Raw genomic sequence first — 144,179 nt, 5'->3', positions numbered from 1 at the left:
GAAAACTAGCTAGGCCCTTTTTGCTTTTCTGCTCCTCCACCATGTGAGGACACAGTGCTTGCTGCTTCTGTCATGTGAGGATGCAGCAAGAAGGCCCTCACAAGACGTCAAGTGTTGACGCCTTAATATGGTACTTCCAAGCCTCCAGAAACGTAAGAAATTTCTCTTATTTATAAATTACCCAGTCTCCACTGTTATGTTATAGCAGCACAAATGGACTGAGACGGAAGGTATCTAAATCTTATACATTAATGTAACATCATGTTCTCTGAAATTCCACTTACAATCAGTAGCAAAATATAACTTATTCTTTTTCATTTTAAGTTTGGGGTACAGATGCAGGTTTGTTACATAGGTAAAGTTGTGTCACGGGGGTTTGTTGTACAGATTATTTTGTCACCCAGGTATTAAGCCTAGTACCCATTAGCTATTTGTCCTGATCCTCTCCCACCTTCCATCCTCCACCACTGTGGGCACAGTGGCTCATGTCTGTAATCCCAGCACTTTGGGAGGCCGAGGTGGGCGGATCACAAGGTCAGGAGTTTGAGACTAGCCTGGCCAATATGGTGAAACCTGTCTCTACTAAAAAATAGAAAAATTAGACAGGCATGGTGGTACTCATTGTAGTCCTGGCTACTCGGGAGGCTGAGGCAGGACAATTGCTGGAACCCAGGAGGCAGAGGTTGTAATGAGCTGAGATCATGCCACTGCACTCCAGCCTGGCAACAGAATGAGACAAAAAAAAAAAAAAGAAAGAAAGAAAGAAAAGAAAATTTATATTATCTTGGGTATATACCCAGTAATGGGATTGCTGGGTCCAGTGATATTTCTGATTGTAGGTCTTTGAGGAATTGTCATACTGTCTTCTACAATGGTTGAACTAATTTACCCTCTCACTAATAGTGTATAAGCATTCCCTTTTCTCCACAACTTTGCCAGCATCTGTTATTTTTTGACTTTTTAGTAATAGCTAAAACACAACTATTAATAGCAAATAACACAGCCCATGGAGAGTCTTTACTTAAAAATACACACTTATTTCAGAGTAAGAGAGTATATTCTCATAACATTAAAGATAATCTAGAACATATTTCATATATATGGATCCGGGAATTCAAGGAAATCATAATTATCCAATCGAAAATGTTATTAATGTTTGTAAAGATGATCAATTAAGACCCAGACTTGTTATCTGGGTATTAAAGCACTTTATACAGACCTTATGATTTAAGAGTCTCTCAAAAGAAAACTGATTGACTAAATACTAAACAAATCTTTAGTTAAAAAATGGTTAAGAAGGACAAACATACTCTTTGAATTAAGAGGTTTAGATATTTTTTACCTATCTGCAGTAACAGCCTTTTCCCATTGCCTCTGTGAAATATTAGACTATTTATAACATTTTAGTTTTCTTTTTATTCATCCTTTTTATTTGTGGTAGAAGAGATACAGAGAAGATAGAAAATGTGAAAGCATTATCAAAAATATATAACACATACAAAATTCCATATACAAATGTATATAAATGTCATGAATGGCTTTCCAATATAAGGGGTACTGTGAAGTTAATGGAATAGACTCTGGCCATGTTGAATTCAAATCAAAGTATAAAAAGAAGGAACATCTCTATCATTGTCTTGGTATGGTTTGTGCTCTGATATTGGGTCATATAATTTCCTTAAAATAAGGTGCAGAACCAGCTACTCTTATGATCAAAAAATTCACATTTTAGAACACACTAAACAAATTATAATTTAGAAACAGATTTAGTGAAAGAAGCAGCTATTATTGGCAATACCTGTATCTCCAGTACTGCATTTGGAATTTTGGCCAAATGCAGTTCGAAAATATTTTAACAATAAAGCATTCTTCTTACATTCAAGAAGCTTAAATTTGGATGAGCCAAATTAAATAAGTGTAATTAACTTACAGAAATTAAAGACAACTAATTTCAAGAATAACTTCAGAGAAATGAATTAATACCAATATCAAATTGGTACTGATTCTAATCCTTTGCTCATAGTGACAGGAAGTCAAATAGTTCTAGGCCAGTATGACACATGGCAAAACATTATGAGATTTGTACTACACTACATTTACAAGAAGGTCCGTTTTTTTCTTTATACATTTGAATATTCTTGTACCTTAGGTACCATTTAATAATGAGGGATACAAGAAATTTGTGCTTTTAGTATCTACATAGTAAAATTAACATTAACATGAATGTATTCAACAAATTTTAATTCACTGCCTACTGTAAGCCAAATATTGAAGTTGGCAGTTGGCACTGAAGAGACGGTCATAAGCAAAACAAGCACCATCCCTTATTAAGTAGATAGATTTATAAATTTATCTAAAATGTTTGTTTTTGTTTTGGGATTTAATTATGAGTTACCATAAACATATACCTAAGAACTTGGAAATAAGGGGATGGAGACTACTTTCTTAGCTAAAAGGTTAATTCAATACCCTCTGGATTAGGGAAAAAAAAAATCCCTAAAATCATCTCAAAAAGAAAAAGATGGCCCTGAAACATTTAAGACAAACTATAACTTGATTGATATATTAGCAGATCAAAGAAATAATGTGTCAATTAGTAGGAGTTTCCAAGATTCTCAGTCTTGGAAACAAAGGATAACAAAACACTTGTGAAACCATTGGCAGCACCCATCCAAACACGGTTTTGATCCAGGGCAATTGTATTCTTAAAAAATGAATGTTTTCTTAAGAATAGAATTAAGAACTAATGATATTCAAGACCTGTGGCTTTACACTGTGAACACCAAGCAAATTTCTGAATATAATGTGCTTTCTTATATGATCTGCTTTCAGGGAAAGATGTGGTTACACTGATGAAATTATAATCTTCATGATGGTTTTGGTTCTTACTGTAAAACAAGTCATTGGCATTTTGATTTTATATATCAGTCTCTGTGACTTTAGTGAATACATGTCTATCCCTGAAAGTAGCCCACATTCAGTATGCCAAAGCAATCACAATTCTAAATCAGAAAACATGAAGCTGAATCAGGACAAATGTACTAATGTAATAAAGGCACTCTATCAAAACACAGGGAAAACCATTAGTTGTCTTTCATGGATCACAGTACAATTTAATGGTAAGTTTCTGGCCATACATGACATCATTATTCTAAATGTCTACATTTCCTGCTGTTTTAGGTTTTGGGGTGAGAAACAGGGCTGCAACTATAAACATTAGGATGATATCTGCAGGTGCCTATGCCTAAATTGAACACAATGTAGTATATTGTACAAATCCTGTCTTAGGTTGTGGGCACTGATAATTCCACAATAATTCAGGATGCTAGTTAACATTTTATAAATTGCAGCGTATTGGTTGAAAAGAACATGGGCAGAGCATTGTGGAAAGATGATTTCGGAAAGGAACTCCAAAAATGTGTTTGCAAGGCATATAGTATATCTTAGGAGCTAATGAAATGGAATCATTCTAATAAACCATTCTAAACACCTGTTTTTAATAACAAATATTTGAGTTTGAAGCTAAACACAGGTCTTTCTCATCCCAAATGAAGATCATCTAAAAAGCTTACCTCTTACAAAGATATTTTTCATTTAATTTTTTACTTCTAGAACTTCTCATGTGAATTCTTGTTATGTCTAGGCTTCTCAAAACTAGGTGGCAGAGAAGAAAATACATTTCTTTAAAAAATACGTCAATAATAATAATAAATCCAGAGGGGGGGCTGGTGTTTCCTTTTTTAGTACTTCAAGTAAGGGAGGAGACCACCCTCATATTGTCTTATGCCCAATTTCTGCCTCCAAAGAAAGAAAAAGTAAAAACTAAAAGGCAGAAATGAAATCCACAAGCAGACAGCCCGACACCACACCCTGGGCCTGGTAGTTAAAGATCGATCCCTGACCTAATCGGTTATTTGTGTAAGAAAACACTGTGAAGATCCCTGTCCTGTTCTGTTCTGTTCTAATTACTGGTGCATGCAGCCCCCAGTCACGTACCTGCTGCTTGCTCAATGGATCACAACCCTCTCATGCGGACCCCCTTAGAGTTGTGAGCCCTTAAAAGGGACAGGAATTGTTCACTCGGGGAGCTCGGTTGTTGGAGACCTGAGTCTTGTCGAAGCTCGTGGCTGAATAAAGCCCTTCCTTCTTTAACACGTGTCTGAGGGGTTTTGTCTGCGGCTTGTCCTGCTACACAAGTGTTCTTTAATTTCTTTTCCAAATAATTTTGACTTACCTTTCTTTCTCATTTTTCCTCTTTCTGATGACATTCATCAATCAAATTATCATGGCAAGAGTTTGTCCTCATAATCCTTAATTGAAAATTCTAGGGGGGCAGCTGTCACTGTCAGTGTTTGTCATCTTGCTGTTTTAGTCGTGACTGTACTGGCAGAATGCTAACTGCACCAGAAATATTAAGCAATTCCTTCCACAAATAAGTTTCTTTATAGGAATGAAGGTAGGAGAGAGAGTGGTGTAAAAGAAGAGAGGGCTCTAATTAAGTGCAAATCCACTGGCTTTCTCCCAGTGACTACCAGGGAGATTTGAAGGGCAGAAAGTTGACATTATTTTCTTGGTCCACAGTAGTAGAAATGATATTACTAGTACTAACGAATTGTATACTGAGTGACTGCAAAAATTGTTTTCCTATGCACTTTTATTAATGAATAAATCTAGATCATAAAACATAGTTAATGAGGACTAAGCTCTGCTTTTTTCTTATCTTGCTCAAACTCCCATCTAAGGGTCTGAGGACTCATGCCCCATAAACCATAAATTCTAATCAGATGGGTTTTATTTAACCCTATATATTGTGACTTACTTTCCAATTTGACTTTGGCAAAACATTATGTGACAAAGAAGAATTCCAAAATATTTTGCCTCAAAACATGTTTCTTTGCCATATTTTGAAATGTTCTGTCAAAGCCATCCTTTGTGGGGAGAAATTTGCTTCTCTAAAGAATCTCTATTAAGATAGCTAGATCTTTTTCTTCCAGGCCCTCCCAATCCTGAAGAGATTACCTGACAGTCTAGCACCCTTTAAAGTTCTGAATAGGAAACATTTGCAGCCACTATGAGACTTCAAAGAACCTTAGTCTTCACAATCTTTTTGTCTTAGCCTGAACTTTTCCCTTCTATTGATCCCAGATCTTTAGACAAACTCAACCAATTGTCAGCCAGAAAATGTTTAAATTTACCTATAGCCTGGAAGCACCCTCCCCACTCCACCCTGCTTCTAATTGTCCTGCCTTTCTGGATCAAACCAATGTATTTCTCAAATGTGTTTGATGGATGTCTCATGTCTCCCTAAAATGTACAAAATCAAGCTGCACCCCGACCACCTTGGGTACATGGTCTCAGGACCTCCTGAGGTCTGTGTCATGGGCCATGGTCACTCATATTTGGCTGAGAATAAATCTTTTCACATATTTTACAGAGCTTGACTCTTCATCAACATTAGTTTGGTAGAATATGTTGGAAGTAGAGAAGGTAATGAAAATAAAGGAGTGTTTCTTTGTTCTCGTGTAACCTTTATAGCCATGCAACTGTTAGTCATAGAATAGTCCTTTAATATGCATCCCTCATGGACATAAAGAGGATAACTTTCAAGAAGGTTGAAAAATGAATGAACCGCTGGGGCAGATCCAGCATGCTGTCAAAATGAGACATTTCTAATGGAAAATAAGGGGTCTGGACAATGTGCAGAATTCAAGGTCATTCTGGCTCCCTCTACACTGTGAAAGAGCCAACTAGCATCTCCAGTCCAATCTGTCAGCCTGTCAAAGTTAAAATAATCCACGGGTATCACACCTTTTATTCAGATTAATCAGCCACTAAGTGGCACAATTAAAATTAATTAGAAAAACACCAGGCAAGACAATGCACGATGTTATCGGTGAGAACTGCAGAGTCTCACACACGCCGGACCAATACAGCAGAACCAGTTGCCACATGTTCAGGATTAGCCTGGATTTGTGCTTTGGAGTAATTTGCCAGAGGCGTTACATCATGATAATTCTTGATTTCTTGTGAGATGTTGTGAATTATGTCTTCTAAATAGTCCCTATGAACTTTACTTAAGATACTAGACTTTTTGCTTTTTGGTACTTTTAGGTAATTTACTAAAAATAAGGAAAATACTTTTTAAGCCCATAATTTTAAAATAAATGTTTAATGACAATATAATAAATGAATTGGGGTTATAATCCCTAAGAATATTATCTTTCCATATTCATTTTCTATAAATAATATATTTCTCCATAACCATTTTTGGAATCTATGATTTTTTATGTATCTGCTATTATCATAATGAAGAGTGCAAAGATATATTTATTTTTATAATTATTCATTTCAATACATGAAAATTATCTCTAGAAATCTCAATTAGATCTAAAGCTTTCCTTTAATTCAGTTTGAACATGGCTCAGCTTATAGATTCTATTAAGTTTCAGGGATAATTATGGTTCTTAAAATATAACTATACACAGTAAAATCCTGTTGTACATAGTGCAGCAGCTTTAAGCCCAACCGACCCCCAGCAATAGTATTTTAAAGAGTTTCCAGTGTTATTTTCCATAATAAGGCCCACTAGTTGTCAGAACCCCTGGAAGCTATGCAAACAGCAACACATCTGTTCTCTAAGATGCAAATGCTATGTCTTAGTAGAGATGTTTATTCCCTTTACCAGCAACATTATGAAAGAGCAAAGACTGGAGCAGGCTAGAAGGAATTTTCCTTTAAAAATTAGGATGTTCTTATAGAAAAAGAAAATTCTGGCAGTGTAAAGGAGCGTAAACCCTTGTCCTTTGATTTGTGATACTTAGAGACCAGCCTTTTTTTTAATAGCAAAATCAAAGTGTTCAATATTCCCAGCCTTGTTTGTGTGTTTTGTTGAACTTTTAAGACAACACAAACTAAAGTCCACATCAGGAAAGCATAATTTATAAATCCATTTATTAGAATGTTTAAACTATTATTTCCAGAGTTAGTTATTTGTTTAAACGAAAGATTCAGCCTTAATTTTTAGTGCTTACAAGTAAATGAAATGTTTTTGCATTTCACAAACATACCTGAATATTACATCTATTTTTTAACCAAGGAATAAAGTTCAGCCAAGACTTTCATGAAATTATATCTCTTTTGAGATATGACTTAACCTAAAGAAACAAATAATTAGCCTGTACAGGAAACAAGTAAACTCCATTAGTAATTTTATCAATTTTACAAATAACACCTCTATACTGGAAACATTCAAATTTGCATCTACAACCTTACCATACTCTTGAGCTCCAGTACTTTATTTTCAACTACTTCCCAAATATGCATAGATATTTTCCCCATTATTAAAAAGTCAACAGGTTAAAAGGCAAATTTTTTTACTTTCAGTTCCACACAAATTCTTTGCTTCTTTCTCCTGCCTGCATTGCTTGCTTATTATTGTTGCTGTTGTTTTAAAAGAGTACACATTCTTTTAACAATATTATTATTCTATCAGCCATCAGGAAAAAGAACATTATCACCACCTCCATACCCCCATCTAATCAATCCTATTCATCTCCATTACTATCTCCTACTCCAAAGCTTCATTTTCTGTCTTCTGTCTGCATTGAGAAATCTTCCATATTGTTTTTTTCCAGCCAGCCTCTTTCCTTTCAAATATGTTATGAACAACACAATTAAGTTTCTACTTCCCTGCTCAAAATCTTTACTACTTTACATACAAATCACAGAGTCTTTTACTTGTCATTAAGGTTTAATCCCCACCAAGAATCAGCATGGGTTGTTGAAGAAACAAGAATGTGGAGAAATTCATTCAACAACCTAGTAGACGCCAGGGACTGACTACCCTGTGCACGTGAATATAACATGAGTTAAACTGAAGTGCTATTTCTCCTTACAAAGCCTGTAGTCCGTTGGCAAGCTAATCTGTGTTTTTAATTTTGCTTGCTCATTCCTAGCTGAGTGACTGAACGAATGACTTAATTTCTCGTCTAAGTTGTTTGTTCTATAAAATGATGACTAAGGAGGGTAAGGGAAAAGGAAATATCTACCTCATTCAAGTGTCATTGTGACTTAGGCCTTATATTTATTGAATCCTCATGAAGAAGGTACAATATTATTGCCATTTTATAGATAAGAAATTCAAAGTTTGGGGATATCTGGGAGTAGGTATTTAGGAGTTTAGTAGCCCGTGTACTGTCACTTAGCTAGTAAGTAGTGAAATCAAGATACAAATCTGTGTCTGCTTGACTCTAAAACCCACATTTTTAGTCTCTGTGTTATGAGTCTTGTCACAGGCAACTACCTTGTAATCCTATCTTAGCTGGCTTATTAAAAAAAATTTATTAAAAGCATAAATTATCTTTTGCTAATCTCTATCATATCCCCAGAACCTTTTCTAGCGTCTTGAATATGACAGAAGTTAAATAAATACTTATTGAATGGATAAATGTCTGAATGACAGAATGAATTTAAACTTGTAGAATAGAAAGATCTGGGAAAATGTGAGGGGAGGGGGATCTATCAGTTTTTCTGCATGCATCATCCTCTCTAAGCAGCACAAGCAAAAGTGAAATGGAAGGAAAAAAGAGCTACAGACCACGATGAAGATGATTAAAGAGAGTACAGAGCAGCTGTCAAAGCAAATATCAAGCAACATTAATAACTTTACAGCTCACCATGAGGCTGTCTCAAATATTTTCAAGAAAACAGGATCCTTGCTGTTGTACACAGTAAGTGAGACTAATAATCAAGTGCAGATTCAAAGAATCTTTTTCACTGGCCACCTTGAGCTGCAGAATTTAAAAAAAATAATATTAAAAAAGGCTCTTAAACTAATGGAAAAATACATGACTCACAGGAAAATATTATTGCATTCTTGGTATTTTAATTTGGGGCAGAGTTGATAAGAAACAAGATCTACAATGTTCGCCACCTATTATCTAAGTTGTTTGAATAGTCAGACAATATCCCCAAACTTCTGATGCTTATCCAAAAATAACTGTGTTGTGAGGCTTACCAGTAAAATGCTTCATTACTCCCAGGAATTTATTTTACCAGTATTTCAATCTGTCCAGTAGATTAGAAGGATGATGTATGTGAATAAAAGTGAAAATTTGAAATCAAATGCTAATTTCTGTTCTAAACATGAAATTTTACTTACTTAACATAGTATTTTTTAAGTGACAGTGATTCTACCAGTTCCAGTTTCTTGTGAACTGGTCACAAATTGGGTGCATGGTTTCTTGATTGTAGTGTTTAATAAATCTGTTTATTTGCTCATTTACACATTTATTCACTGAACATACGTTTTTATGGGTTTTGTTTCATGACATATGTGCATCCCTGTATGCAGATAACAGGAGCCACAAAGAAAACAATAGATTTGGTCTGTAGTCTCATTGAACTAACATTTACAATTTGTGGGTATTAGGAATAAAAAAGCAAACAGTTTTAATTATGCATTGATTTGGAGATGTGGAAACCCAAATATTATCATTATTCTCAATTTCTACCAATGTTTGATTTTTGGATAGAAAAGGTAAGAAAACAGCAAGAGAAAAAGAAGACAAGTGAATAAAAAAATTAAGATAACTTGGAGTAAAATAAAAGGGATCATGGCGTAAAGACAAATTATAGTGGTACTGAACAGTGGCTCCTATGGTTCTGTAAACAGTAGAGCAAAATTAAACTGCAGTGTGTGTACCTTTGATCTTTGTCAGAAGTAATCTTAATTATCTGGTTCTTTCTTACACTTCAAACCTCAATTTGAATATTGTTCTTCTAAAGAGACTAACTCTAACTAAACTTTCTAAAGAGATCCACTTACAACCATCCAAACAAAGCTACCATCACGTAATTAGTCATTGGTTTTAGTTTTTCCCATTAAATATTTGCCTCATGAAGCTTCAGACACTGCCCTTTGTGTTCACCTCTGTATCCCTTGGACCTGGCACATAGTAGGAGCTCAGTAAACAGTTGCTGAATGATAAAAAATGAATAGAGTTCTAGCATAGTTTTTTCACAAGATGATGTCTGTTTCTAACTATTAGATTTTTTTTTTTTTTTTCTATTCTATGCTGTGGAGCATGTACTTAAATGTTAGGACATAATATTTATTTTTAGTTTCTGGGTTTCCAAGGACTCAAATATCCTAGGACAGAACCACATATTCCTATAACTGTGAGGAAGGGTTGTCAAGTTTTCATCTAATATCTTTGCATAGAAGAGTTCTATATCAGCTTTGTAACTGTCACTCAGCATATTTTCATAAATGGTGGTCCTCTCCCCAACTTTAAATTTTTAATGCCAAAATTTACAAAGAAAAAAATTTAATTTGTAGAAGGTAGATTACCAATATGTGCAGAGAAAAAGACCTGGCTCGGATAAAAGGGTACCTCAGAACTCAACTCTGAATCAAAATAGTTTTGAAATCAGTAATCACTTCAGTAACTAGGAAAGCAAATTACATAATTTTAAAAAATCTGAAACAACCAGTAGTAAAAGATTGATGTAACAAAGGATACTATTACTTAGAATTTCAGAGACTGTCAATCTAAGGCTTTCAAACACTCCTTAGAAAAATGAAACGGCCAGGCACAGTGACTTACTCCTGTAATCCCAACGTTTCGTGAGGCCAAGAAGGGAGAATCAGTCCAGCCCAAGAGTTCTAGATCAGTCTGGGAGACATAGGGAGACCCCAACTCTACAAAAAATTTTAAAAAATTAACTAGACATCGTGGAGTGCACTTGCAGTCCCAGCTACTCAGGAGGCTGAGGTAAGGGGATCACCTGAGGCTGGGAGGTCAAGGCTGCAGTGAGCTAAGATCATACCACTGCACTCCAGCCTGGGAGACAGAGTGAGACTGTCTCAAAAAAAAGAAAGAAAGAAAAGAAAAAAAAAACAAGAAAAGAAATGAAACTCTCAAGGTTTTTTGCCTACTGGTTAGGACCAAAAGAATTAAAGCAAACTTTTTTACTCTGACGTGGCTGATCTTTAAGAATATATATCTAAAACAAATTGCTCTGATTTGGTAAACTGAATCTCTTAACATACATAAAAACTTTTTAACCAGTGATATTTCTTTCAATTTACATTTTTCTTTTTATAAACAATGTGGCAGGAAATGGTTAATTTAATGGCTATTCAATTACCTAACCTTAGATGATTATAAATTGCTAATATGCTAATTCCTAGACCTTTAATCTTCTGCAATAAGATTCACACTAGTGACACGTCTTCTGTTTATTATTTTTGTTTTTTTCAAAATTGCACAATTCAAGCATTTGAAATGCCCATATATGACCTCAAAAATAAAGATGAAGTAGAAATGTTCACTTGTTTCAAAAGCAAAGAGACATGAGAGTATTTGTTACTTAGCAAAAATATACTTATTGTGTGATAAGTAAATGAAAACACACTAATTGCTCTTCACATTTTGGGGAAGATAGGATATGATATGTTTTATCAGTTGGCTTTGGAATAATTAAATAAAAGTATAGATCAGAAAAATACATAGTTTACTTGTTTGAAATGGATCATCCCTGAATATATAGCTAATCTAACATATTTGTGATACATATCAGGTAAAAGATTAGCTGTATGAAATAATTTGAAAAGAGTATCTTATAGTGTTTCAATGAGATTTTTCTAAAAAGGACATTTTATGCATGGACGTGAGCAAATCTGGATACAAAGATGTCACATTTTATGTCTTTACTAGAGAAAATGATGCCAGTTCAGAAAAGCCAGAATATCTTTCTTTAGGATATATTCCTTATTCTCAGAATAAAACAAGAATCTGGGGGAATATCTAAACATATTGAAAAAAACTCTTCCCTTTTACAATTTTTGATTTCTGTGAGAACTATCTTACTATTGTTTTTAGTAGCCACAGAGACCGATGTTCCCTTTTTCTTGTTATCTCGTCTCTTAAAAATAACAAAAGACACAAAATTACCTTTTGTGGATCATATTTGGTTTACCTCTTTCCAGATATCAAAAGGTTGTGAATTTATTTTTTAAATCAATTAAAAGTACATGAAAATCCTATCCTTTCTGTTCATGTGGTGAGGAATGCCTAAAGCCAAAGGATATGGGGAATATTAGATATGTTTTTCTAAGGAGAAAATAGTCAGACAAAATGGCCTGCCTGAAGTTACAGTTTATAGATTGGAAAAAGGCACAGACAATTAAAAAATGGAGCTACTTAGGGCAAATTACTTGCAATCAAGCTGCAGCTAAATGAGCTTCTTGATGAGGAAGCCAAATTTATGTTGTTTCAAACCAGGGAGAAACATTAAAGAAGTTGAAAGGTGAGCAAAATGTTAGTACAATTGGATCCAGATAGGTTGATAAGAGAAGCTGCAGAGGCAATTAAAATGCTGCCTCTGAAATACATACACATAGGTACAGACACACACACATACATGCACACAAACTAATACACACAAAACATCCTCAAACAGAACACTGTATGATTACATATACCTTCAGCCTTCATTTACGTTTTATGTGGATGCCCCTTCTTATCACAAAAATGCTGTGGCCTGAGAAGCTCAGTCACAGAATATAATCATTTTCTTTTTCAATCTGCAATTTACTATAGACATTTTATTTGAAAACGAGGTATTGTTTAAACTGTAAACCACAGTGTTTTCATTTCTTCCCCTGCCCTAAATTATCCCTTGGCAGCTCTCTGAGTTGATTTTTAAAGAATATGTTTTATAATGAATTCAGAACTTTCACAAAGCACAAAAGCCATGTGAAAGCCTCAGATGTGAAATATCACATTTCTTTCTTTGTTGCTCAATATACATTTTTGCATTCAGGGCTGTATGCATCAATTTCACTGAAAGCAGGGTATTGTCTACATATATCTGTCTGAATGAGATGACTTTCAGGACTTTGTAATTTTGAAAAGGCCTTCAAGCCAGGCTATCCTTCATCCCATTTCTGTTGCATTGGAATGTTAGACATAACAAGGTAGACAAAAGAAAGATATAATACAGATCCTTATTGACAGTCAGCAAGTACAAGTCTATGTAGAAAGAGATAATTTTCTGCTGACATTTTCCCTTATCTCAATTCTCTTATCCTTTCATGCATTACATTTTGCATGAACAGAATCAGAAAAAATTAACAGCCTTGTCTGAAGTACACCAAGAAAGCTTTCTCCTTCAAAGATCTTTTTAGGATGTAAAAACTCTCTAAGGTTTAGTAATTTAAAAAGACAATAAATGCCCATACTTAAAGCAACAAATAAAAATGTGATTCTGATGCTGACATAGTTTTTTTATAGTTGAAATGTAACATTGTCAACACTGCCTGACTAGGTCTGCCATTGAAAAATGGCCCAGGAAAATGCCCAAATGCCAACAGGGGTAGTTAGAGATTATTTTCCTATCTGGTATTGTTCAGCTGCATCTGCCGTTTAGTGGAAGCTAAACAGAAAATACTCCATAGGATACTGAGAAAAAATTGGGCATTGAAAATTTCTGTCTTTTTTTCTTCCTGTGAATTATAAATTTTAAATGACATATGTAAAGCATTTAGAAAGGGTGTCTCAATATATTGAACATTGGCCAAAGAGGCCTCAAACAGCTAAAGTCATATCACCTGAACATGACAGGATTTCCAGATTCCCCCTAAATCAGTCTGGTTAGGAGAGCTTAAAGGAAATAGGAATATATATACACAAGAAAAAGTTTGTTGTTAACCATCCTATTAACTGTTAACTGCATGCCAAAAATTGGGCATAAGTGACTTAAGTCTTAATGACATTTTCAAATACAAGCTTAATAAGGCAAGTCTGCTTTTAAAGATTAGTGAGAAGTAACTGTATTAGTGAATTCTCATACTGCTATGAAGAAATACCCAAGATTGGGTAATTTATGAAGTAAAAGAGGTTTAATGGACTTACGGTTCCACATGGCTGGGTGGCCTCACAGTCATGACAGAAGGTGAAGGAGGAGCAAAAGCACATCTTACATGGCAGCAGGCAAGACAGCATGTGCAGGGAAACTACCCTTTATAAAAACCATTGGATCTCTTGAGACTTAGTCACTATCACAAGAACAACATGGGAAAAACTCATCCTCATGATTCAATTACCTCCCACTAGGTCCCTCCCATGACACATGGGGTATATGGGAGCTACCATTCGAGATGAGATTTGGGTGGAGACACAGCCAAACCATATTTATACCTGACTAAGTACCTCTTAAGTTTGAGGCAGCTACATAATCAACAGATGAAGTCTTAGTAAAAGCACAGAACTAGAGTTCAAGTGACCTGGTTTGCACGCTGAATGCCATCATCATCAATCATGAGAACCTTATGCAGATCAGTTCCACTTTTCTGAGATGCTTCCTCATTTATAAAATGAAAGATTTTAACTAAGTAATTGCTCAGATTCCTAGAACTGTGTAACTCTAAAAATACTTCCATAATCCTAGGTTATTTTTTCCTGGCTAACAAATTGTTTGGTTAGACAAAAACAACAATAACTTAGACATCACGTAAATCTTTGTTTCTTAGTGCAGAACTAGGGGCTATATCTATCATAGGAGTAGTTGGCTTAGTGGCTAGACCCTGGAGTCTGGAGTAAAAGGCTGCAGCCAAGACAGTCTCGTAGTCATGTGATAAATTGCTTCTCTCTTCTATACTATTAAAGCTCTTAGAAGTTATGGCAAATTACTTATTTCACTCAGGTTTGTATTATATTATGTCCAAACATATCTATCCTTCTCCTCTCACCATGCTACTAAAACGTACTTCTTTAGGGACATGACCATGCCATTTAACTTACGTCTCTCTCACTGTACCAAATAAGACTCCCCTCACAATTTACTCAGGAAATGTTCATGGAGTAAGATTTTCACTGGCCTCATTTCTCCAACTGTCCTGCTTGGCAACTAATCCACAGTCATACAGGCCTCTTTTCCCTTCTTTTAGTTTCTTCAATTTGGACCTCCTCACCCCTACTCCAGCTCATGCTATTTACTCTACTTTTAATGATATGCTGACTGCTCAATTCCCATTCCCAGCTCCAGCATTCACACTCTTCATCTTGCCCATCTTTCAGAACTCAACTTCACTATCTCTTAAGTGACCTTGAATAAGACCTTAATACTTTTCCTTTCCAACAAATAACCCAGTTTTAATTATCTAATTGATTATATTGCTTATTCATCACTGTGTATTAACTCATCCCAGATTCAATGGCTTCAAACAAAGAAACAAAAACATACATTTTACTGCTCACAGTCAGTAGGCTGTCCAGGTATTTCATCGGCTGATCTCTCCTGGGTTCACTCAACTGGAAGGATGAAAATGGCTTTACTCATACATCTGGCAGTTGGTGCTTTTGCTGACTGATGGCCTCTCATTCTCCAGTATGTTAGACAAGATTTCTTATGTTGTAGTCTCAGGACATTATTACAACTGGAAAAAACAGAAACTGTAAGGCATCTAAGACCTAGGATCCAGAATTTACACACTAAGTTTCTGTCTCATTCTATTAATCAAAGAAAGTTATAAGGCCAGCCCAAATTCAAGAGAGTGGAGGAACAGACTCTACTTTGTGTTGGAAGGAATAGAAACATTACATTGCTCTGGGACATGGACAGAAGGAGGCTTGACTCATGGGGACCATATTATAACTCTCTACTACATTATGTAAAATTACTAATTTAATTTCTATATTCCCCACTAGACTATCTGTGTATATGAACAGGGACCATGCATTTCCTAATTTATGTTATATTGCCAGTATTTAATGCAGTCTTTATGTGTTCTAGGCATTAATAAATATTTGTTGAATTAATAATTAAATGGCTAAATTAATAACAGAGTGGATGAATTAACTTAAAAAAAAGATTTCATGAACTATCAGGATGAAGATTTATCCACAAAAATAGAGAAGTATTTCTCTTTTTGACCACATGACAAATTAGAAACCATGTAAGCAGAAGTTATCTGAGTTAACTTTTATTGAGTAATTACACTGGACACAGGATTCAGGTGTTCTACTGGTTTTCTATTGCTCCTGCAGCAAAAGGTCACAAATAGCAAATTACTGCCACGTGAATTTATTAGCTCACAGTTCTATCAGTCAGAATTCTGGTGTGGTTTAATTTAGTTCTCTGCTCAGGTTTCTCACAATCCAAAAATTAAAATATTAACTGACTAGGCTCTTATCTGTAAGATCTGATGTCAAACCAATTTCCAAGCTGAATGATGTTTTTGGTAGAACTTAGCTCCTTGCAGTTGCAGAACTAAGGTCCTCTCTTCTTGCTGGCTGGTGGCTGGGAGTCACCCTCAGCTCCTCCAGTGGGCCCACATTCTTTCTGCATGTCTTCCTTTATCTTCAAGCCAGCAACAATGCATCGAGTCCTTCTCTGCTCAGATCTCCCTGACTTCTTCTGCTGTCCTCAGCAAGGAGAATATTTTGATTTAAGGACTCCTGTAATTACATTGGCCCACCTGGGAAATCTAGACTAATCTCTGTATCTTAAACTCAATTGATTCTTAACCTTAATTACCTCTGCAATGTCATTTTGCCATGTAATATAACATATTTGCAGGTGTAACACCAGGGAGCAAAGGTCAGAGAGACAAAATTCTGTCTACCGTTGATACTCAACAGCAATAAACATTCAGCTGTAGGAAACCTAAAGTCTCCAGAGAGATAATTTAGATAAAATACAGCCTTAAGTAAAGGACAGTCCTGCTTAGAATCGGGAGTCTAAATTTTTTTTGGTTACACAAATATAGCCAATTATCTTTATCATTATAAATCTCAGCTTTATTTTTTAATCTGAAAAAATGCAAATATTAGTGCATCTCTATCATGTTTCTTTTAACATTAATATAAGAAACATACATATCATCATCAAAAAAGATTTTTAAAATCTTACATATCAAAGATGACAAAAGAGAATTAAGAGAAAGAACAAAGTCTAAAGATGTGGAGAGAGTACCCTAAAGTTATCTATTTATTCATTCACTTGTTCAAAAATATTTAGTACCAGGCCAGGCACCGTGGGGTGGGTGGATCACTTGAAGTCAGGAGTTTGAGAGCAGCCTGGCCAACATGGTGAAACCCTGTCTCTACTAAAAATACAAAAATTAGCCAGGTGTGGTGGCACGTGCCTGTAATCCCAGCTATTCAGGAGGCTGAATCAGGAGAATTGCTTGAACCCAGGAAGCAGAGGTTGCAGTGAGCCAAGATTGAGCCACTGTACTCCAGCCTGGACGACAGAACGAGACTGCGTCTCAAAAATATATATATATTTAGAACTAGATTTCGATGAAATTAACCTAACAACCAACATTTAATCCTTCAAGAAAACTACTTTATCAACTGCATGGAACTTACCTAGTATAAAAATTAAAATTTAGGAGAAAGTGATTTCAGAGCTCCAAGTCTGTTCTGTCTGCCCTTAATCCCACAATCTTCTTTGACTGCCATTTTGTATATCCCCTGTAATTTAACCTACTTGTTGTTTCCACAGTCTCTGAAAATATTCTTTTTAATTTAATTTAATTTAATTTTTAGTCCTGGGATAAATGTGAAGGATGCACAGCCTTGTTATATGGGTAAATGTGTGCCATGGGGGTTTGCTGCACCTATCAACCCATCACCTAGGTATTAAGGTCCACATGCATTAGCTATTCTTTCTGATGCACTCCCTCCCACCACACTGCCAACCAACGGGCCCCAGTATGTGTTGTTCTTCTCTCTGTGTTTATGTGTTCTCATTGTTCAGCTTCTACTTATAAGCGAGAACATGTAGTACTTGGTTTTCTGTTCCTGTGTTAGTTTGCTGAGGATAATGACTTCCAGCTCCATCCATTTTCCAGCAAAGGACATGATCTCATTACTTTTTATGACTGCATAGTGTTCCATGGTGTAAATATATCACATTTTCATTTTCCAGTCTATCATTGATGGGCATTTGGGTTGATTCCATGTCTTTTCTATAGTGAATAGTGCTCTGGTGAACATACATGTGCAAGCATTTCTATTCTTACGGGTATATACTCGGTAATGGGATTGCTGGGTCAAATGGTATTTCTGTTTCTAGGTCTTTAAGGAATTGTTTCACTGTCTTCCACAAGTAAAACTCAAAGCTATAAAAACCCTAGAAGAAAATCTAGACAAAACCATTCAGGACATCGGCACAGACAAAGATTTCACGACAAAAATGTCAAAAGCAATTGCAACAAACACAAAACTTGACAAATGGGATCTAATTAAACTAGAGCTTCTGCACAGCAAAAGAAACTATCAACAGAGTGGACAGACAACCTACAGAATGGGAGAAAAGTTTTGCAATCTATTAATCTGACAAAAGTCTAACATCCAGAATCTACAAGGAACTTAAACTAATTTACAAGAAAAAAATACCATTAAAATGTGAGCAAAGGACATAAACAGACACTTCTCAAAAGAAGACATTATGTGGCCACCAAACATATGAAAAAAAGCTCAACCTTACTGATCATTAGAGAAATCAAAACCACCAAGAGATACCATCGCATGCCAGTCAGAATGGTGATTATTAAAAAGCCAAGGAACAATAGATGCTGGTGAGGGTGTGGATAAATAGGTATGCTTTACGCTGTTGACAGGAATCTCTGAAAATAGTTATTCCTTTGAATGAGTTTAGCATAGGATGTTATACTTAAAAGGATATTTTCATTCTAGAACACAGAGAAAAAGCTGATGCAAAACAGAAAATCAGTTCCAGTGCTTATAGAATTTGGATTACAGAGTGCTATGGAATGCATTGTATCTCTTCAAATTCATATGCTGAAGTCCTAACCCTAAGTGGGACTGTACTTGTAAACAGGGCCTTTAAATAAGTGAGCACATTAAAGTGAAACTGGTAAGGGTATGCCTTGATCCCATCTGATTGGTGTCCTTATAAGAAATGGAAATTTGAACACACAAAGAGAAACATCAGGGGAGCTTACACACAGAGAAAATTCCATATAAGGACACGACGAGAAAGCAGCCATATGCAAGCTAAGGAAAGACTCAGAAGAAACCAAATCTGCTGACTCTTTGAGCTTGAACTTCTAGCCTCCAGAACTGTGTGTAAATCAATTTCTGTTATTTAAACCTCTCTGTGGTATTTTGTAATGGTGTGACTAGAAAACTAATACACAGATAAAATAACATTAAAATTAATCATCTCATAAGTGGTCAATGGTAAAAATTTGTCAGCAACTTTTACCCACAATTAGACCTTTTTAAAAAATAATTTCATTTGGCCGGGCGTGGTGGCTCATCCTTGTAATCCCAGCACTTTGGGAGTCCAAGGAGGGTGGATCACGAGGTCAGGAGATCAAGACCATCCTGGCTAACTCGGTGAAACCCCATCTCTACTAAAAATACAGAAAATTAGCCAGGCGTGGTGGTGGGCGCCTGTAGTCCCAGCTACTTGGGAAGCTGAGGCAGAAAAATAGCATGAACCCGAGAGGTGGAGCTTGCAGTGAGCCGAGATTGCGCCACTGCACTCCAGCCTAGGTGACAGAGCGAGACTCTGTCTCTAAATAAATAAATAAATAAATAAATTCAAAATCAAGGAAAAAATTCAGATTGATTAGTCATCAGGATTTTAAGGTTATCAGTGTCAGAACAAGGAAAGCAGGATGGATAGTTACATAATGTAATAATTGTAATGACTAAGAAAAGTGAAAGACTAATTTTACTTGCTTATTCCCATAACATTTCTCTGATAAAATAATGGTACTTTTATTGACAAAACTACAGAGAACTGCCATAATTGTTAAATTACATGTGGTTACTTATATGCTACATTGGTTATCTATATGTGCTTATTATAGCAATGCACTTTTTGTACACCTCTACTTGGAAATGTATTATAGTTAAGATTCATTCATTCACCTAATAAGTATTGAGTGCCTACTATGTGCTAGGCACATGTTTTAGCTAATGTTGATGAATGGTATGGATAAAGACCTTGACACATTCATATTTAGAAAGATGGAAACAAATGCATCAACAACATGCAATCTAATAAAGTTAGTAATGATAAAGATAAAATAGAATATAGAGAGTAAATAAGGGACTTATTTTCTATATGGTGGTCAAAAATGGACCCTGTGATTATGGCTGAATACAGACTTGAATAAAATGAGAAAGCAAGTAATTCACATACTTGAGGAGAAAACTTTTTAGACACAGGGACCTGAAAGTTCAGGGGCCTTAAACCATAAATATTATTGACTTGTGTAAATGAAATAGCAAAGATAGTTGTTTGAGGAGTTGAAAAGGAAAATAGTGAAGATCAAATTGAAGAGATAATCAAGGACTTTTTCACATAAGGCCATGCAGGCTGTAGCAAGAACTCTGGAATTTTTGTTTATTATCCGAAGAGGCCATTGGAAGGTTATAAACAAGGTATAAGCATGATCTGACCTGTGTTTTGAAAGGATTTTTCTGGATAGGGAGTGAAAACTATATTGAAAGTGAAAAGATTGGATATAGTAGCAGTGGTAGGACTTTGGGATATATATTACATACATTAGAGCTAGCCTTAACTATATCAACTGGTCTCATTGGGTATGAGAAGAAGATCAAAGTCAAGGCCAACTTTAATATGTTTGGCCTGAGCAAGAAGGTGATATCCTCTCCTGAAATGGGGATCAGTGAGAGGAGTGAAATTTGGAGAGAAAAATTAAGAGTTTGGTTTTGGGCCTATTAAAATTTGAGAAATGTGTGAGAAGTTTAAGAGGAAATGTTGATGAAGAGGAAGTTTGAAATAAGAGTCGAGAGTCCAGAAAACAGAAAAGTGAAATTCAACAGCTAATTCAGGGAATTGGTTTGGAGCTGGAGATTTTTTAAATGGAGAAGTTACTGGTAGATACAAGGCATTTGCATTCATGAGAGCTAACAGTTACTTAGGGAGGGAGTAAAGATGAAGAGGTGAAATTTAAAGATAAAATTCCAGGGATCTAGAAATTTGGAAAACGAGAAGAGGAGGTGAAGCCAGAAAAGACTAAGAAGGAGAGGTCAAGGAAGTAGGTGGGAAAATAAAAGGATGTAGAATCTTGGCAGCTAAGTGATGGACAAAATTCTTTAAACAATCAGAAAGTGACTGATAAACTGGGTCAAAAGCTAGAGACTGAGTAAAAACTGAAACTTTTCTTAAAGAACATTTTAACATATTTTCACTTTCAAGAAAATGATTTCACTAAGGGGGAATAGTAGAGCAGTCTACTACTCAGTGTTGCAGAGGACAGATTTGGTTTTTTCAGATGCTCAGCAACACCCAATAAATTTGAAGAATAGACAGGTGCTCCTGAGAACTCAGGGAAGAATTTGGTCAATGAAGGTCACAGGACACCTGTTCTGAAAATGTCCTACTGAAAATATTCTTTAGAAGTTACAGTGTTTTCATCAAGACAATGAGATTTCACTTTATTACTTTGCTCAGTGCCCAGGTTACAACTTTACTCAGTGCCAAGGTTACCTAAAAAATATTTTTTCACCATTGAGGAAGAAAAAAACTTTATTATTAGGTGATATAATTAGAATTTTTTTTAATACTTTAAGTTCTAGGGTACATGTGCACAATGTGCAGGTTTGTTACATATGTATCCATGTGCCATGTTGGTGTGCTGCACCCATTAACTCGTCATTTACATTAGGTATATCTCCTAATGCTATCCTTCCCTGCTACCCCCTCACCGCAATAGGACCCAGTGTGTGATGTTCCCCTTCCTGTGTCCAAGTGATCTCATTGTTCAATTCCCAACTATGAGTGAGAACATGCGGTATCTCGTTTTCTGTTCTTGCGATAGTTTGCTGAGAATGATGGTTTCCAGCTGCATCCATGTCCCTACAAAGGACACAAACTAATCCTTTTTTATGGTTGCATAGTATTCCATGGTGTATATGTGCCACCTTTTCTTAATCCAGTCTGTCACTGATGGACATTTGGGTTGATTCCAAGTCTTTGCTATTGTGAATAGTGCTACAATAAACATATGTGTGCATGTGTTTTTATAGCAGTATGACTTATAATCCTTTGGGTATATACCCAGTACTGGGATGGTTGGGTCAAATGGTATTTCTAGTTCTAGATCCTTGAAGAATTGTCACACTGTTTTCCACAATGGTTGAACTAGTTTACACTCCCACCAACAGTGTAAAAGTGTTCCTATTTCTCCACATTCTCTCAAGCATCTGTTGTTTCCTGACTTTTTAGTGATCGTCATGCTAACCGGCATGAGATGGTATCTCATTGTGGTTTTGATTTGCATTTCTCTGATGGCGAGTGATGATGAGCATTTTTTCATGTGTCTATTGGCTGTATGAATGCCTTCTTCTGAGAAGTGTCTGTTTGTATCCTTTGCCCACTTTTTGATGGGGTTATTTGTTTTTTTCTTGTAAATTTGACTGAGTTCTTTGTAGGTTCTGGATATTAGCCCTTTCTTCATAGAATTGGAAAAAACTGCTTTAAAGTTCATATGCAACCAAAAAAGAGTCCACATTGCCAAGACAATCCTAAACCAAAAGAACAAAGCTGGAGGCATCACACTACCTGACTTCAAACTATACTACAAGGCTACAGTAACCCAAACAGCATGGTACTGGTACCAAAACAGAGATACAGACCAATGGAACAGAACAGAGCCCTCTGAAATAATACCACATGTCTACAGCCATCTGATCTTTGACAAACCTGACAAAAACAGGAAATGGGGAAAGGATTCCCTATTTAATAAATGGTGCTGGGAAAATTGGCTAGCCATAAGTAGAAAGCTGAAACTGGATCCTTTCCTTACTCCTTATACGAAAATTAATTCAAGATGGATTAGAGACGTAAATGTTAGACCTAAAACCATAAAAACCCTAGAAGAAAACCTAGGTAATACCATTCAGGACATAGGCATGGGCAAGGACTTCATGTCTAAAACACCAAAAGCAACGGCAATAGAATATGTTTTAAAGAATGACGTTAGTTTGCGTTTCACAGCCTTACTAGGCCATGTGAGGAGAAAATTCCAGTTTTATATTATCTTGTATTTCTGAATTTCTTTCTAATTTATGGAAACAGTCTTAGAATAATTAAAAGCCCATGATAAATTTTCAAAGTTTGTGACTTTCACTTGCACAGAATTAAAACTTATTTGTTGTTTTGTTAGTATTACTGTTAAGTGTCTTCCATGCTGCAATAAGAAAACAAAAAGTGAAATTCAAGAGCTAGTCCAGGAATATAAATGGGAAGTTTTATTTTATTTTTTTATTAACTTGACAAATCTACATAAGCCATATTTAACTTCTTCAAAAGGAGAAGTATTTGAAACATTTATGTGAATCATGGGATGATATGGAAAATTTGACCAATCCAATGGGTCATTCCATGACTTGATACTTGTCATAAGTGTTCAGTTGTACCTGCTTAGTCTTTAAAATTATAGAGTTGTTTGAAAGGTCTAATCCATATAGATCATAATGGAATCATTTACTTTGCAAAGTGGGCATGCCTTTTATGTGTAGAGTGTACAATGAAACTAAATTTTTTGTTTATTTTAATCCATGTTTTATTTTTGGTGGTGAAATTCCTTTAGTAAATGTTTTATGGATAGTTATGGAATAGTACATTTTGACATCTTCCATTTATTTAAGCCACTCCTGCATTCTAAAATGTACAGTATTTAGCAAGCAAAGTTGGGTAGATTTGAGGTGGTCCATAAAATTTTTGTGTTACAATGATTTTAAAGAAGAGGCTTCACAGCTTTCTTCACTGACTCATAAACTTCGAGACTGTGGTAATTTCATCCATAAAAAAGTAAAATAACTTAATGCCCCAATATCATCAAATTCCTAAAATGGAATTGTATTCAATAACAGTGTTTGATTATTAACTGCACACACCACTGCTGTTCATTTTCAATATATTTTTCTCTAATATAATTGAATAGGACCCTCAGTCAGAGGACAAAATTGTGTATTATTTTTATTTGAGGAAAAAGCAGAGACAAAAAAAAGAATTATTTGAGAAAAAGTAATTTAAATATTTAAATTTTTTCACAATTGAGTTCATTACATATTCAGTATATATCATTAAAAAAACAAAATAAAACATATTTTTTTCTTCCTTAAAGAAAGCTACATAATTTTGGGGGAAGCCATCTTGGTTTGAAAATGAAAAGGAGAGCAAAAATTAAAAAATAAAATATATTGTGAAAAAAGGAGAAGTTAGAAACTAGAAAAGGGAGTGTTTAAAATACCTTAGTGCTAAAAAATATTTATATATATATATATATATATATATATATAAAATTGCCATTACCTTAGCTTACAGGTAAGAAATGAGAAAACTTCATTTTAAATTATATTACAAAAGTGGTCCTTCTTAAAACATGAAGGTGGAAGCTGAATGTTTACATGCATTATGTTCTTAAAATTTATTTAATTCTGAATAACTCTGAGAGGCAGAGGTTAAAGTCACCTCTCTGAGGTTGCCCTCCAATTCATTGATTTCCTAAGTGCAATTGTATAACTTAATTCCACTTACTCTACATTGAGATCTTTGGGAAAAGGGAAGAGACTTTTCAACCCATTAATTACATTTAATAAGGTACTTTGGACATGAAGGATTTTTCATAGTCCATAATAATTAAAGGTTGCCAGTAAATATATTTGCGCTCCAAAAAAAAAAAAAAAGAGGTAAATTTGCTTCAAGCTCTGCTTACAACTCCACTGAATTTGAATATTTAGAAAATGATCTAAATTTTACAGCCATTATGTTAAAAGTAGGCCAGGAACTTATTTTATAATTTTAAAGAGTAGACTACCACAATTTATCATTTGGAATATAAGTGTTTTTCCTTGGTCTGAAAATTCCTTTTGCATGTGACTTTTTGTTTGCTTTTAAATGTCACTCAAAACAGATACTTCTAAATTATGAATAAAAACTATTTTAAATCTAATTCAGTACACTTACTTACATTTTATGTCTAAAATTAAAATGCCATAATTTGGTCATTATTTCACAAAATTTTAATTTCATCAAACACACAGAAGGAAAAGGAAATTTATTACCCGTCAACACACAAGATTATTTTGTGATGCAATAATACAGCAGTGCATGGGGGAAAGATGTAAAATAACGGCTATTTTAACAATGCTAGAATGGAATTACAAATGTTTGCAGGCTCCGTTTTAGTAATTTAAAAAAGAAAAAAATAAGTTATATTTAATACCTATCCCTGTATCATGTATAATTAAAGAAAGAATTGGAGCATAATTTCAACAATATCAATCACTAAGATTTTTGTTTAAAAGGCAGTCTTACCTTTTTTGGAGACTCAAAACATGGCTGCTATATTGGAGGGTTCCAGTAGGTGGCAGTATGACTTATAGAGACATTTAGAGGAAGCAAACTGTGTGAAAGAGACCATCTCTGAAATGAATGCAATTTACTTGGTCAGAGAACCAAGACAAAACTGATTTTTGTTTTGTTTTGTTTTGTTTTGTTGAAGATCTTCCCAGGAAAATCTACCTATGTTACATTCTAGAATTGTTTTTCACTTGAATGGAACAGGAAAAAAATTGGGAGTAAAGAAGAAAAATTCTGTGAAGTATATACATCTGCCAAACCAGTTATTTTAATGAATACTGCTAAGTGAATCAAATACACTGTATTTACTTTTTAAAATATTTGAATCAATAAATTAAAGTATGCTTTAAACAGATTCAACCAAAGGCTAACATTGATACTAAATCCTCACCTACATAAAAATAATCCATCAAATTACTATATCAGGAACAGAGCACAGAAACCCAGATAGAGAGTAAAAGTGGTCAAAGTACATATAGCTAAAATACATGTCACAAGTTCAAACAAACAGATAAGAAAAAAATGATTTAAAAAAATTATATACTGACTCATTTACTGCCCCACTCCCCAACATATGTGCACAAAGACAAACTTGGGACCTTCTGTATTAATCGGGATTCTCTAGAGAAACAGAACTAATAGAATAGGTGTATATATAAAGGGAAGTTTATTAAGGAGTATTAACTCACATGATCACAAGGTCCCACAATAAATCATCTGCAAGCTAAGAAGCAAAGAAGCCAGTCTGAGCCCCAAAACTGAAGAACTTGGAGTCTGATATTCGAGAGCAGGAAGCATCCAGCACGGGAGAAAGATGTAGGCTGGGAGGCTAAGCCAGTCTAGTCTTTTCACATTTTTCTGCCTGCTTTATTCTGGCTGAACTGACAGCTGATTAGATGGTGATCACCCAGATTAAGGGTGGGTCTGCCTTCCCCAGTCCACTGAGTCAAATGTTAATCTCCTTTGGCGACACCCTCACAGACACACCCAGGAACAACACTGTGCATCCTTCAATCCAATCAAGTTGACACTTATTATTAACCATCACACCCTTGCTAATAAATTTAGTTTTCTTAACTCTCAGTGAATAGAAAGAAACCAAATAGGTGAAGAAATTATTGAAGAAACATCCACTAGTAACGATGTGGTGATGACTAACAGCTAGGGAAGAAATTGAAGGACTTTTTTAAACTACACACATCGGGCGGATCACGAGATCAGAAGATTGAGATCATCCTGGCTAACATGGTGAAACCCTGTTTCTACTAAAAATACAAAACATTAGCCGGGCATAGTGGCGGATGCCTGTAGTTGCAGCTACTTGGGAGGCTGAGGCAGGAGAATGGCGTAAACCCAGGAGGCGGAGCTTGCAGTGAGCCGAGATTGTGCCACTGTACTCCAGCCTGGGTGACACAGCGAGACTCTGTCTCAAAAAAAAAAAAAAAAAAAAAAAACTGCACAGATGCATACCACACATACACATATGTACATACAGCTACATACACAAATTTAAAATATTCATTTTAGTCTGGGGTAAATTAATATAGTATAAAATAATACTATATGCCTCAATGGTTCCTTTTGATATCACTATATTAAAACACAGCAAAACGAATGTCTATAATAATGATGGTGAATACAATTATATGCAATGTATAATTTTAGAAAAAAAAATCTGCCATGAATTTGATAAATGGTTTCAATTTAAAATGACTCAAATAGAACTTTGACATATAATAAGTAAAAAACTAATATTTAATATGTATCAAGCAGAATGCTGAGTGCCTTATAAAACAATTTGATTGCCAAAAGCAGCCTATTTGGCACTTATTTTTAATCTCCATTTTGTGAATAAGGAGCAAAAGCTCAGCAAATTTAAGAAACATATCAGTGTTGGCACTGCTATTGAAGTGACACAATTGGTACTCAAAACCAGACTTGACTTAGAGGCGCTGCTTCCACCACACTGTGGCATTTTAATGACTGGAATAGTCACTTATACAGAGTGCTACAAAGCATTAGTGCACTTGGTCAGATCAGAGTTTCATTATGAACTTGACAAAAGCATATTTAAATAGAGAAAGGGAAAGTGCTATTACCATTCCAAATGCTGTGCCACATTTTTGTTCAAAGGAGGTATGGAGGCCATTTATCCCTGTGTTGAGTAACCTGAAAGTACCTTTGCTCTGAATGTCCATTTCTGTTGAGGTATAATATTTATTTGCTTGGTTTTAAATTTCCTTTCAGATTTGTTTCACTTTTTTCTATTGTCCTGTTGTGACTACCTCTATCAACCTGGTCCTTTCTTACCTAAATTGTAACCTATTATAATTTAAGCAACCAAATGACAAATCAAATTCATCGGAAATTCGTCTTATATAAATACAGAATTTATGATTGAATGTCTATGTAGTTTCCTATAAGTACAGTACTGTATGAATTATAGTCACTCAATTTTAGTACATCTACTTTGTTTGGAGGTGTTTTCTTTTTATTCTGAATTCTCAACCATGTCTTGGATATTTGAGCATCCTTCAGAATGACGATTTCCATTTACTTTTCTAACATAACATTTCTAATGTCTTGCAACCATTTTCAGATGAAACTCATAAGTTAAACAGATTTTTAAACTTAAATGCTTTTAGAAACTGGTTAAAACCCCACATTACATCTAGGTAAAAAAAATTCTATACTAGTAAATCAATTGCCAAAAGTTCTAAGACTTATGTTTTACTGGCTCAATACGTATTCTGCTTTCCATGTTTAACTGAAGCCACAAATCAACACTGTATCAACATCATAGAAAAAATAAATTAAAAGCAATGTGGCTTTTTAAAATTCTGACTTAATGACAATAATTTGTCTATATATGGTACTTCTCTCTAAATTATGTTGGAAAAATTGTTAATACATTCTTCTACATTCCTATCTATATATCTTTTACAAAGATGACAAATATCATTATACCAATAAGACACCAGATGAACAGAATGTTCAAAGAAGAAGTTACAATTTAGAAGAAGTTACAATTTAGAGGAGTCATTTCTAAATTGATGGTATACTAGTTAAAAATCCAAGTAAATGCCTACAGGGCAAATTGTCCAGATCAATGGAATGAAATAAATAGCTCCAACAGAAAGAAGCTACAGGTAAATCATAGATGTTGCTGTCAACACTTACATTGTACTGTGTCCCCTTAAATGTAAAAGCCAACAACTTCACAACTGTCTTGCTCTGACAGGCTAGTTACTAATTATGCAATATTCTATAGGATTTAGTACTTTTGTTAGAATAAATAACCATATTGGCTTCTTGCAACCACATAATCTGTCACTGAGTTGTGGTATATATTTTTTAAAATAATGTTCTCCCACTTCAGCTCTCAAAATGGTTAGTAGTTGTTCTTTTATTTAATAAATCAGATAAAAATTGCAGTACCTAAGTCATACTCTTCATTTCTACCATCTTCTTTCCTATCCTGAAGAAGTACAAATTTTCAAAGCAGCCTTAAGTAGAAAGAGAACAGTTGGGAGATAAGATCTTAGACTCTAGACCAGCTCTGCCTTTAATGAGTTCTATGACCATGGCCAAATCACTTAACCTTTCTGAACCCCATGTTTGCAGTCTGGAAAATGAAGGAATTGGAGGAAGTTATATCTAAGGCCTCTCCCACTTCTACAACTCTCTGATCCTTTGTATAGGATTTCAAAGTGGGTCACCAGTGTTAGGATTCCTGGGTTTTCCTTTTAATATGTTCTAAGATTAGAATAGGTTATATATATCTTTCCTAAAATAAATTGGCAGATCTATATTAGAGTGAATAATTTATAGATTATTTTGAAAACTGTTATTCAAAAATCTTTTTTATCATAGATGTCAGATGATTAACTAATTGTGAATATCGAGAGAGAGAGAGAGAGAGAGAGATGATGGAGTCTCGCTTTGTCACCCAGGCTGGAGTGCAATGGCACGATCTCAGCTCACTGCAACCTTCACCTCCCGGGTTCAAGCGATTCTTCTGCCTCAACCTCCTGAATAACTGGGAATACAGGGACGTGCCATCACGCCCAGCTAATTTTTGTAATTTTTTTTTTTTAGTAGAAACAGGGTGAAATAACATTTTTATACAGTCAGTCTTGTTCATAGGAAAGTAATAATGGCTTTGCAACTTAACCAATCAAGTATTTATATTTATGGTTCAATGAATATTATATCTCATTATCCTGTACATATTTTTTCCTCCTGTAAGCTTTCTTCCTGATCCTTATATAAACTAGCTATCCCACCAATACCAGTAATAAGATTAAACTAGCTATCCCACCAATACCAGTAATAAGATTAAACTAGCTATCCCACCAATACCAGTAATAAGATTAAACTAGCTATCCCACCAATACCAGTAATAAGATTACATTAGCTATCCCACCAATACCAGTAATAAGATTAAACTAGCTATCCCACCAATACCAGTAATAAGATTAAACTAGCTATGCCACCAATACCAGTAATAAGATTGTTTATCCGCTAAACTCTATTACTCCCAACTCAATTTTCATTAGTAAATTGAAAATCTGTAAGGAGAATAAAAAATTATTTCGAAACTAGCATACTCTTTTTCAAAAATCAGTTTACCTAAAATAATACATTTTATTCATATGTTGTATGTTTGAAAGGTGCAAATTGGATGTTTAGAGATGTATACATAATACTTAATCAAGTTAGAAATATGAACTCTTATACATAATGCTTTGTCTTATACCTCTTTTGATTATATATATGGCTTTGATAAAAGATGTATATCATGTGTATCACATCAGGAAAAACTCTGACCTATGTGAATCAAGGGTCACTCGGTTCTTTTCTTTCTTTTTTTACCCCAGTTCTTAGTGTCTAGGATCTATGTGTACTCGGACTAGTCATTTGAGATTTCATGTGTAAAAGGAAGGACTAAATTATCCTCAAGGTTCTTGTTCATTCTTATTTCCATATAAAGACATTTCTTATTCAGTGCAGTTTGTATCACAAATCTTATTCTAGTGAAGGGGAGAAGAAGCTCTAGAGCAAGAGTAACAGAGAGACCCAGAGAGGTGTCACAGTTTCTTATGTACTTTCCCATTCATTCACTACCTTAAATTGGAACATTAAGAGCCATTTACTCATGTACTTATTTTTCTCATATTCAATCCAAAAACAAAGCTAAGCAAGGATATATACCAGCTATATGTATATTTAATTAAATGCAAATAGAGATTTTAAAACATTTTAAAAAGACATATATGTTTACTAATCAAAATAATTGTATTGGATATCAAAGGAAAACAAAAGCAAAACTGCATTAAATGATTGAATAGTTGAAGGACACCTGGAAAGGGTTGCCAGTCTAAAACAGACTTTATTCTGTAAAGTCATCGCAGGAACCAGAATCACTATAGTGTTCCAGTAAACATGGAAATGTACCCAAGAAAGATAACGATGTATGCTCTGTTTCCAAAGCATTCGTATTAAATTTCACCTGATGTCAAGTGCTTGGTTATTAATATCAGTGTGTTTTTGCAATCAATCGGTAACCTCAGTTCAGAGAAGACCTAAACGCTTACGGGAAAGAGGGACTTGATCAACGTCAAGCCCTTAGTAGCAAAACTGGAATTAGAACTCAGCGATGTTTCTTATTCTTCTACATAAGGAAAAAAAAATTACTGTGATGAAGAGAATCATAAGAACACATACATATGGGACACGTGAAAATCCATCTACTAAGGCAGTTAAAATGATAGAGGAAGATGGAGAGAATGAATTAGCCAAAAACCACTTTGAGTTTGACACAATGAGTTTCTTCTTCAATTACAGTAGAATAAGCACAGTCCTGTGTTTATTAGCAATGGACTACATTCTGAGAACTGCATCATTAGATGATTTTGTCATTCTACAAACATCACGGAGTGTACTTACACAAATTCAATGGTATAGCCTACTACACAGCTAGGCTATGTGCTACATCCTATTGATCCAAGCCAGAAACATGCACAGCATGTGACTGTACTACATACTGTGGACAATTGTAACACAATGGTAAGTACTTTTGTAACTAAACATATCTAAAAATAGAACAAGTACAGTAAAAATATGTATTGTAATCTTATGAGATCATCATTGTATATGTGGTTAGTCATTGGCCAAAACATTGTTAGGCAGCACCCAACTGTAAATGGAAAGGGATGTGTGTGTCAGTGGGGGTGGTGGTGAATATAAGTGGTAACAAGACAACAAAGAATTTAACTTTGAGTGGATGTCAAATTTAGACTTTACATGAGGAGTTTCTTTCTTACCTTATTATGTAGAAATACACCGTGCCTACTTTTGTTTGCTTTTTCTCTTTAGATACCTTACATTTTCAGATAAGAAAATCAGAAGTGTGTAGTAGTGTAATCTATAAATTAGTATATTTGACAGTCAATATATTGGTGATAAGAAAACTATAGATTTAGAACATCTCAACTATTAATGATTAATGACTTAAGAAAATAATTTGGTTTTGCTGAGCCCTATGCTCCTCGCCTGTTTTATTTAAAGTCTCTACCTACACTGCAGGTTTGAAACAAGACACAAGTATGATGATCATGTGAAATGCACTGTACAGCAGAAAACACAATACATATAGAAAGTAGTATTATTACCAGAATGTCCTGAGTTTTGACAAGCATCTGATGTGAAAGCTGAATTTTCCAGATAATGACTATGAAGTCCCACCTGTCATTGGATATGCAGATGTTTAAAATAGAGTTAATGATTCATAAGATGCGGTACTGATTAAGCCTCTAATTAGGTGTCTTCTAATTTTAGGCTAATGATAACTCTTCCAGCCCTTAGGTCTTTTCTCTTTCTGTTTCACCACTTACAGAACTGACTTAAAATTAGCAACAGGAAAATCAGTGAAGTCTTTTTAGTTTATACTTATTTTTAATTTTTCTTAGTAGAGTGTAAAATTTCTGCTACATCACTAACCATCATAATAAAAGGGTACACTTTTGTCCTTTTGAAATATAGGAGACATGGAAAAATGAGAGTCTTTATACATTAATTCTAGAAATTATCTATCATAACCTGTCATTTTTGCAACAAAAGTAGTGAATTGGTAGATTTTTTACACTGCTTTTAGTCATGTCAACAAAAAGAAAACAGTCTCAAATAATTTGTTAGAAATTTATAAATGATAAAATACAATTTGAGTTTCAGAATGACAACCACTAATAGGAAATAAATTATTTAGCTTAATAAACTTTTAAAATCACTATTTAAAATGTAATATTTAAAGAGAGTAAGAAGAAAACTTCTTGGGGGTACACAATTCTGCTTTCCAAGAGCTCAGAATAATCCCGGCAATGAAACCTCTGAAGTAGCATCATCCAAATGTTAAATGATGTAGGAAGTGTAATATTTTTACATTGATTAGCTATATAATTGGTTTTGGGGGCCCTAAAAAATAATTTCAACTTTTATTTTAGATTCAAGGCATATATGTGTAAATTTTTAACCTGGGTATATTGAATGATGCTGAGGTTTGGGACATAACTTATCCCATCACCCAGGTCCTGAGCATAGTAACCAATAGTTTTTCAACCCTTCTCCTTCTCGCTGCCTCCTCCCCAACCCTAGAACTGACTATCAATTACTGCCATTGTCATATCCATGAATACCCATTTCCTAGCTTCCATATATAAGTGAGAACATACAGTATTTAATTTTCCATTCCTGCATTAATTTGTTTAGGATAATATCATCCAGCTGCATCCATGTTGTTGCAAAGGACATGATTCCATTCTTTATAAAGGCTGTATAGTATTCTATAGCGGATATGTACCACATTTTCTTTATTTAATCCGCCGTTGATGGGCACCTTGGTGGATTCCACATCTTTTCTACTGTGAAAAGTACTATAATGAATGTGCAAGATCATCTGTCGTTTTTGGTAGAACAGTTTCTTTCTTTCCCTTTCTTTCTTTCTTCTTTCTCCTTCCTTCCTTCCTTCCTTCCTTCCTTCCTTCCTTCCTTCCTTCCTTCCTTCCTTCCTTCCTGCCTTCCTTCCTTCCTCCCTCCCTCCCTCCCTCCCTCCCTCCCTCCCTCTCTTTCTTTCTTTCTTTCTTTCTTTCTTTCTTTCTTTCTTTCTTTCTTTCTTTCTTTCTTTCTTTCTTTCTATCTTTCTTTCTTTCTTTCTCTTTCTTTCTTTCTCTTTCTTTCTTTCTCTTTCTTTCTTTCTTTCTTTCTTTCTTTCTTTCTTTCTTTCTTTCTTTCTTTCTTTCTTTCTTTCTTTCTTTCTTTCTTTCTCTTTTTTTTGATATATATCCCCAGTAATAGGATTACTACATTGATAGTTCTGTTTTAAGTTCTTTAAGAAATCTTCAAACTGCTTTCCACAGTGGCTGAACTAGTTTATATTTCCACCAACAGTTATAAGCATTCCCTTTTCTCCACAGCCTCACCAGCATCTGTTGTTTTTTGAATTTTTAATAACAGCAATTCTGACTGGTGTGTGATAGTATCTCATTGTGGTTTTGATTCACATTTCTTTGATGGTTAGTGATTTTGAACATTTATTCACATTTATGAAAACTTGTGAGAAGTGTCTGTTCATATCTTTTGCTGATTTTAGTGGGGTTATTTGTTTTTGCTTGTTCGATAGTTTAAGTTCCTTAAAGATTCTGGACATTAGACCTCTGTGGGATGTGTATATTGCAAATATTTTTTCCCATCTGTAGTTGTCCGTTTACTCTGTGGATACTTTCTTTTGCCATGCAGAAGTTCTTTAGTTTAATTAGGACCCACTTGTAAATGTTTCCTTTTGCTGCAATTTCTTTTGAGGACTTAGTCATAAATTCTTTCCCAAGGCCAATGTCAGGAATGGTATTTCCTAGGTTTTCTTCTAGGTTTCTTATAGTTTGATATCTTAAATTTTTAATCTATCTTGAGTTAATTTTTGTGTATGGTGAAAGGTAGGAGTACAGTTTCATTCTTCGGCAAATAGCTAGCTAGCTATATCAGAACAAATTACTGAATTGAAAGTCATTCCTCATTGCTTACTTTGGTTGACTTTTTCAAAGATCAGATGGCTATAGGAGAGAGGCATTACTTTTCTCAAAGACTTTGTTCATTTTTAAAAATTATTTTCTTTTTACTTTTTGTTTGACTGAGTTAGCTCAAAAGACAGGTCTTTAAGCTCTGAAATTATTTTTTTCTACTTTGCCCAGTCCATTGATAAAGCTTGCAATTGTATTTAGAAATTCCTTAAGTGAATTATTCAATTCCAGAAGCTCTCATTAATTTGTTTTTAAGATGTTTACATCTTCCTTCATTTCCTGGATCAATTTTTTTTTTAATTATTTTATTTTATTTTAAGTTCTGGGATACATGTGCAGGACGTGCAGCTTTGTGACGTAGGTAAACGTTTGCCATGGTGGTTTGCTGCACCTATCACTTAGGTATTAAGCTCCACATGCATGAGCTATTTAGCTATTTATCCTGATACTCTCCCTCCTTCCACACTCCCCTGACAGGCCCCAGTGTGTGTTGTTCCTCTTCTGTGCCCATGTGTTCTTATTGTTCAACTCCCACTTATAAGTGAGAACATGGCCAGGCACAGTGGCTCATGCCTATAATTCCAGCACTTTGGAAGGCCCAGGTGGGTGGATCACCTGAGGTCGGGAGTTCGAGACCAGCCTGATCAACATGGAGAAACCCATCTCTACTAAAAATACAAAATTAGCCGGGCGTGGTGATGCATGCATGTAAGCCCAGCTACTCAGGAGGGTGAGACAGGAAAGTTGCTTAAACCCAGGAGGCAAAGGTTGCGGTGAGCCGAGATCACGCCATTGCACTCCAGCCTGGGTAACAAGGGCAAAACTCCATCTAGGGAGTGTGGGAAAGTGAGAATATGTGATGTTTGGTTTTCTTTCTTTCTTTTTTTTTTTTTTTTTCTTTTTTTGAGACGGAATCTTGCTGTGCCACACAGGCTGAAGTACAGCGCATGATCTCAGCTCACTGCAAACTTTGCCTCCCAGGTTCAAGCGATTCTCCTGCCTCAGCCTCCCGGGTAGCAGAGACAACAGGCATGTGCCACCACATGTGGCTAATTTTTATACTTTTACTAGTGACTGGGTTTCACCAAGTTGGCCAGGCTGGTCTCAAACTCCTGACCTAAGGTGATCCACCCCCTTGGTCTCCTAAAGTGCTGGGATAACAGCCATGAGCCACTGCACCCAGCCTATTACTGTGTTTGCTGAGGATAATGGCTTCCAGCTCTATCCATCTCATTCCTTTTTATGGCTGCGTAGTATTCCATGGTGTATATGTAGCACATTTTCTTTATCCAGTCTATCATTGATGGACATTTGGGTTGATTCCATGTCTTTGCTATTGTGAATAGTGCTACAGTGAACATATGTGTGCATGTATCTTTATAGTAGAATTATTTATATTCTTTTGGTATATACCCAATAATGGAATTGCTTGGTCAAATGGTATTACCGGTTTTAGGTATTTTGAGGAATCATCACTCCATCTTCCACAATGATTGAACTAATTTACCTTTCTACCAACAGCGTAAAATCATTTCTATTTCTCCACAGCCTCACCAGCATCTGTTGTTTCTTGACTTTTTAATAATCGCCATTCTGACTGGTATAAGATGGTATCTCATTGAGGTTTTGGTTTGTATTTCTCTAATTATGAGTAATGTTGAGCTTTTTTTCATGTTTGTCGGTTGCATAAATGTCTTCTTTTCAGAAGTGTCTGTTCATGCCCTTTGGCCAATTTGTAATGGGGTTATTTGTTTTTTTCTTATAATTTTTTTAAGTTCTTTGTAGATTCTGCATATTAGACCTTTGTCAGATGGATAGAGTGCAAAAATTTTCTCTCATTCTGTAGGTTTTCTGTTCATTCTGATTACTTCTTTTGCGGTGCAGAAGCTCTTTAGTTTAATTAGATCCCATTTGCCGTTTATTTTGGTTTTGTTGAAACTGCTTTTGACACTTTCGTCATGAAATTTTTGCCTGTGTCTATGTCCTGAATGGTATTGCCTAGATGTTTTTCTAGGGTTTTTATAGTTTTGGATTTTACATTTAGGCCTTTAATCCATCTTGAGTTAATTTTTGTATAAGATATAAGGAAAGAGTCAAATTTCAATTTTTTTGCATATGGCTGGCCACTTCTTCCAGCATCATTTATTAAATAGGAAATTTGTTTCCCATTGCTTGTTTTTGTCATTTTTCGAAGATCAGAAGGTTGTAGACGTGCAGTCTTATTTCTGATCTATTCTGCTCTATTCGTCTATGTATCTCTTTTGGTACTGGGACCATGCTGTTTTGATTACTGTGGTTACTGTAGCCTTGTAGTATAATTTGAAGTCAGGTAATCTGATGCTTTCAGCTTTGTTCTTTTTGCTTAGGATTGTCTTGGCTATACAGGCTCTTTTTTTGTTCAATATAAATTTTAAAATACATTTTTCTAAATCTATGAAAAATGTCAGTGGTACTTCAATGAGAATAGCATTGGATCAATAAATTACTTTGAGCAGTATGGCCATTTTCACGATAGTGATTCTTCCTATCCATGAGCATTGAAAGTTTTTCCATTTGTTTGTGTTCTTTCTGATTTCCTTGAGAAGTAGTTTGCAGTTCTCCTTGAAAAGGTCCTTCACTTCCCTTGTTAGCTGTATTCCTATTTTATTCTCTTTGTAGCAGTTGTGAATTATAGTTCATTAATAATCTGGCTGTCTGCTTGGCTATTGTTGGTGTATAGCAAGACTTGTGATTTTTGCACATTGATTTTGTGTCCTGAGAATTTGCTGAGGTGCTTATCATCTTAAGAAGCTTTTGGGCTGAGATGGTGAGGTTTTCTAGATATAGGATCATGTCATCTGCAAACAGAGACAGTTTTACTTTCTCTCTTACTATCTGAATATCCTTTATTTCTTTCTCTTGCCTGATTGCCCTGTCAGCAGTGATGGATGCTGCCCCTCCCCGAAAAACTGTCATCTTAGGCATGATGATGGCCACTCTTCCACCAGGGAACTCTGTAGTCTTAGGTAGTCTCCAGCTGAGTGGCTGCTGAGGTTTCTTGGGTGTGGTAGCACAATCACTCATTGCCTCCCTTGCCTGGGGGTGGGAGCTCCCTTTGCCCCATGTGGCTCCCAGGTGAGCCATTGCACCACCCTGCTTTTCCTCACTCTCCAAGGGTTGCACCAACCAGCTTGTTGGTCCCAGTGAGAGAACTTGTATACCTCAGTTGTGAGTGCAGGATTCACTCACTGTTTTCATTATCTCAGTGGGCCTGGATTGCTCTAAAAGTTTGTTTGTGTGGATTTCTCAACCTTGTTTTTGATCTAGTTAAGCTTCCTTGCAATCCGTGCTTTGAAATCTTTATCTGTCATTTTTCAGTTTCCATTTTGGTTACAGACTGTTGTTGGAGATCTAGTGTGATCCTTTGATGGTGTCATTGATTCACATATTTTTATGGTGCCAGATTTCTTGTATACAGAATTCTTCTATAGCCGTATGTGTTTTTGTTGAAAGTTTTTATACTGGCCTGTGTATTTCAATCTACAAGTCAGTAGAAGGTACTTATACATAAGAACCAGAAACAGTGACTGAGTATAAACTTGTTTATTGGGAGAAGCTCTCTGTTTCCTCAGGCTGATTCATGGAATGCATATTGATTTGAGATCCCTCCTCAGTCCTGAGGTGTAGCTGGGGGAAAGATGGGTGGGGTCAGACCAGGCAGGAGAGCCTATGGGGCTCCCAAAGGCAGGTGCAAGCACCAGTGCTAAGAGGGAATCTGGTAGGTAGACACCAAGCAAAGCACCCAGAGCTGTGCCTAGGTGTGTAGTTTGGAAACCTCCTCAGCTCAAGCTCTCTGCACGGGGACTGGGGTGGCCAAAACTCCTAATCCAAGATAGTGGGTACTCAAGATGCCTGGAGATCTGCCTGGGTGTGGAGCATAGAGGGCCACACTGCACCATAATCTATGCCTAGGAAGGGTGGGTAGCTCAGGCTGCTGAACCAGCTGAACTGGTACTCTGAATGCCTAGAAATCTACCTGGTCATGACCATGCACAAGATCTCTGCACTTGAAGGGTGGGGCAATCAGGTTGGTAATCCATGCAAGGAGGTGCTCCAGATTTCTGGAGATCTCCCTACATGTGGAGTGAAAAGGGTCTCACTGCACCATGATCTATGCACAGGAAAGGTGCGATAGCTCAGGCTGCTGATCCAGACAAGAGGATGCTCTGAATACCTGAAGATCTGCATGGGTATGGAACAGAAAGGGTGCCAACTGCATCACAATCTTAGTGGATTAGGCTGGGCTGCCCAGACATGACACATGCAGACCTGTTCCAGGTCACCAAGCTGGCCCTGGCTACAAATCTCATTGTACAGGAGAAAACGCAGCTTTAAAAGCATTCTTCCCATGCCAGGCCTGTGACAAGTGAGAGCACAATTCCAGTGCCTACTGCTGAGAATCTTTTCACTGCTCAGGCTGGGGAGACTCCTATCCCACTCACTCAATAATAGAAGATCCAATCTCTGGCCTGAGATACATGGCCATGCTTACCAAAGAATGCTGACTTTATATGTGCCCAGATTAAAAATGGAATCCTACACTCAACCACAGATCTGAGGAAATGTCTACATCTTTACCAAGTGTCCTTGCATCACAGTATCTCCAGACCTTCCCCCAAGTTAGCTCGAGAAGTTAGGAGAAACAAACTGCTCTCATACCGGGTGTATTAGTCCATTTTCATACTGCTATAAAGAACTGCCTGAGACTAGGTAATTTACAGAGGAAAGAGGTTTAATTGACTCACAGTTTAGTATGGCTAGGGAGGAATCAGGAAACTTACAATCATGGCAGAAGGTGAAGGGAAAGCAAGACATCTTCTTCACAAGGCAGCAGGAAGGAGAAGTGTCAAGAGAAGGAAAGTTTATAAAATCATCAGATCTCATGGGAATTCACTCACTATTACAAAAACAGCATGGGGAAACTGCGCCCATGATTCAATTACCTCCACCTTGTCTTTCCCTTGACATATAGGGATTATGAGGATTATGGGAAGTACAATTCAAGATGAGATTTGGGTGGGGACACAATGCATAACCATATCATTATGCCCCTGGGCCCTCTCAAATCTCATGTCTTTTTTACATTTCAAAACCGATCATGCATTCCTGACAGTCCACCAAAGTCTTAATTCATTTCAGCATTAACCCAAAAGTCCAAGTCCAAATTCTTATTTGAGACAAGGCAAGTCTCTTCTGCCTATGAGCCTATAAAATCAAAAGTAAGTTAGTTACGTCCTAGATAAAATGGGCATACAGAAATTGGGTTAATACACCCATTCCAAATGGGAGAAATTGGCCAAAACAAAGGGACTATGGGTCCCAAGCAAGTCCTAAATCCAGTGGGTCAGTCATATCTTAAAGCTTCAAAATGATCTCCTTTGAGTCTGTCTCACATCCAGGTCACGTTGATGCAAGAGGTGGGTTTCCATGGTCTTGGGCAGGTCCACCAGTGTGACACTTTAGAGTACACCTCCCCTACTGGCTGCTTTCACAGACTGGTGTTGAGTGTCTGAGTATTATCCAGGTGCACAGTGCTAAATGTCAGTGGATCTATAATTCTGGGTTCTGAAAAATGGTAGCCCTCTTATCACAGCTCCACTGGGCATTGCCCCAGTGGGGACTCTGTGTGGGGGCTCTAACCCCCACAGTTCCCTTCTCTATTGCCCTAGCATAGGTTCTCTCTCAGATCTCCACCCCCTTAGCAAACTTCTGCCTGGACATCCAGGCATTTTCATACATCCTCTGAAATCTAGGTGAAGGTTTTTAAACTTTAGTTCTTGTCTTTCATGTACTGGCAGGACCAATACCATGTGGAAGCCACCAAGGCTTAAAGCTTACACCCTCTGAGCTGTACATTGCCCCCTTTTAGCTATGACCAGGATGCAGGGCACTAAGTCCCCAGACTACATAAAGCAGCAAGGCCCTGGGCCCAGCCAATGAAGCAATTTTTTTTTTATTTTTTATTTTTTTATTTTTTTATTTTATTTTATTTTATTTTTGCCTAGGCCTCTGGGATTTTAATGGAAGCAGCTACCGTGAAGACTTCCGATGTGCTCTGGAGACATTTCTCCCATTGTCTTGGTAATTAACATTTGACTCCTTGTTACTTATGCAAGTGTTTGCAGCGGCTTGACTTTACCCCAGAAAATGGGTTTTTCTTTTCCATAGCATTGCCAGGCTGAATATTTTCCAAACTTTTATGCTCTGCTTTCCTTTTAAATGTAAGATCCAATTGCAAATCATATCTTTGTGAATGCATAAAACTAAATTCTTTTAAGAGCATACAGGCCACATCTAGAATGCTTTGTGTTTAGAAATTTCTTCTGACAGATACCCTAAATCATCTCTCTCAGTTCAAAGTTCCACAAAACTCTAGGGCAGGGGCAAAATGCCACCAGTCTCTTTGCTAAAACATAGCAAGAGTCACCTTTATTCCAGTTCCCAACAAGTTAATCATCTCCATCTGAGACCACCTCAGCCTGGACTTCATTGTTCATATCACTATCAGCATTTTGGTCAAAGCCAAATGTCTAGGAAGTTCCAAACTTTCCCACATCTTCCTGTCTTTTTCTGAGCCCTCCAAACTGTTCCAACCTTTGCCTGTTACCCAGTTCCATAGTCACTTTCACATTTTCCAGTATCTTTACATCAGCACCCCACTCTACCAGTATCAATTTCCTGAATTAGTCCACTTTCATACTGGTATAAAGAACTGCTAAAGACTAGGTCATTTACAAAGGAAAGAGGTTTTATTGACTTACAGTTAAGCATGGCTAGGGAAGGCTCAGAAAACTTATAATCATGACAGAAGGGGCAGGGGAAGCAAGGTAACTTTTTCCCAAGGCAGCAGGAGGGAGAAGGAGAAGTGCTGAGAGAAAGAGCAAGAACTCCTTATAAAACCATCAGACCTCATGAGAACTCACTATCATGAGAACAGCATGGGGGAAGCTGCCCCCATGATTCAATTATCTCCACCTGGTCTCTTCTTTGACACATGGGGATTATGGGAATTACAATTCAAGATGAGATTTGGGTGGGGACACAAAGCCTTACCATATCAATGGAAGATGTGACAGAGGAAGGGAGCCTCCCTCTCTGATTTACCTTTCCTCTGGGGATCCCAGCTTTATTACCCAGATGCCATCACAGGAGCTATTTGACTCCATTTTTCTCCACAGAATCTGGGCTGTCCTTTGTGATTCTGATGGATTATCATTCTTTTTCTTGAATTAAAGCTAACAGAGTTTATCCTTATGTGCTATATTTCTATTTCAAGTGGTGAGGCATACTAAAAGCCTCTAATCTGCCATCTTGGGAAAAAATGCTATATATTTAGCTTTTATATAGGTCTTGATTTTGTAATGCAGATCCCAGAGCTATGAACAAAAAGTAGCTCTTAATTATTTTGGATAATTAAACTAATTCCAACTCATATATCTTTCACCTCATTTCTACATCAGAATAGTAACTTTTTAATTAAAGAGGCAGCAAAAGATTATATGCTATTCTCACACATTTATAATCATCTTATGTAAAGAAAGATACAAAGGAACAATGGTTTTTGAATTTCAAATAAAATTTAAAAAAATTATTAATAGGTTGCAGAGTTTATTATTTAAATTACAGGTAATATAGATTTTAAAATTTATAGTATTGAAAAATTATTTACAGCCACAATTCTTCTATACAGGGTGAGAAAGATAAATAAAAACATACTGGCCATTTTACTGATACTCTTATTCTAAATGTAGAGGTATTTTAAATATTTTCTTCAGTATTAAAGATGGTTCAAGGTGTTACAAATATAGATGAACTGACAAAATTGGGACATGTCCTTTTATGTAATATAGATATAATTAATATATTTTTAGAAGAGATGTACATAGCATTTATTAAGCAACCCTTGGCCTTCCTCATCTATCTTGCCTCGGATTCTCTTAGTGAGTCTTTATATAATGCTTTGAGCTTTTATAATCTATGGAAAAAGATGACCACTACTTTCTGAAGTTTCTGTCACTACTAATAAATATAATGGGTGCCTCAAGAGAGGATCTCTTCACCCAGGCTTTTTTTTTACCTATCTGGATAAAGAAAGCATTTTCAAGACATTTCTCCACAAAGAAGTTATTTGTAGTTGATTTTGGTTTGTTCTACTGTTGACATTGACAGGGCTTTTACATAATTTATCTTATCTTGTGGTAATTTATTCCTATACAAGAAAGAGACACTGTAGTCTGTGTAGTCCTACTGAGGGAAAAGGAGGAACTTTTTATGCTCAAGCTCTGGCCTTCCCGGGCAGTGCTAAATCCCAATAGCATGGCCAGAATCCATTGCCAGTATGTATATCTTATTTCCACTATCATGGACTCATTCTTTTCCTCATGTCTATCCAGGACTAGATATTCAGGGATGTGAAACATACCTGCTTGGCTGAGGAAATCACACATAAGCTTCTATAATTGTAAGACCTATAGAGGACAGAGAAGCTCAAGTAAACATACTATTCAAATTTAAAATTTTTTCATCAAGGAGAATGCAAAACAGAATTTATATTAGAAAAAAACCCTTTAAAACATGATACAACATGGGAAGAGACTCATGATTTATAACAAAACCAAGGGAAATGTGAGGAAAGAAATCTCTACATCATAAAAATGAGATAAGACAGTAGTTGAAGTAAAAATTAGTTTCATTAAGTTGTACCTTTCTGTCTTTTTTGGTATAAAATACATCTAAATTCTAAAATATAATAACTTGCAAAATTTGTTTCTATAAACTATACATTGCCTGTTAAAATGTAGCATGTTCTACTGCTGACTGGTAAATTGCAGTCATAATTTTAGATGCACTTTCTTGCTATTGTTTCAATAGAAAAGAAATGACAATAAGGTCACTAATTTCCTTAAAGTTTTAAAATGTGAGGCAATACTATGCTACGATCAGACTTACCAAATTCACTAGTTTAATGAAAGCAACTGCCTTGTTTTCTTAGTTCTAAATGGTTAAGTTACCTACGTTTCTCAGGACACAGAAGCCTACAGATAACACAGGATCATAAAATCATTCTCTAGTTCTGCTTTTCTTTCTTCAGGAACTACAGCCCCTTCAAAATTATCCTGAAATATCACAGAACTCTCATGGTGTCACATTCTCAGCTAATCAATAAATTAGATCCCTCAGCTAAACTATGGTAATGAACATTTTCAACTTCCTCAATTTTGGTCCCATGTGATAATACCCACTGTTGCTACCATTACCACTAGAAAAAAAAAAAAAAAAAAAAAATGTCAGTATCCGCTGAATTGTATTTCATGCAAACTTAACTCAAGAAACCGACCTGAGTTAGTCATGGGTGTCATGGGAACCAGGAGAGGTTTCTCAGAAAAGGGAGAAGTAACGTGAGACAAGAATAATGAGTAATAACAGGTTTCTACTTCAGAAATATAGAAGAATAAGTATTTTGATTGGATCTTCTTCAATAGTGTAAGAGTATTACAGATTTCGTGCTGAAATAATTACTTCTTAAAGTTGATTGAGCTTGCAAGAACATCAGAAAAATCTTCAAGAGTCAAAAATAAATAAAAAATTAACACTTAGTTGAAAGTAGAAAATGCTGTTTCTCTAGAGACAATTAATTGTATCTATACTGTGAGATACAGAAACAACCACCAGACATTCTTTAGGTATTAACAAGTAAAACTGTCAAAAGATATAGTTGTCAAAATTTAAAAAAACTGTATTCTAGGATTAAACAAAAAGTTAAATGCAATTGTTTTCTAGTATTAGGGAATTATATGTTGAATCTGAAAAAAATAAAATTACCTAAATTGCAGCAGAGAGAAAAAATATACTGAAAAATAAAATGTGTGTGTACATGTGAACACATGTATGATAGAATAAGAAAAGTTATCTCTAATAAGATTCCTGTAAAAAGAAAGTAGAGAAAATAAAAGAGATGTAACATGCAGGTTAAGAATACACCAAAACTAATGAAAGACATGAATCCATAGATATTGAAGAAGGTAAATATCAAAAGCAACAATAGTAAGAAAATATGTTTTAAAACAAGAGAAGACAAAACTGTGAATGGGTTAACTGTCCTGCATAATATGTCAGAGAAAGTACAAAGGAATACATTCAAAATGGCAGATGGAAGGAGAGAATAAAGAAAATATAAGATGGCGCAAGCTACCACAATGAAGGCATTTTATGAAGGTAGAAAAATATCTTAGCAACCAACATACACATAAAATAATTATTTGTCCTAATTTATAACGAAATGCTTAAATAAATGCATAAAACATGAATATGCCAACAACGACAAAAAAGCTGTTCGCAGAGGAGAAAAGTGAATGGCCATTTAGCATGCGAAAAGCTGTTCAATTTAATTAGCATTCAGGAAAACATAAATTAAGGCCTAAGATATACCGTTTTATACCCATTAGATTGGCAAAATTGAAAAGTTGGCAAATACTAAGTATGGATATGGGTATGGAGAAGTGAGAAACTTTAGACATAGCTGGTGGGAATTTAATTTGGAAAACAATTTGACATTATCTTGCAAAACTGAATATGCCCATGTTGTACAAATCAACAATTCCTCACCTAAATACAGTGTTTAAAGAGATAATTTTGCATATATGTATCTGTAGACATACAAATAAAATGTCAGGGTAGCATTATTTATAATAACAACAATCAAAATGGAAAAAATCATCAACAACATATGATTAAATAATTTGCAGTATATGTATACCTTTAGAATATGGTATATCAGTGAAACTACATGAATAGGCCACATGATGGATAGGACATAATAAAGAAAGTTGCAGAAAACAATTACATATAATAACATTTATAATCCTAGGACTAAAGAAAATTATACCATAAAAGACAAGAAACTGATAAACACAAAAGTCAGAATATGGGATATTTTCTAATGAAGAAGGTATTGGGATACAGAGGAATATTGTCACTCTATTGGTAATATGTTATTTTGCTTATGTGTTGGGTGTTGGCTCAATAATTTGCTGTATTATTCTACGGTATTTCTTTTGCTTTATTTTTGTTATATGTATTATTCTTTTTTTCTTATGTATTTTCTTTTTCTAGATTAATTATTGAAGTATAAAAAAAAATTATTAGGAACTGTACACATTAAGAGAGAAAGGAAGTGGACAGTAAGCCAAAAATATTCAATGGCTACAAATTCAGGGCCAACATACAGGAAACATTAAGTTTCCAATTATGTTGTTGCTCATTGTAGGAGCATCTGCTCTCTATATTCCATGTGTCAAGGGAAAATATATCTGAGTTAAAGGTCCTGACCCCTTCCGCTGTAATTGCTAATGTTGATGATATGCTGAGGGTTGCCCAGTAGAATGCAGGTTACCCAGTTAAATTTGAATTTCAGAGGAACAATCAATATTTATTTTTAGTATAGGTATGGCCTCAAATACTACAAGGACTTACTTAAAAATTATATATATGTGAGAGATATAAAAATATATCATATGTTTGTATATAATATATGTACATAGGTGAAATATATATATTTATTTATAGCGCTCTCTCTCCATACACACACACACACACACACACACACACACACACACGTATATGTATGTATTGCTTATCTTAAATTTAACTGGGTATTCTGTATTTTTATTTAGTAAATCTGCCAACACAATTTATGCCCCATACATTCACATCTGAAGTTACTACTTCCTGTCTCTGAAGAACATGTTTACTTGAATGCTACTTATGTTTCACACTCTTAAGTTCTTTTAGTCTACACTATGTTTTTTACAGCCTTTAAAAAAAATTCAGGAATGATGCCAGAAAACCATGAATGACTGAGAGCATATTGTATATCACACCACCCTGCTTCTGACTCTCTGTGAATCAAAATCATGTGCCAGACTCCCCTTCTCTTAGGTTGAATTCTTTCCCAGCAATCTCCCAGAGCTCCCACGCAAATAGAACAATTGAAGGACTTGCTATTACATTCCTTTAGACATACCCACACGTGACTAAGCCCTTCAATAAATAAAAACCTAAGTTCAGTGCAGGACCCAAGTGAAATTGAACATTCAATTGATGAAGAGCTGCAATGATCACTAGCAGAGTTGAGAATTCTTAACTAACATTAATTATAAAACTTATAAGAAGTCCCTTGTCAAGATGTAAAGTGTTTTTCTGAATTTCTGGTCAAATTCTTTTGTGTGTTCTTTTTACACATAGTGAATTAGATAAACAGAACAATTAAAATTGTATAATTTAAAATTAAATATACATTTTTTATTTTAGTTTGATTTCCTCTAGATGTAGGTGACATTCTCCAATAGAACGTTTTCAATTTTTTTCAAAGGGTTCTAAAATCAAGATTTAAGAACCACAAGCAACCACAAAGTATACCAAATTATGGAAAATTCATAACCTAGAAAATATTGGACAGAAGAACAAAATCTTGTTTTTCTGTGAAATTGTACTTTCAGCTTTACTGGGCCAATTTTGTGATTACATATAAATTCAAACCAGTATATTGATTATGTAAATCCTTTACTTGTTTCTATTTATATTCTTTTGATAATTTCTTCTTTGTGTTCCTTCCCTGTGTAGTCTTGCTTATATTTGGATACATCAGCATAAAAAAGTAGAATGTTAGCAGGCAAAATATAATAGCACACATTGCTAAACAATGAAAGAGGAACTCTGCTAAACATCATTGAAATCGAAAAATGTAGTACAATTTTTATACAGTTTAAAATATACTTTCCAATATGTTTATGTTATGTTTCTGTGCTTGGGAATTTGAGTATTGAATGGTCTATATATAAGGTGTTATAATTGTCGTATCTTTTTAGGAAATCAATTGCCATGATACTAGAAATACCTATTTGGTACAGGATGCCAAAGAATTTTCTACTGAACTTGTGGGTCTTGGCTCGGGAATAAACAATTTTTTTTTTTGAGACAGAGTCTTTCTCTGTCCCCCAGGCTGGAGTGCAGTGGCACGATCTTGGCTCACTGCAACCTCTGCCTCCCAGGTTCAAGTGATTCTCCTGCCTCAGCCCCCTGAGTAGCTGGGATTACAGGTGCCCGCCACCAGCCCTGGCTAATTTTTTAAATTTTTTTAGTAGAGACGAGGTTTCACCATCTTGACCAGGCTGGTCTTGAACTCCTGTCGTGATCCACCCACTTCAGCCTCCCAAAGTGCTAGGATTACAGGTGTGAGCCACTGCGTCCAGCCACAATTTTTTTTAACTACTAAATGTTTATACTATGTTTATTGTAGAATTACAATAACAATTAATCAAGAGGACTAAATCATCTTTTTGCTTTTGTAACCCAGAAAACAGAGACAGACTATGATCATATGAACCACTTAAACCTGCAAAATTTGCTTAAATGAAAACCTGAGTTAGAATGATCAGAATCTGTGTGCCTGATTGGATCTACCTCAGTAAGGAAGCTTATAAAACATATTTTGAAAGAATTACTAGATTGGTTGATAAGGGAAATGCATTAGACAAATTTAATTTAATAAGAAGTTTTCATGAGATTAAAGCTCAAGTAAGGTTGGATGATATTTCAATTAGATGGATTTCAAACTGATTGAATAGTGGTATTCAAATAATGTTGGGTAGAGGACAAATGTCAGTCTGTAAAGCATTTCACAGAATTCTGACCTTGAATATGTTTTGTTCACTATCAATAACATGAATGGAAAATGACATCAATCAAGGAAAAAAACAACTTAATTTATAGTATGATAAAATCAGGTTTCCAACCCATCTTGATAAGAGTAGTGAGCCATATCTTGCAAGATGACATGCAATAGATGTTCACATCTAAAAATTCAAATGCAGTAGAATAGTACCTTACTGATGAAAGGTAAGGAAATTCAATGTGAGTTTCAATTACAAAAATGTTAATGCAGTTATATATTATATTACATTACTGTAATCTCTTGATTAAAGAATGAGATGGTCCTTTTCCTATCAGTTGCTCAACTACTTCCAGAATGATGTGTTTTATACACACACATGCACACACACAGAGAAATATACTATAAAGGATATAACAAGAATGGTAAAATTGTAACAAAAAATTCTGCCTGAGGAAGAGTTAGCTATAGATACCAGAAATGTCTAGTCATTAAAATTTTTCAAACTGAAGAACAGACGATAAAATATGTTTTCAAATGTCTGGAGCACCATGATACAAAAGAATTCTGTTATAAAAAATGTAGAAGGCACTTCTGGTTTCCAATCCTGCATGTAAGATGCTTAGAAGTCACCACTTCATCGTAATAAGTAAAACTCTGAAAATACTGAAAACTCAACAACTTTTCTTACATCTGTAAGAGAAGTGAGGTCACAGGGTAAACCTCTGCCAAAAAAAAAAAAAAAGGGGGGGAAACATTGACAGGAGAATACAGAGAATCACAACTTACTGCAGCAGAAACCAATGAGCCAAAATCTTTGCGGGAACCAGTGCTGAGGAGGAAAACCTCAGTTGTAGTTATCAAATAGCTGAAGGCTCACTGTGGGCAAGTCTAACAGCTAAGAACTCTAGAAAGACCCATGTACCCGCCTTACTGTTGTATTTTACCTCCTAGAGCTCTACTAGGGTCTCAGAAAAGTATTTCCTTGTCCTTCTGATTGCGGTCAGGGGTTTTGAAATACACAGAGCACTCTGTTCTAACAAGGTCTGCTCTTGGCAAAAATATTTAGCCAGAGCTTCACTGCTGGGATTTTATCAGCTCCAAACTGATCTGGAGGAAGGGAAATACCAAACTCCAACCTACTTTAGACCTCCTGTCTCACTTAAAATGAGTGGAGAGGCCCTGAGAAGCAAGTGTGAGGTTCACTTTCCAGAGGCACAGGCCCCCTAAAAGACTGAGACCTCATTATAGACTATGGAACACCTTTCCTCCCACCAGACCTCACTACCACATTACTAAAGCCCTATTTAAAACAGTTCTTTTTATCCAGTATACCACATAAAGATATCAACGAAAACTTACAAAACAAACTAAGCGGCAAAAAAAGCACAGTTTGAAGAAACAGAGCAAGCATCAAACCACATTTAGGTATGGGAAGAATGCTGAAATTTCAAAACAACTATGATTAACTTGGTAAGGGCTATAATGGATAAAGTAGAGAGGATGCAAGGACAGATCGTCAAGGTAAGTAGGTAGATGGAAATTCTAGGAAGAAAGCAAAAAGGTACTAAAGATTTAAAAAACTGTAATAGAAATAAGGGTGATTTACATGGTCTTGTTAATAGAGTGAATGTGGCTGAGGAAAGAATCTCAGAACTTAAAGATATCTCAGTAGATACCTCAACAACATAAATCAAAGAGAAAAAAAAGACTGAAAAATAAAAGAAACTGAACAAAATATCCAAGGACTGTGGGGTACCTACAAAATGTATGCCATATGTATAACAGGAACATCAGAAGTAAAAATCAAGAAGGAAAAAAACAGAACAAATATTGGAAAAAATAATGACTGAGAATTTCCCCAAATTAATATCGGATTAAAAAAAAACCCCACAGATCCAGGAAGTTCAACAGAAAAAAAAAAGCAGTACAAATATGAAAATAAAACTACACCTAGGCATATCATTTATAAAGCACACAAAATCAAAGACTAAAAAAAAAAAAAAATCATGGTCAGGTGTGGTGACTCATGCCTGTAATCCCAGCACATTGCAAGGAACGAGACAGGGAATCTGAAGCTAGGATTATCAGACCAACCTGGGCAACAAAGTGAGACCTCAACTCTACAAAAAAATAAAAAATAAAATATATTAACCAGGGACAATAGTAGCCTATCCCTGTAGTCCCAGCTATTCAGGAAGCTGAAGTGGGAGTATTGCTTGAGCTCAGGAGTTCAAGGATGCAGTCAGCTGTAATCATGTCACTGCAATCCAACTTGGGTGACAGAGTGAGACTTGATGTCATTAAAAAAAATAATAATAATAATTGAATTTTTTAAAAATCCTGAAAGAAGACAGAAGAAAAAAAATAAACAAATTAACAAATTTACTTGTTATAAAAAGAACGAAGATAAGAATTACATCTGACTTTCCTCACAAACCATGTCAGCAAGAAGAGCGTGAAATTAACTATTCAAAGCATTGAGAGAGAGAGAGCAAGAGAGAGAAAACAAAACAAAACAACAACAACAAAAAAAAAAACCAACACCGAGCTAGAATTCTATAACCTGTGAAATTTTTCTTCAAAAGTGAAGAGGGGCTGGGTGTCGTGGCTCATGTCTATAATCCCAGCACTTTGGGAGGCTGAGGTGGGTAGATCACTTGAGGCCAGGAGTTCAAGACCAGCATGGCGAAACCCCATCTCTACTAAAAATATGTCTCTACTAAAAATACAAAAATTACCCAGGCGTGGTGGTGTGCACCTGTAATCCCAGCTACTAGGGAGGTTGACTTAGGAGAATCACTTGAACCCAGGAGGCGGAGGTTGCAGTGAGCCAAGATTGCACCACTGTACTCCAGCCTGGGCAACAGAGCAAGACTCCATCTCAAAAAAAAAAAAAAAAAAAAGTGAAGAGGTAATAAAGTCTTTCTCAAACAAATAAAAATTGAAGGAATTGACTGCCAGTGTATCTTTCTTGCAAAAAATTGTTAAAAGAAGTTATTTAGAGAAGGAAAATGATATAGTTTAAAAACTCACCTATGTAAAGAAAGGAAAAGTGTCAGGGAAGAAATAAATGAAAGTAAAATAAAAACTTACATTTTTTCTTTTTAAAAATTAATCTATCAATAACAATGTATAGAAAATAACATTCATCAATGACAAACAAGATAAAATCATCATTTGATAAAATCAGATTCGACTAAGATCAGAAACAAGGTGAGGATATGGTCTCTCACAACTGCTTTTTGAAATTGCACTGAAAGTCCTAGCTAATGCAATAAAGCAAGAAAATAAAAAGTATTCAGATTAGAAAGGAAGAAATAAAGATGTCCTTGTTTGCAGATGACATGATTATCTATATAGTAAACCTGAAAGAATCAATAAATACTCTTGGAACTATGAAGCAATTTTTATGGTGCTATAGGACACAAGGTTAATATATAAAATTGGATCGGGCCGGGCGCGGTGGCTCAAGCCTGTAATCCCAGCACTTTGGGAGGCTGAGGCGGGTGGATCACGAGGTCAGGAGATCAAGACCATCCTGGCTAACATGGTGAAACCCCGTCTCTACTAAAAATACAAAAAAAAAAAAAAAAAAAATTAGCCGGGCGAGGTGGCGGGCGCCTGTAGTCCCAGCTACTCGGAGGCTGAGGCGGGAGAATGGCATGAACCCGGGAGGTGGAGCTTGCAGTGAGCCGAGATCGCGCCACTGCACTCCAGCCTGGGCGACAGAGCGAGACTCCATCTCAAAAAAATAAAATAAAATAAAATAAAAATAAAAAAATAAAAAATAAAAAAATAAAATTGGATCACTTTCCTGTATACCAGCAATAAAGAAGTAGAACTTGAAATTAAAAGTACCATATACATTAGTACACCTAAAAATAAAATAGTTGGAACAGATCTAACAAAATAGGTATAATATCTGTATGAGAAAAACAATACTCAGAGAAAATAGCTCAAAGAAAAACTAAATAAATAAAAGGATACTCCATGTTCATCAACAAGACGACAGCATTGTCAAGATGTCAGATCTTCTCAACTTGGTGTGTTGAGTTAATGAAATCCAAATAAAAATTTCAGCATATTATTTTGTGGATATCAAAAATCTGATTCAAAACTTTATATTTTGAGATAAAAGGCCCAGAATAACCTACCCAATACTGGAGAAGAAAAATAAAAGTTGAAGGATTGACACTACCCAAATTCAAGCCTTACTATAAAGGTACAATAATCAAGGCAGTGTGGTATCAGTGAAAGAATAGACAAATATGGTGATGGAACAAAATAGAGAGCCCAGAAATAGACCCACGTAAATACAGTCAACTGTCCTTTGGAAAAGGAACAAAGGCAATACTATAGGGAAAATGATTTTTAACAAATGATGGTGAAACAACTGGGCATTTACATGAAAAAAAAAATTGCATCTAGATACAGACCTTAAACCCTTCACAAAAAATAAACTTACAGTGGATCATAGAACTAAAAGTAAAACATAAAACTGTCAAAGACATACAAGAAAACATAGAAATCTAGATGGCCTTGGGTTTGATGATGAGTTTTTATATACAACAATAAACACGTGATCTATGAGAGAAAGAGTTGATAAGCCAGACTTCATTAACATTTAAAAAATTCTGCTCTGTCACAGTCATTGATGAGAGAATAAAAAGACAAGCTACAGACTGCAAAAAAAAAAATTTGCTCAAGACATATCCGATAAATGACTGTTACCCAAAACATACAATTAAGAAGTCTTAAAACTCAACCATGAGGAGAAAAAAAAAAAAAAAAAAAAAGTCAACTAAAAACACAGGCCAAAGACCTTAAAAGACACCACACCAAAAAACAAGATGTACAGATGACAAATAAGCATATGAAAAGATGCTTCACATCATATGTCATCAGAGAAATACAAATTAAAACAGCAAAGAGATACCAATACACAACTCTTAGAATTGTCATTGTCCAGAATACTGACAACAGTAGATGCTGGCAAGGTTGTGGAGAAAGAGGAATTGTATTTCATTGCTGGTGGGAATGCGAAATGGTACAGCCACTTTGGAAGACAGTTTGGTGGTTTCATACAAAGATAAATGTGCTCTTATCACATGATACAACAATCATGCCCCCATGGTATTTACCTGAAGGAGTTGAAAGCTTATGTCCACACAAAAGCCTGTGCGTGGATGTGTTTATAGCTGCTTTATTCATAGTTGTCAAAACTTGGAAGAAACTAAGATATCCTTCAGTAGGTGAAAAATAAACTGTAATATATCCAGACAATGGAATATTATGCAGTGCTACAAATACATGAGGTATCAAGTCATAAAAACACAAAGATGTAACTTTAACGTCTATTACTAAGTGAAAGAAGCCAATCTGAATAGTCTACATACTGTGTGATTTCAATGCTATAACATTCTGGAAAAGGCAAAATCATGGAGCAGTAAAAAGATCAGTGGTTGTTAGTAGTTAGGAGGGAGGGAAGGATAAATAGATGGAGCAGAGGGGCTATTTAGGGAAGTGAAACCACTTTGTATGATACTATAATAGTGGATATATGTTTTTATAAATTTGTCCAAACCTATAGAATGTACATCAAGAGTAAACCCTAATTTAGGTTATAGAGTCTGGGTGATAAAGGTGTGTCAATTTAGGTTCATCAATTATAATAAATGCACCACTATGGCAGGGGATGTTTATAATGTGGGAGGCGATGCAAGTTTGGGGGCTGGGGGCATATGGAAAATCTCTGTGCCTTCTGTTCAGTTTTGCTGTGAACCTAAAACCGCTTTAAAAATAAAATCTATAAAAAATGCATGATGTCAGTAAGTAAAACTAGGGCCAAAATGCAAGTCTACATTGACACAGATTTTCACTCTATATAAGGAAAATATGAAAGTCTAATTGGCTATTCTGCTTTTGGTTATCCTTGTTCCTTAATCATGCTCTAAATGATTATTCGTTTGTGATGTTGCAGAGATTTCAGATATTAGATAATAAAATGATCTAAAGGACATTTAAAATCACTCCGAGCCCTGACTTAATGAGGGTAGCGTCATTATTTAACTAGATCTCAAATTTATTTTTATCTTATCTTTTAGCACCATTTTTGAGCATTTTATATTCTTAACACTTACTGGAGCATAATAGATATTCCAAGAAATTTCCAAAACTTCAAATGGATGCCAGCTCATTAGTTATACATGATTCTGCTTTAGTCAATATAACATGTTGATAAAGGGACACATAACTTTTTTCTCACCTAAATGGTATTTTGCTTGAGGTCCATGTTTTATGTATGTTATCATCAAAAATGATAGACTATCTCAGGAAACAGTATACTAAGACAGAACCGAAGAGCTTCAGAGGAAGTGGATGTGAAAGCAAACTAAAAAGACCAATGTTAAACATGAAAGCATGATAAGAGAAAAGAAATACAAAAAAGTTCATCAAAGACAAAAGAGTACAATTGAAGAAAATACCATCAAAGAATAAGAAGCGATTAAAACTGAAAGAGGAAGAAACCATCAAAAAGGAGAGAATATGACACAATAGGTCAATGCAGCTCACATCAAGTGACTGGAGCACATCCGAAAACAACTGGAAATGTGAAACTCATGAGAGGCGCTATGTTACATTAGAAATTGCATTAAAATTAAGCCAGTCACCATAAAGGAATATAATTTTAATAGGGAAAAGTAGCCCTACAAAGGAAAGGGCCGCTTCACTGGGAATTTTCAACAGGAGCTCTAAAAACACAGGATACAGATAATATGTCCCATAAACAAAGGGACGCTGCAGAAAACATGCCAAGGCCAGTCCACAGGCAAAGAGGAGGGAGGACAGTATTGGGTACAAAAACAGCACTGCAAAAACAGTGATAATAAAGAGGGAAGGAAGATTGAGTTGGAAAGAACTTTAGGGAATTACTGAAATATAACTTTTTTACCAAGAATACAAAAAAAATCTGAGGGAGTGAATCTCTTTCTCTCATAGATACATACACATACCTGCACACACACACACACACACACACACACACACACACACACTACACTAGAACAATCTACCCCTTCATTTAAACTGCATTCTGACGTCTGAATCATCACTAGTTACCTAGCTAAGGCAGATAACTATAACCATCTTCTCATCATAACCAAGTTCCATTGTGAAACCTTAAACTTGAGGGATGATTCCCACTCCCCAAGCAAGTCGATGCTATACATGAATGTAATCTATCCATCAATTACTAAATTAAGTCTCAAATTACTATTATGCTTCTGTTATTATGGGCCTCTAAAAAACTTGAAACACAAAGTGAGTGTTTAGAAATATATGTAATAAAGCTCTGTTTTTTGAACCTTTACAATACAGAATGGTTGTCTTATGCTGCTTATAAATCTGTCTCAGTGTTTTAGATAGAGTCCAAGATCTAAAAACTAAACACTTACCCTTTAGTATTTAACCTCCCTATTAGAAGCATAATATAACATCAACAAACAGAATTATATAGGGCCCTTATCAATCACCTTAATAGTATTCGTGAGAATGTGAGGAAATGCGCATTTTCATATGCCATCGACAAAAAAATAATTCATAAAAATAAACTGGAGAATTATTTAGCAAAGCCTTCAGAAATTTGAATCAAAACCTTTACAAGTGCTTAACTTGTTTAACTTAGCAAGTTTCCTTTTAGGGATTTATAAAGACAACAATCAGTTAAGTGTACAGAGACATATAAGGGACATACACTACAGGGTAGTTTATATTAACATAATGAAAACAATCTGAATGTCAACTGAAAGGGGACAAGTTAAATAAATTATGATGTGGATAGAATAGTGTGTAGCCTTTCCAAATGATGGAAGTGAAGCAAAGTAATTGCTGTAGCATTATGTCTATGCTAACATATTGGGGAAAAAAAATGCATTCTATCAAGCAGTTCAATAACATCATCTTATTTTGTGATTGAAGAGACATATTGTTTCTTGTATATGCAAAGGATAAGTGTGGAAAGTCTGGAACACAAATAAACCCATGCTATCAGTATACTTTTAAATATTTTCTGAATATCTAAAATTGATTCTGTCTTACTTCTGTAATCAGAAAAAAAATTGTCATATTCATTTGATAAAATATGAAAATGCCATCAGAGATTCATTTGTTTTGACAGGAGGAAGTAAATAATTTGAAGAGAGATACCGGATATTTTAGATGAATTCTAAAATGGAAATATAGGATTAATATGTTTTTGCCTTTTTAATAAAGGAGAAGAGTCGGCGGTATGAAAGAACACATTCTAAAAGCAATGAGACCATATCTTCAGTGGCTGACATAAAACCATGTTGTATAGAATACAGCAATGATAACTGGGTACACATGGATTCCATTTTAACTGTGTTTCAATAAATGCTTAGAAATATAGCTGGGAAAACTCTGTCAGAACCTATTAGTGGTTTCACTAACATAAATGTTAAAAACTTATTCCAGATGTTAGAATAGGTTGAATCTACTATCAGATTCCCTTACCCAAATTGTTGAGATATTTACTTTTAGATTCCAGTGCCCATCATCCTACATTCGCTCATGTTTTAACTGCTATTATTCTTATTAATTTTCAAATAATATTATAATTAAAATTTAAAATTACATAATTGAAATGATGATATCTAGTTACAGATATATATATTTGTATATATATAGGTAAATTTTACTTAGTAAACTTGTAATTTTTAAATGATCTCTGAAATCATGATTGCTATATTCTCTCCTATTAACTTGAGAGTTAAGAACCTTCACATACTTGATGTTACAGGCAAAGTAAAGAAAAGGTCCTAGAGCACTTAAGAAAGATTTATATTTTATTTGACTGAAATGAACCCTGTTAAATTATAAAGTGATTTTCTCCTTTCATGAGACTCTTTTGTAAGTTTTCATTTCAGTTTTCAAAAATGAGAACTATTATGCCCAATTATATCAAAAGAGGTTATAATTATTTTTAAATACCTGAGTGCACATTAGTAAATAATGAAAGCATTTATGGCTCTCTTGCTTTTTAGTAAAGACATATATACATATGTTCATATGTTCTTTCCTCCATATATATGTATGTGTATATATGTGTAGAAAATATTGTGATCATATAGATCATATGTGTGTGTGTATATATGTCTTTATGACATATATTTGTCTTTATCACATATATACACATACATGGTGATCATATAGATAATGTCCTTATGACATATGATCTATAAATCATACAGGTTATGTCTTTATGACATATATACACACATATAGGATCTACACCATCACCATGTATGTATGTGTATATATGTGTCCATATATATGAAATACATATATATGAAATATTTTGATATTTCATTTAAGTGGCTGGAAATAAATATTGGATGTCTATACTGGAAAAAATGATCTTAGGTTATATTGTTCTCGGAAAATGGGGCCCATTAGAAAAAAAATTAGAAATTAAATAAAACACTAACAAAAATAAATATTAGAAAGTAAATAACACACTAACAGAAGAGTGCACTGAAAAGGTCAGAAGCAGGGCAAAAAAGGATAAATGATTGTCAAAGAGACATATAAGAGGAATAAGAAATAATAAGAGCATGAGAGGACCTAATACTAATTGATTTGAATTAAAGAAGCCCATCAGGACTCCTTTCATATGTTCTGGGGACCTAAGGCTAAATCGGCTTTTATTTAAGTCTTTTCCCCTTTAATTACTTTAGTATCAGATAGGACCATCCTATTATACAAGTATCCTTTTTTATCTTTGGTCACTAACTATTCACAATTTTCTTACCTAATATATAGGATCTTTAAGGTTTTTGACAGGATGAAGGACACAAACAATACCCTTGATGCCAAAATTTGAAATCATACCTAGCTCAATCTGTTTAGTTTTGATTATTCACTTGTAAGCCCAGGACATACCAAGAGGCCAAGTATACACAGGCAAAATATAAGCAAAGGCCTCAGGGTCTGAATTAAAGATTGGGTCATTCTTTTTCTGTGTTTGTGGATGGGTGTGTGTGAGTGTTTGTATTGGTGTGATTTTCTGTGACTTGAGTTGTCATAGTGAGCACAGAGGGTTCACAGTGTTGTCACAGGGAAAGAATTATAATATGCTGACATGAGAAACAGGTAACATTTTTTTCTCCTGATTTTTATTACTCTTGCTTAAAATATTTTCTTTTACCTGTGTTGGAATTGTTCCCAGTATTGCTCTCGTATTGCTGACATTAATTAATAAAAACAAACTCTCACACAATTCTGTCTCTGTCATTGCTACCTTGCTTAGAACCACAAATACCCTTTGGTCATCAAAAAGAGAGGTTGTGGTATTGCTGAAATACCCTTCAAACTGTATGCCTTCTCTGACGTGAGGTGTTATTAGCTCTTTCTGTCTTTAGGATATTAAGAATTTTCTTAAAATTCTCAGCTTCTATGTTGCTGTCCACCCCATGGTGCCAGCTCACCTTCTTAAGCCAAAGCAATGTAATTCTTAGTCATCCAGCAGGTGGAGTTAGGTGGCCTAATCTCCACTAAATCGCAAAGAAAATGCTGAGAGGATACTGATGTGTAACAGCCGGGCCTACACAGATAGAAATGCCTATGTTTCTATATCAGGAAAGTTTAAATCATCCTGTTCCCTCTTTATTGAACTGATTGAAAAATCTATAATTGCTTTGATCATTAGCACTAAAATATTTATTTGAAGGCTCTCCAAGTCAGCCCTATCTAATCTATCAGAGTGAAGAACAGAAAAAGAAGGGCATTTCTTGTTTCTGCTAATTCTCAAGCTCTTCCTTTTTGTGAGAATGCATTATCTGTTTAGAAAACAATGTTAGCACATATCCATAAATCCAGGAACATATGAATGTAAACAGAGTCACACTAGCTCATAAGACAGAAACATAACCACACCTAGCGTTCCTCCCCGTCAGTAATCAACACATATCTTCCACATGGGCCCCCAAAGCATCTAGACTTTGACAACCAACCAACCCAAATGCCATTTATGTGGTGTGTGTTCTGAGGTGGAGTGGAAAGATGTGCACCCAGCTGGGGGTAAGATGCTTAAAGACAAAGAAAACAATGAAACCCACGTGCATTCTGGAGTAAATGCTATCTAGGAGCCTGGTAAGAGTCATGAATTAACTTCTAACAACAGCTGTTGAATAGAAACAGCATCTCCCAAATTTTTCTTAAGAAACTACCAAAACTCCATGATTTAAACGTTTCCGATTTATTGCCTCTGCTCATCTTAAGGCTACTGTAGAGGACGATATGTAAAATATGCTCATGTGACCTAAGGAATTATCTGGTACAGGTCCAGGAAAAAAAAAGAAGAAATATTTAAATACAGAAGATATATAATCTAAGTTTTATTGCCTCTAGCTGCTTCCTTAGCAGTGCTTTGTACATAATAATAGCTTATCCTATTTTTCCCACGGGGGAGGCAGAAAATAAAGTTAATGTCATCCTTCTCTCAGAAACATTAAATCAAATTCATTCATTCTGAAATCTTATTCCTCAAGTATGTAAAGTTGGGGGTTAGACATGGAATACAGAGAAAATGAAGATAGAGGAAGTAATTAATATTGCTTTACAATTATTGAATATACATATATGTCTATATACATAAAATACGTATAAAATATTTGGCCAAAAACATTGTTCCAGCATCATTAATTCTTTAGAGGAAGGCATTTTACTTCTGTAGTGAGGAAGCCAGAATTCTCCTATATTGGTTGCACTAAGAGTTCATGTCCAGTACTAACATAAACTCAGGATATGGACAAACATGGCTGGCAGGATCATAAGAGCATCTAGGAGAAAGCTAAACTGCAGAGACAACCTGAGTAATGTGAGTTTTTTATCCAGGTAACCCACATAAGATCTAAAACTTAGAATCTTTGGCATAAGTTAGGGGAAGGAACAAAGTTCACATGCCAATACTTTAAAAGATGTGAGAGACAATTTGACTGTGTTCTGTTACATCTTAACCTTTATACAAAGGAGTTTTATAATTATAGCAATTCAAAGAAAGAAAAGCAACTAGAATGGACATAAAGAATTGAACAGAAATTGGAGAGGAGAGGTTTACATACAGGTGAATAGTTTCAACAGAATTTAAACAGTTTATCCGTAAGTATTCTTGTCAGCAGACTGTTCTGAAACTTCTTGGCACAGATTTTTCCGTGTTCTCTTCCTGCTCCCTCCTATTAGATAGCTTTCTCTTCTTTATCCAGACAGCTACTCCCTACAGCCTCTTTCTTTGCATTGCTCATTGGATGGTGTGTATTTCTTCTAAAGAGATTACCCGGGAGACTTGTTTCATTCACCTTCCAGGCACATGACATGACTTTCACTTTTAGCAAACTTTCATAATGCTTTTAGCTGTGGAAAGTTATACAAACTAATTTATGTCTAGGAAGCAAATAGATTAACTTAATGCCCTTCAAAGGATATTAAAGGGCATTCAAAGGCATTCTTCAACAACACTAAGAAGACAATTTAAAAATGAATCTTCCCATTTCAGACAAGGCTATGATTTGATTCAAATGAAATCTGGTACATTCTCTATCCAGTGGAGATCTCCAGGATCTGGAACTGCATACTGTAGTTAGTGTTAACCTTTATTTAATGACAACCAGCCAATGCAGAAAATGGGAAAACAGGGATGGCATTTTATGTGGCTTTATATTTTTTTGTTGGAAGACAGCGTTTGCAATCAACAGGTGTGGCCTTCTAGGTCTGTTCTTACAAGAACTTCTGGCTGCTGTCCAGGTTACTCATAAGCTGCACCTGTCAGACACCAAAGTCTTCCATCTACCCCTCAGACAGAAAAAGAGAGTGAGTAAGAGTGTTTTGACTCTTTCATTCTTTTATGAGTTTCAATTTAAAATGTTTATTTTATTCGCACAGAGGCCCAGATTTCTTTCAGAGAACAAACTCATTACCAATGTCAGAACTCGCAAAACCTGCTGTTGGGTCTGAAACACACAAGCTTACCTATCAGCTTCCTCCCCCGCCTTCTACACCCACCCACTTTCAACCTGTTTCCAATGTACACCAAACCTTCTCATAGAGCTTTGGCAGGGACCTGCTTTATAGATTGCTGTAGTTCAAACAGAGCAGAACAACAAACAAAGAATCTTCTTCCCTCATGTAACCACGAGTGGGGGAAATTATTCCCCTAAAGGACACACCCTGAAAAACAACAGTAAAGAAGGTGGAATAAAGCGAACAGATTCTGCTTAAAAGCCCATACACCCTACCACATTTAAACTTTCCCCTCTCTTGCTGAGCAAAAAGGTACAACACTTTTTGTATTGTACCCTTTCTTGGTTAGTAAATTTTCCAGTTGCATTCAAAAAAAAAAAAAAAAGCACAAGATCAGACATTGGAGAAGAGATGCTGTAAGTTATTTAGCGCACGATCTCAAAGAAACTACAGTTTCACAGAGAACAGCAAACATATGTTCAACATATCATGTAGCTCATTTTCCCACCCCTAACAGATCAATACCAATGGGATTGATTCTTATAGCCCCTGGACAGAGTTGATCCAGTACCTTTTTTTCTACATTTTTTCTTCTGGTGATCCCATCTTATAAAAATTCTCTGGCTTCTGACAAGTGTTCCAAATTCAACTGGATAACAGCTTTAGGCGAATTCATCTGTCATAGACACTGAAAGGCATTTTTGTGTCTTGTCTTCAGTAAAATATGTTGCCAGGGTGGTGGCTGGTGGCACCATGTCAAGTTTCCTGCCTTTTGCCTTCAAGTCCTTACCTTTGGCCATACTCTTAATGTGAGCAGGTGAGTGATTTAGCAAGATTTTGGTCTACCGTTTTCTTGTGAGTGGATCAGTTAACAAGGCCTGCAATTGTCTCCCCACCAAACAACCTCAGTAATTACCACCAAGCACTCTGAAGCATTTAGATAACACCTTTTATTTCGAGAAGGAAAAGTCCTAAAAATGGTGTCGGATTTAGTATTTATGTATCATATTAAATGAATGGGGGCTGTAATTGCTTTTGTTTCTTGCTGTTAAATTAATCTTTGTTACCTAGCCTCAATTTAAAATCAAGGTACATAAATGACCTTTATGTTGGATATTTAGATACAATGTAGTCTTCAAATTAGAAACAAGGCTTTCTTTAATTTCCAGGCACAGAAAGCTTTTCTATGCGTTGTTTGGGCCTTTCATTTCTGTGAAGTCATTTTAGACAATACCAGGTTTTTTTCTGAAGAGAAATAGTTTCGTAAAAGCCAAGTGACATAAATCAAAAAGAAAAGATAGCTATCTTCATCTGAATATGTCAAGAAAACTTCTGATCAATTTACAAGAGGGTGATTATAGCAAGGCCACTAAGAAATGACTTCTAGAAATTAAATGTACCCGTTTAGTTAAGGCATGATTTTGTAACTACTGAATATTAGTGGCAAAGTTAAGCTGAGTGCATTTTTACAATAAGTTTAATAATTGGACCGGGGAAATGTGGAGATGTGGAAAGATAGAGAGAGCTCCGGAGGAAAAAGGAGAGGCTGGGAGATGTGAAAGAAGAAAGATGTAAATAAATCCATGGACGCTAACACCTGTTCTGTATTCAATCACATTTATAAAATAAAAATCAGAAACTTCCACACCTTTCTGCTCTTTCTTTGCACTTATTAAAAAAAAGACAATTTCATGTCTAATAATTTAACCTTGCCAAACATAGTTCTCTACTTACCAATAAGAGAATAGTGCAATTATTATTAAATATCATCTGTGTACATTATTTTGCTCTGCTTCAAAATGGTATCAACAAAATGATAATTTTGTCAAGATTTTAAAAGATTGATGAGTCCCAGTTAGTTACAAAAGAACAAAAAGTTTTCATTTGTTTTTCCAAACATATAAAAATATAACATTAAATAACAAGAGCTATTTATGGTATTAAGAAAAATAAAACTCTTGGTACTATAAATTATTTTTATAATTGTGGTCACCTATATCACCTTTCTTTTTATTTCTAAGCCTATCAAATCATGATCATTTGTGTAGCTAAATTGCAATGTATAGCCTCTTAACATATGACATTCCTGTCTGGCTCAGAGAACCCTCTAACTCCCTAGGGCTCAATAAAATCTGATTCGTCTCATCTAATGAAAGGATTTCAAGCCAAAATCCTCAAGCCAAAAACAGTATGATAGTACTCTCTAAGCTCTGGACATTTCAGTACAATAATTCCTTTAGAAAAGACGGATAAAAAAAAGGAGGCTTCTTTTCCCTGTTCCTGTCTTTGCAGTGTTGCTGATTCCTGTCTTTGCAGTGTTGCTGATCAAAGACAGGAAGCTGAGTGTCTAGGAATACCTTAGTAGACTGGGTTTATGATGACGACTTTGTTCTTGCTATTTTTGGTTATGAGAATTTGGAACTCTAAATCTATAGAAACAACACTACTAATAATATTTAAATCCAAAAGTTTCTAATTGAATTTTTATGTAGTTCCTAGATGGCAAATTAATGAACTTATGAATAAAAAGCTCATCTCTATATTTCCCAATATTTTCTTCATGTTAATCCATAATAATATAATACTATAGGAAGCAAGGAAGGTAGGAAAAAGTAAAAGGACATTTTCTCTAGACTGATTTTTGTTCTCCTGGATTACTCCTCATGTGTAAAGTTATATATAAAAGTACATTTATTACCAGGTGAGGCTCTAAGATACATATACTCTGCTTTTATGTTCTTTTGTCCTTTAATTGCCTTGAATTTACCTCAGACTAAAAGTTTCTGCTGAGTTCAGAACTGGGAATGTTGGCCAGGATATGCAGCATGATGATCCTAGCAATGAGGAAGACAACTATTAAAAATCATAAAATGCAGGGCCGGACGTGGTGGCTCACGCCTGTAATTCCAGCACTTTGGGAGGCCGAGTCGGGTGGATCACGAGGTCAGGAGATCTAGACCACCTGGAAAACAGAGTGAAACCCCGTCTCTACTAGAAATACAAAAAAATTAGGCGGGCGTGGTGGCGGGCGCCTGTAGTCCGAGCTACTTGGGAGGCTGAGGCAGGAGAATGGCGTGAACCCGGGAGGCGGAGCTTGCAGTGAGCTGAGATCGCGCCACTGCACTCCAGCCTGGGGGACAGAGCCAGACTCCGCAAAAAAAAAAAAAAAAAAAAAAAAAAAAATTCGTGAAATGCTATGAAATGCTACCCATTATTTCCTTCAAGGGAGTGGAAAAAATAAAGGACTGAACCCATCTGAACCCATGATAACATTTTTATTCTATCCGCTTATTCTCTGTGAAATTCTTCATTCCTGGCATGAGCCAAATCCCTTCAAGTTTGGAAGTTCTTTGTGAGGGGAAGAGAGGTAAGAAATACTTCCTTCTCATACTTCTTCCATCAAACCTATTGCCTTTTCACCTAAGGGGAGTCTCTGAAGCATTTCTTCCAACCTCGCATGGCCATTTCTAGTCCTCTTTGGTAGTCATGTGGAAAAGGATGACATCAGATCTCTTCCCTCTTTTTTCTGCCATGTATTCATAACGCCATGGCAGTATGAATTTGAACAAAATAAGTTAACAGCCATGTAAGTTGCTAATTTTTAACACTATTTTATAAAGCTGTAAGATTACCTATGTCACCGTAAGTAACACAAATCACACTGTATGTGTGTGTATGTATATATCTTGTGTAAATGTACATAATAACTCAATCGTCTGACTTTGCTAGATGCTGGAGATAAAATGATGAATGAAGATGAGGACTGTATCTTTAAGAACTTGAAGTCGACACAATAAATGGTGTTTGTGAACCTTTCATTCTTGAAGGAATTCATTGTATCGCTGGCAATGAAGATATTTTTTTCAAGCCATGAGATTGTAGTAAAGCAGAATCAAATTAAGTTTTATATGAAATTTCCTTGCTTTTAATTTTCTATAAAACTGTTCTTTCAGTAAGACTTTTATTTAATAATTTTGGCAAAGCTATAGAATTTATAAATATTAAAATAGTGATTCTCAGGCAAAAACTTTTGAGTCATATAACTGGCTTTGTCTGCTGTCTCTTCATCTGATTTACCCTTTCTTTCTCTTTTACTTGTTCCTACTGTTATATTCTTGAATACCAGATCCCCGCTTTGTTTTAAATTTTTTGATGAGTCCTCATCCTATTTATCATTTAAAAACCTATGACAGAATATCTATATTTTTGGCCTGTTCTAAGATAATTTGTTAAAGAATTTGACTCACAAATTCTTTAAGTTAGGCAATAAAGAAGTTAAAGTCACTTGTCTTTTCCCTCACTAATAGACATAATTATAATAAATAAAATAATTTAGGGCTGCTAATGCTTCAATTTTGTTCCATCTGCCAAATGAGTTTATGAATTGTCTATTAAGATTTGAAGAAAATAAAGAAACAATAATCAAAAACACTAGACACCCATAATTTTTCTTTTTTGTTCTTTCTGTTCTGATGTCATAGAATACTGTAGGTGTCTGATTACTGAATAGGAAACAGAGATCACCAACTGCTACATTTGGGTAATTCCATCAAATGGCCACCTGTTGAGGACAGTGCTGGCTATTCTCCTGGGCAAGTTTATAGGTTGCTCTCCTGTATATTAGATGAAGAATGGCAGAGATCTATGAGATTGTGGATTTACTCTGAAGTTTAAAACCTAGTGCTCAGAGTAAGGAGGTAGTTTAAAATAACAGAAGTGGATTTGACCCTTAGCTAAGTAAATCAGAGAAACGAAAGTTGCATAAAGTTTTCTGATGATAAAAGTGACCATAGCAATCATCTAGGAGTAGAACAGGCATGTGAGCCAAATACAAAAAAAAACCCAAAACTTAGAAGGGAAGAGCTTAGATCTTCATAAGAATATATACTAATGGGTTTTTATTTCATTTTTACATTACTTTAATTTTTTTAAAGATTTACCTTACTTAATTCCTAGCTTAATTATGAGGAATCTAAGAATATCAAGATGTTCTCTATAAGGTCACTTGTTGCTAATTGTGTTCTAATCATTTATTTTAGATCTTAAAGCTGAATTTTCACTTTTATGAATTTTGTTAATAGTATGGACTCTGATATCACATGGGTAGGGTAGAGACACTTCTCCACATACTGTGCAACACTAGACAGTTTAGTGACCCTTTTGAAATCTTACTTTCGCCATCTGTGATAGAGAAATGAAACAATAGCACCTACAGCACAGGATCATTTTAAGTAATAAATCTAATCACTTATTCTTACATTCAATAAATATTTACTAGGTGCCAACTTTATACAAGGCATTGTACCAGGCACGGTGAACACAATGGGAAAAACAAGATCCTTATCTTCTTAGCATTTACATTTTAGTGGTTTGGGAGAAAATATATAGTAGTAAATAGAAATAAATATAATAAACACACTATTAAATCTGGTAACTAAGAAACAAATATTTTAATGTGAGAAGGAAATACTCTTAAGCAACTAGGGAAATGAGACTGCAAAAGGAAACCTACCAATACAGTGTGTGCTATTGGGTAGTTTACCACTGTGGAAAACTAGAGCTTAATCCCTCTAGAGAACTCTAGGTGTCAGTGAAGAATATTATGTCTCAAGAGCAATACCACATTGGGTTCACAGGAGCTGGAATACTTTCAATATCAACTTTTATCAATCATTGGTCAAGGGATGCTGAGTAGGTATGAGTTTATTTGGTAATTATGATCTGCTCTGTCCATGAGCAGAGTAGTTCAGCAAAGAGAAAGGGGATACAGAGAAATAAAGGGTTCTATAGGGGGAAATATGTCAGTAAAAGGACTATAAGAGGAAGTGATATTTGAACTGTTAACTAAATAAAGTAAGGAGGTGACTCAGGTAAATACCTTGAGATGAAAACACAAATTCTAAGATCTTGATGTGAAATCATCCTTGATACGTTTGTGACACAGTAAGAATGACAGTGTGGCAGAACATGACCATTGATAAAGATAATAAGGCTATAAGATTTATATTAACTAATAGAAAGATTTTGAAAGGCTTTTAAATAGGAGAATGATATAATCCAACATATATTTTTAAATGATAGCTTTGTTTAATCATTATTAAGGGTAGACCATCAGGGAATTAGAATAAAAACATCAAGACCAATTAGAAGATTCTTGTTTATATTAGGAAAGAGGTTCTTAAACTTTCAACAGTTAAACTCTTAAAAATTATCGAGAACCTCAAAGAACTTTTATTTAAATGAGCTATATCTATCTACTGCTTTATAAATCAAAACTGAAGGCCAGGCGCGGTGCCTCATGCCTGTAATCCCAGCACTTTGGGAGGTGGAAGGGGGCGTATCAACTGAGATCCGGAGTTCGAGACCAGCCTGGCCAACATGGTGAAACACTATCTCTACTAAAATACAAAAAAATTAGCCAGGCATGGTGGCAGGCATCTGTAATCCCAGCTACTAGGGAGGCTGAGGTAGGGGAATTGCTTGAACCCGGGAGGCAGCGGTTGCAATGAGCCGAGATCACACCACTATACTCCAGCCTGGGCAGCAGAGCAAGACTCCGCCAAAAAAAAAAAAAAAAAAAAAAAAAAAAAAAAAGGAAGGAAGGAAGGAATAAAAAAAAAAAAAAAAAAAAACCTTTCATTGGGATATGATTCACATACCATAAAATTCACCTGCTTCAAGTATACAGATTATTTCCTCACTCAGGTATTAAGCTTAGTTCCAATTCGTTAGTTTTCCTTTACAATAAACCCCCATGACACAGGTTTACCTATGTAACAAACCTGCACTTGCACCTCTGAACTTGAAAGTTATTTTTTTTTAAGTATACAGTTAATGGTTTGTTAATATTCAGAGTTGTACAATCATTATATTTAATTTTAGAATATTTTCGTCACCTCCACAATAAATGTGTATTCTTTTCCGATCATTCCTCATCTGTCCATGAACCTCAGGAAACCACTAGTCTACTTTTTGTCTTTACAAATTTGCCTGTTCTGGATATCTGGATATTTTGTTGAGTTAAACAATATGTGGTTTTTGCGACTAGCTTTTATCACTTAAAATGTTTTAAGGTTATATTTCATTGTGTGGATATACTACATTTTATTTATCCTTTCATCATTTGATAGACATTTGCATTGTTTCCACTTTTTATCTATTACAAATAATGCTGCTATAAACATTTGTGCACATATTTTTGTTTTTACACATGTCTTCATTCATTTTGGGTAGAAAGCTAGGAGTAGGGTTGCTGATCATATAGTAATTCTACGTTTAGCTTTTGAAGAAATGCCAGGCTTCCATTTTCCAATCAAAACTTTTATTTATTTTTAAAATACAAATAATATACAAGCACAAATTCTATTAACTGTAAAAAGTGATGCTGTTATGTTTTCCATATAAACTCTGGAGAACTTCACTATACAGCTAGGAAAGAAACAGTATGATTAAGGCAAATAACATATTAGTACAATCAGGAAAGTAATATGTAAAGAGTATGATAATTTTCCTATATGTGAAATCCTGGTGATGGGGTAGGATTGGAGTCAGCTTTGAGGTGGAAATACTATGTTTGTGATAGCTGATTTCAAAACTAGTAGAAATGATGAGAGGTGTGTAGGATTCCTAAAGGGTGAGAAGGCCAGATGAATTTAAAATAGGGTAGGGTACTTGATATGTAAGTTTGAGATCTATTAGCATATATATGGCATTCAAGTCATAGGTAAAAATAATATTACCTAGTGAGTGAGTGTAGATAAAGCAAAAGAGATACAAGGACTGAGGCTTATAACATTCCAAGAGTTTAGGAAACCATAAGACCTCAACTTGAGAGAGTTAAAAGCAGTAACCAACGAGCCTTCAGGGAAACTAGGTGAGAGTGCAGTCTTAGAAGCAAATTGAACAAAAAGCTTTGGAGAAAGAGTTACTGACTGTGTTAAATGTTATTGAAAGGTTGAGTAAGAGAATTGATTCTGTGCTTTCTTTGCCACAGAGAGATCATGTGTGACTGTGGGTGGTTTCAAAAGAGTGGTGATAAAAATCTGATTGATGTGGTTTCAAGAACAAATAGAACCAGAGGGATCTGAGAGAACTTCCTTACTCTTTGCTGCAAAGAAAGGCAGAAAAATGGAGTATAACCTAGGAGTTCAGTGGTCCAGGTCGTTTTTGTTTGTTGTTTAATTGAATGGCTTACTCCATGGGTTGATAATAAAGAAAATGATAGACTATAGAAGCAATCATTGATAATGAATTAAGACAATAAATAATTACTGGAGCAAGTCCTTGAAAATAAAAGAGGATGAAATCTAGGGCACAAGTGGAAAAGTTGCCATTAGATTAGGACATGGCCACTGATACGGTTTGGATCTATGTCCCCACCAAATCTCACATCAAATTGTAATCCCTAATGGGGGACGTAAGGCCTGGTAGGAGGTGATTGTATCATAGGGGTGTATTTCTCATGAATGGTTTACCACCATCTCCTTGGTACTATCCTTGCAATGGTTAGTGAGTTCTCATGACATCTGGCAATTTAAAAGTATGTGGCACCATTCTCAGCCCCTGCCTCTCTCGTTATTGCTCCCACCATGTGAGATGCCTTGCTCCCTCTTTGTCTTCCACCATGATTATGAAGTTTCCTGAGACCTCCCCAGAAGCTGAGCAGAGGCCAGCATCATGCTTTCTGTATAGCTTATGGAACTTTTAGCCAATTAAACCTCTTTTCATTATAAATTACTCATCTCAGGTATTTATAGCAATGTGAGAACAGACACTGACCACACAGAAACATGAATAACCATCAGAATATGTTATGAACACCTCTATGCGCACAAACTAGAAAATCTAGAGGAAATGGATAAATTCCTAGACACATACACCCTCTCAAGACTCCACCAGGAAGAAATTGAATTCCTAAACAGACCAATAATGGGTTCTAGAATTGAATCGGTAACAAATCAAGTTTTTTAAAAAGCCTAGGACCAGATGGATTCACAGCCGAATTCTACAAGAAATACAAAAAAGAGTTAGTACCATTTCTACTGAAACTATTCCAAAAATTTGAGGAGGAGGAACTCCTCCTTAACACATTCTATGAAGCCAATGTCATCCTGATATCAAAACTTGGCAGAGACACAACAAAAACATAAAACTTCAGGCCAATATCTTGTATGAACATTGATGCAAAAATCTGCAATAAAATATTTGCAAACAGAATCCAGAAGTACAACAAAAAGCTTATCCATCCCTGGGATGCAAGGTTGGTTCAACATATTAGAATCAATAAATGTGATTCATTACATAAACAGTAATAAAGAAATAACCACATGATATTCTCAATAGATGCAGAAAAGCCTTTGTCTAAAATTCAACTCCCTTTCATGATAAGGAATCTCAGCAAACTAGGTATTGAAGGAAAATACCTCAAAGTAATACGAGCCATCTATGACAAACACACAGTCAACATCATGCTGACTGAGCAAAAGCTGGAAACATTCCCATTGAAAACCAGCATAAGACAAGGATGCCCTCTCTCATCATTCCTCTTCAACATAGTATTGGAAGTCCTGGACGGAGCAGTTAGGCAAGAGAAAGTAATAAAAGGCATCCAAATAGGAAGAGAGGAAGTCAAGCTATTCTTGTTTGCAGAAGACATGATCCTATACCTAGAAAAACCCATAGCCTCAGCCCAAAGCCTCCTTAAGTTGATAAACCCCTTCAGCAAAATCTCAGGATAAGAAATCAATGTATGAAAATCACTAACATTCCTATACGTCAACAAGATAAAAGGCAAGAGCCAAATCAGAAATGCAGTCCCATTCACAATTGCCACAAAAGGAATAAAATACCTAGGAATACAGTTAATCGGGGTAGGGGTGGAAAGCGCTTTACAATGAGAAGGACAAAACACTGCTCAAAGAAATCAGAGATGACACAAACAAATAGAAAAACATTCCATGTCCATGGATAGGTAGAATCAAAATTGTTAAAATGGCCATACTGCCTAAAGCAATTTATAGATTCAGTGCTATTCCTATCAAACTACCATGACGTTCTTCACAGAACTAGAAAAAACCTATTTTAAAATTCATATGGAACCAAAAAGTCCAAATAGCTAAGGCAATACTAACCTAAAAGAACAAGGCTGGAGGCATCATGTTACCCAACTTCAAAGAATACTATGGGCTACAGTAATCAAAACAGCATGGCAATGATATTAAAACAGACACATAAACTAATGGAACAGAATATACAGCCCAGAAATAAGTCTGCACACCTGCAACTATCAAATCTTCGACAATGCTGACAAAAATAAGCAATGAGGCCAGGATTTCCTATTCAATAAATGGGGCTGAAATAACTGGCTAGCCATATGCAGAGGATTGAAACTAAACTTCTTCCTTACACCGTATACAAAAATCAACTCAAGATAGATTGACGACTCAAATGTAAAATCCCAAACCATGAAAACTCTGGAAGATAACCTACATAATACAATTCTAGACATAGGAATGGACAAATATTTTATGATGCAGATGTCAAAAACAATTGCAGCAATAGCAAAAATTATCAGAAGAGATCTAATTAAACTAAAGAGTTTTGCACAGCAAAAGAAACTATTAACCGTGTAACAGACAACCTACAGAAAGAGAGAAAATTTTTTTCAACTATGCATCTGACAAAGGTGTAATATCCAGCATCTATAAGGAACATAAATTTAAAACAAAAAAGGCCCCATTAAAATAGGGGCAAAGGACATGAACAGACACTTTTCAAAAGAAGACACATACTTCCAACAAGCATATAAAAAAGCTCAACATAACTGATCACTGGAGAAATGCAAATAAAAACCACAGTGAGACACCATCTCACACCAGTCAGAATGGCTACTATTAAAAAGTCAAAAAATAACAGATGCTGGCAAGGTTGTGGAGAAAAAGGAATGCTTATACACTGTTGGTGACAGTGTAAATTAGTTCAACAATTATGGAAGACAGTGTGGCAATTCCTCAAAGACCTAAAAACAGAAATACCATTCTACTCAGCAATCCCATTACTGTGTATATCCAAAGGAATATATCATTCTATCATAAAGACACAGGCATGTGTATGTTCACTGAAACATTATTCACAATAGTGAGTGGAATCAATTCAAATGCCCATCAACGGTAGACTGGATAAAGCATATCTGATACAAATACACCATGCAACACTATGCAGCCATAAAAAAGGATGAGATTATGTCCTTTGCATGAACATGGATAGCCATTGTCCCTAGCAAACTAGTGTAGAAACAGAAAACCAAATACTGCATGTTCTCAGTTGTAAGTGGGAGCTAAATGATGAGAACATACGGACACATAGAGGGGAAAAATAGACACTAGGACCTACCTGAAGGTGGATGATGGGAAGATCTAGAAGAGCAGAAAAAATAACTAACGAGTACCAGGCTTGCCACCTGGGCGATGAAATAATCTATAAAACAAACCCCCATGACATGAGTTTCCTATATAACAAACCTGCATGTATACCCCTGAGCTTATTTTTTTTTTAATATAGAACATGGACAGGTAAGTGGAAGAATATTAGTAGATCTGGTGGGAGAAGTAAAATTAATTTTACTTCTGATTGCTTCTATTTTCTTATTAGTATAACAATCAGTTATAAGTGAGAGGGGAAACAATGTGTTAAAAGTCTGAGGCTTGAAGAGAGATAAAATATTTAGGAAATGAAAGGATACACATACTCAGAAAACACAGCGGATTGGCAGTCAATCAAAGTAAATAGGTATACCCAATGCCTGGTACATTGCAAGGACTGAATATTTGTAAGTAGTTTTATATTACTTAAGCCCACATTTTTTGTGGCCACTTCTGATGTATATATCCCACTCATATTACACATCTATGCACCCGCATAATTTGTTGTTTTGCTTTAAGATATCTTCAAAGTTGAAGGGCCTTTTCTCCTTTTTATTCATCTTCTGAACCCTTACACATTCTTTAAAATGCAATTCGCAATCCTTCCACCAGGAAACATTCTCTGTTCCCTGTTAGCAACAACTAATTTTCATTTATTCTTGCAGGCAAAGTGAAATTCACTGACACAAAATTTTTATACCATTACTTTGCTTAAAATTTTCCAAAACCTCCTCTTGTTAAAAAAAAAAAAAAAAAAAAAAAGATCCACATTTTTATATCTATCTACAAAGGCTCTACTTCGTCCTCTTCCATTGCACCTTTCTCCACCTTCCTCAACAGGTAGAACTTGTTCCTGCCTCAGGTCCTGTCATCTCAACAGGTACAACTTGTTCCTGCCTCAGGAACTTTGTACTTGATGTACCCTCTATGTGGATCATGCAGGTCATTGCATAGTTGATACCTTCTTATTATTCAGGTCTCAGTTCAATTCCTTTTTTCTCTTCTTTCAGAGGTACTCTGAATGACTACACTATCAAAAGTTGCCTAGTATGTCATTTGCTGTGAAGGTAGCCTGTCTTATTCTCTTACAATTATCTATTTATGGTCTATCTATGCCATGAGTATGTAAATTTATACCTCATAAATATAGGTACTACTTCTATCTGGTTCACAGCTACACATTAAGGTCATAGAATAATACCTGAGACAAAATATGTTGTTAATACATATTTGTTTCAGAAATAAATATTGCACGACCCTCCAATGTATTTAGTTTGCTGCATATATCTATGTAGTAGCAGTAAGGTTTTGCTAGTAGTAATATGTATTACTAAAGATAATAGATCTTTACTTTTTTTTACAGCAGGTGAACAGCCACCAGCACAGCCACCAGCTGACCAACAGCGACCTCTAGACTGAAGTTGTTTTGAAGATAACAATGGAATATGAATTGCAAGAAAAAAACTCCATTGTAACCTTTTCTAAAGACAACTTCATTTTCAATTTGATTTCAGCATGATGCTAGAAGAATGGTCATGCTTGGGAAAAGCATTGAATATCTCAGCAACTCAAATTCCTTGACATAAACAAACCATCTGGTGGAAGGACAACCTCCAGTGATGCTTGGTTTCCAAACAAACTTTCCATTGTTCCGAATAAGGAAACTTGAAGCATCTACTAGCATTTTCCATCTATTATCTCCTAGAATCAGTGCCCACATATTTTCTCTTAGATATTCCTAGGACTAGATTCAGAAACTTCTCCTGGTTTGGCTATCTCTCCTGTGTGCTATCAGTGCAATAATTTAATGGGTATAAACACACCTGGAGGCCAGCAGAGCCGCTCCCAATTCCCTGTTCCTCTTTGGCCGCCTGCCCAAGGAACCGGCAATGCTGACCTCAAACATAGTGTGACACTTGACTTCACCTTTTTTTTTTTCTTTTTAATTATCTAAAGAAAAGTCTGTTTATCTCTAAACAAATTTTGTTTTCATAGTCTCATCATTTGGAACACCTGGTTAACTGTTACAAAATCCATAATGTAAGTTACAAGTGGGTATTTGGCTATAAGCTAAGTCTGTTTTCTTTCCTTTCTTTCATTTTTTTTTTCTTTCTTTCTCACATGTATATTTAGTACTTACTGTGCTGAGGATAGCAATCAGTATTTGTGACAGAGAAATGATTACCTGAGATCTTGCCTTTGAACTTAAGGTTAAAAAACAGGAGAAATGTGAAAAGACAATATTAAACAATATTGTATTTGCTATAATAACAATATCAATAGGGGCTTATGGGAAGACAAGCTCTTCCTAGTAAAAAGCCTTCAGAAGGAAATTTGTACTGGAGTTGGGTGTGAGCGTGGCCTGGCCTTGACTTGCTTCCCCAGTTGATTAGCAGAGTTCAGGGGCTGTCCTGAAGGATCATCAAACTTAAAGTCCGTCTCCAGGAAACATTGTTTTCCTAGAACCTAAAACCAAAGTTTGACATATCTTTGTAGAGAAATTAATAGTAATTTTCTTTCCAGCAATATTACTTGTCTTTATGCAAATGATCAAAATCTTGAAGGGATGCCTTATCCAATTTAAAGACAAAAAGTCACTATGTCTTGAGCATATCCTATAAATGACATTTGAAAAAAAGTGGAACCCATATTATTAAGTTCCTTATATGTCATGCTAACCCATTTGAAATTTCTGCTTTAAAAAGCATGAGTCCAACAGAAGTTTTTAGTCAGGTTTTCAGTTGTTCCTTTACTAATGAATGGCAAATGTCAAAACTTGTTTTGTCAAGAATTGGCAATTTCAGCATATGCTTGGTACAAAATAGGAGCTTAATATACATATTTATTGAATTAATAAGCAATCACATATTTATGTACCAACTCTGGTTAGCCAGATATGTGCTGTGTTTCATCTTCTGTTTCATATAAATTTGATTTCTGCACTGCCCTAAATCAAGATTCCTAAAATCATTTTTTAATATCTCACAACATAAGTAATATGAATCTCATCCTTCAAGCTTAGTAAATGTTATTTTATACTGCTGCTACTAATAATAAATATCTAAAATGTATATTGTGCTTTACTATTTTCAAAATATTATAATCTTCTTTATCTCATCTTATCCCTGCATTGATTTTATGGAATTAGTATTACTATTTTACTAGAGAGAACTCTGAGTTAAAATACGTGTTAAAGCAAGTCATATAGCTAGTCAGTGGCTGAGACAGGACTAGATCAAAGACTCATAGGAATTCATTGATTAACTTTTCTTTATCGAGAATTATCTGTTTAAGAGACCATTTGAGTGTGATATTTAAAAATTGTTTTTTGTTTGTTTATTTGTTTGTTTTTTAAGAAAAAAATTACTCAGTCTTTAGAGAAGGCTGCTCTAAGTCAGTGTATCACAAAGTGGTAGTGAGATAGCAGGGGATAGAGAGGTTTAAGAAAATTATCAGAATCAGTTGGCCCCCATTCCAGTCCCACCCAAAGAAAAATCTCTAGATGGGTCCTAGTATCTCTATATTTATATCTCCTGAGTGATTCTGATGATCAGACCTGTTTTATATTCCCTGGGCTGGCTGATGTCTATGATTATTTACTTCACTACAATTCTTTGAGTTTCTATTTTTTTTTAAGTTGTGGCTATTTTTTCTTAACTGATATCAGAACCCTATCATTTTTCTTAATTGATATTAGAAGCCTGTCATAAATTCTCTCTTTGCCTCATTTTTAGTTCCACAGTCTGTGAGACAAATGAAAAGCCATGTGACCTTTTCTGGACAAAAAGAAGGTACTGTCAAATTCTGCAGATGTGTACTCCTAAAGAAGCCAGATGCTAGGAAGTAGAAAATGGAAACTAATTGTGGCTTATTAGGCTAAGACATTTTCTGTGAGTCAATTAAGCCACCAATCTGACCTGGTTTCACATGAACAAAGGGACCTTATTATACCATGAACTTATATAAGGTAGTACTAAAATGTGTGCTTTGGTTGTCCAGAAAATAGGGAAAATTGAGTTGTTTGTGCCAACCAAACCTGAGTCAACTCTCTCCTGCTGACTTGGCCCATATCAGACTGTCATCCTGCTGAACACCCTCTATCTTCTCATAGGAGAGCTGGAATTTATAGCGTAGAGAAATCACAGCTGGATCAGCAGATTGATCAAACATTTCACAGGTGGTCAGTAGGTCTGGCAAAGTTTGGGAGTTACCTTGAAGCCAAACACAAAAGCTGGCTGTGAGTCAGGTGCATTTTCTGTGGCTCCAATACCTGAATATTTATTCCTGCCTGCAAGAGACTAACAACTAAATCAAACTATATTCCAAATCAAATATCTGTGCTAGTAGGAGATAAATTTAAACTTGATCTCTACTCTAAACCTACCTACCCACCCCCCAATCTAGTAAACCATCAGATAAGAACATATCATTAAGAATAAAGTATTGATTTTCTGTATTAGCTCAATCTGTCAGATATTCAGATGTTACATTTTTTTCTCAAATAATCTTTTCCATCAAGTGTGAGCAGATGTATCATGAAATAATAAGATGGGTGTTGGGATGAGGCAGTAGTTCTCGTAGCATTTCTCATAGTAGTTTGCACAGGTAGAATCAGTATCACCTGGGACTTGATTAGGATTGCAAATTGAATTTTCAGTCTTACCACAATGCTGGAACATTCACATTCTCCAGAATCATCCAGAGAGCTTGAAAAATGGAGAGTACAGTCCCTATCCTTAGAGTTTCTGATTTTGTAGGTCTAGGGTGAGACATGAGAATTTGCATTTTTTAAATTTTTTTTTTGAGGGTCTCCCTCTGCTGCCCATGCTGTTGTACAGCTTATGCTAGAGTGTGGTGCCTTGACCCAGGACCCAGTGTAGCCTCAGGAGCCTTGGCCTCCAGTGCTCAAGTGATCCTCCCACTTCAGCCTCCTGACAGCTGGGACCACAGGCACACCACCTCACCGGCTTTTTTGTACTTTTTGTAGAGACACAGTTTCACCATATTGTCCAAGCTGCTCTCAAACTCCTGGGCTCAAGTGATCCTCCTGCCTTGGCTTCCCCAAATGCTGGCATTACAGGCATAAGTCTCTGTGCCAGGTCGGAATTTGCATTTCTGACGAATATCCAAGTGATCTTGAAGCTGCAGGGACCACATTTTGAGAGCTGCTGTTTTTGAGAGGTGGATATAAACCTTCGTGAAATATGAGATTTATGAGTGGAACTTTTATAATTCCTCATGCCAGCTTTCACTTCAGACTAATTAAATCAAATTATCAGGATGGGGAAAGTTTTGGACTCAAGATCAGTAATTTTTAAATCTCCACAGGTGCTTGTGCTAGACAATCATGTTTGAGATCGGCTGCAATATAGAAGACACAGAATCATGAAAACAGAGGATGGAAAGTATCAGATCTAACAAGGAGGAGAAGACGTAGTTTTTACTGAGCCAGCCGTTATTTAAAATATATTTTATCCTCACTTATGACTTTTATTCTTTAAATATATGTAGCTACAAAATCTGTAGTTATTAAATAAAAACCTTTATTTTCTCCTGGCCAGACACACCCATATATTCTCTCTCATACACACAAAAGTACACACACACATACACACACACACACAAATCCACCTAAGAAAAAGACACTACAAAGAAGTAAATACTAACATTACAAATGGCTTCATTCTAGAGTTGACTAGTAAGTAATTATCCAAAGAGAGAAATGCTTTTAAATGTATGCCTGTGGAGCATGTGTTCTTTCTGTGTTCACTGTGTATCTCAGAACAACACATGGCACGTAGTAATCTTTCACTAAATATTTAAGTAAATAATGAATTAATGTATCTGAGATGCATCAGATTTTAAGTAGATATTTCCAGAACTTTTATATGGCGACAATGTTTTTAGAAGTGAGTTTTTGCTGGCTATATGCTTTCCTATTTTCAACTTAAGACATTGACAGTGCTTGGGATAGTACTTTTGTGATTTCATTGGTTTTCAGAAAAATCCTTGCTTACGTGCAACAAAAATACCAAAAAGGCTCATGTTTTTCTTTCCTCTTTTTTTTCTTGTTGAGAAGTCATTCTTTGATTTGCTTTTTAGGCCACTATCTGTGAAAACAAATCAAACATTCATCATGTGCCATCTAACTCAAAGACATGGAACTAAATTGCTAAAAGAGGCTCTTTATGTTCCTTTTTTTTTCTTTTACAACAAAAAACACTGCACTCCAAGCCTTAAGCACAATTCTTATCTAACACGGCTATTCGCAAACTAAATGGATAAACTACAATAAGGAACACACTGTTACAATCAGGCTCTCCTTTGAGGTAGGAATACACAATTAGAGATATAATTCTCTAAGAGTGACTACCGGCTTTCTCCCCACAATTTCCAGAAACTGTGCTTTTATTACGGCATTTGCTGCCTGTTTGGTAATTTCAGTAGAGTCTCACATTGCTACTAATGTAAAAGGTTTGTCAGATTTTCCATGGTGAACTTCATTGTGTTGAGTGTTTAAACATTTCCAACTGTGTCAGACTAAAATTCTTCCCTGCAAGTTCCCATCTCAAATTCATTTTTCAAAATATTAAAAATGGTAAACAAATCAGTTTAGCATATTTCACTCTGAAATTCAAGAAACAAGTGAAAAATACAAATTGGGGCAATAGGGTTTGCCTCATTCACCAAGTGCACACAAATTTGTGCATGCATGCACTCACACAAATACATACATTTCACCTAAATATAAAAGAAAGAAAAAGAGTGGAAGATTTTTCTGGATAAAGAGGAAAACATTACTTAAATTTTTTAGGGAGCTCAGTGATTGCTCAGATCATGCAAGCCATTAAAATATTTGCTTAGTGACAATAATATTTTTACTGAGAACAGAAGTCATGAAAAAAGACCAACATAATCTGTTGCTATTAGTATTTATTGACATTTTATTCTTTAATACATCATGTCTTTTAATCATTTATTGTTTCATCAATGACCCTCATGGCAAGAAGTATGACAGAGCACTTCTTTTGAATGAACATTATCCTTTCTTAGAATGCTAGCCAATCCCAACTTCCCCAGATCCTAACCTCTGCCTATCCACTCTTCACTTACAGCAGGGTTAGTATTTAGTTTCCCACCTAGATACAAACTTTATCCAAAATACAATAAATTGATGTAAGATGTTGTTGTGATACATTGAAGTATATTATAAGGTCAGAGGAGAAAAGAAATTTTCCTGAAAATACTTAAATTTGGTACTCTCAGAATATAGTGAGATAGAATATCATCTCTAAGACCTCTTGTATATCCTCGAGTATATGAATAACAGCAGCTTTATAGTGCTTTTCATATGCAGTACTTAAATTCAGCACTCATTCTTTTCTCTTAACTTTTGACACAGTATAGTAAGCAAGTCTTCTTATTCTGATGTTTTGACATCTGGGCCTTACTGACTCTGGAAAGATTACTCCTTTCAGGGCTACCCAATTTGTAGAGATAGTGTGGGAAGAGGTAAAGGAGCAGAAAAGATAACTATTTGGTACTGGGCTTAATACCTGGATGACGTAATAATATGTGCAACAAATCTCTATGACACATGTTGATCTATGTAACAAACCTTCACATGTAGCCCCAAACTACAATAAAAACTGAGAAAAAGAAAACAAGAATAAATTAATTGTGTGTACTTATACATAAAATATATTTATAGAATGATGTTCATCAAGCCATTTTAAATGGTTTCATTAACATTATATTTGAAAAATAAAGACAAAAGAAAACAATTTAAAAATAAATAGCCTGGGCACAGTGGCTCACGCCTGTAATCCCAGCACTTTGGGTGGCCGAGGCAGGTGGATCACGAGGTCAGGAGTTCAAGACCAGCCTGACCAAGATGGTGAAATACCGTCTATACTAAAAAACACAAAAATTAACCAGGCATCATGGCAGGGGCCTATATTCCCAGCTACTCAGGAGGATGAGTCAGAGAACTGCTTGAACCCAGGAGGCAGAGGTTGCAGCGAGCTGAGATTGTGCCACTGCACTACAGCCTGGGTGACAGAGCAAGACTCTGTCTAAAAAAAAAAAAAATTGAATAAACTCAAGGAAAAAAAAAAACCTGCCTGCAAATGCACCTTTCTTATGCAAACCAACCAATCTGAAGCCCATATTTCAACCACCTTCTTTACTGGTCTGTTACAGAGCTCCCAAACACAGTGATATGGTTGCGCTTTGTGTCTCCACCCAAATCTCATCTTGAATCGTAATTTCATAATCTCCATGTGCCAAGGGAGAAACCACGTAGAGGTAACTGAATCATGGGGGCAGTTTCCCCAATGCTGTTCTCATGATAGCGACAGAGTTTTCATGAGATCTGATGGTTTTATAAGGGGCTCTTCTCCCTTCACTCAACACTCCTCCTTCCTGCCGCCTTGTGAGGAAGGTGCCTTGCTTCCCCTTTGTGAGCCACCATGACTGTAAGTTTTCTGAGCGTTCCCCAGCCATGCTGAACTGTGAGTCAATTAAACCTCTTTCCTTTATAAATTATCTAGTCTCGGGTATGTCCTTATAACAGCATGAGCATGGACTAATACATGCAGAGTCTCTATCTCCCTGGCCTAATCACCCCACAACCATATACCAAACACCTATGGACATACTCTAGGGCCAGAGCCTACAAAATTTTTTCAAACTAACCAATCCTAAGCCTGCTTACCCTGCCTTGCCTTGACTCCTTGTGAAAACTAAAATAGACCCCCTTGCTCACATTTCCTATTGTATCTTCTGCCTCCTGGCCAACCCTGGTGACTCTCTATGCTGCCTCCTCTTGGGAATTATGAGTAATAAATTAATAAACTCTTTAATAACAATTATCTCCTGATCTGTTGGTCTCACCATACCTGAATAATAATAAGGATACCTTTTAAGAAACATGATGTGAAAGACAAAGTGTGGTTTGGGGTTAGAAATATAACTAATTATTTCAACCAAATTATTTCATGCCAAGTGCTCTTAGACGTTCATTTGTTCAGCAGTCTTTTAAAGTCAGTTCTTCCAATAAAGGATAACATGATGAACAGGGAAGATATAATCTGAGTCTTGGAAAATGTACACTCAACTGTGATATGCAGATGAATGATAAGACAATTACAATATGATGTGATGAAGAAAGGGATGGAGACAATGAGAACACCATAGTGCAGTGCTTCCCATAACCTTCAATGTTGAAGGAAATCTTCCCTTGACATTTAAGGACAAAAGACAAAGTGTAGAAATTATGTGCCACCAATATTTTCTGAATATCACCTATTTAGATGATCCCTGAACACCAGTTAATAACTGAACATCAACTTCATCATTTGTAAGATTGGGATAAAAATATTTTCTGCAGTATTATTGTAAAGAATGATGAGATATTATAATTAAACTCTATAAAATATAATAGGAATCTATAGTTGAAGACACCAAACCCATATCCTTCTCTTACTGACTTCTATTCTCACCCTTCACTTTCCTATAAGTCTTGCATTTAACACCAGTCTAGCCCATATAGAACCAGCTTCCCCTGTGCTTTGCATGAATAATCCAATTTAACTGATGCTATGACTTCAGACTGTATACCCTTGGGTGGGAAAACATGTGTTAAGTATTCTTTTAGCAGTCTGCCAAATCAATTCAATTGCATGTTTTGGAACACTAGACATCTATTTACCTAAAGTAAAACAGATCAGCAAATCATCTCTAATCAACCTGATATGTGTATAGCAAATACATTTAGAAATTTAACTAGATGACCACAGTGACAACCAACATTTATGATCAAATACTACCATTAGGAAAATTGGTAGGTAACACATTTAGCTCATGCAGTTTACTCCCTGAATTCCACTCTGTACACATACACAAACATATTTTACTAAACCTTAGAAGCCCTATTTTGCTGGGAAAAAAAAAAAAAACACCTTTTAAAATTACCTTCAAGGCAAGATCTTTTAAATACCAAGATACTACCTAACAAGTCTTTTAAATATACCTTGCTTGTACATAAAAATTATCAATAACAGCACTACATACTTTTCATCCATTCATTAATAAATACACATTGAGTGTTGGGTGGTAAGGACGGTGCTAGGCACTGATAATTCAAGAATAACAAAAGTAAAAATTTTCTTACTATGATAGAACTTACCATACAGCGGGAAAGATGGCAAACAACCATGGAACGTGTAAAACTGCCATCATTATAAGGATGGATGATCAGGTAATAACATCTAATAAGGCGGTCTGGGGAAACCTTCTCAGATGATGATTGAACTGAAATATTGAGAATGATTAGAAGTTACCTGAGAATAGCGAAAACCGTGTTCTGGCACCTGTGAAGGACATGGCAGAAAAGCACATGGTGTGTGTAAGGGATCACTCTACGTCGTAAGTAGATGGAATAAAAACATATTGTGAGATGAGGCTTGAGTGGGAGGACCAGACCATCCACAGCTTTGTAAACTTTGCTGAATAATTTATTATTTTTCTCCTGAGAAAGGGGAAACATTGACCAAACTTAAGCAGGGATGTGATTTAATCAAATTTACATTTTTTAAAACATCACTCTGGCCTTTGTATGTAGATTTTATAGCATTTGGATGCGCTGGTCTGGAAATAAAAGTTTGTAGGTTGTATGTGCATTAACAGGTAACTGAAATATAAATGTCTAATGAGAGAGTATAGAATAAGAAGTAGAACTAGGCCCAACCCTCAAAGAACTCCAAAGCTGGTGACTAGATAAAGAAAGTTAACAGAAAAAAAAAAAAAATTCCAAAGAGGAAGGAAAATCACTGAACAATACTACTTAAAAACCAATGGATGAGATACCATTGGTACCAGCTCAAGCTGTAGTTGGTCTGTAGTTGGTCTCACCGACTCAGGAGTAGATGCTGTGAAGCTAATGATGCCCGAGGCTTGAGGCCCTTCAGAGGCCTACATGGGCTCTATGAGTTTTGAGAGATACAGAGAATTACAGAGTTTTCCAGCTGGGGACAGCAGCCAGGTTAAAATCAGAAAATAAATATTTTCAGTAGACAATTTTTAGAGCAGTTTTGGGGTTACAGCAAAATTGAGTGGAGGGTACAGAGATTTATCCTATACTCCCTGCCCCCAACATTTTTGCTTATGTAAGAATTTTTGCAAATGCGTTAAAAATTCCTGGAATTAAAAGGATCTGACTCTTCAGGCCCATTCACTGGTTGAGACTTATTTCTCATAATAAATAAATAATTACATTTTAAATCTAATTTTACATTTGGTATTTTGTATTCTTTTTCTTATAAATCACATAAGCTCCATGGGGACACCTGATTCCACTGCTACATCAGCCCCTTCAGAATCCCAGTATTTAGCTATGTACACATTGCTATTTGATAATCTCTTCTTTGTCACCATATCAATGAAAACTTCCTCCTAATAGCAAGTGTTTCTAGAAGGATCCTGGTCAGTCCCTGCTGCCTTGGTCCTACCCTACTGCCCTAAGTGTCTGAGGTGGAAGCATATAGATAGACATACCAGCATGGACATAAAGTGTTAAAGATTTTGTATCACATGTTAATGCGAAGCAGAAACCATCCACCATGGATAAGTCACTGAACAAGCAAGCAGACAAAATGCTGTCAGCTGTTTGATAGAAACCAAACTTTGCCACTCGGGTGGCAAAGATTGAGATTATGTAAGGGCCTGACAGCGTAGATTCCCATTTACCAAGGCCAATCTATCTCTGGCTCCTTCTGAATATCCAAACCCATCAGAACAAACACCAATGTTGAGCCACCAACGTAGCACTATCCATTGATATGATCAAATGGCCAGTTGGTGGCAAGTGGACTATATTGCATCACTTTTATTTTGGTCAGTAGCCCAGTAGTTTGTTATCAAAGAGACAGATACTTAGTGTGTCTGTGTGTGTGTGTGTGTGTGTGTGTGTGTGCCACCAAGCTCCAAGTATGCATGGTTTACAGAATTCCTGATCTACAGGCATGGAATACCACACAACATAGCATCTGACTGTGGGATCCACCTGTCAGCAAAAAAGTTATGGCAATAGGCCCAAAACAATGGAATCTGCTGTTTATATCACGTGCTATATCATCCAATAGGTAACAGCTTCAGGAATGCTGGAACAGTCTTCTAAAGGTGCAGCTGAAAGACCAGCTCAGAGGAAGCCCTCTGAAAGGAGGGAGTGCCACCTGTCAGCGTGAAGTTCATTATATTGGAGACTTCAGTATGGTACTGTGTCCCACTTCCTAAAAAACCCCACATACAACATATATCCAGGGTACAAGATATGGAATCAGGAATGTCTCCATTGACCATAGCTCCCAGTGATTCACCTTTTCACAACTCTGGTTTCTATAGAATTGGAGGTTCTGATTCCTAAAAGGAACAAACTTCTACCAAGAGACAAAGCCAGAATCTCAGTGAACTACAAGTTAAGGCACATTGTACCCAAGGGCAAGTATGAAAAAACAGAAATCGCCATATTGTCAGGGATAATGTATCCCAATAAGCAGTGGGTAAGGAATCTTTTACACAATAGAAACAAAGAGAAATATTTGTGCAATCCAGGTGGTCCTCATGGGAGCACCCTAGTAATCCCTTGTTCCATTGTAATTGTAAATGGATGTGTGCCACAACCCCAAACAGAGAACAGTGTGCCTATCAAAGGTTCTGTCCCTTCAGGTATGAAGGTTTGGATCACAAACTGTGCACAAAGGCCAGTAGAGATGACTGAAGATGTGAGGAATTCAGAATGGATAGTAAAAAGAAAGATGAGGGCTCTGGCTAGGGATCAACTGCAAAAAAAAAAAAAAAAAAAGGAAAAGCAATGGGTTGTAGTTCATTGAATCCATTAAATTCCATAAAGCTTTCCTCTTAGAAAGAAAGGGGAGCAATGGAGAGAGTCTCCCAAATCTGTGCGGGGGAACTGAGAAGAATAAGAGACGGCTCCGTGAGATCATCAGATTGTAATGCATGCAAATTTGATACATAATAAAGGAGAAAGGGAGAGAAAGTTGGATGGAAATGTCCTGATTGTCGGACAGTCTCAGGCAGGTTCAGAAAAATTTTGGAAAGCCCTTGAGCCAAAGTTGTCCGTCAGAGTAGCTTGGCGTCTCCCAGTCATGAGCCTGCCTTGGTCTTCCTACTGTATCAAATCATTGGCTGAGAATAGCCCTTTGGAAGCATTGCTTCAGGAAGCCACAGGTTTCAAAGCAGAGCAGCTGGTGCTGTCAATTGATTTGCTTCCTGTAGTTGGAGGTCTGCAAGCACGTTTTCATGGCCATCACAGTCATTCATTTATTTAAATTGCAGTGGTCATGTGAAGCATAAAATCCACCTGACTAGTGTTAAGAAATTCTAGGTAAAACATATAATAAAAATTATCATCTCAGTAGCATTCCCAGAAATTTCTTAGTTTGGTCTCTCTACATCATCTTCTATATTTCTTCAAATACCTATTCTGTCTCATCATGGCCCATAAAGTACTCCTGTTTTCATTAGTTCTTAGTTAGACTGCAGAAGCAAACTTCTAATAGATATCCCTAAATCTGGTCTTACGTTTTTCTAGAACATTTAGCAAACAGCTCTTGATCTAATTATCCTAATAAATCAATTTGATTGTTCACTACTCTGCCAAAAATTCTTAAATGTTTCCCATCTGTGATGGTTAATATTAAGTGTCAACCTGATTGGATTGAAGAATGCAAAGCGTTTTTTCTGGGTGTATCTGGGTGTTTCTGGAGATTGCCCAAGGACATTGACGTTTGAGCCAGTGGACGGGGAAAGACGTGTATGCCCTCAATGTGGATGGGCACCATTCAATCAGCTGCCAGTGTGGCTAGAAAAGCAAGCAGAAGAAGGTGAAAGGAGCCGACTTGCTGAGTCTTCGGACCTTCATTTTTCTCCTGTGCTGGATGCTTTCTAACCTCAAACATCAGACTTACGTTTTTTTTTTTTTTTTTTTTTGGACTCTTGGACTTATACTAGTGGTTTGCCAGGGGCTTTCAGGCCTTCAGCTAAATTAGACAAAACATGTAACACACAAAAATATCTTCTGTACCTGGGAAATGCCTGCTAAACCTTAGCTATGTTTTTATGTGTAGGTGTATTACATGTATAAAACTCATGAATTTATTTTATGTTATAAGAACACTGGACTCAGTAGGAATTTTGAGAAATAGGTTGTGTTGTCTTTTCTTTGCAACAATAATGATAATGATTAAGGTAAATAACATTTATTTGAAATATATAAAATATCAGCCCCAAAATGTCGGTATAAAATTGTAAACGCTACATAAACATATGAAAAAAAGTGTAATAATAAACTATTTTAAAAGGATATTTTGTTGAGGGAAAAAAGTTCCCAGTGAATTGTATTGTTTTTTGATAACCATTGAATTGTCTAGACTTCAGAGATGCCTACTTCCCTCATGGCTGTCACCAAAGCCTTTCTTGCTAGCTCAGATATGAGACTATAGAAGTTCCCCCTTATCTGCAGTTTCACTTTCCATGATTTCATGATCTGAAAATGTTATAGTATTTTCAGAGTGAGAGACCACATTCATATAACTTCTAATATAATATATTGTTATAATTGCTCTTTTATTATTATTGTGTTAATCTCTTACAGTGCTTAATTTATAAATTAAATTTTATCATAGTATGTATATGTAAGAAAGAAACATGGTATATGCAGGATTTGGTGTATCTGTGGTTTCAGGCATTTACTGGAGGTACTGGAGGGTATCACTTTGGATAAATAAGGGCTGCTATATTCCAATATTATATCTACTTTGATGGAAGAGCAGGTCATTTAGTCCGCTCTCTAAATTGTCTCAATATTCTTTGTATACCAGAAGTTGAAAATTTAAGAATCGATTAAGCACTTCAGTAAGCATTTCTGCTTTCTTCTTCCCAAAATTAATTTATAAAAGTTTCATATTTTTAAGAGAACATGGACTAGACTGGGTGTGGTGACTCACACCTGCAATCCCAGCACTTTGGGAGGCGGAGGAGAGCGAATCACCTGAGGTCCGGAGCTTGAGATCAGCCTGGTCAACATGGTGAAACCTCATCTCTACTAAAAATACAAAAAAATTAGCTGGGCATGGTGGCGGGTGCCTGTAATCCCAGCTACTCAGGAGGCTGAGGTGGGAGGATCGCTTGAACCCGGGAGGCGGAGGTTGCTGTGAATTGAGATCATGCCATTGCACTCCAGGCCTGGGTGACAAGACCAAAACTCAGTCTCAAAAAATTAAAATAAAATAACAGAGACTAAAACTTACATACAGACTGCCTTCCATATCCCAGCTCTGTTTTATAATCTCTTACCTCTTTATAAATCATTTTTGTTTATATAAAAGTTAAAGATTTATCATTTCCATTTATGTTCGCATAACCCTGTGAGATGAACAGGCCAGATCTTAATATCCTCATTTTACAGATCAGGAACCTAAAGTTAGACTCCTTTTCCAAAGTTAATGAAAGCAGTGAGTTACTGTATCCCAAGTAGAGTTCAGACCTCCTCACACAAACACCCTTTTCCTTTCATCATATGCCATCTATTTTCATTTCACACCACTCTCGATTTTATCTTTTGGAATTAGGCTGTATATTTGACCCTGCCAATAATACTCAGATATACTATAAACATTAGATATTTAAAAACAAAAATATCTTATTAACCATATAATGTAACTCTGATCATGATGTTATTCAATGTCGATCAGTAATATCTTAGTTTAAACCCCGAAGTACAAAAGGAATTTTAAAAAATACTTCTAATTATTCAGTGTTCAATAGAGCATATTTTCACAAAGTTCTTTGTCTTATATATTTTAAGCATCTGTAGATTTCCTTCTAAAAAAATAAACTAAAATACTGGTTCTCTGATTTTTATTCAAGGATATAGACTTTGATCATTCATAGAGAACTGATATGTTTTCTATCTTACTCATGCTAAGACACAAGATTCTCTTCATTTCATATTTAAAAATTGCAGGTTGAAATTAAGGAGAAAAATAGCTTTTTTCTTCCCTGTGTTTATTCAATGGGTTCAACTCATTAAGTGGGTTCATGAGCACCATGGGCAGCAGGTCGGTAGTATTTCAGCTGTCAGTCTAGCCTCTGGCTTCACTGTGTTGTACAGACTATCTCTAAAGGGGTCCTGCATTTATACATTGAATATAAATACTGATGTACATCTTTTGGAGGCATCATTCTCTGCTTCAGAACTTATGTAGATGGGATTAAAGTAGGTTAAAGCAAGACAAAAGTGAATCCTTGTGCTTCATAAGATTTAAGGCATTAAATAGAATAAGCATGGGAGTCCAGAGATTCAAGAGTTATAGGAAGAAACAAGAATGTATTTAAATACAAAAATCTCCCTTCCCCAAACCTACTTGTTTCTCTTTTCTTTAAATTAATGTCTTGGTCTGTTGCCCAAACCCTAAAGCATGGTACTTTCCTGTGTCCATTTTCTTTCGTCTTTTCTTATCTTCCTGATAATTTCAAAATCCTTGAAGCTCTGATTCTCTGCCTTTAGCCAAATGATCTAAAGGAAGCACATAAAGACCACCCAGAGCAAAGCAGATCCACCCAACATGAGCTGATGTTGATATGGCCAATCTCAATTCTCCTGGTTCCTGGGAAGCTTTGTATTAAAAAATGCTGTCACATATTTTTAATTTCTCCAGTGAGCCAGCTCTCTCTCTGTGCTGCACTACCAAAGAACTAGATAATATCAGAATGTGAAAGAAGACACGCTGTTCCAGAACTCAAGTTTTCCTTTCTTCTTGATTCAAGAGTAAATTTGTGAACATGGGGTACTGTGTCACATGAGGAAATGAATTAGATTAACAAAGAATTAAGAACACGATATTATATTCACAGTTAGACCACTGTCATGTAGACTGAATTGTACATAATTATTCTAATGTGATTGAATTGGGAAGATTCAAGCACTGTGGCTAAATCTGTGTAATCTTTTTTGTTCTTGTTGAAGTAGTTACTTTGTATATTTGAGCATTGTCTTTTTGTCACCTTTACTTGAACCAAATTTATTCAAAGTCAATGGTAATTTCTACTCCTAGAAAGACACTGACATTTTAAGTCATTTCTTTAGGAAAAACTTAAAGTAAATCAGCAGAGTAAACAGACTACAAGACAGGGTAACCACAGACTTTTTCTATTGGAGAAAAATAGAATTAAAGTGAATCAATGTTTTTAATATATTTCCAGTAGTCAGATCAACTTCATGACTGATCTGCTCAGCTAAATAGGAAGCAATTTGTAAATCAGTTTACTGAAAAAGCAAAACATGATAGTGCCAGTCAGCTTTTCCCTGAATTTATTACCTGTTTTAGATCTGCCTTCTCTAACTCTATAATTAGATAATGGCTTTAATTAAGCCAGTGAGCTTTTAACTATAGCAAAAGCTGCTCTGATGCAGTTTTCAAGCCAACTTAATGATAAATCAGAATAAATACAAGCAATCTCACTCACTCATATGACCAGCAATCTCCTTTCTTCCCACACTATCACTAACATATGCATAACCAGAAGGGCTTAGAATCAGTTCATCATATTGGTAGTTCATTAGATTTGATCTTGGGACTACTGCATTTTACTCAACAATACAATGTAATTCTGCTGCATCTCTTACAGAATTTCCAACACATTTTCAATTGTTATGTATTCCTAGATTATTCAATTGGATTATCTTTCTTGTTGTTAGTTATTGTCTTTAGCTCTTGTTTCAAAGACGCACCTAGCTCCCAAATACCCCTACAGTAAGGTTCCTTCTTTCATTTTGCCTGTCATACCTTGCTTAACCAAAATACTGTATCTGATCTCCAATTCATGCCTATGGCCTTGGTAGGGGACAAACCACCCAGAGGCTTCACCTCTTACACTCTGTACTGTGCCCAGTGAAGACGGCACAGGGACCGAATGATGTATACTTTAGATTGGACTACTAGCCTTTAGAAGCCTTAGCCATCTCATCTAAATTGTATGTTTCCCTCCCACTAAGATTGTACACATTTTCTAAGATATGCTCATACCCTACTATTATAGAAGTAGCTTTCTGAATTCATGGCATTTAAAATTTTAAGTTAAATGACAGTCAGAAGATTAGCATGTCTTCATGTGTTTTCTTTAATTCCACTAAAAATGAGAGGAAAGCTGTATGGTAAATACCCTATATGAAATAAATAAAAATAAAACAATGAGAAAGTTATAGTACACAGAGGGAATGATCATAAACAGATTTTTTTCAAACATGATCGATGCAAACAAAAATATTTAAAACTAAAATAATTTAACATTAATGATCTTCCACGTCATTTAAAACAATTTCATTTTACTTTATTCTAAAATTCTTGGGTACAACAAGAGCATAAGATTTGTAAATAAGGAAGGGAACATAAGACATTCCATAAACAAAACATGAATGGTAGAATTAAAAGTTATCAGGAAGCTTTAAATAAGTAGACCCATTTCAAAGATTTCAAAAGGAAACTGTAAAAACTATATTCCCTAGTGTAAACATTATTGCTTCTCAATAACTGATTAAAATGACAGAAGAGAGAGCTTCACCAAAAAAAACACCTTCTAAGAACCAAAAATCAGGTAGGCACTCATACTACCTGGTTTTTTTTATTTGTTTGTTTTTGTTTTTGTTTTTGACACAGCCTAGTGCTGTTGCCCAAGCTACAGTGCAGTGGTGTGACCTCAGCTCACTGCAACCTCCACCTCCCAGGTTCAAGCAATTTTGCCTCAGCTTTCCAAGAAACTGGTACTACAGGAACACACCATCATGCCTAGCTAATTTTTGTATTTTTAGAAGAGACGGGGTTTCACCATATTGGACAGGCTTGTCTCGAACTCCTGACCTCGTGATCTGCCTGCTTCAGCATCCCAAAGTGCTGGGATTACAGGCATGAGCCACTGAGCCTGGCCAGTACCTGGGTTTAACTTCATTTTGCTGAAAGAGGCACTAAAGAGATAGAAAAAGCAGTCTTGAATCGCCAAAGCCATCACTCCCCCACTCTATGCAGCAGCAGTGTGCTGAGATCATCTCTGGGCATTGGGTGAGGGCGAACACAGCAACTGTGAGCACTGAACTCAGTTCTGTCCTGTAGAGCAGAAAGAAAAGCTGAACCAAACTCAGCTGATGCTCTCCCACAGAGGGAGCCTGTAATCAGCCCCAGCCAGAGGAGAATCACCTTTCCATGGTCTGAACTTGTGTGCCAACAAACCTTGTCACTCAGGGCCAAAGTTCTCTCAGTCTCTCAGTAAATTTGAAAGACAGTCTAAGTCACAAGGAATTCGGCTCTTAGGCAATTCTGGGGCTGAACTAAGCCCAGATACAGTGGAGTGGGAGGGCACACAACAAACTGAGACACTAGCTGGGGCAGCCAAGGGAGTGCTGGCATAACCCCTTCCCTAATCTCAGGCTGCACAGCTTGTGGTCCCAAAAGGGACCCCTTTTTCTACTTGAGGAGAGGAGAGGGAAGAGTGGGGAAAACGTTGTCTTGCATCTTGAATATCAGCTCAGCTATGGCAAGATAAGGCACTGATCAGAGTGATAAGGCCCCCATTCCAGGCCTTAGCTCCAAGATAACATTTCTAGACACACGCTGGGCAAGAAGGAAACCCATAGGCTTGAAGAAAAGGACTTAGTTCTACCAGCATTCATCACGTGCTTCCTGAAGAGCCCTTGGACCCTGAATAACCACCCAGGTACTCCCCGAAGGGTGTTGGGTGAACCTCTGAGGCTTACTGGCTTAATGTACCAACACAGCCACAAGGGGGTAGAGCACTAAGCAGACTCTTTGGGTTCACAATTCCGGGATATGACTCTTTGATGGCAATTTCTGGACCTACCATGGACCAGAGGTGAATCCCAGGCCAGGCAACATTCACCACCGGCTGACTTAAGAGATTTTGGCCCTTAAGGGAACATGGGTGGTAGTCTGGCAGTACTCCTTGTGGCCAAAGATGGCAGTGGCTGCTCAGCAAGTCTCCTCTGCCTTTGGAAAGGGGAGGGAAGAGTGGAAAGGACTGCATTTTGTGTTTTAAGTGCCAGATCAGCCACAATACAACAACATACAAGGTAGACTTCTAAAGTTTTTAAATCTAGCTTAAGAATCCTGAATGGCACTTCTGGACCCACCCAGGACCTAAGGGACCCTGCCGCCCTAAAGGAATAACACAGGCTTGGTTGGTTTTGCCACCTGATGATTGTAGAGCCCCAGGACCTTGAATAAACACAGACAGTAGCCAAGGAGTAGTTACAGCAGGCCCTGGGCAAGTTCCAGCACTGTGCTAGCTACAGGTCTGACCCAGTACAGTAACAGAGTAATAGTGGTGGTGCTCACAGGGGTGCTTGTGTCACTCCACTCTCCTCCCAGCTTAAGGTGACTCAGAACAGAGGGGGAGAGAGAGAGAGAGAGAGAGAGAGAGAGAGAGAGAGAGAAACTCTGTATGTTTGGGAGAAAGTAAACAAAGAAAAAGAGAACAAGAATCTCTTCATTGGAATCTATAGAATTTCCTCAGATCTTATCCAAGACAATCAAGACAGTACCTCTATGAGTCCACAAAAATCACAGTGCTACTGGGTTGAGGTGCTCCTTAAAGCAGAAACAATTTAGATCATAACACACAAGTTCTTTCAAATATCTGGAAAGCCTTCCCAAGAAGCGTGGCAAAAAATATGCCCAGACAGCAAAGACTACAATAAATATCTAACTCTTCAGTGCCCAGAAACCAAAGAACATCTACTTGCATCAGCACCACCCAGGAAAACATGACCTCACCAAATAAATTAAATAAGGCACCAGGGACCAATACTGGAGAAACAGAGATGGGAGATCTTTCAGGCCAAGAATTCAAAATAGCTGTGTTGAGAAAACTCAAAGAAATTCAAGATAACATGAAAAAATTCTGAATTCTATCAGATAAATTTACCAAAGAGATTGAAATAATTTAAAAGAATCAAGCAGAAATTCCAGAGCTGAGAAATGCAATTGGCACATTGAAGAATGCATAATAATCTTTTCATCACAGAATGGATCAAGAAGAATAAAGAATCAATGAGCTTAGAGACAGGCTTTATTTGAAAATACAAATCAAGAGGATAAAAAAAAAATGAAGCATGCCTAGAAGGTCTAGAAAATAGCATCAAAAGAGCAAGTTTAAGAGTTACTGGCCTGAAAGAGAAGGTAGAGAAAGAGATAGGAGTAGAAAGTATATTCACAGGAATAATAACAGAGAACTTCCCCAATTTAGTGAAAGATATTGATATCCAATTACAGGAAGGTTATAGAACACCAAACAGATTTAACAAAAAGACTACCTCAAAGCATTTAACAATTAAATTCCCAAAGGTTAGGAATAAAGAAAGGATCCTAAAAGCATCAAGAGAAATGAAACAAATAACATGCAGTGGAGCTCCAGTACATCTGGAAGCAGACTTTTCAGTGGACACCTTACAGGCTAAGAGAGAGGGGCATGACAAATTAAAAGTGCTGAAGGGAAACAAGTTTTACCATAGAATAATATATTTGGTGAAAATATTCATCAAACATGAAAGAGAAACACTTTCCCAGGCAAACAAAAGCTGTTGGATTGTATCAATACCAGACCAGTCTGACAAGAAAAGGTAAAGGAAATACTTCAATCAGAAAGAAAATAACATTAATGAACAATAAATAATCACCTGAAGGTACAAAACTTCCTGGTAATAGTAAGTACACAGAAAAACACAGAATATTTTGAAACTATAACTATGGTGTATAAACTATTCTTATCTTAAGTAAAAAGACTAATTGATGAACCAATCAAAAGTAATAACTACAACAACTTTTCAGGACATAATCAGTAAAATAATACAAAAATTAAAACAACAAAAGGTGGAGGGATGAAGTTAAGGTGAATTTTTATTAGTTTTCTTTTTGTTTGTTGATTTGTTTATACAAATATTATTTAGTTGTTATCAGGTTAAAATAGTTGGTTATAAGACACTATTTGCAAGCTTCATAGTAACTTCAAACAAAAAAACATACAATGGAGATGCAAAACATAAAAGGCAAGAATCTAAATAATATCACTGGAGAAAATTACCTTCACTAGAGGAAGACAGCAATGAAAGAAAGAAGAAAGAGAATATTACAAAACAATCACAAAAAAAAAAAAAAAAATGACAGGAGTAAGTCTTTCCTTATCCATAACAGCATTGAATGTAAATGGACTGAACTCTCCTATCAAAAGACATAAACTGACTGACTGGATGGAGAAACAAGACCTATTGATCTGTTGCTTAGAAGGAACATACTTCACCAAAAAACACACAAAGAGACTGAAAATAAAGGGATAGAAAGAGATATTTCATGCCAATGAAAACCAAAAAAGAACAGGAGTCACTGCACCTATATCAGACAAAATAGATTTCAAAACAAAAACTATTTGAAGAGACAAAGAAGCTTACTGTATAATGATAAAGGTGTCAATTCAGCAAGATAATATAAGAATTTTAAATATATATACACAAAACACTGGAACACCCAAATATATAAAGGAAATATTATTAGGGCTAAAGAGAGAGGTAGACCCTAATACAATAATAATTGGAGACTTCAACATCCCTCTTTCAGCATTGGACAGATCTTCCAGATAGAAAAATCAACAAAGAAACATCAGACTTAATCTGTACTCTAGGTCAATTGGATCTAATAGGTATTTACAAAATATTTCATCTAAGAGCTGAAGAATACACATTCTTTTTCTCAGCACATAAATTATTCTCAAGAATAGACCATGTTAGGTCACAAATCTAGTCTTAAAACATTGAACAAAATGAAATACTATCAAGCATCTTTTCTGACCACAATGGAATAAAACTAGAAATTAATAACAAGAGGAATTTTGGAAACTATACAAATACATGAAAATTAAACAATATGCTCTTGAAGCACATATGGCTCAATGTGGAAATTAAGAAGAAAATTGAAAAAGTTCTTGAAACAAATAATTATGGAAACACAACATACCAAAACCTATGGGTTGTAGCAAAAGCAGTACTCAGAGGGAAACTTATTGCTATAAGTGCCTAAATCAAAGAGAAGGAAAAAAACTTTAGATAGCTAGTCTAATTATGTATTTTAAATAACTAGAAAAAGAAGAATAAATTATACTCAAAAGTAATAGAAGAAAAAGAAATAATAAAGATCAGAACAGAAATAAATGAAATTGAAATAAAAATTAAAAAGATCAATGAAAAAAAAATTTTGATTTTGTAAAAATTAAACAAAATTGACAAACTTTTACCCAGACTAAGTAAAATAGAGAGAAGATCCAAATAAATAAATCAGACATGATAAGGAGAAATTACAAATAATACTGCAGAAATTTAAAGGCTCATTAGTGGCTACTCTGAGCAACTATATATCAATAAAATTGAAAATCTAGAAGGAATGATATATACAACCTACCAAGATTGAGCCAGAAATAACTCCAAAATCTGAACAGACAAATAAAAAGTAATGAGATTGACTCTGTAATAAAAAAAGTTTTCCAGTAAAGAAAAGCCCATCACCTGATTGCTTCACTGCGGGATTTTACAAAACATTTAAAGAAGAACTAATACTATTCCTATTCAAGCTATTCTGAAAAATAGAGGAGGAAGGAATACTTCCAAACTCCTTCTAGAATGCCAGTATTACTCTGACACCAAGATCAGACAAAGACATATCAGAAAAGAAAAGTACAGGGCAATATCTATGATGAATATTGATGCAAAAATCCTCAACAAAATACTAGCAAACCAAATTCAACAATACATTAGAAAGATCATTCATCATGTCAAAATGGGATTTATCCCTGGGATGCAAGGAGGATTCAACATATGCAAGTCAATCAACATGACATATCAACAGAATGAAGGATAAAAACCATATAATCTTTTCAATTGATGCTGAAAAAGCATTTAATAAAATTAGACATCCCATCATGATAAACGCCTTCAAAAAACTAGGCATAGAAGGAACACATACCTTAACATAATAAAATCTGTATACGAAAGATCCACAGCTGGTATTGTACTGAATGGGAAAAAGACTGAAAGTATTTCCTCAAAGATCTGGAACACAATGATGCCCACTGTCACCTCTGTTATTCAGCATAGTACCAGAAGTCCTGGGTAGAGCAATCAGACAAGAGAAAGAAATAAAAGGCATCCAGATTGGAAAGGAAGAAGTCAAATTTTTCTTCTTTGCTAATGATTTGATCCTATATTTGAATAAAACCTAAAGAATCCACAAAAAATTATTAAAACTGATAAATTCAGTAAAGTTGCAGAATATGGTATCAACCTACAAAATTTAGTAGCATTTCTAAATAGCAGCAGTAAACAATGTGAAAAAGAAATAAAAAACCAATCCTGTTTAAAATAATCACACATAAAATTAAATACCTATGAATTAACTGAACAAATAAAGTGAAAGATCTCTATAATAAAAACTGTAACACACTGATAAAGGAAATTGAAGAGGACACCAAATGTGGGAAAAATATTCTATGTTCATGGGTTGGAATACTTGGATGTTGTTAACATATCTATACTACCCAAAGCAATCTACAGACTTAATACAATCCCTATCAAAATATCCATGATATTCTTCACAGAAATAGAAGAAGCAATCCTAAAATTTAAGCAGAACCACAAAAGACCCATAATAGCCAAAACTATCCTAAGGCAAAAGAACAAAACTGAAGTAATCACATTACTGGTCTTCAAATTATACTACTGAGCTATAGTAACCAAAACAGCATGGTACTGGCATAAAAGCAGACACAAAAAACAATGGAACAGAATAGAGAACCCAGAAACAAATCTGCACACTGGGAAAAGACAGTTTCTTCAATAAATGTGCTGGGAAAACTGAATGTTCGTATGCAGAAGAATGACTCTAGACCCCTATCTCTTGCTAAATACAAAGATCAAATTGAAATGGAATAAAGACTTAAATCTGACCTCGAACTGCGAAACTACTATAAGACAACATTGGAGAAAATCTTCAGGATTTGATCTGGGCCAGGATTCCTTGAGCAATACCCTACAAGTAGAGGCAACCAAAGCAAATATGGACCAACAGGAATGCATCAATTTAAAAAGGTTCTACACAGCAAAGGATAGAAAACAACAAAGTTGGCTGGGTATGGTGGCTCATGCCTGTAATCCCAACACTTCAGGAGGCTGAGGCAGGTGGATCCCTTGAGGTTGGGAATTTGAGACCAGCCTGGCCAATATGGCGAAACCCCATTTTGACTAAAAATACAAAAATTAGCTGGGCCATGGTGACGTGCACCTGTAATCCCAGCTACTAGGGAGACTGAGGCAAAAGAATTGCTTGAACCTGGGAGGCAGAGGTTGCAGTGAAACGAGATTGGGCCACTGCACTCCAACCTTGGTGACAGAGTGAGACCATGTCTAAAAAAAAAAAAAACTCAAGAGACAACCACAGAATGGGAGAAAATATTTGCAAACTACCCCTCTGACATGGGATTAATAGCCAGAATATGTAAGGAGCTGAAATTCTTGTATAGGAAAATCTAATAATCTGATTTAAAAATATGGACAAATGATTTAAATAAACATTTCTCAAAAAAAGACATACAAATGACAAACAAGCATATGAAAAGGTGCTCAACATCACTGATCATCAGAGAACTGCAAATAAAAAGTACAATAAAATATCATCTCACCCCAGTTAAAATAGCTTTTATTCAAAAGGCAAGCAATAACAAAGGCTGGCAAGGATATGGAGAAAAAGAAACCCTCATACACTATTGGTAGGAATGTAAATTAGTACAACCATTGTGGAGAACAGTCTGGAAGTTTCTCCAAAAACTAAAAGCTGAGCTACCATTTGGTCCAGCAATCCTATTGCTAGGTATATACCCAAAATAAAGGAAATCAGTATATCAAAGAGAGATATCTGCACTCCTATGTTTGTTGCAGCATTGTTTATGATAGCTAAGATTTGGAAGCAATCTAAGTGTCCATCAAAGATGAATGGATAAAGAAAATGTGGTACATATACACCACACAGTAGTACTATTCAGCCATTAAAAAGAATGAGATCCAGTCATTTGCAACAACATGGAGGGAACTAGAGACCATTATGTTAAATGAAATAAGCCAGGGACGGAAAGACAAACATCACATGGCTTCACTTATTTATGCGATCTAAAACTCAAAACCATTGAAGTCATAGGCATAGAGAGTAGACGGATGGTTACCAGAGGCTGGGAAGTGTAGTGGGGCCTGGGGGAGAGGTGCTGATGGTTAATGTGTACACAAAAAGTAGTTAGAAAGAATAAACAAAGCCTACTATTTGATAACACAATATGGGACTAGAGTCATTAATAACTGCACATTTTTAAATAACTTAAAGTGTGTAATTGGGTTGTTTACAACTCAATGGATAAGTGCTTGAGGAGATGGACACCCCATTCTACATGACGTGCTTATTTCACATTACATGCCTGTATCAAAACATTTCTTGTACCCCGTAAATATATACACCTACTATGTACCCATAAAAATTAAAAATTATAAATTATTAGTATCAAATGAAACAACTAAGTGAGGACTTCTATTTCCACATATTAAAACTTAATAAAAAGTATTGTTTTTAAAAGAATGTTATATTAATAGAGGGCATAACCAAAAAAGGAGGTACAATTACAAAAAAAAAAAAAAAAAAAAACTTCCAGAAATAGATCTGCATGTATGTGTGATCTCAAAGAATGACAAAGCTGTTATTTCAAGTCAGTGGGAGAAAGCTGACTGAGTTAATACGTGGTTCTGGAATTGGATTAAACCTATTATAATTCTCTCCCTGGGGCTGTGGAAACTGGCTGTTTCCTCTGATGTACTTGGCCTTGTAAAAGAAGGTAGATATCTGAATTAAAATCATCTCCCAAATTGCCAGGAAAAAAAAAAAAAGTGGGTAGTAGGGTAGATTTCAAGCTGGCAATCAACAGCATCTGATACAAGAAACTTTGCATTCAGATCGAACTAATTCCATTCTAAACTATATGACCTCAAGTAAATTATATTTCTTGTAAAGCTAACCATTTCAGTGAGAGTTTCAAAATTATTAATATAAATTTAATCATGTTGTTTTTAATACTTTAATGTTCTCTTTATTTATACTAATTACCGCATTCTTACAACTTATGTGTTTTCTCTGTGCTTCTTTAATTCTTCCAGTTTTTCACTTTCAAAGTTGTGTCTTGCTTATAGGGCTTTACAAAGAACCCGCTACTCGTTTAATGACCAAATCTAAAGTTCTAATACACAATTTATTAATTTTCTCTATTACTCAAAATATTTTCTTTTTACATATTATTTATATAATTTCCAGCAGTATGAGATGAAGACCAATAAATTTTGCCTGCTGTATTCACTATTATCACGCATGTACGGATGTTTAGTCATCTTGGAATAGTTGTTTGAGGGTTTAAGTTTGTTCTCTTTCTTGAGCAATGGATTTCTTCAAATATTTAGGATCTGGGGAATATATACACATATATAGTATATATATTTTATACAACACATATACGTATATAATGCCTATGCATACACGATATATGTATATACTATATAATGTGTATACATATGCATTTGACATTAGTGATATAAATAGCCTATGCACCTGCCACTCTTTTCATATAAACATGTAGCATCCAATTACTACACCATAATAGTAGGACTCATGAGTTTCAAAGTCTCCAGTACTCTGATCGTTTAGAATGTCAGAACTACTTCAAAGTGCTCTGTGGCTTTATATCTGAAAATGGAACTAAGCAGCTCTTCCTCAGCCTTTAAATCATAACTACATCAAACTCCCATCAGCAACCTTATTATCTCTGGCCCCACTGCAAGGATCTTGGAGTTCAGATTCTAAAGTTATTCCAAGGATGGGGGGAAACATATCTTTTTAAAGGTTTTCTACTTTACTTTCATGTAGTAAATAATTCCTCATATCTATTGGATATTGACGTCATTTTTGTCCTGTCTGTATTTTCTTTCCAGAAACTACTCACAGACATAGTATATTGATGAGTCCCAGAAAATTGGTATTGACATGGATTTATTTACTTCTTGTTCTGTTTGTTATTTTTGCTTTAAATATCTATGGTCAATTTGGTGGGATTTGGGGGAGAGGCAAGTTAAGGCATTGGTTCAGTAGTCTATTTTGCATTTAATACCTGTTGTTTGGTGAGAAAATGGTTCTCAAACTTCTATAATTACCTGAAAGACACAGATTGTTGGACCTATCTCTCAGAGGGGTGTGAAGCCTGATAATCTATATTTCTATAAAATTCCCAGGTGATGCCAGTGTTGCTGGTCGGGGATTCACATTTTGAGAATCACAGATTTAGACAACTCTTCAAGTAGACTGAGACATCTGTTCAAGTAGACCTAAACAGATATATATTCTCAAATTAAACTGCTGGAATCAGAGCTGAAGGCTTCAACAGATGCCTGGATTCAGAGTTATAAGACTGATTCATCTTACTGAAAACTGCATGCTGGTTACCTGTGCTAAAACAAAAAATAGCAGAAACTGGTGGTTTAGAAGGAAGGCAGGTTTACATTGCTTTGGGGATTATTTATTTATTTTTGAAACATTCATTTTCAAATGAAGAAAACTAGAATCAGTGAAATAAAGGCACTTTCACAAAGGTGACTTATGAAAATCCAAGTGACACATTTGGGACAGGAGATAAATTAACTGACCTGTTTTGTCTTTTGAAATGTAGGACTTTGCAATGAATTAAATAAGTGTATGAACTTTCCATGCAGTAGGATTATCCTGAATTTTATCAGAAAATTCTTGGGAACTTGAAATTAAGGTTGTCTTCTAGTAATCAAAGGACCTGTCCTCTGTCTGTGCTTGTTTTTCCATTTGTGACTCAGAGCACTTTCACAAACATGTTAGTGGCAACTCTAAGCTTACATGTGCCAATAAATATTCACTCCCCTTGTCTTCTTTTTTTTGACCCTTTGCCTTTTTTCTTCCTGTGTTTCAGTGAAGATCTCCTTATGATTCCTGTCTGGGTCACAGGATTTGTCCTTTTCCCTGCTGTTACTTAATTGATAGTTTAAACTAGATTATATTTAAATATTACACATACTGCTTACCATTAAGTTATAATTACAGTGAAATTTAAGCGAGAATCAATATTAAGTATTCACCCAAACCATTACATTTAACTTGATTAATGATTGCAATTGATGGATGCGAATTAAGAATGGCAGGGCATTTAAAATCATTACAATGATCAGCTACACTTAATTTTCACAGCAATACCCCGCTAGAATGCTTCACATGTAGCCTTGGTCTTAAGAGTTGAGAGCTCAATCTTAGGATCCAGAAATTGTAATGAGAATTTTAAGGCAATACTGTTCTATTCATTGTTTAAAATACCCAAACAGGGCCGGGCGTGGTGGCTCAAGCCTGTAATCCCAGCACTTTGGGAGGCCGAGACGGTCGGATCACGACGTTAGGAAATCGAGACCACCCTGACTAACACGGTGAAACCCCGTCTCTACTAAAAACACAAAAAACTAGCCGGGCGTGGTGGCGGCGCCTGTAGTCCCAGCTGCTCGGGAGGCTGAGGCAGGAGAATGGCGTGGACCCGGGAGGCGGAGCTTGCAGTGAGCCGAGATCTGGTCACTGCACTCCAGCCTGGGCGACAGAGGGAGACTCTGTCTCAAAAAAAAATAAAAATAAAATAAAATAAAATAAAATACCCAAACATAAGAAGCCTAATTTCTTTAAGTTACTAAGAATACTTTGGCTTTATTGACTGAATTACACAAGTATTTTCTCTTATCTTTGAATTTCCCCTGAAGCTGTCAGATAACGTTTCATAATAATACACATAAGAAGAAAGGGGTTGACATGGGGTATGTTAAAACTACCATATTTCAACTATTCAGGAGCAAAGTTTATATTTTGCTAAACTCGTTCATAAATAAAATCCAAAGACAATAATTTATAGCCTTGCTTTCAAATTTGGGCTTTGCTTAGCTCATCTAATAAGTAGAGGTGAAGGATGAATACAAACATACTATGCCTCAGACTTTAAATTGGCCTCCAAAGGTGACATACAGCTCAGTGTAATATGACATTTGGAATTATATTTGGTCTTTTTTTTCTCAAATACCAATAGAAAGATTACTTGATTAGGATATATAAATTAAACTGAATTTTGTATTTATAGTGAATTCAACAGCTTTTTAAAGGAAAAGATAATCAATTTGTCATAAAAATGAAATTGGATTGAAGGATTGATTTGGGGAGCATACAATCAATATTTTCTGCTGGATATTTCTTTTTCTTTCTATACTTTTCCAGAGCTGAAAAGATTTCTGGTTTCTTAACTAGCTCTTGTTTTGGCTTTATTCATATCAAAAATGGAAAATAGCCAGTTGTGGAGAAAATGTTGATGGTTTTGCAAGGTACAGGAATGTAGTTTAAAGTTTAGCTACATATAGAGTCAGCCTTTTTCTCTGCCAAAATGAATAAACCTCTCAGTGAACCGCTGAAGTTCACCTTGAAGTTCATGGTGGAGTCAACAGAACATTTAAGCACAAAGGGAAAGCAGAGTAGAAGTAAACAGATTTTTGCCAATTACCAGTTACAGGGAAACATTATTAATTCTAACCGCACTGAACTAAGACCTTGTAATGTCATTTTAAGTGTATTCTTGGGGTGGAGTTAGGAAAGTAAGATATCTTTGCTAGCTGAAAATATTGCCTGGACATTTCAAAATGTTTATAAAGCACGTTCTCTGGCATAGATTGTTGAGGAAATCAAACCGTTTTCAAACACTTAATATAACATCAATCTGCATTGGAAAAATAAGGTAGTTCTGTATTATTACTCTTTAGCAATTGAAAACAGGCTAAAATTTTTTCCCATGGATGGCTTCAATCAAAATTCTATACATTCAAAGCAAAAATAAGTAATGTGTAAAAATTCCATAATTACCTAATTATCTTCAAAGGCATTTTCAAAAATGGATTAAAAATAAAGATATTTATTTCAAAATGCATTTCTAAACAATTCTGTGTATTTTCAAATAACATGCTATTTTTCTTATTGGCTTGTATTATAAAAATTTAAATATATCATATTATATAACATCAGAAGTATAAAAAATTGAATTGTGTTTTATATGTGACAGTAAGTAACATAGTAATTTAATGATTCTGATATTATATATCTCTTTTGGAATGATGTGAAAATAATCTGGTGCCAGCAAATAGCTATTGTGTTTATAAAATAACTAAGCAGAGACTCCAGTGACTGTATCTTAAACTCAGAGTTCTCTAATGTTTGGCCATACTATTGCAGAGGTGCGGAACCAGAAGCTGGCTTGCAGAACTAGAGTGAGACCTGAGAACCCTGTGAGACTGTGCCGTGCCCTGATCCACAAAGCTGTCAATGCACAGCATCTTCAGATCTCAGCAAAAGTTCACTATAGGGTGTCAAGCACTAGGTGTCTGAAATGTATTATTTCTAATATAAGTGCCAAATTAAGTTTTCAAAAACAAAGTCATTTGCAATTCTCACAGTGTGTACATATGCAGTTTATTAAACTTTGCTTTATGCGATAATGTTTTTAATTTGGTGACAATATCTGAACATATTTAGGATATTCGTTATGACTGAAGCAATGTTTCCATTTAGTGATAAAATACATATTCATATATTAAACTTAATTTGGGTAATGATATGTGCAATAATCCAACCTTGTTTTTACTAATTCAATATGAATCATGTGTTTTAGGAATTGTTTATCATCTGTGATAGTCTCACCCTCCATGATAATCACAAAAATGTGATGCTTTGCATAAATCATTATTAAATTTTAGATGAGAATATTGACTATTTATAAATATACCAGCAATAAAATGTTTTTCAGAATCCTTATTAAAGTCATTTCTTCCTTCTTGACTTAAGGTCTGTAAATTACTCTTGTTCACAGAAAGGAAAATTGCTTTCTAGGACAGTTTAATATTTCAGTGTCACTATAACAAGATATCTAATGGTCTCATATGAATAACATGATATTCTTCCTTGGGTTTAAATAACAAATACTTATAGATTGCAGTGCATTCACTGACTTGTTGTTTGTTTGTTTAGTAATATGTATTCTTTTTGCAATTTTTGGTTCCTAAAACGGTATTTTGGAATTTCAATTTATAAAGTAATATCTAAACTCTGAGGATCAAAGAGAGTTAAAATTATTTCCTTTTCCAAAAATGTTAGCAAAGTGGAAAAAAGTCTTCCTGTTGCATAGAACAAGAAGAAAATTTGCAGCTCCTACTAATAATATCATTGAATTTAGAGATTTTTCAACCACAAACTGGATTTAGTTACCAGCGTGGCTACAGGGTAATTCTGAATAAATTCAAATATCCTGGAATATATATACTTAGCACTTCTATGATAATTTTTACTTCAAATGAACAATAAAAATATGATGTCTTTAAATAAAGAGTTACTTAAAAATTATTTCCCCCCTAAAGCTGGCTGAAGGCTTTTTTGCTAATGTTGGGACTTTTAATTTATTATTAATATTAATTTTGATTTATAAGTCATAATTATACACACTTATGGGGTAGAGTGTGATTTTTTTATATATGTGTAAATTGAGGCATGAATAAGTAAAGCTAATTAGTATATTCATCACCTAGCTTACCTATCATATTTTTATGGTGACACATTTGAAATTTATCTTAGTTATTTTGAAATATATAATTTACCTACAACCACCATGCTGTGAAATATAACTCAAAGCCTATTCTTCTTCTATTTTAAACTTTGTGTCTTTTGATCAATATTTTCCCATCTTCCTCTACCTTTACCCTTCCCAGCCTCTGGTAAGCATCATTCTACTCTCTACTTCCATGAGTACAACTTTATCAGATTGCACATAGGGGTAAAATCATGTGATATTTGTCTTTCTGTTCCCCATTTGTTTCTCTTAGCGTAACGCCCTCTAGATTCACGCAGCCTGTTGCAAATGACAGGATTTCCCCATTTTGTAAGTCTAAATAGTAGTTCATTGTGTACATATGCCACATTTTTTTAACGATTCATCCATTCATGGGCACTTAGGTTGTTTGCTAAGCTTAGCTATTGTGACTCACACTACAATTAACATGGGAGTATAGACATTACTTTGATATGTTGATTTTAGTTCCTTTGGATATATACCCAGAAGTGGGATTACCAGACTGCATGGTAGTTCTATTTTTCATTTTTTGAGGATCCTCTAAACTATCTCCCATATTGGCTATACTAATTTACATTGCAACCAATAATGTGAAGGAGTGCCCTTTTCTCTCCATCGTCACCAGCACTTGTCTTCATCTTTTTGATAACAGCCATTCTAGCAAGTATAATATAATCATTCACTGTGAATTTAATTTGCATTTTCCTAATGATTAGTAATGCTGAACATTTTTTTCATGTACCTATTGTCATTTGTGTATCTTCTTCTAAAAGTGTTTATTCGGGTCCTTTGCCCATTTTTTAAAAATTATTTCTTTTCTTGCTATTGAATTGTTTGGATTCTTTATATATTTTGGATATTTAGCCCTTATCAGATTTATGGTTTGCAAATATTTTCTCTTATTTTGTGGGGTGTCTCTTTGCTTTGTTCATTATTTACTTTGCTGTACAGAAACTTTTTAGTTTGATGCCATTTTGTCTTCTTATTTGGGGTTTTGTTGCTTGTGTTTTTAGTCATAACAAAAAAATAATTGCCCAGGCCAACATCAAGGAGCTTTTCCCCTACATATTAATCTAGTAGTTTTACAATTTCAGGTATTGTATTTAAGTTCATTTTGAGTTCACTTGTCTGTATCACATGAAATATGGTTCTAATTTCATTCTTCCCCTTATGAATATCCAGTTTCCTCAATATCATTTATTGAACAGACTATTCTTTATTGTGTGTTCTTGGCATCTTTGTCAAAAATAAGTTGACCATAAATATGTGGATTTATTTCTGGGTTTTTTACCCTGTTGATGTGTCTGTTTTTATTTCAGTACTATGCTGTGCTGATTACAATCCCTTTATAATATGTTTTGAAATTAGGTCGTAGATGCCTCCTGCTTTGTTCTTTTTGGTCAAAATTGTTTTAGCTATTCAAGGCCCTTTATAGTTGCTATGTTTTGGGATTTTTTTTCCAGTTTCATATAAAACGACACTGCTCTTTTGACAGAGATTGCACTGAATCTTTAGATTGTTTGGTGTATTATTCACATTTTCACAATATTAATACTTTCAATCCATAAACAGGCTATCTTTCCATTTACTGGTGTTTACTTCAGTGTTTTTTTTTTTTTTTCATCAATATTTTACAGTTTTTAGTATATAGGTCTTTCACCGCTGGTTAAATTTACACATAAATATTTAATTTATTTATTGCTATTGTAAATGGGAGAGGTTTCTTAACATTCTTTCCAGATAATTTTTTATGAATATATTGAAATGGTACTAAATTTTTGTGTTTTTATTTTTATGTTCTGCAATTTTACTGAATTAGTTTATCAGTTCCAATCCTTTTTTATGGAGTCTTTAGCGATTTCTATATATAAGATTATTTCATCAGCAAATGGAAACAATTCCACTATTTCTTGTCCTATTAAAAATGGCTTTTCTTTCTTTCTCTTGTCTAATTGCTCTGGCTAGGAATTTCAGTACTATGTTGGAAAGAAGTGGCGAGAGTGAACATCTTTTTCTTTTCCCTGGTCTTAGCGAAAAAGTTTTCAACATTGCACCTTTGAGAATGATGTTAGCCACAGGTTTGTCATACATGGTCTTTATTATATTGAAGTATATTAGGTCCTTCTGGACCTAATCTATTGAGAGTTCATGTAATAAAAAATGTTGAGTTTTGTTAATTACTTTTTCTGCACTTTTGAAATGATCATATACATTTTATGCTTCAATTTTTAATGTGGTTTATTACATTTATTGATTTGCATATGTTGCACCATCATTGCATCCCAGGGATAAATTCTACTTTATTTTATGATTGTTATGATGAATGATTCCCTTAATGTGTTCTTGAACTTGGTTTGTTTACATTTTCTTGATAATTTTTACATCTATGTTCATCAGGGATATTGGCTTATAATTTTCTTTTCTTGTTGTGTCGTTGTCTGACTTCAGGTTCAGTGTAATGCTAACCTTGTGATGTGGTTTGACTGTGACCCCACCCAAATCTCATTTTGAATTGTAATTCCCATAATCCCTAAGTGTCATGGGAGGGACCCAGTGAGAGGCAGTTGAACCATGGAGGGGTTTCCCCTATGTTGTTCTTGTAATACTGAGTGTATTCTCATGAGATTTGAGAACTTATTTTTATAAGCATCTAGAATTTCCCTTGCTGGCAGTCATTCTCTCTCCTGCCACCCTGTGAAGAGGTGCCTTGCACCATGATTATAAGCTTCCTGAGGCCTCCCCAGCCATGCTGAACTGTGAGACTGTTAAACCTCTTTCCTTTATACATTAGCTAGTCTCGGGCAGTTCTTTAGCAGCATGAAAATGGACTAATGTACCTTGTAAAATAAGTTTGAGAGTATTCTTCCTATTTCAAGTTTTTTTGAAGAGAGTAAAAATAATTCTTATTAATTTGTCTTGAAATGTTTGATAGATTTCAGTAATGAAGCCATTTAGTCTTTGGCTATTTGTGAAGGGTGATATTTTATCATTGATTCAGTGTCTTTACTTGTTGCTCATCTGGTCAGATTTTCTCTTTCTTCATGGTTCTGTCTTGGTAGGTTGCATACGTCTAGGAATTTATTAATTTCTTCTAGATTATCCAATTAGTTGGCATACCATTGTTCATAGTAGCTTTTATAATCCTTTGTATTTTCGTGGTACCAGTTGTAATGTCTCCACGTTTATTTCTGAGAGTATTTGAGTATCTTTATTTTTATTCTAGTCCAGCTAAAATTTTGTCCACTTTATCTTTTCAAAAAGCCAACTCTTAATTTAGTTGATGCTTGCTCTTTTTTGTTAAGTCTCGATTTCCTTTACTTTTACTTTGATTTTTGTTATTACCTTCCTTCTGCTTAGCTTGCTTCATTTGGATTTGGGCTTAGTTTGTTTGTTTGTTTTTTTCCTAAAACCTCGAGGTATATCTTTAGATTGTTTCTTTGAGATATTTCTTCTTTGTCTCTTAACAGTTTTTAATTTAGTCTATTTTGTCTAATATAAGTATAGTTTTACATGCACTCTTCAGGTTTTGATTTGCATGAAATATTTTTTTATCCCTTTACTTACAGTCTATGTGTGTCCTTACCACTAACATGGTGCTCCTACAAGCAGCATCTGATGAAATCTTGTTCTCTTAAATCCATTCACTCACTTTACTTTTAAATTGGATAATTTAATCTATTTACATTGAAAGAAACTTTTGATAAACTCTTGTTATTGAAATTTTGTAGTTTGTTTTCTGTTTGTTTTGTAGGTTCTTTGTTTGTTTCTTTGTCTTTTGCTGTCTTCCTTTGTTGTTTAATGGTATACTTTAACTCTTTTATATATTTTATGCAACTACTTTGGATTTTTGCATTGTGGTTACTGTGAGAATTACATATCCTTAAAATAGGCTACTTCAAGCCAATAGCAACTTGCCTTTAGTAACTTACTGCATTTTTACTCCTTCCCCCTACCTTTTATAATTTTGTTACCAAAATTTATGTTTATTTTTGTAATTTATATCCCTTAACAATTTGATATAGCTATAGTTAGTTGTTTTTATGTCTTTGTTCTTGAAGCTGTCTATAGGAATAAAATTGCATTACACACTTTTCTTACACTATTAGAGAAACCTGAGTATAACTATGTATCACTAATAAAATTGAGGGTTTTTTTTTTTTTTGCTTTAATTCTTTATTATTAATTAGCATTATTCTGTTTTATTATCTTAAAGAATGACCTTGAGCAACTCCTGTAAAGCAACCCCACTGTTAATGAACTCCTATAGCTTTTATCTGGGAAACTTTTTATGTTTCTCTCATTTCTAAACGACAGCTTGGCTGGGTAAAGTATTCTTGGGTGGCAGTTCACTCTTTCTTCAGGAATTTCTTTTTAAAATTTTTTTTTAGTTTATATATAATAATTGTACATACTTAAGAGATGCATGTGAAATTTTGTTATATGTATGGGGTATGTAGTCAAGTCAAAATATTTAGGGTATCTATCACCTCAAGTAGTTATCATTCTTATATGTTGGGAACATTTCAAGTCCTTTCTTCTAGGCATTTTGAAATATACAATATATTTTTATTAACTTTACTAAACTGACTGTGCTATTGAATATTAACATTTATTCTTTCTATCTAACTCTATGTTTGTACCAATTTACCAACCTCTCTTCACCCCTTCTCTCACATACAAAACATTCCCAGCCTCTGGTATCTGTTATTCTACACTTTATTTAAATAAGATAAACTTCTTAAACTCCTAAATGTAATATGTGTCTTACTGTGCTTAATTTATTTCAGTTAACACCATGACCTGAAGTTTTATCTATATTGCTACAAATGACATGAATTCATTCTCTTTTTATGACTACACACACACACACACACACACACACACACACACACACACACACATATATATATATATATATATATATTTTTTTTTTTTTTTTTTTTTTTTTTTTTTGAGACTGAGTCTCACTCTGTTGCCCAGGTTGGAGTGCAGGGGCATGATCTTGGTTCACTGTGACCACTGCCTCCTGGGTTCAAGCAATTCTCCTGCTTCAGCCTCCTCAATAGCTGGGACTACAGGCATATGCCACCATGCCTAGCTAATTATTGTATTTTTGGTGGCAATGGAATTTCACCACGTTGACTAGGCTGCTCTTGAACTCATGACAGGTGATCCACCTACCTCAGCATCCCAAAGTGCTGGGGTTACAGACATGAGTTACTGCACCCAGCCAGCCAGATAATATTTAATTGTGTATACATACCAATTTTTAAAATCCAATTGTCCACTGATGAGCACTTAGGTTGATTACATATCTTCTATATTGTTAATAGTGTTGCAATATAGGTTTACAGAAATCTTTTTAATGTGTTGATTTCTTTACCTTTGGATAAATAAGCTGTTGTGTGATTGCTGGATTACAAGTAGTTTTAATTTAGGCTTTTGAGAAATTCTCATATTTTTTTCCATAGTGACTATATTAATTTACTTTTCCAACAACAATATATAATGGTTCTTTTTTTCTACAAACTTGACAGCATCTGTTATTTGTTATCTTTTTAGTAATAGGAACTCAATTTGGGGTGAGATTGTATTTCATTGTGGTTTCATTTGCATTTTCCTGATGATTAGTGATGTTGAGTATTTTTTCCACACACCTGTTGCTCTTTTGTGTGTCTCCTTTTAACAAATGTCTATTCATATTTGTTTCCCAGTCTTTAATGGAATGTTTTTAACTGTTGAGTTTTTTTAGTTCCTTATATATTCTGAATATTAATCCATCATCTGATGAATACTTTGCAATTATTTTTTCCAATTCTACAGGTGGTCTCTTTACTCTGTTGATTGCTTACTTTGCTGTGCAGAGGCTTTGCAGCTTAACATAGTTCCATTTGTCTAGTTTTACATTTGTTATATTTGCTTTAGAGGTCTTAGCCATAAAATCTTTGCCTAGAACAATATTCTGAAATGTTTTTCTTACATTTATTTCTAGTAGTTTTATAGATTTTGGTTTTTCATTTACATTTTAATCTACCTTAAGTTGGTTTTTGTATTTGGTGTGAGATTGGAGTCCAGTTTCATTCTTCTGCATATGAATGTCCAATTTTTTTCAGCATTGTATGTTGCAGAGGAAATCTGTTCCCCAATGTATGCTCTGGGCACCTTTGTTGAAAATCAGTTAGCTAGAAATAAGTGGATTCTTTAGCTGGGGCATTCTATTTTGTTCCATTGGTGTATGTGTCTATTTTAATGCCAATAGCATGTTGTTTTGGTTACTATAGATTTGTCATATATATATATATATATATACACACACACACACACATATATAAAAAATATATACTGTTTTTCTTTCTTTTTTTTTTTTCTTTTGCGACGGAATCTTGCTCTGTAGCCCAGGCTGGAGTGCAGTGGCACAATCTCGGCTCACTGCAAGCTCTGCCTCCCAAGTTGAGACCATTCTCCTGCCTCAGCCTCCTGAGTAGCTGGGACTATGGGCGCCCGCCGCCACGCCCGGATAATTTTTTTTTTTTTTTTTTTTTTTTTTTTACTTTTTTAGTAGAGATGGGGTTTCACCGTGTTAGCCAGAGTGGCTTCGATATCCTGACCTCGTGATCTGCCCACCTTGGCCTCTCAAAGTGCTGGCATTACAGGTGTGAACGACGGCGCCCAGCCAGATTTGTCAGATTCGTCATATATTTAAGGTCAGGTAGTGTGATGCCTCCAGCTTGTTTCTTTTTTGGTCAAATTTCCTGAATTGCTTTGGCTACTAGGGCTCCTCTTCAGTTCTATATTAATTTTAGAATTGTTTTTTCTATTCTGTGAAAAAATATCATTGATATTTTCGTAGGGATTGCATTGAATCTGTAGATTGCTTTGGACAGTGTGGTCATGTCAATGATGTTAATTCTTTTAGTCCATGAACATGTGATGTCTTTACATTTATTTGTGTCCTCTTCAAGTACTTTAATTAAAGTTTTGTAGATTTCCTTGTAGAGGTCTTTTACCTCCTTGGTATAATTTATTCCTAGTTATATGTTTTTGTATTTATTATAAATTAGATTTTCTTCTTGATTTCTGTCTCAGTTCATTATAGGTGTATAGAAGTGCCATTCATTTGTGTATGTTGATTTTGCATGCTGCAACTTTACTCTTTATTTATTGGATATAAGAGTTTTGTGGTGGAGCCTTTAGATTTTCATAAATATAAGATTATGTCATCTGAAAAGTGGAACATTTGATTTCTTCTTTTTCAACACTTTATTTATTTATTTATCGGCCTGTTTGTTCTGGTTAGGATTTCTGGTACTATGTTTAATAGAAGTGGTGAAAGTGGGCATCCTTGTCCTATTCCAATTCTTAGAGGAAAGGCTTTCAGCTTTTCCCTATTTGGTATAATTTTCAGTTTGGGTTTACCATATATAACCTTTTTTATGTCCTTTCTATGTCACCTTTGTTGAGAGTTTTTATCTAGAAGAAGGAAAGTCGAATTTTATAAAATGCTTTTTTTTCAGCATCTATAGAGATGTTTATGTTTTTTGTCCTTTATTCTGTTGACGTGATGTTTCACAGTTATTGATTTGTATGTGTTAAACTATTCTTGCATTCCTGGGACAAGTTCCACTTGGTCACAGTGTATTACCTTTTTGACGTACTGTGAATTTGATTTGTTAGAATTTCATTGAGAACTTTTGTGTCTTTTTTCATCAGACATTGACCTGTAGTTTTCTTTTTTGTTGCATTTGTATCTGGTTTTAGTATCAGGATAATGTTAACCTCATACAGTAATTTAGAGAAAACTTCCTCTTCTTCAAGTTTCTGGAAGAGTTTGAGAAGAATTCACGTTAGCTTTTGTTTGGTAAGTTCAAAAGAATTCAGCAGTGGTGCTATCCAATACTGATCTTTTCTTCAATGGGAGATTTTTAAAGTAGTTATTAAATATCATTACTCATTATTGGCCTGTTTAGGTTTTCAATTTTGATAGGTAATATTTGTTCAGAGTTTTATCTTTTTTTTAGGTTTTCCATTTTGTAGTGTATAGTTGTTCATACATGTGTTAATGATCTTTTGTATTTCTCTCGTGTCAGTTGTAATATCTCCTTTTTGTTTCTGATTTTGTTTAGTGAGGTCTTCTCTCTCCTTTTTGGTTAGTCTAGCTAGGAGTTTATCAATTTAGTTTATCTTTTTTAAAAAGTAACTATTGTATTGATGATTTGTATTTTTTTTAGTTGGTATTTTGTTTAGTTTTGCTCTGATTTTTATTATTTCTTTCCTTCAACAAATTTTAGATTTCGTTTGTACTTGCTTTTCAAGTTTCTTGAAGTGCATCATTTGATTCTTTACTTAAAACCTATTTTTATATAAGCATTTGTCTCTATAAAGTTTGCTCTTAGAACTGCTTCTTCTGTCACACACATTTTGATATGTTGTATTTTGATTTTTATTTGTTTCAATAATTACTTTGATTTTCTTATTTTCTTTTTAAACTCATTGGTCATTCAATTAGCATATCATTTAATTTACATTTATTTGTATACTTTAAAGAGTTCCTCTTTTTACAGACTTCTAGTTTTGTTGCATTTTGATCTAACAAAAGTATTTAGCAAAATTTTAATTTTTAAAGTATTTATTGCGAGTTTTGTGTCCTAACATATGATATATTCTAAAGAGTTTTTCCATATTGCTGATGAGTAGATGTGTATTCTGTAGCTATTGGAATAAGTGTGCTGTATATGTTAGGCCTATTTCATCTACAGCACAGTTTAAATCCAATACTTCTTTAATATTTTTCTACCTAGATGACCTGTCTAATGTTGACAGTAAGGTTTTAAAGTCTCCAACTATTACTGTGGAGTCAGTCTCTCTACTTAGGTCTAATATTTTTCCCGTATATCTGGGTGCTCCACTGTTGGGTGCAAATATGTTTTGAATTGTTATGTCCTCTTACTGAATGTATCCCCTAATATTTATATAATGACCTTTATATAATTATTTATATAATGACCTTTATATAATTATTTATATAATGACCTAATATTTATATAATGTCTCTTTTCACTGTTTCCATTTAAGGTCCATTTTATCTGATATAAGTATAGCTATTTCTGCTCATATTTTTGTTTTTGTTTGCATGGAATATCTTTTTTCATCCCCCTTTTTTTTAGTCCATATGTGTCTCTATAGAGATGAGTTCCTTGTAGGCAGCATACAGTTGGATCTTTTTTTTTTTTTTTAAATCCATGGAGCCAGTCCATATTTTTTAAGTGGAAAGTCTAATCTATTTACATTCAAGGTTATTATTTACAGGTGAGAACTTATTCCTGTCATTTTATTAATTGATTTCTGGTTGTTTTGTAATTTTTAATCCTTCTTTCACTCTTATTTATTTTTATTTAATAAATTATTTATTTTCTTGAGACAGAATCACACTCTGCCTCCAAGGCTGGAGTGCAGTGGTACAATCTCCGCTCACTGCAATGTCTGCCTCAATTGTTCAAGCGATTCTTTTGTCTCAGCTTTCTATGTAGCTGGAACTACAGACACACACCGCCACTCCCTGCTACTTTTTGTATTTTTTTTTTTTTTTTTAGTAGGGACAGGATTTCGCCATGTTGGCCAGGCTGGTATTGAACTCCTGACCTCAGGTGATCCACCCACCTCAGCCTATGGTTTGGTGGTTTTCTGTAGTGATAACACCTGAGTCCTTTCTCTTTCTCATTTGTGTGTTTGCAGTGAGTTTTATACTTTCATGTGTGTTTATGATTGTAGAAATTACCCTTTTACTTTCACATGTAGTACACCGTTAAGCATTTTTTGTAGGACTGGTCAAGTGGTGATGAATTCTATTGGGTTTTGCTTGTTTGGAAAATATTTTATTTCTCTTTAATTTAGGAATAGTAATTTTGCTGGGTATAATATATTTGACTGACAGGTATTTTGTTTTTCTTTCAGCACTTTGAATATATCATCCTCCTCTCTTCTGTCCCTCAGGGATTCTGCAAATAAATCTCACAGCTGTATTAGGACTCCTTTAAATGTGACATAATTATCATATCTTGTTTCTTTCCTTTTTTTTTTTTTTTTTTTTGGCTTTAAGTTTTCACTATTTGAATCTGATGTGTCTTGGTGTGTTTGGATTGGATTTCACTGATGAGCTCTGAACTCCTTGTACCTAAATGCTGTTTTGTCTCCCCAGATATAGGACATTTTCAGTCACTATTTTTTAAAGTACCTCTGTAGGCCTTTTCCTTTCTCTTCTCCTTCAGTTACTTCTACTATGCCAAGGTGATTCCATTCTATGTCTCATAACCCCCCTAGACTTTCTTCATTCTTTTTATTCTTTCATTATTTTTCACCTCTGATTGAATCCCTTCAAATACTCTGTCTTTGAGCTCTCTGATTCTTTCTTTTGATTGGTCAAGTTTACTGTTCAAGCTTTCTGTTGAATTTTTTTCAGTTTAGTTATCGTATTCTTTATCTCCACAAATTCTATTTGGTTATTTTTTCCATTTCTATGTCATATTTTCCATTTTGCTAATGAATTATCAAATTTTATTTACTTTTCTATGTATATTTTCTTATAGTTCCCTTAACTTCTTTATAAGTTTTAAATTTTCTTCTGGGTATATTATTGGAGTTTTCTTCATTTCTTTCAGTGGTGTCATATTTCTCTGATTGTTCAAAATCCTCATGTCTTGACATTGATGCTTGTTGTTTGAGAATGTGGTCGCTCTTCTGGCCTTTGTAAATATTCATAGATGGTGCTAGATCTTTACTGTTTAGTTTTGCCTGGGATTCTGGAAGGAATAGCTGGTAGCAATCTCAGAGAGATAGATCTTTGTGCTGGGTTGTGTAATTGGAGTGGGACACTTTCTATGCTATGAAATTAAATGGTATTGCTGACTGTATTCCATGGTCTGGTGGAGACTGCTAGCTGGACTCCATGATTCTTTCTGTTCAGGTAAGATCACAGGTTGTCTTCACTTTCCAAATGGTACTATTGTTTGAAATCTGTGGTGAGGCAGGGCTGTGTAATGGACTCTGAGATGAGATGAGGTCTCTTGGATTTTTGCTTAGCTACACAGGATGAGCAAGACCAGAGGCTATGCTGCACAGATATGTGTGGACTAGAGTTTGCTTCCCAGCCTGTGGTAAGCTTAAGCGGAACACAGAGGTTTGGTGGAGTCACTGCTCTGCAGCTGAAGTTGGGTGACTTGCAGTTACTTCTCAGCCTAGGAAATACAACACAAGCTCTGGAGCTTAACTGGATCACCTTAGCACCACTATGGTTGGGTGGGGCCAAATGATTTATCCATGGGTAATCACTGACCTGTGGTAGCTTAATAATTATTGGATTGTGGCTTTTCTTGATTTTGCAATCTAAAAAGATGTCTCTTTCTCACTCCCAATTTCTGGGATACTGAGTATGTTATTCTTTTTTTTTTTTTTTTTTTTTTGAGGCGGAGTCTCGCTCTGTCGCCCAGGCTGGAGTGCAGTGGCGCCATCTCGGCTCACTGCAAGCTCCGCCTCCCGGGTTCCCGCCATTCTCCTGCCTCAGCCTCCCGAGTAGCTGGGACTACAGGTGCCGCCACCACGCCCGGCTAATTTTTTTTTTGTATTTTTAGTGGAGACGGGGTTTCATTGTGTTAGCCAGGATGGTCTCGATCGCCTGACCTCGTGATCCGCCCGTCTCGGCCTCCCAAAGTGCTGGGATTACAGGCTTGAGCCACCGCACCCGGCCTATGTTATTCTTGCCTGTAAATAGTTGCTAGTTATGTTTATGTGTGGTAGGATTCAGGAGAAGCCAAGAACTCCAGTTTCACCATCTTGTTGTCATTATTCCAGAAATTTGGCCACATTTTGAAAGCATTTTTTTCCTGTTAGTGAAAACCATTTTCTACATCATTTCAAAAAAAAAAAAAAATTACTTGCAATAGCATTGTAACAAAATAAATGAAAATCAAAGCAATTATTAGTATTTATAGACAATAAACCATGTTCAGACAAAGAAAGAATAGATTTACTATTTAATGAAGAGAGTGTATTGTTAATAGCTAAGAAAAAATTGAAAACTATACAACAAATTTTACACCTGTGTTCTCCAGTTACAAAAACTAGAAAGGGCAGAAGAAATAAAGCAAAAGTAAAACTTAGATGAAGAAAGTATAAGAACTCATGTAATTGTGTAGATTAAATTAGGACATTAAACTCAGTAGATATATTCTGCAATGTCATTGAATTCATAGGTGTAATTTCAGAACACCTGTCAGTTATCCCAACAAAATCATAATAAAGGGGAAATATGCCATAAGACTAATGATAGGTAAATGCTTTCAAAATAAAAGAATATAATTTAGTAATGACAGGCAGATTTGGAGAAAAATTTAGGGCAGATTGTGTGTTTACAAAAGTTTTATTAGCATCATGAGAGGTGTGGTTTCAAAGGAAGAAAAAATATGAGAGATATTCAAGATTCAATAGGATGTCATTAAAATGAATACAGACTTGTTGCCTAAAGCTAAAGAAAAGCAGATTCCACTAAGGAATCAATAAAGTTTGCTAAGTATAAATAGGTTTTGAAGAATTTCATCTAACTATGTCAGACTAAAGAATGCCATATAAATGATATGCAACTTGGAGGCCCTGTTGTCTATAGAATGTCAATCTATAACAAAAGAAGCATCTTGAGTAGAAGTAAACGGTCTCCAATCTTTAATAAATAATGTCAATAATGTGAAATTATCTTTTCAAACTCCACTACTTTTTAAAATTAAATACAAAAAATAAAGTAAATTATATCTAGAGGACCAATGCCAATATATTCACAGATTTTTAATGATCAGGACTAGTCCTAGAAGGGTCGGGCATCATGGCTTATGCCTATAAAACCAGCACTTTGGGAAGCTCAGTTGGGAAGATAATTTGAGACCAAGAATTCAAGATCAGCTTGGGCAACATACTGAGATTCCATCTCTACTATAATAATAAATAAATAAGAATTGATCTGTTAAGTAATCTAATATACTTTAATTTGAATTAAAATATACAATTGTTGGATTTGGATTTCTGATTATATCAGTTAAGAGTATATTTGTTGATGTTTGTACATACCACTGGGATAATGAAAAGATCTGTATTGATAATATGTATTTATTTAGTTCATAATATTACATGAGCTATTTAAGACTTGGAATATTTTTCTTGTTAGGCTTGCTGGTTATCCCTGTTTAGCACTTCAACTTATTACAAAATAAGTTGTAATAAATAAATAAAATAAAATAATAAAAATAAAACTTATTAAAGTTGAAATGCATGAAAATAAAAATGTTTATAGATGTTTGATGAACTAAGTACATGGGACTAATTTTTTATAAAATTAGTTTAGCTTGTGCAACAAAAATTTTTTTCATATTACTAAAAAATAATACAGCTTTTTCTATTTTACTATACCTAAACATAGTGTAATAAGATATATAATTAGAACTTGAAAGTTTAAAAAACTAAATTTCAAATTTTACATTTAATGAATTAATGTTTATTTATGCCGAGGGAAATTATTAACCCTTCTGGCACATAGAGCCGTTTTTCCATCTTCAGAAGTTCACACAGGAAGATTGGTTTGTAATTGCTCTTCACCATAAAGATTGAAAACATCTGACAATTAAAAAATCAGATAAATATATAAAGCAATCATTTTTCAATGTTGGAAAACAAACACCACAAGGCTATAATCTGAGAGAAGAGAAATGAATGTACTGAGTTCTACAATGTCCCAGCTTGTTAATTATAGAGAGTTTCCAGTTGAAATTCTGATGGTCTTACTGAGTTGAGCATACAGAGATGAGAATTTAGGAAGTTCAAGGCAGCTAGAATTTGGGAAGCATATGGGCATGGTGGTGCACGTCTGTAAGCAATAGGTTGACCACTACTAAGACTCACAAAAACTGTTAATAGCATGTGCTCTTAATGGTCATGGTAGAAAGATATTGCAATATAAAGAAAAGTGGACTGAGTCTTCTACCTAGTGACTTCTGTCTAGTGTCACGCTTTAGTAGTTGGGATTAGATTAGTTGCAGAAAGAAAGTCTATGCTGAATCTTTCCAAACAAAGCTTAATGCTAGTTTTAAAGGGGTCAAACTGACCCACAAACTACTTATCTATGTACCAGAAAAAGATCTAACACTCTTTTAAAAAATTCAATAAAATCCAGAAAGGAACATCATAAAATTTACAGTATTCTTACATTCAATAAAATATTATCAGACATGTAAAGAAACAGGAAAATATGACCCAAACCAGGAAAAAACTCAAAGTATAGTATCACATAATACATTTAGGGGAATAAGTATTTCACAATACAGAAGGAAATTATCCTTGGTAAAGCAGGAAGTTAAAGGAGAAATTAGTAAGGATTTTATATATATATATATATATATATATAGTAAGTATATATATACAGATATAAATAAATTATATATATATATATATAGTAAGTATATCTATATATATATAGTAAGTATATCAAAAAAGTATGCAGGTCAGGCCGGGCACAGTGCCTCACGCTTGTAATGCCAGCACTTTGGGAGGCCGAGATGGGCAGATCACGAGGTCAGGAGTTCCAGACCAGCCTGGCCACCATGGTAAAGCCCCGTCTCTACTAAAAATGCAAATATTAGCCAGGTTTGGTGGCATGCGCCTGAAATCCCAGCTACTCGGAAGGCTGAGGCAGGGGAATCACTTGAACCTGGGAGGCGGAGATTGTAGTGAGCCAAGATTGAGCCATTGCACTCCAGCTTGGGTGATAGGGGGAGACTGTCTTAAAAAAAGAAAAAATATATAGTATGCAGGTCAAAAAACAATCAAATTTAGTTCCAATTCATCTAAAAAAGTAAAAAGAGTACCTTTAAAAAATGTTTTCCCATGAATACCTGATAACTGTTATCAATAAGTAAGATTTTTTTCTTTAGGAGGAATTCATGTAGATTTTATGGGAGGGGGGATATTTCATTTTAAGAGATAACATGCTTTAGCATTAAGTTGTTTAATAATAAAATGAGATGTCTTTTGAAATCTTACTAGTGATATTTTTCCAGTACAGGCAGGATGCCTTCTCTAAAAAAAGTCTATCATTCTATGAAGAAATAATTCATGCAAAGATATGGTAGTATATAATACACTGAATATTTAGGAAATAGAAAATACTAATGGATAGCATAATCACATATTCTAGTGCCAATGAGAAGTGCTCAGAGATTTTGCTATCACAATGAAGAACTGAGATATATATTGACATTTTAACTAAATCCTGCTATTATGATGTAGAGTGTTATAGACCTATACAAGTAGTCCTACTTGAAATAATTCTAGGCAGTGACAAAATTTGGTGACATTTGTTGAAAGTCAACATTAAGGGCGACCATCCATTGGTTCTCTGGCAAAAACAAGGAAGAATAAAAACATACAACTAAAATTAACAAAACATTTATAACAGCTATTATGCTTGACATATTTTATGTAATTTATGCATTCTTTTTAATAAGATAAAAAGCAAGCACTAAATCTTGGAGAAGCACATAATTTACCAAAACAATTCTACCTCTCAGATCTAGTTTAATTCTAATTTACTTCTGGCAGAAAGTCATACTATTCTTCATCAGTCGAGCCAAAATGGATACAAAATGCACATATTTTCTTGGGAAATCCACAGGAAAACAATATTGCTTAATTCTTTTAACAGAGTTTTTTTCAATAACTCTTTCTTTTAGCTCAAGACCCTAGTCTCTCTTACCATAAGGAGATACAGTCCTCTAAATTTTTATCAGTAATTGGTCTTTCAGTATAAATGAAGGCCACAAAGGCAAGTTTTGATAAAGGAGGCTGGGAAAGAAAATGTATGTCGCCAGACGGCTGAATCACAGGACAAAATTGGAGTCCACAGTTGGAAAAGATGGATACGGGACAGAAGAGGAAACCTGAGAAACACATGGAAACTGCTTTAAATATTTGTCTTAAATATAGCTGTTCATTATTTTTCAATTATCTGCATGACATTCTATAAAATTATAATCATATGTTTTGAGTTAACACCATTCTTACCGACAATACAAGTACTGTAGCTTCTAATTCTTTCCCAGAATGTCTTGAATATATGATTGTAGGATGTGTATATAAAATACACTGCTCTTGTAAAATGTAAATCTAGTAACCAGAAGTTGTGTCTTTTGTGGGGAGGTACCTTGTATATATATTTTTTTCAATTAATAGGAAGAATTAAATGTATTTAATGTGTATGATATGATGTTTTGAAGTATATATACATTGTATTAATAGAATGGCTATATATAGTTAATTAATACATGTATTACATCACATAGTTATCCTCGGTTTTTAAATTATTTTTTAGTGAGACCACTTTATATCCACTCTCTTAGCATTTTTCAAGAATACAATATATTTTTAATTATAATCAATTTATTGCAGTATTATTCACAACTGCCAAGATATGGAGCTTTTGCTCCTCCTTTGCCTTCCACCATGATTGTGAGGTCTCCCCAGGCATGTGGAACTGTTAATTTATTAAAGCTCTTTTTCTTCATAAATTACCCAGTCTTGGGTATGTCTTTAAAGCAGTGAGAGAACAGACTAATAAAGCAAACTGGTACTGGGTAGTGGGGCTCTGCTGTAAAGAACCCAAAAATATGGAAGCAACTTTGGAACTGGGTAACAGGCAGAGATTGGGAGAATTTGGAAGTCTCAAAAGAAGATATTAACATGTGGGAAAGTTGGGAGCTTCCTACAGACTTGTTGAATGGCTTTGAACAAAATGAAGATAGTGATATGTACAACACAGTTCAGGCTGATGTGGTCTCAGATGGAGATGAAGAACTTGTTGGGAAGTGGAAAAAAGGTGACTCTTTCTATGCTTTAGTAAAGAGACTGGTGGCATTTGCCCCTGCCCTAGAGATCTGTGGAAGTTTGATCTTGATATACAAAATTTAGGGCATCTGGTGGAAGAAGCTTCTAAGCAGCAAAGTGTTTGATAAGTGACTTGGGTGCTCTTAAAAGCATTCAGCTTTATTCATTCACAAAGATATGGTTTGGAATTAGAACTTACATTCAAAAAGAAAGCAGAGAGTAAAAGTTTTGAAAATTTGCAGGTTGACAACGTGATAGAAAAGAAAAACCCATTTTTTTCTGAGGAGAAAGTCAAGCCCACTGCAGAAATTTGCATAGGTAACAAGGAGCCCAATGTTAATTGCCAAGATAATGGGGAAATGGGAAATATGCGCCTGGAAAAAACCATGCACCTGGAAAAAACCATGCACGTGGAAAAGCCACAGATACTCAACATCAGCTGTGAAAGCAGCCAGTTGTGGGGGGGGCTGTACCCTACAACACCACAGAGGCAGAACTGTCCCAGACCATGTGAACCCACTTCTTGCATCAGTGTGCCCTGGAGGTGAGACATGGAGTCAAAGGAGACCATTTTGGGGCTTGAAGATTTGACTGCCCTGCTGGTTTTCAGAATGGCATGGGGCCTGTAGCCCCTTTGTTTTGGCCAATTTATCCCATTTGGAAAGGGTGTATTTACTCAATTCCTGTATCTAGGAAGTATCTAACCCATTGTATCTAAGAATTAACTAACCTGCTTTTGACTTTACAGGTTCCTAGGCAGAAGGGACTTTCCTTGTCTTAGATGAGACTTTGGACTATGGAATTTTAGGTTAATGCTGAAATGAGTTAAGACTTTTGAGGACTATTGGGAAGTCATGATTGGTTTTGAAATGTAAGAACATGAGACTTGGGAGGGGCCGGGGCAGAATGATATGGTTTGACTTTGTCCCTACTGAAATCTCATCTTGAATTGTAGCTCGCATAATTCCCACCTGTCATGGGAGGGACCCAGTGGGAGATAATTGAATCATGAGGGTGGGTTTTTCCTGTGCTATTCTTGTGATAGTGAATAAGACTCACAGGATCTGATGGTTTTATAAAGGGCAGTTCCCCTGCACATACTCTCTTGCCTTTGCTTCTCCTTTGCCTTCTACCATGATTGTGAGACTTCCCCAGTTATGTGGAACTGTGAGTCTGTTAAATCTCTTTTTCTTTATAAATTACCCAATCTTCAGTATTTCTTCATAGCAGTATGAAAATGAACTAATACAGCATATACTTTTAAAAATCTGTATATAAATGCCAAAAAAACCATTAATTTCATCTTACCATTCAAACCATTTTTTCAGGACCATTTCATATAGGTGTTAGAAAATTTTTAGAATATCATTATAGAAAACAGTGTATATGCATATACCACCATACATATACATCATATTTGGACTAATGAAAGCATACTACTACACATACTACTTTGTGTCCTGATTTTTAATGTAATAAAAAATATATATTTACTCATGAAATTGTCACAACAACATTATGGGATAATTACCGTGATCTATCTCCATGGACAGATGAAGAAAATAAAATGCCTAGCAATGAGATGTTCAGTAACTTGCTCAAGGTAAGCTTTTATGAGGCAGAGTTACAGTTTAAGAACTAACATTCTTGACTCCACTGTTTGTGTGCTTTACTCATTATAATGTCTTAGTAATCATTCTCCATCAAAAAATAGAGCTTTAAAAGATCATTTTTTAATGACCATATGGTTTCAGAGATAATTTTTGAATACTTGATTATTTTCACAAGTTATTGAATAAGTATTTAGCATTGTCAGCATCCTTATGGTAGAGCAATAGGAACGAGACACCACCTGAGAAGCTTATCAAGTTGGCTTTCTAACTTGGCTACAATTGTTCTAACTTAATGAAATCCAACTTAGTTAAATGTAGCATCGAACTTAGTTAAATTGATTATTGATGCTAGCTGTCTCCACATGTTTTTAAATGACTAAGTTGGACAAAGTTTGTAAAATAGGAGTAAAATCTTCCTTAACTGTCTCAAGGTGTACCCTTAGGATAGTGGTCAGAGAGTGCCCATACAGTTGCTTGCTGTTTTCTTCTAGTTGTTTATATTATGGCTATCACAGTGACGTTTTCCACAAGCTATGGAAAGCTATTTCAAATTAAACCTCCTGGCCAACTGTTCTCTTCCTTCAGATGAGGGTTTTGGACCCAAATCTGAGGTGTATGGTAAGAAATTGTAAATCAACCTATCTTGGATATGAGGATTTTTCTCTAGTTGAAGGCTTAAAGAAGACGATCGATGCTCTGTTTGGTTATTTTAAAATATTCTGTCAAAAACTTTCAAAAATGAACCCCAAAGTCACCCTTTCATCTTCAACAATACCTATCTTAATGGCTATCTTTGTTCAGATAAGATAAAATGGAGTTTAATTTTCTTTTCTTCTGCAAAAGTAATGAGAACAACCCAAAAGTTACTTTAAATTTACTTATGGTGAGTAAAATAAAACTTTATGCAAAGTATAATGGGTATAGTAAAGGAAATTGCTAAGGATGACACAGTTCTCAGAAAGCCAAAGTATTCCCTAGCTTGTTCTCTCCCACATGGGAAGGGTGGTAGGCTCCTAATAGAGGAGCTGAGGAGACAGAGTATTTTGCCAATTATTGCTTTTCACATTTCATTTAATTTCTTACTACCAGATTTAATAAATAAATTCAAATTATTCTTCAAATTTTGATTTTTAAGAATAGTAATTTTACTTTATATTAAAATCCTTTATAAGTTGAATATTAAATATATTACCCTTTCTCTGCATTCTCCAACTTTTCTTTCCCTAAACATGTATTGCTTTTCTAATAAGAAACATGCACCACTTTGCAAATATTTCAAAGTATTTGAAAGTGACATCTCAAGATTAATAAATAGTCCTTAGAGAGTGTACTTGTGGCCTGTAAACAGCTATGGAATCTCTAATAAGCACAAACATCTTTTGCTTTTGATATTAAGCTTATTACAGTTACTCCATAGCATAGTTCAAAGCTACAGAAAAATAATAATATTTATTTTAATAATGTTCTAAAAATATAAACAACTACTCCAGAAGACACACTATTGTTCTTTCTACTTTTACTATAGCTGTGCATAAACTCACCTGTTTATGGCAGATTAATATTATGCAAGAAAAATGTAATATTTAAGAAATTTACAGGTCAAGAATATTTTTTATCCAGTTCTTATATGTGTTCTTTAACTTTTTGAATGCTATACATTTTTTTGAACTGATAAAATATGTATTAATGGTATACTTCCCCTCTCAAAAGACTTTATCTCTAAACGGAGAATACAAGTCTTTCAAAGAAATAACATTTTACCAAAAAGCTTGATCTTTCGTGACATACCATCTAACTCTCACATCGGGTGTAATTTACCAAATAGGTTTGAAGGCATTTCAGAAAAGTACAGGAGCCATGGTCTGCATTACTGATGGATTTATCCAAGTACTTGATAGTCCATTAGGAGAATGATTCATCTGAAAGCAAGGGCAGACCAATATCCATACAGCGCTTCAAACACACAACCAATTTGAGAAGCAACTAGACCGCTGTTACCTACTTAGAGTCTGCCTGTGACCATGTAAGTAATGCTTCAGATTTCCACTTCTACCAAGATTGTATTTGCTACTTTAAAAATTGCTATTTTCCCTTGAAGAGAGGAATGTCACTTATCCTGTTATTAGAAGGAAGCTAAGGAATATCCAATTCAGTGAAAAGAGAGGCATAGAGGGAAGGGAGAAAGAAGTGCTTGGATACAAACAGCAGTATTTGAACTAATGAATCAAAAATGCCTGCAATGTCTTAGATGATATTGTTATATACCTTAATTCACAGTACTCAAAAAAATCCTATATCTTTTTTCCTGTACTCTATTTTTCCAGGTGTTTACACACAGAATCTTAAACTTTCACTTTTATAATAAGCCATAATCACACTACATGATCAGGTAGTCCTACAAATACAGTTACAGATAATTGCAGTTGTATTTGTATTAAGTGTTAAGATATTTATTAATGCTCAATGGTGAGTAAATTTTGAACAATTAAAGTACTCTCAAATTTTATTTTTAACTTTTCAATTACAAGTTTCAAAAGAAAGCGTAGTGATCCATATTTTACTTTAATGATCTAATTGCCTCGTTTGCTTGCAATTTACTTATCCTTAGCTCTAAATCTTGTAAATTTCTGACTATAGGTTTGTATGGACTCGCTTCCCACAACTCTTCTTCAAGTCATTCCAAAGTTGGCTGAGTACTATGCCACTGTGTTTCCCGCCTCCAGTATGTATATTCATATGGTAGGTTATGTGAATGGTGTCCCTTGGAGCTACGCAAGGCACAGTCCTTTACATAAACTGCAATTGGAATATGCCTTCTGGATTTATACAGTAGTCATGGCTAGATTAGGGGTATGACTAGACTCATCACACCTTTTTTTTTTTCATCTGTTCTGCTTATGTTATATATCCTGTGCCAGTAACCTCACCCCCAAACTTCCAGGTTACTTAAGGAAGTAAAATTCCTCTATATTCCCAATGCTCAAGTTAAAGATTGCCATGTCTGTAAAGCACACCTGATGAAGCTATGTTCTCTTCTGTGCTCCCATGGCCATTTATTCCTACAGGAGGTATATTAGTCCATTCTCATACAACTATGAAGAAATACCCAGGACTAGGTAATTTACAAAACAAACAAACAAACAAACAAAAACTTTAATTGACTCAGTGTTTCGCATTGCTAGGCAGGCCTCGGGAAACTTACAATCCTGGTAGAAGGCAAAGGAGGAGCAGGCATCTTCTTCACAGAGCGTCAGGACAGAGTGAGTGCCAGCAGGGGAAATGCCAGACACTTATAAAACCATCAGAATTCATGAGAACTCACTCATGAATTCTTATCATGAGAAGAGCACAGGGAAAACTGCAGACATGATCCAATTACCTCCACCTGGTCCCGCCCTTGACACATGGTGATTATGGGGCTTCTGGGGAGTACAATTCAATATGAGATTTTTGTTGGGGACACACCAAACCATATCAGGAGGTCAGCATTTCCTGTACTACTTTGTCTGTAGGTGTATGTCGCATGTGTGCTTTAGCCTTTCCTACTTCAGAATGAGATATTTCAGGACAGGTATCTTATGATTTGTTACTCTTTGAACACATATGTCATGGTTCCTGCTACATGGTTGGGCTAGAAATTGTTTGCTGAATTAATTTCAATAAGCTGAGAGTTCTTACAAGACAGATGAAAGTACTTCAAGAACCCCATTAGCCTGTAGGGTTTAAAGAAAATATCCCAAAATATCTACTTAAAATTTCATTCTTAAAAGGTATTCGGACTTTCGAAAACATCGATTCTGTTTCATTTATTTTATTGAAGTCACTCCTTGCACAATATCAAATACAGAATTACCAGACTCATAGACAGGTTCCCTGGAGCAATGCATGCCTATCTCCCTGCTTAATTACATCTTCAGTGGTCACAGCAATGCAAAGCTAAACCCACAAAACGTACATAATTCTCTTTTTTAGTAATCCTCACAAAGACTAGGCCTGCCCTTTATAATACAAATTAAAACTTGCACATCAGAAATTCAGAGCGTTATTCTCTTGAAGACCAAAAAATATAAAGTAATCCTCTATTAAATGCAGAATTGGTCCTTGTTTTAAATAATCCTCTGTGGTCAACATATGGTAAGACATATGGCTCCCCATTTTCTAGTGTACACAAGAATTTCACCATGGTAATGGTGAGCAGATGGATCAGACAACTGATCATTTTTAAATTAAATCATACACCAAAGAAGGCTTAGAGTGGCTCTAAGAAAGACTATCGCAATACAAATAGTTAATTGATCTTTAATTATTAGACATCAAGGAAAATTGTAGATGGCCTTATAGGTACCATTTGGGCAGACAGTTCCAAAAAGCTGATACATGAAGAAATATATACAAGGAAGAGAAAGCAAGCTCTGAGACAATGGTAGACAGTTTGGGTTTAATGGATACTTATGGAGAACCTATTATAATGCCAGGTCCCATTATACAATTGGAGTTAAAACTGAAGAAAGCAGACAAAAATCTCTTCCTTCATGAAGCTTGTAATCTACTGGAAAGATAAATTTACCATGGATAAATAGGTTGGGGATTGATTATAAAATAAACGAACACTACACATAATTTTGTTCTTCCTAAACCAATCCCTGTCCCCCTTTTTTCTTTTTTTTTAACAGAAGTCAGCCTTTACTTTATTCTAAGGCAACAACAAACAGCAATAGTTGTCTAATGCTTCCTGGCACAACAGAGTTACATTAGCCTATGCAGTTCAAACTGCAGCCCTTGTTTATGCTTCACCATGTGATGGAGACACCAACAGACCCCAATAGATTGTGTTCACGTGGAAGCCAATTCCAACAGTTAGAAGCTGATCTGGCAGACATCCTTCCCTAAAGACTCTAACATCTGAACATGCACTTTTCTAGATGCTTGCACCTTTTCACACTGTAAACACAAGCTTTCTGTCAAACACTGGTGTTAAATAATCAACATCCTTCCCCAGCCAACACTTACTTGTATAGCAAAACATGTCAATGAGTCTCTCAACACTGATTACCAGCCACACTATTTCCAAAGGAAACAGGGATACTAACCCTGCTAGAATTTGTTCATTTGTTCTTATGCTAAATCAACACTAGAAAGGATGGAAGAAATCGGTTATCTTGGACTTTGAATTTAAAGACACCATCATTAATGCATAAAAACCACTTGTGTTATAAGTTCACTGTTTTAAAAAAATATTTTTTAAAACAACTTTCATTACAACAATCATAGTGAAATTCCTTCAGGGTCTAATTCTGCATATACAAGAGTAAAGTGATGAAATTATTTGGTTTTCAAGATAATGTAAAATTAATTGATTTAACTTTTTCTGAGGGCATTGAAAGATTCATTAAAATAACACACAGCAAACAGAGATGACAAAGTGCTAAAGAACTTGATATTGTTCAAGAAGTTTGCATAAGTGTTTAAATTTTTATAACTCAGAATCCCTTGCTACCTACTTTTAGAACATGGTGAGGATGAGAAATTAATTATCTGATCTAAATAGACACTTTTCTCTCTCTTATTAGACTCTAGTCTCTTAGAGTAACTCCATCTATTAGAAATATAATACAAGGCACAAAAGTATTTTAAAACACTTAGTAGCGATAATTTTTAAAAAGCAAAAACAAAGTAAAATTAATTTAAATATGAATTTTATTTAACACCCTTTATCCAAATGTTAACATTTCAACAAGTGTTCATTATAAAAAATCAAATGACATATCTTGGCCAGGCGTGATGGCTCACGCCTGTAATCCCAGCACTTTGGGAGGCTGAGGCGGGTGGATCATGAGGTCAGGATATTGAGACCATCCTGGCTAACACGGTGAAACCCCATTTCTACTAAAAATACAAAAAATTAGCCGGGAGTGTTGGCAGGCGCCTGTAGTCCCAGCTACTCGGAAGGCTGAGGCAGGAGAATGGCATGAACCCGGGAGGTGGAGCTTGCAGTGAGCTGAGACTGCACCACTGCACTTCAGCCTGGGCGACAGAGCGAGACTCTGTCTCAAAAAAAAAAAAAAGAAAAGAAAAAAAAAGAAAATATCAAATGACATGTCTTAACTTTTCCTTTTGTAGTTCTGATTCTACATTTTCAAGTTCTGGTGTCAATTTTATATTAACAGTACATGTAAATTCAGACTGGCCACATTTTAAGTGCTGAATAGTCCCATGTGACTAGTGGCTACACTATTGGATGGAGTTTTACAGGATTGAACCTATACCTGTGTCACTGATAGGTACAATGCCAGGACAACTTTTGTGTCACATCAGGGCCTAAAAATAATATAACGATGAAAGACATTTGTGAACTAATGTACAATTTAGATGCATGTCATGTGATAATTTATCACATCATCCCACAGTGAAAATGTTGATTTATGTTCCAATAGTAAGCAATGGACTACTGCTTACTGGTGGAGGAAGTGTAATATTCACCAACACTAAGAGGTGTTTAGAAAAAAAGACATTTTAAGACACCAGTGCTTTCCAATTTCCTTTCCCCTTTACGTAACTTGAAAACAACTGGGGAAACAAATGTCAGAGTTTTAGAACCCCAATCTCTAAGAAGTAAAAATGAAGTAAAATAACCAAGGACTAGTCAACATATTCAGAAGTATCGTTACTTAACAGATATGTCAAGTTTTGGGATGCTGCTTTAAAATTCAGGGTGTATCTTTCCCAGAGTATTTCCTCTAGAATAATTCCTTTCACTTTCTCTTTCATGTGATCCAAATGTCTTAAGCCTGATCATCTCATGGCTGTAAATGATTAGTCATAAATGTATTTACTGGCTTTGGCTCACATTTGCTCATGCTATAGCTTTGGTTTCCTGTAAATTATCCTTTAAGTTTTTTTTTCATGTGTCACAAGGTGTGTCTCACTGGTGCTCAGAAACCACCAGCATGCATTCCCTGTCCTCGTCCAGCTTTCTTCTGTGGTGTGTGGCTTTCCTCCATACAATGTTTGAAGGTAACTTGCCCTTTTGATGGGCCTTTCTATGGGGTATTTTTTTTTAACACCTTTGAAGCATATGTAGCAGTAAAATTGTTGTTTTGTCCTGCCATCAACAAGGCAAAGGAGTCTTCTTCATATGGCTGTCCTAACAACTTATGTTGCCAAAACTGATTTTGTACAATGCAGAAAAGATTGCCCTCTCCCTGGTGCTATGTGAGTTACTGTTTTAACTGGACCTTAAGGTGATTCTGAATGTGTCTTGTGTCTTACTTGCTTCTTAGCAAAATGGCCACTTAAACTTCTACTGGAAGCTTCTCTTTAGTGGGTCAGTCAGAGTAGGTCCCCAAGGCCAAGTGGTAATTTCATACCATCTTGTCTTCCAATTCACCATAAACCTGATTTTCCTCCTACTATTCATTGCTTGTTGTATTCCCAGTGCCAACAAAGGGGCTAAACTTACAGTAGGCAATAAATAATTTGAATAAATAATTAAAACTTTTTTATAATTCCACTTTCATATTATCTCTATAAAATAATATTTACTTGAAATTTCTTATTTTGACATATTTTAATATTACTTGGCATAGGTGATTCTAAATGATTTTTTAAATGAAAATGGCTTTATTATTTACTTTATTGGTGAAAGCAAGAGAAATTCATTGCACAAAATAAATCAAACTATAAAGATCTCTATAAAATTTCTTGCAATCCCTTACAGTGAAAATTTCTGTAATGGCTTGTTTAAAATCCTTTGAGAATTCTTTGTGTATTCTCTTTCTCATGAAGATTATATATTATATGTTGCATAATATGCCTTTTCATTTATTTATATATAGTAGATATAATATCCACTTTGAGATTTTTAAAATGCCTAATATTTTATTATATATATGAACCATGAATAAAAAATCAATTCCTATGGTGAATAATTTGTCTCTACTTATTTTTCCTTAAAATTTCACTGTGAAAGATACATATCATAATGTATAGAAGTTGGAGTTTGTTACTTGTAATACCCTTTCAACAATGTCATCAATGTAAAACCCTTGTGTAAAATGTTATCACATTGTTATTTATTTATGCTTCCCTTTTATGTATGTTGTTTAAAAATGTTAAAATAATACAAACAATTTATCATTACAATGTCAAATTTGAGCATTTTTTCACATGCTTGTTGACCGTGTGTGTCTTGTTTCAAAAAGTGTCTGTTCATGTTCTTTTGCCCACTTTTTAACAGGGTTATTTTTTGCTTGCTAATTTGTTTAAATTTCTTGTAGATTCTAGATATTAGACCTCTGTCCAATGGACAGTTTACAAATATGTTTTCACATTCTGTAGGTTTTCTGTTTACTCTGTTGATAGTATCTATTACTGTGCAGTAGCTCTTTAGTTTAATTAAATCCCACTTATCAATTTTTGCTTATGTTGCAATTGCTTTTGGTATCTTTGTCATAAAATCTTTGTCCATTCCTCTGTGCAGAATGGTATTGCCTAAGTTTTCTTCCAGGGTTTTTGAAGTTTCGAGTTTTATATTTAAGTCTTTAATCCAGTTTGGGTTAATTTTGTATATAGTATAAGGAGGGTTTCCAGTTTTAATCTTCTACATATGGCTAGCCAGTTGTCCCAGCACCATTTATTGCAAGGGAGTCTTTTCCCCATTTCTTGTTTTTGTCAACTTTGTCTAAGCTCAAATGATCCCACGTGTATGGCATTATTTCTGGACCCTCTATTCTGTTCTATTGGTCTATGTATGTTTTTGTACCAATACCATGCTGCTTTGGTTACTATTGCCTTGTACAATAGTTTGAAGTCAAGTTTCTTTTTGGTTAGGGTTGCTTTGGCTCTTTGGCTATAGGGTGCTTTGGTTTCATATGAATTTTAGAATCGTTTATATAGTCCTGTGAATAATGTCATGGGTAGTTTGCTAGGAATAGCATTAAATCTGTAAATTGCTTTGGGTAGTATAGCCATTTTCACAATAATGATTCTTCCTATTCGTGAGAATAGAATGTTTTTCCATTTGTCAGTGTCATCTCCAGTTTCTTTGAGCGGTGCTTGGAATTCTCATTGTAGAGGTATTTCACTTCCCTGGTCAGCTGTATTCCTAGGTATTTTATTCTTTTGGTGGCTATTGTGAATGAGATTGCATTCTCGACTTGGCTCTTAGCTTGGATGTTCTTGGTGTATAGAAATGCTACTGATTTTTGTACATTAATTTTGCATGCTGAAACTTTGCTGAATTTGTTTATCAGATCAAGGAGATTTGGGGCAGAGACCATGGGATTTTATAGTTATAGAATCATACTATCTGCAGAGAGAGATGGTTTGACTTCCTCTCTTCCTATTTAGATGTTTTTAACTTCTTTCTCCTTTCTAATTGCTCTGACTAGGACTTTTAGTACTATATTGAATGGAAGTTGTGAGAAAGGTCGTTCTTGTCTTGTTCTGGTTTTCAAGAGGAATGCATCCAGCTTTTGTCCATTCAGTATGATACCGGCCATGTATTTTTCATAGCTGGTCCTTCTTATTTTGAATTATGCTCTTTCACTGATAATTATAGAAATGCCACTCAAAATCACAATAAGACACCATCTCACATCAGTAAAAATGGCTATTACTAAAAAGTCAAAAAATAACAGATGCTAGCAAGATTGTAGAGAAAAGGGAACTCCTACACACTGTTGATGGGAATGTAAATTTGCTCAACTATTGTGGAAAGTAGTTTGATGATTTCTCAAAGAACTTAAAATGGTATTATTATTTGACCCAGCAATCCCATTTTTGGGAACATACCCAAAGGAATATAAATTGTTCTCCCATAAAGACACATGCAAGCATATGTCCATTGCAGAACTATTCAGAATAGCAAAGACATGCAATCAACCTAAATGTCCATCAGTGATAAATTGGATAAAGAATATGTGTTATATATACACTGTGGAACACTATACAGCCATAAAAGAAAATGAGATCATGTCCTTTGCAGCAACACTGATGGAGCTGGAGGCTGTTATTCTAAGCAAACAAACACAGGAACAGAAATCCAAATACTGCATGTTCTCACTTTTAAGTGAGGGCTAAATGTTGAGTACACATGGACACAAATAAGGTAACAACAGACACCAGGGACTACTTGAGAGTGAAGGTTGGGAGAAGAGTAAGGATCAAAAAATTACCTGTTGAGTACTATGCTTATTACCTGGATGATTAAATAATCTGTTTACCAAACCCCTGTGACATGCAATTTACCTGCATATAAAACCTGCACATGTACTCCTAGACCTAACATAAAAGTTGAATAAAATGTCAAATTTAGTATTCATGTTTATCGTTTCTGAGATGTTAAAGAATTTTTTTAATTTTTCAAATAACAATAAAAGGAAGAGTAGTGTTACCCTCATTAAAATAAAAATAACAGTAATAGGGTAGAATAAGAAGGCTGTACAGAACCCTCTAGTTATCATCCTCAACCCCCACTACAGAAACACCAAATTGAATTATCCACACAAGAAATCACCATCGTATGTACCAAAATTTAAGTAAGTAATCACAGTACCTGGTTTTAACATCATATCAAGGACAGAGGTATTGAAGAGGCATCTTTCCTGTATCCCCTGGCAGCAGCCATGTGGCACAGAAAGATAATCTGTGTGTGTGAGAGACGGAGAGTGAAGGGGTAGTGGGATTTGCTTTGGAACTACGTACTGCACAGTAATAGTGAGAGGCAAAGCCAGCTGGACTTCCTGGGTCGAGTGAGGACTTGGACAACTTTTCTGCCTCACAAGAGGATTGTAAAATGCACCAATCAGCAATCTGTAGCTAGCAAGAGGATTGTAAAATACACCAATCAACACTCTGTAAAAATGCACCAATCAGTGCTTTGTACCTAGCAGGAGGATTGTAAAATGCACCAATCAGCGCTCTGTAAAAATGCACCAATCAGCACTCTGTAAAATGTACCAATCAGTGCTCTCTAAAAATGCACCAATCAGCAGGACTATAAAAGTAGCCAATCACTGGGAGGATTGAAAAAAGGGCACTCTGATAGGACAGAAATGGAACATGGGAGGGGACAAATAAGGGAATAAAAGCTGGTCACCCCAGCCTTCAGCAGTAACCTGCTCAGGTCTCCTTCCACCCTGTGGAAGTTTTGTTCTTTCACTCTTCACAATAAACCTTTCTACCGCTCACTCTTTGGGTCACTGCCATCTTCAAGAGCTGTAACATTTACCGCAAAGGTCTGCGGCTCCATTTTTGAGGTCAGCGAGACCATGAACCCACCAGGAGGAACCAACTCCAGACACAACAGCAGAAAACAACATGGGAGAATTCGGGAGAATTCAGCCAGAGCTCATAGAGGGAGCATTTACACCAGCTATCTGTCCCAACAGTCAGAACCTGAGTTCAACCTAGCCCCAGCACCAAAAGATAAAGTGTTCTAGGGTTCTAAATAAATTTCAAAGGCATTTTTTCAACATATTTACATAATTTGTCTTCCAATGGCTGTAGAATACGCACTCTTCTTCTCAGCACGTGGGTCAATCACAAGGACAGACCATATATAGCCAAAAAACAAGTATTAAAACATTCAAAAACTTGAAATCACATCAGGTATCTTCTCGAAACACAATGCAATAAAACTGAAAATCAATAACAACAGAAACTGAAAAGTAAAACTAGAAATACAACATACCAAAACCTATGAAAAGCAGCAAAAGCAGTACTAAGAGAAAAGTTTTCAGGAAAAAGTGCCTACATCACAAAAGTAGAAAAGCTTCAAATAAACAACCTAATGATACCTCTTAAAGAACAAGAAAAGCAAGAGCACATAAAATCCAAAATTAGTAGAAGAAAAAAAATAATGAAGATCAGAAGAGAAACAAATACATTTGAAACAAAAACAATACAAAGAGCAACAAAATGAAAAAGCTGCTTTTTGAAAAGGAAGAATAGAGAAAATCTTTAGAAAGAGTAGCTAAGAACAAATAAGAGCACAACAAAATAAATAAAATTAGAGATGAAAAGGTATTACAACTGATACTGCAGAAATTCAAAGGATTATTACAGACTACTATAAGTAAATATATGCCAGTAAATTTAAAAACTTAGAAGAAATGAATAAATTCTTACATCTACAACTTGCTGAGGTTGAACTATGAAGAAATTCAAAATCTGAATAGACCAATAACAAGTATTGAGGTCAAAGCTATAATACAAATTATCCTATGAGAGAAAAGTCTGGAACCTTTTGGTTTCAGTCTGAATTTTGCCAAATACCAATTCTACTCAAACTATTCTGAAAAAGAGGAGGAGGAAATACTTCCAAACCCATTCTATGAGACCAGTATTACCCTGATATCAAAACTAGCCAAAGACACATCAAAAAAGAATACTATAGACCAATATCTCTGATAAACACTGATGCAAAAAGTCTCAACAAAATATTATCAAACCAAATTTAACAACACGTTAAACATATCATTTATCATGATCAAATGAGATTTATCTCAGGGATACAAAGTTGATTCAACATAAACATATCAAAGTGACATATCATCACAACAGAATGAAGGACGAAAACCATATGATCATTTCAATTAATGCTGAAAAATCATTTGATAAAATTTAACATTCCTTTATTATAAAAACTTTAAAATCTGGGTATAGAAAGAACATACTTCAACACAAGAAAAGTCATATATAAGAGGCCCACATTTAGTATTATACAGAATCAGTAAACTGAAAGCCTTTTCTGTAAGATCTGGAACAAGGCAAGGATGCCCACCTTCATCACTGATATTCAACATAGTACTGGAAGTCGTAGCTAGTGCAAACAGACAAGTTAAAGATATAAAGACCATCCAAATTGGAAAGCAATAAGTCAAATTATCCCTATTTGCAGATGATATGATCTAAATCTGAAAAACCTAAATATTTCTCCGAAAAACTACTAGAAGTAATAAATTTAGTAAAGTTGCCAGGTACAAAATCAACATAAAAAAATCAGTAGGCTTTTAATATGCCAACAGTGAACAACCTGAAAAAGAAATCAAGAATGCAATCCTATTTACAATAACTACACGTAAAATTAAGTAACTTAGAATAACCAAAGAAGTAAAACATCTTGTATTAGTCCATTTTCACACTGCTGATAAAGACATACCCAAGACTGGGAAATTCACAAAAGAGGTTGATTGGACTTACAGGTCCACGTGCCTGGGGACCTATAAAAATCTAAAAATTGAACTACCATATGATACAGCCTCACAATCATGCCAGAAGGTGAAAGTCACTTCTTACATGGTAGTGACAAGAGAGAGAATGATAACCAAGCAAAATGGGTGTCCCCTTATCAAACTATCTCATGGTAGTGAGACTTATATACTACCACGAGAACAGTATGGAGGAAACTGTTCAATTATCTCCCCATGATTCAATTATCTCCCATTGGGTCCGTCACGCAACACGTGGGAATTATGGGAGTACAATTCAAGATGAGATTTGAGTGGGGACACAGAGCCCAAACCATATCAAATCTCTACAATGGAAACTGTACAACACTATTAAAGAAATTGAAGGAGACATCAAAAAATGGGAAAATATTCCATGTTCATGGGTTGAAAGAATCAATATTGCTAAAATGACCATACTACCCAAAGGAATCTATAGATTTAATGCAATCCCTATCAAAATACCAATGACATTATTCAAAAAGTAGAAAAAAGAGTCCTAATATGTATATGGAAACACAAACAATCAGAATAAACAAAGCCATGTGAGCAAAAAGAACAAAACTGGAGGAAGCACATTACCTAATTTCGAATTATACTACAAAGCTACAGTAACCAAACCAACATGGTACTGACAGAAAAACAGAAACACAGACCAATGAAACAGAATAGAGAAACAAAAAATTAATCCATGCATTGATAAACTGTAAACTCATTTTTGACAAAGGGCCAAGAACATAAATTGGGGAGAAGACATTCTCTTTAATAAATGGTGCTGGAAAAAATTGATATCCATATGCAGAAGGATGAAACTAGACCCCATCTCTTATCATATACAGAAATCAAAATGAATTAAAAATTTAAATCTAAGACCTGAAGCAGTGAATCTACTAAAAGAAAACTTCGAGGAAACTCTCCGGGACCTTGGCCTGGGCAAGCACTTCTTGAATGATAATCCAAAAGTACAGGCAAAGAAAACAAACATGGACAAATGGGTTCACATAAAGTTAAAAAGTTTCTGCACAGCAGACCAAACCATCCACAAAGTGAAGAGACCACACACAGTATCCAAGAAAATACTTGCAAACTATGCATCTGACAAGGGAATAATAACCAGAATATATAAGTAGCTCAAACAACTCAATAGGAAAAAAATAGTAATCTGATTAAAAATGCACAAAAGATTTGAATAGACATTTCTCAAAAGAAGACACACAAATAGCAAACAAGCATATGAAAAGGTGCTCAACATCCTTGATCATCAGAGAAATGCAAATCAAAGCTACAATGAGATTTCATCTCACTCCAGTTAAAATAGCTTTTTTTCAAAAGACAGACAATAATGAATATTGGTGAGGATGTGGAGAAAAGGTAACTCCTGTACACTGTGGTGAGAATTTAAATTAGTATGGTCATTATGAAGAACAGTATACAGTTTCCTCAAAAACCTAAAAATGGAACTACTATATGATACAGCAATCCCACTGCTAGGTCTACACCAAAAAGAAAGGAAATCAGTATATTAAAGAGATATCTGCATTTCCTTGTGTATTGCAGCACTATTCATAATGGCCAAGATTTGGTAGGAATGTAAGTGTCCATTATCAGACAAATAGATACAGAAAATTAGAGTACTATTTAGCCATAAAAATGTATTAGATTCTGCCTTTTGCAACAACATGGATGGAACTGGAGGTCATTATGTTAAGTGAAATAAGCCAGGCACAGAAAGACAAAACTTGTTCTTTATGCTTTGTAGGAGTTAAAATTTAAAATAACTGGACTCATGGAAATAGAGAGTAGAAGGATGGATATCAGAGACTGGGAAGTGTAGTGTCTATTGGGGAAGTGAGGATGGTTAATGGGTACAAAAATATAGGTTGATGGAATGAGTAAGATCTAGTATTTCAAAGCACAACAAGGTTACTAGTCAACAATAGTTTATAGTACCTTTCAACATAACTAACATAGTATAACTGGAATGTTTATAAAACAAAGAAATAATATATGCTTGAGGAGATGGAAACTCCATTTTCCCAATATGATTATTATGCATTATATGCCTGTATCAAAATATATCATGTACCCCATAAATATAAACATCTACTATGTACCCACAAAATTTAAAAATTTAATGAAAATAGCCGGGCGCGGTGGCTCACGCCTGTAATCCCAGCACTTTGGGAGGCCGAGGCGGGCGGATCACAAGGTCAGGAGATCGAGACCACGGTGAAACCCCATCTCTACTAAAAATACAAAAAATTAGCCGGGCACGGTTGTGGGCGCCTGTAGTCCCAGCTACTCGGGAGGCTGAGGCAGGAGAATGGCGTGAACCCGGGAGGCGGAGCTTGCAGTGAGCCGAGATCGCGCCACTGCACTCCAGCCTGGGCAACAGAGCCAGACTCCGTCTCAAAAAAAAAAAAAAAAAAAAAAAAAAATTTAATGAAAATAAAAATGTCAATATCATTGAAGTAATATTTTATATATGTGTGTGCATATATATATACACACATACATACCATATTCACACACACACACTATATATATAGTATTACTAGAAAAATAATACTATAGCTTGATCATCTCTTGACATAGATACATATAAGTCTACCTAATTCTTTTTAATGACTTCATAATATTTCATTCCATACATCTACCATAACTCATATTGTAATAATTGACTTTGAAAATGTTTAGTTTATGTTGTACTAAATACCATAATAAAATATCCTGATGTATGTATCTTTATTCTTTTGAGTGAATGTAACTATGTCACACAGGTTTAGCAATACAATTGCTATATCAAATAGATCATGTTTTTCAATTCTGATGGCTATTGCAGAAATGTCTAAAAAATTTATGCACTTGCCAAAAACATATCACAGTGTCTGTTTCTTAATATCTGAAAACTGGAAAATGATGAAAATTTTTTATATTCTTTTTAATGATTAATTAAAATATTTTAATGTCCTCATAGTATTTCACTTCATACATCTACCATAACTCATATTCTAATAATTGAATTTGAAAATATTTAGTTTATACTCTATTAAATACCATAATGAATTATCCCGATGTATATATCTTTATTCTTTTGAGTGAATGTAACTATATCATACAGTTTTAGCAATACAATTGTTATATCAAAGAGATCATGTTTTTTCAATTCTGATGGCTCTTGCAAAAATGTCTAAAAAATTTATACACTTGCCAAAAACATATGAGAGTGTCTATTTCTCAGTATCTGAAAACTGAAAACTGATGAAAGTTTTTATAGTTGTCAAATAGGTGGCAAATCATTTATCTTCTCACTTTAACATTTCTGAATATAGGACTACTATACTGTATTTTATATTTCTCATTTCCTAGCTTTTAAAAAATATTTTTACTACAAATTATATGTGCCAATATTTATTTATTTGTTTATTTATTTACGAGACACAGTCTTACTCTATCACCCGGTCTGGAGTGCAGTGGCATGATTATGGCTCATTGCGGCCTTGAACTCCTGGGCTCAAGTGATCCTCCCACCTCAGCCTCCCAAGTAGGTATGATTACAGACATGTGCCACCATATCCAGCTAATTTTTATTTTTATTTTTTTAGAGACTCTCACTTTGCTACCCAGGTTGGTCCTGGATTCATGGCCTCAAGCAATCCCTTCCATCTCGATTTATGTGGTCAGGCATGAGCCACTGTGCTGGGCTGTATATACCAATATTTATAATGTTCCAGATTTTCAGTTCTTGAATCAAATAATGTCATTGCAAATTTATTTATATTATTTATTTTCTCTTTCTCTGTATAATTCAAACGTATTGATACATATCATGGTAGTTAATTAGTTTCTTTGTGCCATTGTGGCCCAGTATTGAATATATTACATTTCCTTTAATCCATCCCCGTTTTACATTTGAGTTCTTACTTTCCTGCTGCTCGAAATAATGCTGCTATTGGCATTCTTCTATCTCCTGGTGCAAGTATATAATTATTTTATCAAAGGAATATAATTTTTAACATGTGTAGGTAATTCTAAATTATATTATTATTATTATTATTATTATTATTATTTTGAGACGGGAGTCTCACTCTGTCGCCCAGGCTGGAGGGCAGTGGCGCGATCTCAGCTCACTGCAAGCTCTGCCTCCTGGGTTCAAGAGTTTCTCCTGCCTCAGGCTCCTGAGTAGTTGGGACTAGAGGTACCCGCCACCATGCTGGGCTAATTTTTTGTATTTTTAATAGAGACGGAGTTTCACCGTGTTAGCCAGGATGGTCTCAGTCTCCTGACCTCGTGATCCGCTCGCCTTGGCCTCCCAAAGTGCTGGGATTACAGGCGTGAGCGACTGCACCCAGCCCCCAAATCAATATCTTTGCTGTAAGAAATTGTCATGATATTTTCTGACTTTCCAATTTTTGTCAATTCAGTTGTTAAACTGGTTTCTTACTGTGGTTTCATTTGTTTTTCTATGATTTCTAATAAGGTTGACGATTTGTCTTTATTTGTATTGGCTACTCATATTATTGATTCTAGGCAATGTCTTTTTTTCATATTTGGTCAAATTGTATTTTTTTAATTGAATTTTTAAAGTGGTACCTGTTTTATATCTGCCTATTTTTGGTTACATGTGACAAGTTTAATCTCTCATTTAGAAAATTCAGTTTTCACTGTTAAAATTTATAGTTTTAAAATTTTAGTATGATCTATTTTATTAATGTTTTTATTTTTGTAGACGTTTCTGTTGACATTTTCTTCCAGAAATGATTTCCTACCTTAACATAGAAACTGTTTTCTTTTTCTTTTAAAAGCTTTATAACATTATCACAAAGAAGTGCTTTTCTCACGAAGTGTGTGTGTAATAGAAATCCTTTGTCATTATTCCACGTGATTTGGTGATTGCCCCAGTGCCATTATTGAATAGATCTTCTTTTCCCATTGATCTCACTGCTGTTATATATTGAGTCTTCAGATGTTTGTGTGCCCTTGACAATATATTTTTATTCAATTTCTCTCTTTTGGTTTCTCTATTTGCTCTCCCTTCCCAGTACCAACCTTGGAATATCTATTGTATAACATTTGCTACTTATAATCCTGTGCCATCGTCATTTTATCATTATTAATTTAGCTTCATTATAATTTTTATATCAGTTACAGCCAACCAACCTTAACATTTTGCTTCAAAAATGTTTTGGCCTACTCTAGTACTTCTACAGCTACTTTAGAATTAGTGTGTCAAGGACCATAAAAAATTATTTTGGAATTTTCCTTAGAATTTCATTGAAAGTAAGGCCGGGCGTGGTGGCTCACGCCTGTAATCCCAGCGCTTTGGGAGGCCGAGGCGGGCGGATCACAAGGTCAGGAGATCGAGACCACGGTGAAACCCCGTCTCTACTAAAAATACAAAAAATTAGCCGGGCGCGGTTGTGGGCGCCTGTAGTCCCAGCTACTCGGGAGGCTGAGGCAGGAGAATGGCGTGAACCCGGGAGGCGGAGCTTGCAGTGAGCCGAGATCGCGCCACTGCACTCCAGACTGGGCAACAGCGTGAGACTCCGTCTCAAAAAAAAAAAAAAAAAAAAAAAAAAAAAAAAAAAAAAAAAAGAATTTCATTGAAAGTATTATATTATAAGTTAATTAAGAAAAAGTATCATCTGTACTAATGGATAATATCGCACGTGAACATGAAGATATACCTCCATTTCTCTCAGTTCTTTTGCAGTTTTACTCATGAACATATCACATCCTATTTGTTACATGAATTTAACAATTTTTTTTTACATTTTCTGTAATTAAGAAATAATATAGAAATAGTTTTTAATTTCTAAAACAAAGGATTTACTTATATTTTAATTTTCATATTTAAGTTAATATATCAGAAATCAATTTAAATTATTTAATTATTTTAAAAATTATATTAAGAAAATTAAATTCCTTTTATTTCAATTAAATTTGTGCTGACAGAATATTATCTGCATAACAATCTTTTTAATGTGTTGAGATTTTTATGATGTAGAATATGATAAATTATCATTAACATTGCCTCTGAGCTTGAAGAGAATGAATATTCTTCAATTGTTAGGTGGCAGGATCTACAGATGTTCATTATTTTAAGTGTGATAATATGTAGTTTAAATCTTCTTTATCTTTATGAATGGTGTTAACTATTTAATATATCATCACTAGAATGTTAAATTCTCCAAATATATTGTTAATTTTGTCCATTTTTCCTTATAATTCTAATCAGATTTATTGATTTTCTTGGTTTTTGAAACTATATGATTAGACCCATGTAAGTTCTGAATTGTTACATATTCTTGATGTATTTAAATGAGATAACATTTATTCACAACTAGAGGGACTGTTTTCATATCAATAATGAAATCATAATTTTAATTATTTTGAGAGATATTTTTATTATTTCTAGCCTATGACTTTATTCTTTCTATTTATCTTACTTTTTCTGTATTTACTTCTTTGCATCTTCCTCAATTTTGGATTTATTGAATAATCTACACTAATACCTATATATACACAAAAATGTACACTATGTATGACACACATACAATAAGATGCATAAAATGTTAATAAGATAGTTTAATTAATGTTGATGTATGCACCTGTGTTATTACCACTCTTTTTGAAATATTTGAAAACATTAGAATTACCTCAGCATATTTCCTCATGCTCAATGCTGTTAATCCCTGCAATACTTTCACTTTTGGACACCTATAGATTAGATTATTATGTATCACCATAAGCTACATTTTCCTGTTCTATCTTCATATAAGCGGTATCACATAATTGATATTATTGTGTATCTAACCTAATTTACTCAATATAACAATGAAATTGAGAGTTACTTTAATTAGAATCATGCTAGTGGATGTAAAATGACATGTTATTATGACTTCAATTCGCATTTTTTAATAATAATATTGAGT

This window comes from Macaca fascicularis, chromosome 2 (assembly GCF_037993035.2).
Source record: "Macaca fascicularis isolate 582-1 chromosome 2, T2T-MFA8v1.1".
NCBI lineage: Eukaryota > Metazoa > Chordata > Mammalia > Primates > Cercopithecidae > Macaca > Macaca fascicularis.
This window is presented reverse-complemented; position numbering follows the sequence as displayed.